General features: G+C 33.2%; 5 protein-coding genes and 2 long non-coding RNA genes across 9 annotated transcripts; 1 reads left to right on the top strand and 6 right to left on the bottom strand.

The window, feature by feature from the left end:
* Positions 1–32,972: 32,972 nt before the first annotated feature.
* On the top strand, positions 32,973–34,091 carry LOC128283703 (uncharacterized). The gene is made up of 2 exons (XR_008274112.1): positions 32,973–33,131; positions 34,051–34,091. It is a non-coding gene; the product is annotated as an uncharacterized LOC128283703 (long non-coding RNA).
* A 9,119-nt stretch (positions 34,092–43,210) lies between these two features.
* Positions 43,211–56,263, bottom strand: LOC108481513 (probable leucine-rich repeat receptor-like serine/threonine-protein kinase At3g14840). Its single transcript, XM_053021411.1, is given in 24 exon segments — positions 43,211–43,875; positions 44,157–44,307; positions 44,394–44,631; positions 44,728–44,938; positions 45,015–45,133; positions 45,409–45,543; positions 45,803–46,001; positions 46,190–46,566; positions 47,166–47,263; positions 47,315–47,350; positions 47,432–47,503; positions 47,691–47,756; positions 47,865–47,933; positions 48,210–48,281; positions 48,393–48,473; positions 48,583–48,654; positions 48,762–48,836; positions 48,922–48,993; positions 49,110–49,181; positions 49,292–49,363; positions 53,409–53,480; positions 54,282–54,353; positions 55,566–55,746; positions 55,833–56,263. Coding segments are annotated over 24 exon segments (3,426 nt in total). The 5' UTR covers positions 56,239–56,263; the 3' UTR covers positions 43,211–43,467.
* Positions 56,264–70,430: 14,167 nt separating this feature from the next.
* On the bottom strand, positions 70,431–84,389 carry LOC108481511 (probable leucine-rich repeat receptor-like serine/threonine-protein kinase At3g14840). The gene is given in 28 exon segments (XM_053021410.1): positions 70,431–70,968; positions 71,068–71,479; positions 71,545–71,641; positions 71,740–72,306; positions 72,352–72,408; positions 72,490–72,541; positions 72,792–73,171; positions 73,545–73,695; positions 73,798–74,035; positions 74,131–74,341; positions 74,422–74,540; positions 74,724–74,864; positions 78,543–78,729; positions 78,872–79,263; positions 79,440–79,486; positions 79,564–79,599; positions 79,702–79,754; positions 80,224–80,295; positions 80,598–80,664; positions 80,750–80,824; positions 80,902–80,973; positions 81,068–81,139; positions 81,273–81,344; positions 81,556–81,627; positions 81,754–81,792; positions 81,794–81,823; positions 83,913–84,084; positions 84,165–84,389. Coding segments are annotated over 28 exon segments (4,512 nt in total). The 5' UTR covers positions 84,256–84,389.
* Positions 84,390–89,764: 5,375 nt separating this feature from the next.
* Positions 89,765–100,105, bottom strand: LOC108481510 (probable leucine-rich repeat receptor-like serine/threonine-protein kinase At3g14840). Its single transcript, XM_053021409.1, is given in 20 exon segments — positions 89,765–90,212; positions 90,580–90,730; positions 90,833–91,070; positions 91,166–91,376; positions 91,455–91,573; positions 91,759–91,911; positions 92,035–92,100; positions 92,103–92,232; positions 92,375–92,768; positions 98,327–98,362; positions 98,463–98,525; positions 98,648–98,713; positions 98,824–98,895; positions 98,996–99,067; positions 99,170–99,250; positions 99,365–99,436; positions 99,517–99,591; positions 99,673–99,744; positions 99,839–99,908; positions 100,012–100,105. Coding segments are annotated over 20 exon segments (2,640 nt in total). The 3' UTR covers positions 89,765–89,807.
* A 2,778-nt stretch (positions 100,106–102,883) lies between these two features.
* LOC128283682 (uncharacterized) lies at positions 102,884–103,638 on the bottom strand. The gene is made up of 2 exons (XR_008274086.1): positions 103,335–103,638; positions 102,884–103,255 (listed from the first exon to the last, which is right to left on the bottom strand). It is a non-coding gene; the product is annotated as an uncharacterized LOC128283682 (long non-coding RNA).
* A 2,373-nt stretch (positions 103,639–106,011) lies between these two features.
* Positions 106,012–114,359, bottom strand: LOC108483071 (probable leucine-rich repeat receptor-like serine/threonine-protein kinase At3g14840). Its single transcript, XM_017786269.2, has 24 exons — positions 113,988–114,359; positions 113,728–113,899; positions 111,302–111,373; positions 111,120–111,191; positions 110,912–110,983; positions 110,731–110,802; positions 110,551–110,622; positions 110,326–110,400; positions 110,145–110,216; positions 109,956–110,036; positions 109,785–109,856; positions 109,623–109,691; positions 109,483–109,548; positions 109,150–109,209; positions 109,017–109,052; positions 108,897–108,943; positions 108,442–108,818; positions 108,098–108,296; positions 107,832–107,978; positions 107,527–107,645; positions 107,232–107,442; positions 106,882–107,119; positions 106,650–106,800; positions 106,012–106,578 (listed from the first exon to the last, which is right to left on the bottom strand). Exons 1-24 carry the CDS (start codon positions 114,076–114,078, stop codon positions 106,174–106,176), a joined length of 3,048 nt encoding a protein of 1,015 aa, XP_017641758.1. The 5' UTR covers positions 114,079–114,359; the 3' UTR covers positions 106,012–106,173.
* Positions 114,360–116,252: 1,893 nt separating this feature from the next.
* LOC108481509 (probable leucine-rich repeat receptor-like serine/threonine-protein kinase At3g14840) lies at positions 116,253–132,088 on the bottom strand. Of its 3 annotated transcripts, XM_053021077.1 has the most exons (20): positions 131,736–132,088; positions 131,477–131,648; positions 129,380–129,451; positions 129,185–129,256; positions 129,006–129,077; positions 128,812–128,883; positions 128,627–128,698; positions 128,410–128,484; positions 128,248–128,319; positions 128,058–128,138; positions 127,887–127,958; positions 127,501–127,572; positions 127,327–127,392; positions 127,074–127,136; positions 126,948–126,983; positions 126,801–126,847; positions 125,835–126,208; positions 125,427–125,625; positions 117,134–117,553; positions 116,842–117,008 (listed from the first exon to the last, which is right to left on the bottom strand). In XM_053021077.1, the coding sequence occupies exons 1-20, from the start codon at positions 131,824–131,826 to the stop codon at positions 116,977–116,979; spliced, it is 2,232 nt and encodes a 743-aa protein (XP_052877037.1). In that variant the 5' UTR covers positions 131,827–132,088; the 3' UTR covers positions 116,842–116,976. The 3 variants fall into 3 exon arrangements, with proteins under 3 accessions (XP_017640123.1, XP_052877036.1, XP_052877037.1); XM_017784634.2 differs by having other exon boundaries at positions 116,253–117,553; XM_053021076.1 differs by having other exon boundaries at positions 116,253–117,541.
* Between the last annotated feature and the right edge of the window lie 12,091 nt (positions 132,089–144,179).

The raw sequence follows: 144,179 nt of genomic DNA, 5'->3' as shown, positions 1-144,179 counted from the left end.
TTTTTGCCCAACACAGAAAGCATAGAATTTTTTTTTTTAAAAAGCCTGTTAGTATTTTCACTTGCTTTTCATTCAATCAAATGAGGTTGCATATTTATAAATTTAATGGATCATTTTAGAAAATAACTTTCCATATTTCAAGATTAATTATTGGCTTCTATTAAAATTTTTTCAATTTTCAAATTACTTTAAAGTTGTTTATAGATAATGATTAATGTTCACAAAATCAACTAAAAATTCGACTAAGGTAAGTGCCCCTATCAATTCATAGTATAGTTACGGTGAGTACGGGTCTCGTTCTCACGAAGATTAAAAGTATTAGTAATTACTGTTTTCTATTATTTAATCAAATAATTCGAGTGATTGATTAAAATCTAAAATTAACTAATTTAATTAACTAATGAATACGATAAAAGAACAAAACAAGCAAATAAACGATTAACAATCAAAAAGAGAACAATACACATGAAAGAATTCACCTAGATTTCATCTGTCATTATCAATTTAAATTACGCAATTTCTTTATTTAGTATCTTGATCCGTAGAAATCCCTAAATTATGCTAATAATTCTTTCGAGAGCAAGAGCAACTAACTCTAGGTTGATTAATTGAATTCTTTCTAATTAATACCCCTATTATCACATTAACTTGTGTTATAGATTCCCTATTAGATTTGCCTCTAATCTGGTAGATTTATGTTGTCCTATCTCTAGGATTGCATGTAATTCCACTCAATTACACTAGACCTACTCTTAAACATGATCTATTTCTCCTTTGATTTAAGCACATTAAACATAAATCAGTAATCTAAAAATATCAAACCAAGAATTAAACACACATAATTAAGAACAAAATTTAAGTATTTATAGCGTAAAATAAAAATCAAATGATAGAATCCATCATAGGGTTCATCTCCCTAGATATTTAGAAAATTAGTTCATGTTTGACATCCAAGAGACAGTATAAGTGAAAGAACAAAGAAACTAATGATAATATTCTAAGAAATCAAATGCAAATCTTCAATCTTGTCAGGAATTTGCTTCAGAATCGCTTCAATGGTGTTTTTCGAGTTGTTTTCTTGAGCATTCTATGACGGCTCACTCCAATCTTTTTATTTTTGTCATATATACATCTTAGAATACCCGAAAAGCTTTAAAAAAAAATGATTTCCCGTAGTTTAGGCTGCAAAACAGCAAAACCAACATGGCCTAGCACATGGTCGTGTGGAAAGGGTTAGCTCGTATGACTCCTGTAACTTACTCCCAAATGCTCTCTGTCGAAACCATTTTTTTTGAAATGTCAACTTATATTTTGAAAAACAAAAATAGGAGTTGTCACCGATCCTTTTTATATGAGGTGTGATCGGATCACCTCGAAATTTGATCTTTTTAACAAAAGGTTTAATTTATTAAAATAATGTTTTTCGGTCTACAAAAATCCAGAAATGGGTTCGGGAGTCAGTTATGTGTGAGGAAGTATTAGCACCCTCGTAACGCCCAAAATTGGTACCTAATTAATTAATTAATATTTTAATGTCGAAAGTTGAATACTTGAAAAGAATTTAAAATACGATCCCTCTTTGTATTGTATTATTTTGTGAAAATCGTTCGAATAAATCGAAATGTATGCTAAAGGCCCTTTTATCTCGAGGTAACGAAAGAAGTCGTATCCCGTAAGTTAGGACACGACATTTTAAATTCTCAAGGATAAGCTGACCCTTTATTTTATTATTTAACATGTATTTTGAATTTTAAAAGGATGTTCGGTTATTTATATTCAACGAGAAGATCGAAATCCCGTAAGTTAGGGTACGTCTTCTTGAGTTTCCAAACATCGCCTATTTTAAAAAATAGTTTTGAATAAATATAAGTGTAATATTGAAAATGATGCACATTTATTTTGTTTGAGGTATTGTATAAAACCAATTGTATTTAAACTCAATACATGATGTAATGACGATATGAAATGACCGAGAATATTAAAATGAGGATTATAAAATTATGATATCAATAATAAAACAAATACAATGGTTCAAAAAATGAAAATAAAAGATGTTTAAAAAATAGCATCCAATTTAAAAAAGGAATGAATCATAAATAAATGGATGAAATAAATAAATAACATCACATTTAAATATCTAACAACTAAATAAAAAGAACAAATAAATATATAAATAGGTAAAACAAGCATAAATAATAACTTAAGTATTGAAAAGGTAAAATGTTAATGGATAAATAAAATAGGTATCCATAATATTAAAATTAAATGTTAAAAATGAATAAATAGGTAAATTGATAAAAAATTATAAATAATATTAAATTTAAATACTTAAAGGATAAAAGAATAATAGAAAAATAAATCAATAAATATAAAAGATTTAGGTAATTCTAAATTTAGATATATAAAAGTATAAATAATATTAACTTAGAATATAAAAAAATGAAGAATAATAAATAAAGCAAATATCGGTGATATAAATTTCAAATAAAAGGTAAGGCAATGATAATAAACAGGTAAATAAATAATAAAAAATAAAAAATAATCATTAAAAGGCTGAAACTAAATAAATAAAGGATTCAATTGAAATTTAAATGAGTTTAAAATGTATAAATTGCAAATAATAAAAATAGGCTGACAAGGACCAGAATATAATGCGCTTAAAATAATGGGGACTAAATGGGAAAATATCCCCGGTCCCTATGTGCGCAATTTTTGCGATGGACCAAAGTGAAACATAATTAAAATCGCGGGGTAAATTTAAAAAGAGAAAAAAGGGCAAGATTGAAACAACACAAAAATGTGGAAGGACTAGGGTTGTAAATAACCCATTTAACAAAAACGCGCGGATGCCCCTGGAGTAGGTCGGGTGGCGCGTGGGTGGCCTTATATGGCGCCGTTTTGAGGCCATTGAAATAGGCCCTAAACAATGCCGTTTCGCATCTTTTATAAAAGCAATTTTTTTTAACTCATTCTGCCATTCACTAAAAAAAAAAAAAACTCTCACACATATCCTCTCAACTATCTCTCATTCTCTAGCCTTATGTCTCCAGCCCAGGTCCGGTACCGTGGTAGCCATTGGTTGCCGGCGACGGTGCCGCCATCCACGGTGGTCGGAGAGTCCAAAAGGCTTCGTTCTGGCCTTCTTTTCGCGAGGAGCCCTGTTTTGGGGTTAAGAGTTGCAAAATCTCAGCGAAGGTCGAGCCCGAAGCGAGGGGACTCTTCGACTTTCCCCTTTGGCAACTGAAGCAGGTAACATTTTACCATTTTTTCTGTTTTAAAATAGAATAAAATGAAACAGAAATAAAAACAAAAATAGATAGATAGAAACCTTTTGAATCTGTATTTGGGCTCAACTCTTTTGTTTTCTTTTTATTTTCAATTTTCTCTCTGTTTTTTGTATTGAAAAATCTCCCCCAATACATTGGTTTTGGAATGGCCTTTATAGCCAATGAATATTATAAAATATTAGTTTTTTTTTTTGCTTTTATTTGCTACTGTTGGTCTGCTCTCTGCTTGGTTTGCTCTTGGTTTGCGCTGTTTCTGTTTCCTTTCACATGTGTCAGAGAGTCAACGGGGTTGTAGATTGCTGTTGTGGTGTAACAGAGGTTGAGTCTCGGGCGATGTGTGCGTTGTTGAGGCATGTGGGGGTAGCGACGCGCCTAGGGTTTCCTCTGTTTCTTCTTCCTGAAAATGTTTTAGGTTTTTGGGCTTAAGTTTTAGTTTGGGTCAGGGATTTATTTTGTTTTGGGCTGTTTAGGGTTTGGGCATGATATGTAAATAGACTATTATTTATTTTTTGGCTTTGGTTTGTGTCTTATCGGGCTCGGGCAAATTTGGCCCTGTACACTCTCCTAAGTAAAAAAACATGAATTTAAAGGATTAAGAGCATAAAATTCACCATTAACATCGAATAATCACCTAAATCGTATTAATAATGAGATTAAAACATGTTACTTTTAGCACTTATCGTTGGTCCTTCAAGATTCTTCTTTGGATGATGAAGGGACAAGTTTAAACTCCAATAGTTACAATTGGACTAAGTCACTATTATAGAAAAAATAGAGATGGACATCACAAGTTTGTTCATGCAATTTAGAAACTTCTTGTGGATGTACGGCCTTGCATGTAGAGTTAATCCACTATGCTTCAATAAGTACAAGTTGTGATTTAAGTCCCACTCATTAACCAAGTAACTACCTCACCTTTATACTCAAGCTAGAAAACTCACCTTAGACTTATCTTTTGAAAGCTTAAACGTAAACTGATTGACATATTTCAAGTTACTTATAATGTTTGCGCTCAATAAAATAATGCCTACGTGAACAACTGTAATGCTCTCTCATTTTGTACAATTAACCTAAACAAGCCATGCATATATAGACATCAATATGGCATGTTAAATTTCAATCAATTATAGCCACTTAATCTAACTAAAATAGTCAAGTAAAAAAGTCCTCAATTATCTCCATAATAGCTGTAGCGACGTAAAAAAAAATTTTTAGCTTCGCTTGGTCGCTAATTGTGGCGATTTATTAAACATTTGAAAACCAACTTTCGATTTTATTAACAAAGGGAGTCGCCACCGATCCTTTTTTATAGGTGTGATCGGACACCTAATTATTTTAAAACAAAAAGAAGGCCAAATTTAAGTCTACGTGAAAGTCCAGAGAAAAATTGGGGTTCGAGTCGATTCTGTGCGAGGAAGGTATTAGCACCTCATGACGCCCAAAATTGGTATCTCATAAACATGTGTTGACTTGATTTTCAAAATACGAGTTCAATATAATATTTAATCGTGATCCGATTGAAAATGAGAATTTTAGTTTTCAATTTTTTTAGAAAGGGTGTCCGTTTTTTAACACAAGTAAACTAATTTCACCCAACATAGTGATGAAATCGATGGCTTAATATTAAATCGGTACATTGTCTTATTTTTAAATTAATTAAAACATGAGAAAAATATTCCTAAAGTGAGAAAATAAAAATAGATAAAGGGCCTTAAAAAAATGATATCATTAATGAAAAATATTAACATGGAATACTAGAATATTAGAATAACCATAATAATGATATTTACAAAATAAAAGCAAATCATGTACTAATAATAAAATAGGAAAAATGATATATTTGGTAATAATAATATAAAATAATAATATGTACATAAAATACATATATATATATATGCATATAATAAAAGTATGTAATAATAATAATAATAATATCTACAATAAAAGAAAATATTAGGAAACGTACATAAAAAATATATACATAAAAATTTACAACAATAATATAAAATAATGATATGTGCAAAATATATATATACATATGTACATAAAATATACACTAATATAATAATAGTTATAATAATACTAACAATAGTAATAATTTGTAATAATAATATATACACAATATGGTATTTAAAATATATATATATATATATATATATATATATATATATATAATAGTATTTAAGAATATATACATAAGAAATATATAACTAATGGCATTAAAAATATATACATAATATATATAAAATACCTAAAAAAGAAGGGGAAAGAAGAGAGAAGGGAGGGGGAAAGGAAATCGGCCAAGGGGGGCGGTCATGGAATCCGGTCGATCGTCGATCTCCCTCGTCGTCCACCGTCGTCGCACATACATACAGTGGTAGAAAAAAATAAATTTTTAACAATATATGTATATATAAAGAAAGAAAAAAAAACAACACAAAAAAAAAGATTGAAGAAGAGGAAAAAGAAAAGATGCAACCTTTTTATTGATGTTTCTTTTGTGTTCAAAATTTGAAGGATTTTGTGTTTTTTTTCAATCTTTGTAAAATCCTCCTCCTTTTTTTTTTTTACATGATTTTTGAATGGCTTTTATAGCCATCTTTTACATGATTTTCTTTTTTTTTTCTATTTTGTAGGTGGTGGTGGTAGACAATGGGAGGAAAAATGGGGCAAGTGGGAAAGTGGTTAGGTGGCTAGGTTTTTTATCTTTTTTGTTAGGTTTTTCTTTTTCTTCTTTTTTTTTTTTGGGTTAGGTTTTTTTGGTAGGTTTTTCTTTTTTTTTTTTTTTTTTGGGTTAGGTTTTTTTTGGGGGCTTAATGGGCTTTTGAATTGGGTTTGGGTAGATGTAAATGGGTCATGGGTTAAGGGTTTTAGTGGGTTTAGAGGTTTGGTTGGGTTTTCATATAATTGGGCCGGGCAATTTGGGCTTTCTATTGCCCTCTTTGCTCATTGTCGTGCAGCGATAATAGAGCAAAGACTTTCAAGAAGACCAAACTTGCCGGTCTTGCTAGGTCTTGACTTGCTTTGGAACTCTTCTTGTTTAGTTAGTCTCTTTTCAGTCCACCGCATCTTGTAGCTTTGGTTCAATCCTTTGCAAATTCGGAGATATGCCTTGTAGCTTCAATCTGTTCCAAAGTAACTTCAAGGATATGAGATTTGTGGCTTCGATCCGCTTCACTGTAACCCGGAAAGATAAGATCTACAATTTCAATATGCTCTTTTATCGCCGGTGAGATAAGGTTTTGGTCTTCTCTTCTGCGACTCGGAAAGGCAAGATCGATGCCTCGATCAACTCCACTACAACTTTAAGGAGGCGAATCGGCGTCTTCAATCGCTTCAATCTTTATTCTCTACTCGGCATGTGATCCTGAGCTCAACTCATTTTTGCAATATGAATTGACTCTCTAAAAGCAGACATTAAAAGCAGAAATTGAAAATAGCTCATTAGCGTGAGCCAAGGCTCAACTCACCTCTCGCAATATGAGTTGATTTTTGAAACTTAACTTGAAAAGCGATTTTGAAAATACCTCGATATGTGATTGGAGGTTCAACTCACCTCTCGCAATATGAGTTGATTTTTGAAAAACAGAAATTAAAAGACTCAACTCAACTCTCGCAGAAATTAAAAAGCTCAACTCACCTCTCGCAATATGAGTTGAATTTTTTGAAAAAAAAAGAAATTGAAAATAGCTCAGCACGTGAGCCAAGGCTCAACTCACTTCTCGCATAATATGAGTTGATTTTGAAAGCAAATTTGAAAAGCAGATTTTGAAAATACCTCGACATGTAACTTCGAGGCTCAACTCACATCTCGCAATGTGAGTTGATTTTTTGAAAAATATAAATTGAAAAAATACCTCGGTGTGTGATCTCAAGCTCAATTCACCTCTCTTAATATGAGTTGATTTTTTGAAAGATAGAAATTGAAAATAGCTCAGCGCATGAGCCAAGGGTCAACTCACCTCTCGCAATATAAGTTGATTTTTGAAAGCGAAATTGAAAATACCTCAACGTGTCTTGAGGCTCAACTCATTTCTCACAATATGAGTTGAATTTTGAAAGAAATTGAAATTACCTCAACGTGTCCCGAGGCTCAACTCACCTCTCATAATATGAGTTGATTTTTTTTTTTTTGAAATGCGAAATTGAAAATGGAAATTGAAAATACCTCGGCGTGTGATCGAGGCTCAACTCACCTCTCATAATCTGAGTTGACTTTTTGACAACAGAATTGAAATTACCTCGGCGTGTCACGAGGCTCAACTCACCTCTCATAATATGAGTTGATTTTTTGAAAGGCAAAAATTGAAAAGCGGAAATTGAAAATACCTCGGCGTGTGACACGAGGCTCAACTCGCCACTCATAATCTGAGTTGATTTTTTGACAACGAGAATTGAAATTACCTCGGCGTGTCACGAGGCTCAACTCACCTCTCGCAATATGAGTTGATTTTGAAAAAGTAGAAATTAAAAGGTTCAACCTACCTCTCGCAATGTGAGTTGATTCTTGACAAGCGAAATTGAAAAGCAGAATTGAAAATACCTCGGTAGCGTGGTGAGGCTCAACTCACCTCTCGCAATATGAGTTGATCTTGTGAACGAAATTGAAAAGCGAAATTGAAAATACCTCGGTAGCGTGGTGAAGCTCAACTCACCTCTCTTAATATGAGTTGATTTTTTGATGAGCAGAAATTAAAATTACCTCAACGTGTCACGAGGCTCAACTCACCTCTCATAATATGAGTTGATTTTGTGACGAAGAAATTGAAAAGCGAAATTGAAAATACCTCGGTAGCGTGAGTGAAGCTCAACTCACCTCTCGCATAATATGAGTTGATTTTTTGATGAATGAAATTAAAATTACCTCAACGTGTCACGAGGCTCAACTCACCTCTCATAATATGAGTTGATTTTTTGAAAGACAAAAATTGAAAAGCGGAAATTGAAAATACCTCGGCGTGTGACTGAGGCTCAACTCGCCTCGCATAATCTGAGTTGAAATTAAAACATAAAAATTGAAAATACCTCAGCGTGCCCCGAGGCTCAACTCACCTCTAGTAATATGAGTTGATTCTTGAACAACGTAAATTGAAAACAGAAATTGAAAATACCTCAGCGTGACACGAGGCTCAACTCACCTCTCTTAATATGAGTTGAAATTAAAACACAAAATTGAAAATACCTCGGCGTGCCCGAGGCTCAACTCACCTCTAGCAATATGAGTTGATTTTGAAAAACAAAATTAAAAGGCTTAACTCACCTCTCTTAATATGAGTCAATTTAAAACATAAACTAAAAATACCTCGGTGTGCCCCGAGGCTCAACTCACTTCTCATAATATGAGTTGATTTTGAAAACAAAAATTAAAAATACCTCAACGTGTCTTGAGGCTCAACTCATCTCTCATAATATGAGTTGATTAAAACACAAAATTGAAAATACCTCAGCGTGCCCGAGGCTCAACTCACCTCTAGCAATATGAGTTGATTTTGAACAACGTAAATTGAAAGCAGAAATTGAAAATACCTCAGCGTGACCTGAGGCTCAACTCACCTCTCGCAATATGAGTTGAAATTAAAACACAAAATTGAAAATACCTCAGCGTGCCCGAGGCTCAACTCACCTCTAGCAATATGAGTTGATTTTGAAAACAAAAATTAAAAGGCTTAACTCACCTCTCGCAATATGAGTCAATTTAAAACATAAACTAAAAATACCTCAGTGTGCCCGAGACTCAACTCACTTCTCATAATATGAGTTGATTTTGAAAACAAAATTAAAAATACCTCAACGTGTCTTGAGGCTCAACTCATCTCTGCAATATGAGTTGATTAAAACACAAAATTGAAAATACCTCGGCGTGCCCCGAGGCTCAACTCACCTCTAGCAATATGAGTTGATTTTGAAAAACAAAAATTAAAAGGCTTAACTCACCTCTGCAATATGAGTCAATTTAAAACTAAAAATACCTCAACGTGTCCAGAGGCTCAACTCACTTCTCATAATATGAGTTGATTTTGAAAAGCAAATTGAAATTACCTCGGCGTGTTTTGAGGCTCAACTCACCTCTCACAATATGAGCTGATTTTGAAAAAGTAGAAATTAAAGGTTCAACCCACCTCTCTGCAATGTGAGTTGATTCTTGACAAGCGAAATTGAAAAGCAGAAATTGAAAATACCTCGGTAGCGTGGGCCGAGGCTCAACTCACCTCTTGCAATATGAGTTGATCTTGTGATGAAATTGAAAAAGAAATTGAAAATACCTCAGTAGCGTGAGTCAAGCTCAACTCACCTCTCTAATATGAGTTGATTTTTTGATGAAGAAATTAAAATTACCTCAACGTGTCACGAGGCTCAACTCACCTCTCGCAATATGAGTTGATTTTGTGACGAAATTGAAAAGCAGATATTGAAAATACCTCGGACGTGAGTTGAGGCTCAACTCACCTCTGCAATATGAGTTGATTTTTTTATGAGCAGAATTGAAATTACCTCGGCATGTCACGAGGCTCAACTCACCTCTCGCAATATGAGTTGATTTTGATGAACAGAAATTGAAAAACAGAAATTGAAAATACCTCAGCGCGTGAGCTGAGGCTCAACTCACCTCTCTCAATATGAGTTGATTTTGAAAAACAAAAATTAAAAATACCTCAACGTGTCTTGAGGCTCAACTCATCTCTCAAAATATGAGTTTATTTTCCTTGAAAAGCATGAATTAAAAACATCAAAATACCAAAACCGGTCCTTTGGTAGAATTCGGGTGTCTTTTCCTTTGATTCAGTGCGACTCTCATTTAAGATTTCTTGCTCTGTTGGAGTACCTGTATATGCCATGTTTATCATGATATGCACATGTTTGTCTTAAATGCTTTTATGCCTACATGATTATGCGATTGCTCCTTAAGCATGTTTGTCGTATGTCCATTTAGCCACGATTGTTGAGGATCCGTGTTCATTGCTTTGATTCTCGACTTTCTCTTGAGCCTTATACTGTCTTCAAGCTTCACAAGTAATCGGCGTTTCTCAGATATCACTCTTCTGCCCCCGGTTGAACTTTGTTCTTACTTTGAGACTCTTGTGCTTATCAAATTTTCATCCAGGTAATGCTTAACATTTAGAGTATGTCATTTCACCATTTATCATGTAAATAAACACATAATGAGATGCACGAAAAAGGTCAGATAGGGACAAAAATGATATTTCATATTCATCTATTTCAAATGTAGCAAACAAAGCAAGTTAAACAATGAGAGTAAAAATGTCAAAAGAAAGAAAGGATCGTATTCAAGCGGATACAAATGCTCTAGATATTCAACACATGAACTCTTCCTCGTTCCTCAATCAAAAATCTTTTCGGCGGCTTCTTGCGTAGAAGATTTGAGCTTCGAAATGCTTCAAATCTTGTAGCCTCACCGCTTGGTGATCGTTCATTGCCGGTTTGTTTCATTAGGATGCCCTCTCGGGTTTTCATCCTAATCTTTTTGTACTAATCAAGACGCCCTTTTCGGGTTTTTGCCTTGATCCCTTTTTTTTTTTTAAGATGCCCTTTTCGAGTTTTCATCTTAAGCATAATATTTCTTCACAGCATCTGAGTTCACTGGATTCGACAACTCTTTCCCATCCATCTCGGTAAGGATCAAAGCTCCTCCCGAGAATGCCTTCTTTCGACATATGGTCATTCCCAATTTGGTGCCCATTTTCCTCGCAGGTCTTTTTGTATTGGAAGGATTTTCCTCAGCACGAGTTCTCCTTCATGGAATTCTCTTGGCCGTACCTTCTTGTCATGGGCTGTGATCATTCTTTTCTGGTACATTTGTCCATGACAAATTGCCCTGAGACACTTTTCTTCAATGAGGTTCAGCTGATCATATCGAGCTTGTACCCATTCTACTTCTTCTAACTTTGATTCCATTAAGACTCGCAGAGAGGGGATCTCAACTTCAATAGGTAGCACAGCTTCCATTCCATAAACCAGAGAGAAAGGAGTTGCTCTTGTAGATGTTCGCACAGATGTGCGATATGCATACAAAGCAAATAGTAGTTTCTTGTGCCAATCTTTATATGTCTCAGTTATTTTCCCAATGATCCTCTTAATATTTTTATTGGCTGCTTCAACAGCCCCGTTCATCTTTGGGCGATAGGGCGAGGAGTTATGATGCTTTATTTGGGCGCTCACACACTTCTTTCATCATCTTATTGTTGATTCGTGGCACTATCTGAAATGATTCTTTCGAGCAAACCATAAGCAAATGATTTCCTTTTTCAAAAACACGCAAGCTGCGATCCTCGTCACATTGGCAAGCAAGCGGCATCTATCCATTTTGTGAAGTAATCAATGACCACAAAAGCGAATCAATGTCCATTTGATGCTTTTGGAGAAATTGGCCTATGACATCCATGCCCCACATAGAAAAAGGCCACGGAGAAGTCATGACATGAAGGGTGAAGGGCTACATGAATTTTATCGCCATAGATTTGACATTTGTGGCATTTTACGCAAAATTGATTGATCATTTTCCATTGTCGACTAATAATAACCGAGTCTCATGATCTTTCTGGCCATATTGAAACCATTGGCATGCGTTTTGTAAATTCCCTCATGGACCTCTTCAAGTATTTTTCTGGCTTCAACATTATCCACACATCTCAAAAGCATCTGATCCTTTCCTCTTTATACAGGATATCCCCATTAAGAACAAATCCCACTGCCATTCTTCTGATTGTTCTTTTGTCGTTCTCATTCGCTTGTTCGGGATAGCTTTGATTCTTGATATATTCTAAGATATCATGGAACCATGGCCGTCCATCTGCCTCTTTCTCAATGCTACAACAGTGTGCAGGGACCTCGTATATGCTCATTTTGAGGGGTATTATTTCTGCTTCTTTACTTGCTTTGAACATTGAAGCCAAAGTGGCCAGGGCATCAGCTAATTAGTTTTCTTCTCGCGGGAAGTAATGAAAAGTTATTTCTTTGAATTCTTTGATCAATTCACTACTAAATCACATGTACTTAATAAATTTTGGGTCCCTCACTTCCACTCTCCACGGTTTGGTAAACCACTAGAAATTTGAGTCCCCGTACACCTCTAAGATTTCGATGTTTCGTTCAATGGTTGCACAAAGTCCCATGATCTGAGCCTCATATTCGCTATGTTATTGGTACGAAGAAACTCGGTCTTGCGGTGAGCGGATAATGATTCCGTTTGGTGATACCGAGATTGCTCCAATTCCATGCCCTAAAGCATTTGGCGCACCATCAAAGCACATATTCCATGACTTCTCTTTTGATGACTCGGATTCCATTTCCGTGATGCACATTAAGTCTTCGTCTAGAAAATCAAATTTCAAGGGCTCATATCCTCCGTCGTTCGAGTCGCTAAGAAATCGACTATTGCGCTCCCTTTTATTGACTTGACTTACATAGGCAATGTCATATTCGATAGGAGGATCCGCCATCGTGCCATTCTTCACGAGAGTGCGGTGATTCCATCATGTATTTTATTAGGTCTAGCTTTGAAATTAGCCATGTCGTATGATACAACATATATTATGCGAGTCTCGAGCTACCCAAACCGAGGCGTAAGATTTTTCAATGGACGAATACTTTACCTCATATTGATGAACTTTTCTTGAGGTAGTAGATCGCCTTTTCTTTCTTTCTCGACTCGTCGTGTTGCCCGATCGCAACCCATTGAATTTTCGAACACGGTCAAATACAATATCAATGGTCTCCCGGAGTTGCGGTACTAACCTGGAGAACTAGACAAATATTGCTTTATCTTATCAAAGGCCACGACATTCCTCATTCCAATCTCACAGGTTATGTTTTGAAGAAGCCGAAAGATTGGGTCGCATTAGTTGGTAAGTTGAGCAATGAATCGGAGATGTAGTTTAATCTCCCTAAAAATCCTCTAACTTCCTTTTGCGTGTGCGGAGATGGTAACTCTTGAATGGCTTTTATTTTATCTGGATCAACCTCGATACCTCTTTCACTGACAATGAAGCCTAGCAACTTCCCCGAGGTAGCCCCAAACGTACATTTGGCTGGATTGAGCTTTAACTGGAACTTTCTCAGCCTGTCGAACAACTTCTTGATATTCACTACATGCTCTTCTTCCCCTCGGGATTCAGCAATCATATCGTCGACGTAGACCTCTATTTCTTTATGCATCATGTCATGGAATAACGTCACCATAGCCTTCTGATATGTTGCCCCAGCATTCTTTAACCCAAATGGCATCACCTTGTAGCAGAATGTTCCCCACATTGTTACGAAGGTAGTTTTCTTCATATCCTTAGGGGCCATCTTGATCTGATTATACCCCGAGAATCCGTCCATGAAAGAAAACAATGAATGTTTTGCTGTGTTATCCACCAACGTATCAATGTGTGGTAAGGGAAAATTATCTTTAGGACTTGCTCGATTCAGGTCACGATAATCCATGCACATTCGTACTTTTCTATCTTTCTTTGGCACCGGGACTATGTTAGTCACCCATTCTGGATATTCGGAGGCTTGTAGGAAACCAGCATCAAATTGCTTCTTGACTTCCTCTTTTATCTTCAACAACATCTCAGGCCTCATCCGTCTTAGCTTTTGTTGAATGGGCTTGCATTCTGGCTTTAATGGGAGCTTATGGACCGCTACATCTTCATCCAATCCTGGCATGTCCTGATATGACTATGCGAATACATCTTTGTACTCGAGGAGCAAAGCAATCAAATTATGCCTAGTGCCCCGAAATAGAAGTCCCAATCTTCACTTCTTGTTTCCTTTCTTGGTTCCCAGTTTATTGTTTCAGCGGATTCTTAATGAGGCAAAATCTGTTTACCCTCTTGTTCCACCATTCTTAGCAAGTCGGGAGGCGAGACATAGTATTGACATTTTCTTGACTTCAAATTCTCCTAAACAAACAGCATTCTCAAAATCGATTTCGGGACTCGTGCGGGTTTGTTCATCTTTGTTGACATCTGAAACACTGAAAGTTGAATGAAAAAAGAGACTATAGAGGGCATCCAAGTATTGGAACCAACAAGCGAAATGTTATGGCATGGCATGAGGCAAATGTAAGACAGGCTATGAAATGAGAAAATGATTATGAAATTAGTGATAATGCGAAGATCGTGACAAAATGCATCTTCATTGATATTCATTTGAATGATAAAGAAGCGAATGCAAGCTCTTAAAAGAATTCTATTATATCTAAGGACATAATAGAATGTTAATGTTTGAGCATTACTCAGACTTATAAACTACAAGAAGGTTCTCGGCGGTCAATTATTCAACATGAAACCGGGGGACAAAGGCGTATCCTTGAGACATCTTTACTTGTGTCGACTCCTTTGTCAATGAAATTTATCTTGATGTTACGAAAACCCTTTTCGATCATTAACATTGTGCCTTGTGCATTGTCACGCCTCGGGTATATCATTCCCATGAGCGTAAATGTTCTTGACAAAGGAGAATTCCATAGGCTCCCATTACGGTTCTCGGCCTTTTCAATCTTTCAATTTTTCATTGAATTCACCTCCATTACTCTAGCTTGTCGGCGAGTTTTATCTGAATGGCGTGGTTCCGGTCTTGTGGTATTACAAGCTGCGAATTATATATTTTATCTTCATGATGAGCATGGGATATGCAATGTATGAATGAATGCATGAATGAATGCATGAATGTCAAATGGATGTCAGTCATGAATGAATATGCAAAAATTTGGTGTTAATTTCAAGATGGCCCCTGTTTAGGCATTTCCTTAATCAAAAGAGTATTACACAACATTTCGGTCACTCGTATAATTGACTCCTCTATTAGAAACCCGTTTTTGGCAACCAATCTTTAATCAACACCTTCCTAATATGATGCCTATAATGCATGATGAAAACAATAAAGCAAAGACAAACAAACTTGATTAGTAATTTAATACTGAGAGAAAAACATAGAGAACTTCAACAAATCGAACTACCGACCTAGTTTATTAAATAGACCCGATCCTCTTATATAGAAAGTGAAAATGCAAAAGGCAAGAGGCATTCCTCCGTGCACTTATTTTGGGGACTACTAAGCGGACAGAGGTTCGGCATGGCTCTAGTTAAGTGGCTCGTATGGTTCATTATATGCGGTTTTGGTTCTAGATAGGTACTCGAATTGCCGTACTATCATCGCTAAGATTAGCACGGAGCCTCGGTCATAGTCTATCACAGGCTCACGAGTTCAATTCGAGGATTACATTTACTTATGCCTATGCGGAGGACAAGTTAACTCACGAAAGCATAAGTCATATGTAACCGAAAGTATTCACTAGCTTTGTGGAGGGGCGAGTTAACTCACGAAGGCGTAGCGTTTACTTTCACTTAAGCGGACGGAGCCGGGTAGAGAGCTCATGTTATGCAACAAAATGCACGTGCACGGTGTGTGAGGAGAAACTTGCAAACCTTTACGTTTTATTTAAAAACTAAACCAAACTAAAATCACAAAATTTAAAGCTGAAAAACAACCGGATAAAACAAGTTAGAATATATACAACACGATGCAAATGCATGATTTTTTTGAAAACAAAAATTTGAAGATCACGACTAAATGTTAATTTGAACAAGGAACTTTGAAAATTTTGACAACGCGAGTTTAATTCGATTCGACTCTCAAAAGGGTCCCCGATGGAGTCGCCGCCGGTATGTGACGTAAAAAAAATTTTAGCTTCGCTTGGTCGCTAATTGTGACGATTTATTAAACATTTGAAAACCAACTTTCGATTTTATTAACAAAGGAGTCGCCACCGATCCTTTTTTATAGGTGTGATCGGACACCTAATTATTTTAAAACAAAAGAAGGCCAAATTTAAGTCTACGTGAAAGTCGAGAGAAAAATTGGGGTTCGGAGTCGATTCTGTGAGGAAGGTATTAGCACCCTCGCGACGCCCAAAATTGGTATCTCATAAACATGTGTTGACTTGATTTTCAAAATACGAGTTCAATATAATATTTAATCGTGATCCGATTGAAAAATGAGAATTTTAGTTTTCAATTTTTTTAGAAAGGGTGTCCGTTTTTTAACACAAGCATTTAATTTCACCCAACATAGTGATGAAATCGATGGCTTAATATTAAATCGGTACATTGTCTTATTTTTAAATTAATTAAAACATGAGAAAAATATTCCTAAAGTGAGAAAATAAAAATAGATAAAGGACATAAAAAAAATGATATCATTAATGAAAAATATTAACATGGAATACTAGAATATTAGAATAACCATAATAATGATATTTACAAAATAAAAACAAATCATGTACTAATAATAAAATAGGAAAAATGATATATTTGGTAATAATAATATAAAATAATAATATGTACATAAAAATACATATATATATATATGCATATAATAAAAGTATGTAATAATAATAATAATAATATCTACAATAAAAGAAAATATTAGGAAGCGTACATAAAAAATATATACATAAAAATTTACAACAATAATATAAAATAATGATATGTGCAAAAATATATATATACATATGTACATAAAATATACACTAATATAATAATAGTTATAATAATACTAACAATAGTAATAATTTGTAATAATAATATATACACAATATGGTATTTAAAATATATATATATATATATATATATATGTATATAATAGTATTTAAGAATATATACATAAGAAATATATAACTAATGGCATTAAAAATATATACATAATATATATAAAATACCTAAAAAAGAAGGGGAAAGAAGAGAGAAGGGGGGGAAAGGAAATCCGGCCAAGGGGGGGGTCTGGAATCACCGGTCGATCGTCGATCTCCTTCCCGTCGTCGACCACCGTCGCCACCACATACAGTGGCGAAAAAATAAATTTTTAACAATATATGTATATATAAAGAAAGAAAAAAAAACAACACAAAAAAAGATTCGAAAGAAGAGGAAAAAGAAAAGATGCAACCTTTTATTGATGTTTCTTTTGTGTTCAAAATTTGAAGGATTTTGTGTTTTTTTTCAATCTTTGTAAAATCCTCCTCCTTTTTTTTTTACATGATTTTGAATGGCTTTTTATAGCCATCTTTTACATGATTTTCTTTTTTTTTTCTATTTTGTAGGTGGTGGTGGTAGACAATGGGAGGAAAAATGGGGCAAGTGGGAAAGTGGTTAGGTGGCTAGGTTTTTTATCTTTTTTGTTAGGTTTTTCTTTTTCTTCTTTTTTTTTTGGGTTAGGTTTTTTTGGTAGGCTTTTCTTTTCTTTTTTTTTTTTTTTTTTTTTGGGTTAGGTTTTTTTTGGGGGCTTAATGGGCTTTTGAATTGGGTTTGGGTAGATGTAAATGGGTCATGGGTTAAGGGTTTTAGTGGGTTTAGAGGTTTGGTTGGGTTTTCATATAATTGGGCGGGCAATTTGGGCTTTCTGTTGCCCTCTTTGCTCATTGTCGGCAGCGATAATAGAGCAAAGACTTTCAAGAAGACCAAACTTGCCGGTCTTGCTAGGTCTTGACTTGCTTTGGAACTCTTCTTGTTTAGTTAGTCTCTTTTCATCCACCGCATCTTGTAGCTTTGGTTCAATCCACGCAAATTCGGAGATATGCCTTGTAGCTTCAATCTGTTCCAAAGTAACTTCAAGGATATGAGATTTGTGGCTTCGATCCGCTTCATTGTAACTCGAAAGATAAGATCTACAATTTCAATATGCTCTTTTATCGCTTCGGTGAGATAAGGTTTTGGTCTTCTCTTCTGCGACTCAGAAAGGCAAGATCGATGCCCTCGATCAACTCCACTACAACTTTAAGGAGGCGAATCGGCGTCTTCAATCAGCTTCAATCTTTATTCTCTACTCGGCATGTGATCCCGAGCTCAACTCATTTTTGCAATATGAATTGACTCTCTAAAAGCAGACATTAAAAGCAGAAATTGAAAATAGCTCGGTAGCGTGAGCCAAGGCTCAACTCACCTCTCGCAATATGAGTTGATTTTTGAAACTTAACTTGAAAAGCAGATTTTGAAAATACCTCGATATGTGATTGGAGGTTCAACTCACCTCTCATAATATGAGTTGATTTTTGAAAAGCAGAAATTAAAAGACTCAACTCAACTCTCGCAGAAATTAAAAGCTCAACTCACCTCTCATAATATGAGTTGAATTTTTTGAAAAAAAAGAAATTGAAAATAGCTCAGCACGTGAGCCAAGGCTCAACTCACTTCTCGCAATATGAGTTGATTTTTGAAAACTGAATTTGAAAAACAGATTTTGAAAATACCTCGACATGTAACTCGAGGCTCAACTCACATCTCGCAATGTGAGTTGATTTTTTGAAAAATATAAATTGAAAAATACCTCGGTGTGTGATCTGAAGCTCAATTCACCGGTCACCGGTGGATCGTCGATCTCACTTGTCGTCGTCGGACCCTTGTCGGTCACCGCCACGGTGGCGAAAAAGGTAAATTTTTAACAATATATGTATATATAAAGAAAAAAAAAAAACAACACAAAAAAAAAAGATTCGAAAGAAGAGGAAAAAGAAAAGATGCAACCTTTTATTGATGTTTCTTTTGTGTTCAAAATTTGAAGGATTTTTGTGTTTTTTTCAATCTTTGTAAAATCCTCCTCCTTTTTTTTTTACATGATTTTGAATGGCTTTTTATAGCCATCTTTTACATGATTTTCTTTTTTTTTTTTTTCTATTTTGTAGGTGGTGGTGGTAGACAATGGGAGGAAAAATGGGGCAAGTGGGAAAGTGGTTAGGTGGCTAGGTTTTTTATCTTTTTTGTTAGGTTTTCTTTTTTTCTTCTTTTTTTTTTTTGGGTTAGGTTTTTTTTGGTAGGTTTTTCTTTTTCTTTTTTTTTTTTTTTTTTTTTGGGTTAGGTTTTTTTTTGGGGGCTTAATGGGCTTTTGAATTGGGTTTGGGTAGATGTAAATGGGTCATGGGTTAAGGGTTTTAGTGGGTTTAGAGGTTTGGTTGGGTTTTCATATAATTGGGCCCGGGCAATTTGGGCTTCTACAATAGCATTTATCTCCTTAGCATTAAACTCTTTTTAAGATTTAATCTTTTAAATAATAAAACTTAATTGTATTGAAAGTCTTAAATCTAATTCTTTCTTTCCTTGATTTGTGGACATTTTCCTTCAATAATAAGCTGTTAATAATTCTCATGATTCGCCAAAATAAGATCCAAACATATTTAGTAAAAAATAAGATAAGTTTTATCATCCTTCTTGTAATTGAAATTAATAAAATTGACGCCCATTATTTTCCCCTTTGACAATTTTTGAATAAAAAACTTAGCAACGATGCAAACAAGGATACTTAGCTTAATACTCTCCTGTAATCCATACACTTAATTATGAATATGATCAAGCATTCAACCACGAATGCAAAAGAAACATAAGCATTAATAATCAAAACAAAAAAGTAATTAAAATATCATAGCAAACATAGGAAAACATCAGGCAATATCCATTCAGAATCAACAGCACAAGTTCAAATTTCTCAATAGAAACATACATATAATCGGCTTTCATCAAACAAATAAACCAAAACACTCCACTCCTCCTGTATGCATCCTATTATCTCCCATTTTTTAATTGAAATCCAGAACCGACAACACAAGTTCAAATTTCTCAATAGAAACATACATATAATCAGCTTTCAGCAAACAAATAAACCAAAACACTCCACTCCCCCTGTATGCATCCAATTATCTCCCCCCTTTTTTTATTGAAAAACTGCCAAAGGAAATCATATTTGTTGGGCAATGAGACCCAATTTGTAATGCTATGCTTGAGTTCGTTAGGGTTGCAACATTTTTAGCTGATTCTTAATACACTAGATGCTCTTATCAAGACTAGCAATCCCTTCATCCAAGGGTTGCATACGTCTATTTGGGACAACCTTAGGAAGTTTGGAAATTTTTGAGTTAGTTGCAGTTGGATGTGTGGCTGCATTAGGGTTTTGGGACACTTTATCCGGAAGAAGTATGAAGCTCAGTCAGGAGCTTAAGCAACAACGTAATAAATCCGGATAAACAATGATGAAAACTTGAAACTCAAGACAAGAGATTTTGAGCTTGGAAAAAAGAATAGCAAAATGAAAGCAAAGAAAGAGAGAGTATTTTGAATAATAATGCTATTAATTTTCATTAACCATTGATGTTGGCATAATGCCAATACATATACCAGACACAAGCTGGTCAAAATGAACAAATTTCACCTCAACAATCACCTACTACCACTAAGCAACATTGAAACTTATAAAACATTGCTTGTACACTTTGACAAGCTAATTTATCAGCTCAATACTAACCTAATTGTGTCATTCATTTAGTTTGACTCTGACTAAGTTACAAAAAATTGATTGAAGTAACAAAATGAAACTGAAATAGAACAGTAGCATCAACATCCTCAGTTGTATGTATTTCATCCGGTAATGTTGCAGCAGCTTGATCTACTTCTTCATACTTCATCTGCATAACTTATGTTGCATGATTTTCTCCTTGGTTGCATGAGCTGCATGGAGGCCAACTTCAACACTCCTCCTTGGCTTCCATGCTGCAAACTCCCACTTTCCTTCTTAATTTGATGAACCTTGACACACTAAGGGGTTTTGTCAAGATGTCAGCAACTTGATTCTCAGAATTGCAATGAACTAGTTCTACGTCTCGAGCTTACTCCATTTCTCTAACAACATGAAGCTTAATATTGAAGTGCTTTGCTCTTCCATGAAAAACTGGATTCTTTGTAATTGCAATAGCAGATTGATTGTTACATTTTATCTTTGTTGCTCCCTTTTGGTGTTGATTTAGATCAACCAAGATTTTTCGTAACCAGACAGCTTGGTTCACAACTCCAACAGCTGCTACATATTCTGCTTCAATAGTTGGCTGAGCAACAACATTTTGCTCCTTCAAACTCCAAGAGAAGATGGATGAACTAAGGGTGAAAACATACCCTGAGGTGCTCTTCATGTTATCCATCGAACAAGCCCAATAACTACCAATATAGCTAATTAATTTCAGGCTTTCAGCTTTGCTATATAGCATTCCATAACTCAGGGTACCTTTGATGTACCTGAGCACCCTCTTTGCTGCTTGAAAATGCTTCTCATTGTAGCAATGCATAAATCTTGAGAGCAAACTCATAGCAAACCCGACCCAGACGTTATGACCGGATCCGACATGCCACATCGAAGCGTTCAAAACATTTTATATTGTTAATTCAGAAAAACCTACTTAGTGTTTTAAAAAATAATTTCATTATAGGTTAAAGTGAATGGGATCTGTACACCAGGTAGGAAACCAGAAAAGAGGTGGTGAGTCCATCTGACTGCTTAAGTACCAAGCTCCCTTCGGATCCAATCCTAGACATGCATACCGCCATTGCCACACCTTAACGTCATGGATATGTCTAGGAAACCGGTTCGATTAAGTCATTTTTAGGAAAAGTGATTAATTTTGAAAAATACTTTCATTGCGGAAGCTTTGCTTGTTGTCGTGTTATTTTGAAATCAACTATTATTTTTGAAAACGAGCCCTAAAGCCATCCAATTTCAACAGTTAAAATAAGTATTACCTATCTTAGTAATACATATTAAAACCACCAAAAATAAATAAGCGGCCTTATTACATTTAAAAGCCCAAAACCTCAAACGTAATTAAAAGGATGTCCAGTTCACGGAAGAAAATCAAACTTTCGAGCGGTGGCCACTCAAATTCCCTCACGACTCAAGCCCACTATGGTTGGGGATTTCTGCGTGGATGAAAATAAAAGAGGTGAGTTTGGGGAAACTCGGTGTAAGGAAAACCCATTCAAAGTCCAAGTCACTCAAGCCCATTGGGCCTAAGCCCATTCAGTAGCAGTGGTCTTGGGCTAGAGCCCTTTTCAGATTACAATAAATTGGGCCTTAGCCCTTATTCAAAATACATGCAACATCAATAAACATATGTAAGTCCATTTGGGAGACTACTCAACCCACCAACCACTACACTCCACCGTACCAGACCATACACTCCATGTGGGAATAGCTCAACCCACCCATTAACACTCCACGATTCTTTGACCTTTTTGCTCGATTAACGATAAATTGAGGCAAAGCCTCCGATCGTGGACAAGCCACTTTCATACTTCCTCGTCAATATCCAGTCCATGCATTAGATAATAACAACATGGCATGCAGTAAATAACAACAGTCAAACATGCATTTAGGTCAATTTAACCCTAGGAGTATTTCGGTAATTTATCTCCTAGGGGTAAAACTGTAAATTTTCCACTTTTAAAGGTATTTTAGTAATTTATCTATTTTAGGGTTTTTCATGCATATTCCTACCTTTCACGTACTACAGAATCACGTACCGAGGGTTCTTACCGAATTGGGCTCGTTGGCCCATCATTCCAATTTTGGCCCATTAAGCCCAAAAATATCGAGGGCACAGAAATCATGCACTTTGCAGTCCAAACATTGCAGCTTACCAAAAACATTAATCGATTTACCTCACGAGCATTTGCACACTCGCAAATCTACAAAATACCGATTTTTGGCATTTTGGCTTTTCGACTTTTGCCGATCTAGACTAAGAAAGAGGGTGTTAGTTACACACCTGTTTGCGACGATATGCTGACAAGATCCACACTCGAACCGCCTACAATTGGATTACTAACACGTTAATCTAACTATTCAAATACAAACTACGTATTAACCCCTTACAATATTCGGCCAACCACATCTACAGATCATAGTAAGCTTATAAGAAATCAATAAGCAACTCATTAACAAATTTTTGTCAATGTTTACCACATAATCATAATTTCACTGCAAGCTGTCTTCCTGAGCAACAGTCACTAAATTATTTATAACTAGAGCTAAAAAACTCCAAATCAAGTGCTGTTAATTTTCCCTGAAAATAGACTCATATATCTTTTATCCATAAAATTTTCAGAATTTTTGGTATGGCCAATCAATACCAGATTTTTCTTAAAGTTTCCCATGTTTCACTATTTGACTAATCTGACCACTCTTCATTACGAATCAAATTTCTCATTGTATAGAATTCAAAATATGTTCTTGTTTATTCCATTTCAAACTAGACTCATTAAGCTTTAATTACATAATTTATTCAATTTCTAATTCATCTCCCACAATTTATGGTGATTTTCCAAAGTCACGTTACTGTTGCTGTCCCAAGCAGATTTATTACCAAATTCACTCTTTCACACATAACTTGCATGCATGTTATTTGAACATGTATATCACCAATCAATCATCACATATCTATGATTTTTTTTACTTAAGCATAATCTCCATTTTATCATTTTAAAGCACAACATGTTAGCCGATTTTTTTCCTTTAGCATCTAAGGCACATGCATGATCATTTGTTTAGCTCAACTTCACCTATCTTCCATTTTTCATCAAAAGAACATGAAACAACAACCATTTCCTTCATTTTAATTCATGACTAAATGCTTACAACACAACTAAAAATCAAAATATACTTCAAGAGTTAAGGTAGAATCAAGAAGAACTCATGAACCTCAAAATAAAAGCAAACTACCATGAACTTACCTTCAATTTTCTTCCCCAAGTGACCGAACATTCAAGAGCTTTCTCCTCTCCTTTCTCTTCTCTAACTTTAGGCTGTGATGAACAAAGATGGACAAAACTTTGTTCTTTTCACCCCTTTTTCTTTTAATAAAATTTCATATTTCATCCATTTAATTCTTTAATACAAAAGACATGAAATTCCCATCATGGAACATTTACCTAACCCATTATCATGGAACATTTACCTAACCCATTATCATGAAACATTTACCTAACCCATTATCATGGAACATTTACCTAACCCATTATCAATTTGTATCAATTTGTACCATAAATTATGGATATCAAGTGCTCATATTGTCTACAACAATATGATGGCTGGCCACTTCATGTAAAATGGGAGGTTTGTCTTGCAAATCCTCCTATTTTGCACTCCTATTTATTTGGCCACTTCAATTTAGCCTATAGCATTTTCAAACATTTTCACATAGGTTCTATTTCATAATTTCACCCCCTTTTTTCTTATGGAACAAAAATTAACTAAAATTGCCGGGTTCTATCTAAAGCTTGGGCCTTCTAGAGGCCCACTAACATAATTAAACCTATGCCAACATTCACAAAATTCCCGAAAATTGGGGCGTTACATATCTGGTCTAGTGGCAGTTAAATAGAGTAAACATCCAACTAAACATCTATAGGTTGATTCACTAACTTTTTCAGAATCACCTTGGCTTGATAGCTTTTTTCTAATGGCAGTTGGTGTGTTTGTTGCCTTGCAGTTTAGCATGGAAAATTTGTTCAGGATCTTTAAGGCAAAAGCTCTCTGACTTAGGAAGATCCCATGCTAAGCTTGAGATACTTCCATACCGAGGAAGTAGGACATTTTTCCCAAATCAGACATTTTAAACATTTGCTCTATTTTGCATTTGAAGTCTATTAGCATTACTTGATCTCCTCCTATCACTAACATGTCATCAACATACAATGATACAATGAACTGTGTTTGCACTCCTTCCTTCTTAACATATAATGTTGGCTCACTAATGCTCTTTTCAAATCCCAAACTGACATAGTAGCTATCAATCCTGCTATTCTAGGCCCTAGGAGCCTGTTTCAACCGATACAAGGCTTTCTTGAGTTTTTACACTTTGTCTTCTTCATAAACAAATTTGAACCCTTGAGGCTGCTCAATATATATCTCTTCTTCAAGAAAACCATTTAGAAAGGCTGACTGCACATCGAGCTGATGGATTTTCTATTTTATTTGAGCTGTTAAGGTAATTAGTAGCCTTATTGTGACAAGCCTGGCCACTGGTGCAAACGTCTCTTGATAGTCTATGCCATAGATTTAGCTAAACCCTTTCACAACTAACCTTGCTTTCAACTTGTTCAAACTTCCATTAGCATTCTGTTTGGCTTGATAGACCCATTTTACTCCAATGATCTTCCTGTTGGCTGGTCTTTCAACAAGATCCCAAGTCTGGTTCTTCTCAGATCATTCTGATCTCATCACCCATTACCTGTTTCTAACCTTCTTGAGCTTCAACCTCTTCAAAGCAACTTGGTTCCAGTATAGCTACATGAGCTCTTTCATAAATCTCAGTTAAAGATCTAATGCCCTTGACTGGTTCATCATCAATGTCCATGTCAAGACCCTTTTGATCAGTATTAGTCTGATCTACTACAAGGTCTTCTTGAACTGCATCTGGCTCATTATTCTCTCAATTATAACTTGATCTCTCATCAAATACCATATCTCTGCTCACTAGAATTTTTTGGATGAGGGAACTAAGATCCTATAGCCTTTCTTGATACTGCTGTAACCCACTAGAATGCCAGGATGAGCTTTCTTGGCTAGCTTATCCCTTTTTACTGTTGAAACATGAGCATAGCAAGTGCATCCAAAGACTCTTAGGTGAGCCAGTGATGGTTTGAACCCGAACTAGGCCTCGAATGGTGTTTTCCAAGCTAAAGCCTTGGTTGGGAGCCTATTTTGGATGTACACAGCAATGTTAACTGCCTCAGCCCACAAGGTTTTGGGCAAATTCTTCTCAAACATCAGACACCTGGCCATATTCATCAAGCTTTTGTTCTTTCTTTCACTTACACCATTTTGTTGAGGTGTATAAGTGTTGGTGAGCTGGTGTTTGATGCCTGCTTCATCACAAAAGGTATTAAACCCGGATGAAGTTTACTCAGTCTCATTGCCTGACCTCAAAGTCTTCAACTTGTAACTTGTTTTAGTTTCTGCTGGAGCTTTAAACTTCAAAAATACTGAAGCCACTTCTGATTTCTGTTTCAAAAAATAAATCCAGCAATATCTCGAGTAATCATCAATGAATAAGATGAAATACTTGCTGCCATTCAGAGATAGAGTTTTCATTGGACCACACACATCAGTGTGTATAAGTTATAGTCTTTCAGAAGCTCTTTAGGATTTGTTTGAAGAAAATGGCAACCTGACCTGTTTTCCTAGCTGACATACCTCACAAACTTCTTTTTTTCCGACTAAGTTAGTGAAGCTTTCAACCAAATCCTCCCTAACCATCTGAGCCATGGACCTGAAGTTGGTATAGCCAAGCTTTTGATGCCATAGCTTGGATTCATCAATAGAAGCTGTATAAGCTGAGTTTGAGGCTTTGTTCCAATCAACAACAAAGCTTTTATCTGTCATGGCTACTGTCATGAGATTTGATCCACTTGGATCAGTGATTTGGCACTCCTGGCCTTTGAACACTATAGTATAGCCCTTCTCAAGCAACTGAGCTATGCTGAGTAGGTTTCTATCAATTTCAGGTACCAAAAGAACATTTGAAACTAGTTTGTTACTTGTGGGAGTGCTAATTAGCACATGTCCCTTGCCTTCTGCCTTGATGAAGTGATCATTTCCCACATTCACCTTTGTTTTGAAACTTCTATCAACTAACTTGAAGATTAAAGCATCTGGTGTCATGTGGTTGGTGCAACCACTGTCTATAAGCCATCCATTTGTAACCTTCTCCTGAGCAGCTGAGCATGACACAACAAAAACTTGCTCCTCATGGTCACTATCTTCTTTTGCTACTCGAGCCTCAACCTTTGGTTACTGGGGTTGGTTCTATCTTGGTCTGCCCTTGTTTTTGCAAACCCTTTCAACATGCCCCATCTTTTTACCGTATTGGCATTGCACATTTAGCCTGAACCAGTAACTTTTCTCTGGATGATCAAGCCTTTTGCAATGCCTGCAGGGTTGGTCCCTACTTCTTGTAGCTTCTAGCTTAGGCTTGTCTTTCCAAGTCTTCTTACCTTTGTAGGCAGAGGTGTTCAAGACTGGCCTGGATTTGGCTTGGAAAGCACCTTCTTGGTGCTCCTCCAGTCTGCTAGCTCTTCTTTGCTCTTGTGCATAAAGAGCATTTATTAGCTCTGTCAAGGGAATGCTGGTCAAAACCCTTGAGTCTTCGAGGAAAGATATTTTTGCCTCATACCTCTCTGGTAAGGTTGAGACCACTTTCTCCACTATCCTTGCTTTAGTGAACTGTTCTCCAAGCAATCTTATGATGTTTACCATAGCCATAATTCTGTCTGAGTATTGTTTGATAGTTTATTCCTTTTTCATCTTCAAGTTCTCAAACTCTCTTTTTAAATTCAATAGTTGTTGCTGCCTTGTTCTTTCAGTCCCTTAGAACTTCTCCTTCAATCTGTCCCAGGCTTCCTTTGGTGTTTCACAGGCCATGGTCCTTGTGAAAATCACATCAAACACACTGTTCTGGATGCAAGACATGGCTTTGTACCTTTTGGTTCTTTCATCAGAATGCTGCCTTATCTGAGCCACTGTTGGGTTAGCTTTTAGAGGTGCTGGTTCAACATCTGAGTTGACAATCTCCCACAAATCAAATGCTTGTAGGTAGGTCTTCATTTTTACTACCCATATGTTGTAGCCTTCTCCATTGAACATTGGTGGTGGCACTGGTGAGAATCCTGATGAAGACATGGTTCTAAGGATTGAAAATGACAGGTCCACTAAGAATTTAGCTCTAGATACCAATTGTTGGTGTTTTAGGACATTTTATCTAGAAGAAGTATGAAGCTCAGTCAGGAGCTTAAGCAATAACGTAATATATCCGGATAAAGAATGAAAAAAACTTGAAACTTAAGACAAGAGATTTTGAGCTTGAAAAACAGAATAGAAAATGAAAGTAAAGAAAGAGAGAGTATTTTGAATGATAATGCTATTGTTAACCATTGATGTTGGCATAATTCCAATACATATACCAAACACAAGTTGGTCAAAATGAATAAATTTCACCTAAACAATCACCTACTACCACCAAGAAACATTGAAACTTGTAAAACATTGCTTGTACACTTTGACAAGCTGATTTATCATTTCAATACTACCTAATTGTGTCATTCATTTAGTTTGAATCTGGCTAAGTTACAAACTATTAATTTAAATTAACAAAATGAAACTGAAATAGAACAGTAGCATCAACATCCTCAGTTGTATGTATTTTATCCGGCAATGTTGCAACATCTACTTCTTCATTCTTCATCTGCATAACTTATGTTGCATGATTTTCTCCTTAGTTGCATGAGCTGCATGGAGGCCAACTTCAACAGGTTGGCTTACAATCAACTCCATTCTTATATAATCCTTATCAATGGCTTCCTTGGTTCCTTCAGTAGCATGCTTTCCTTAGCTCTATTTGGAAGAAAATTTCAAATCAAATGGCTGAGGTTCATAAATTTCATATTTTTTTGCAATTTGTGGCATTTGTTGCATAATGATTAGAAATTTGAAGGAAAAGGTAAGATAACCTTCTATTTTTTTGTCTCAACATGCTTGTTGATCTCATTGAAAATCATTTGACCATGATAAAAATGTGTGAAGGTAACAATCTTGTGCAAAAATATTGTCATCTTCTCAGTCACTACATTCCTTTGGCTATTTGGAAGCCAATTTCTTGTGGCAACGACTTGAAGTATAGCATATCTGAGACTAAGCTCTGAGGCTTTAAAATCTTGAGCTTTAGGCTAGTTAAGATTTTCGCAACAAGTTGATCACAAAGAGAGGGACTTGATGAAGATAATATGTTATAGGAAGAGTTTCTTTGGTCAGTTGAGCTAAATAATCACGTAGTTTAAACTTTCTTATTTGAGACTTGTTAGCATATTGTTGAAATTGGCCTGCATGCAACACATAAAGTAACCAAGGAGCAAACAGTGCTACATAAGTTATGCAGATGTAGTTCATACAGTCCAAGTTATGTGGATGAAGTATGAAGATCAAGTTGCTGTAGTATTTCCGTATAAAGCACATGCAGCTATTGAAGTTGATTTTACTGTTTAATTTTGGTTTCATTTTTGTTACTTTAAGTAATATTTTGTAACTTAGTTTAATTAGAACTAAGTAGGTAATGTATTTAATGCATTCAGTGCTGATAAGATTGATAGTTTAGCTTACCTAATTGTGCAAGTTGTGATTTGGAAGTTGCAATATGCAAACGGTGCAAGTTACAATAAGGTCTAAAAATAGTAAATATGTTAAAGCTGACCAGCTTATGACTGGTATATGTATTGGTATTATGCCATCTTTTTGATCAATGAATTTCAATAGAAATCATTCAAGAAAAATACCCTCTCAATTTTTGCTTTCGTAGTTTAAGCCAAATTTTGTTCGTTTGCTTAAAAACTTCCAAACTTGAATTTTAAAGTTTTTGTCATTCTTCATCTGAATTTATTACGTTGTTACTCAAGTTTTATACTGAACTTCATAGAGCTTCATACTTTCTTCGAATAAATTGTTCCAAAACCCCAACAATTAGTATCAGAGCAAATTCTCAGTGGACCTGTCATATTTCAATCCTTAAAAACCATGTCTTCCTCAAGTTTTTCACCAGTTGCACCACCAGTCTTTAATGGAGAGGGCTACCACGTTTGGGTAATAAAAATGAGGGCCAACCTACAGGTATTTGATTTGTGGGAGGTTGTCAACTCTGATACTGAACCAGCACCTCTAAGAGCTAACCCAATAGTAGCTCAGATAAGGCAGCATCCTGATGAAAGAACTAAAAGGCACAAAGCCATGTCTTGCATCTAGAACAGTGTGTCTGACGTGATTTTCACAAGAATCATGGCTTGTGAGTCACCAAAGTAGGTCTGGGATAAGTTAAATGAGGAGTTCCAAGGGATTGAAAGAACAAGGCAGCAACAGCTACTGAATTTAAGAAGGGACTTTGAAAACTTAAAGATGAAGGAAGAATAAACAGTGAAGTAATACTCAGACAGAATCATAGTTGTAATAAATAACATAAGGCTACTTAGAGAACAATTTAGTGAAGCAAGAAGTATGGAGAAGGTGATCTCAACCTTACCTGAAAGGTATGAGGCAAAGATCTCATCTCTTGAAGACTCAAGAGACTTGACCAGCATCTCATTGACAGAGCTGATAAATGCTCTTTATGCTCAAGAGTATAGGAGAGCAAGTAGACTAGAGGAGCATCAAGAAGGTGCCTTCCAAGCCAAAACCAGACCAGCTTCAAACTCCTCTAAATACAAAAGGAAGAAAACCTGGTCAGACAAGCCAAAGACAGATGGTGCAAGAAAATATCCACCTTGCCCACACTGTAAAAGGCTAAGTCATTCGGGTAAAGTATGTTGGTTTAAGCCTGATGTGCAGTACAAAATCTACAAAAAGATGGGCCATGCAGAGAAAATTTGCAAAACCAAAGGAAAACAGAGACCAAATCAACCTCAACAGCCAAGAGCTGAAGCTCAAGTAGTAGAAGAAGGTGGTGACCAAGAAGAGCAAGTCTTTGCAGTTTCTTGCTTAGCTACCAAAAGAAAAGCCACAAAAGGATGGTTAATTGACAGTGGATGTATTAACCACATGACTCCAGATGCTGCTATCTTCAAGTCAATTGACAGAAGCTTCAAAACAAGGGTGAATGTTGGAAATGGACACTTCATCAAAGTAGAATACAAAGGAGATGTGTTGATTGGCACTCCTACAGGTACCAAACTTGTTTCAAATGTACTTTTGGTGCCTGAAATAGATAGAAACCTGCTCAGTATAGCTCAGTTGATTGACAGGGGCTACTCTGTGGTGTTCAAAGGCAAGAAGTGCCTAATCAATGATCCAAATGGATCCAAGCTCATGTTAGTGATCATGGCTGACAAAAACCTTGTAGTGGACTGGAACAAGGGCGCAGACAGTGCCTACATAGTTGCTTAGGATGAATCCAAGCTATGGCACAAAAGACTTGGCTATGTCAACTACAACTCAATCACTCAGCTAACCAAAGAAGATTTGGTTGAAAAATTCACTAACTCAGTTGAAAAGGAAGAAGTTTGTGAAGTATGTCAGCTAGGAAAACAAGCTAGACTACCATTTCCTACAAACAAAGCCTAGAGAGCTTCTAAAAGACTGCAACTTGTACACATTGATTTGTGTGTCCAATGAAGACTCAATCTCTGAATGGCAGTAGGTATTTCATCTTATTCATTGATGATTACTTGAGTTATTGCTGGATTTATTTTTTAAAACAGAAATCAGAAGTGGCTTCAGTATTTTTGAAGTTTAGAGCTACAGCAGAGACTGAAACAGGTTGCAAGTTGAAGATATTGAAGTTTGATAATGGGACTGAATATACTTCATCTGGGTTACATACGTTTTGTGATGAAGCAGGCATCAAACACCAGTTCACCAACACTTATACACCTTAACAAAATGGTGTAAGTGAAAGAAAGAACATAAGCTTGATGGATATGGCTAGATGCCTAATGTTTGAAAGAAATTTGCCTAAGACATTTTGGGCAGAAGTAGATAGCACTGCTATTTACCTTCAAAACAGGCTCCTAACCAAGGCTTTGGCTCAGAAAACTCCATTCGAGGCCTGGTTCGGGTTCAAACCATCACCAGCTCACCTAAGAGTCTTTGGCTGCATTTGTTATGCTCATGTTCCAGTAGCAAAAAGAGACAAGGTTGCTAAGAAAGCTCAACCTGGTATTCTAGTATTCTGCTAAGAAAGCCTTGTATGACTTGAAACAGGCTCCAAGAGCATGGTATAGCAGGATCGATGGCTATCTAGCTAGCCTTGGATTTGAAAGAAGCATCAGTGAACCTACTTTGTATGTGAAAAAGCAATGTAATGAAACTCAACTGATAGTGTCTCTATATGTTGATGATCTGTTAGTAACAGGAGGAGACCAAGCAATGCTGACAGACTTCAAGTGCAAAATGCAACAAATGTTTGAGATGTCTGATTTGGGACAAATGTTGTACTTCCTTGGCATGGAAGTATACCAAACTTAGTAAGAGATCTTTCTAAGTCAAAAGGCTTTTGCCTTAAAAATTCTAAACAAATTCTCCATGCTGAATTGCAAAGCAACAAGTACACCAGTTGCCATTAGAGAGAAACTATCGAGCCAAGGTGATTTTGAAAAGGTTAGTGAATCAACTTATAGAAGTCTAGTTGGGTGTTTACTCTATTTAACTGCCACTAGACCAGACATTATGTTTGCTATAAGTTTGCTTTCAAGATTCATCTATTGCTGCAATGAAAAGTACTTTCAAGCTGCCAAAAGAGTGCCCATGTACATCAAAGGTACATAGAGCTATAGAATGTTGTTTAGCAAAATTGAAAACTTGAAATTAATTGGCTATACTGATAGTGATTGGGCTGGATCGATAGATGATATGAAGCAAACTATTTGTAACGCCCCAATTTTCGGGAATCCTGTGAATGTTGGCATAGGTTTAATTATGTTAGCGGGCCTCTAAAAAGCCCAAGCTTAAGATAGAACCCGACAATTTTAGTTAATTTTTGTTCCATAAGAAAAAGGGGGTGAAATTATGAAATAGGACCTATGTGAAAATGTTTGAAAATACTATAGATTAAATTGAAGTGGCCAAATAAATAGGAGTGCAAAATAGGAGGATTTGCATGACAAACCTCCCATTTTACATGAAGTGGCTAGCCATCATGTTGTTGTAGACAATATGAGTACTTGATATCCATAATTTATGGTACAAATTGATACAAATTGATAATGGGTTAGGTAAATGTTCCATGATAATGGATTAGGTAAATATTCCATGATAATGGGTTAGGTAAATGTTTCATGATAATGGTTTAGGTAAATGTTTCATGATAAGAAATTCATATCTTTTGTATTAAAGAATTAAATGGATGAAATATGAAGTTTTATCAAAAGAAAAAGGGGTGAAAAGAACAAAGTTTTGTCCATCTTTGTTCATCATAGCTGAAAGTTAGAGAAGAGAAAGGAGAGGAGAAAGCTCTTGAGTATTCGGTCATTAGGAGGAGGAAAATTGAAGGTAAGTTCTTGGTACCTTGCTTTTATTTTGAGGTTCATGAGTTCTTATTGATTCTATCTTAACTCTTGAAGTATATTTTGATTTTTGGTTGTGTTGTGAGCATTTGGTCATGAATTAAAATGAAGGAAATGGTTGTTGTTTCATGTTCTTTTGATGAAAAATGGAAGATAAGTGAAGTTGAGCCAAACAAATGAGCATGCATGTGCCTTAGATGCTAAAGGGAAAAATCGGCTAACATGTTGTGCTTTGAAATGATGAAATGGAGATTATGCTTAAGTAAAAATCATAGATATGTGATGATTGATTGGTGATATACATGTTTAAATAACATGCATGCAAGATAGGTGTATGAAAGAGTGATTTGGTAATAAATCTGCTTGGGACAGCAGCAGTAACGTGACTTTGGAAAATCACCATAAATTGTGGGAGATGAATTAGAAGCTGAATAAATTATGTAATTAAAGCTTATTGAGTCTAGTTTCTAATGAAATAAACAAGAACATATTTTGAATTCTGTACAATGAGAAATTTGATTCGTAATGAAGAGTGGTCAGATTAGTCAAACAGTGAAACATGGGAAACTTTGAGAAAAATCTGGTATTGATTGGATAAACCAAAAATTCTGAAAATTTTATGGATAGAAGATATATGAGTCTATTTTCAGGGAAAATTAACGGAACTTGATTTGGAGTTTCGTAGCTCCAGTTATAAATGATTTAGTGACTGTTGCTCAGGAAGACAGCTTGCAGTAAAATTATGATTATGTGGTAAACATTGACAAAAATTTGTTAATGAGTTGCTTATTGTTTTCTTATAAGCTTACAATGATCTGTAGGTGTGGTTGGCCGAATATTGTAAGGGGTTAATATGTAGTTTGTATTTGAATAGTTAGATTAACGTGTTAGTAATCCAATTGTAGGCGGTTCGTGTGTGGATCTCGTCAGCATATCGTCGCAAACAAGTGTGTAACTAACACCCTCTTTCTTAGTCTAGATCGGCAAAAGTCGAAAAGCCGAAATGCCGAAAACCGGTATTTTGTAGATTTGCGAGTGTGCGAATGCTCGTGAGGTAAATCGATTAATGTTTTTGGTAAGCTGCAAAATTTGACTGCAAAGTGCATGATTTACGTGCCTCGATATTTTTGGGCTTAATGGGCCAAAATTGGAATGATGGGCCAACAGCCCAATTCGTAAGAACCCTCGATGACGTGATTCTCGTTAGTACGTGAAAAGTAGGAATATGCATGAAAAACCCTAAAAGCAGCTAAATTACTATAATACCCCTATGTATGGAAAATTATCGTTATACCCCTGTGCAAAATTACCAAATACCCCTAGGTTAAATTGACCTAAATGCATGTTTGATCGTTGTTATTTATCGCATGCCATGTTGTTATTATCGATGCATAGGATGGGATATTGACGGAGGAAGTCTGAAAGTGGCTTGTCCACGATCGGAGGCTTTGCCTCAATTTATCGTTAATCGAGCAGCAAGGTCGAATCTGTGGAGTGTTAATGGGTGGGTTGAGCTATTCCCCACATGGAGTGTATGGCTGGTACGGTGGAGTGTAGTGGTTGGTGGGTTGAGTAGTCTCCCAAATGGGCTTGCATATGTTTACCGATGTTGCATGTATTTTGAAATGGGCCTATGGGCCATACTGTTATCTGAATAAGGGCTAAGGCCCGCTTTATTGTAATCAAAAGGGCTCGCCCAAGACCATCATTACCCAAATGGGCTTGCATATGTTATTGATGTTGCATGTATTTTGAAATGGGCCTATGAGCCATATCATTATCTCGAATAAGGGCTAAGGCCCGCTTATTGTAATTTGAAAAGGGCTCGCCTGTACCATCATTACTGAATGGGCTTAGGCCCAATAGGCTTGAGCTGACTTGGGCTTTGAATGGGTTTTCCTTACACACTGAGTTTCCCCAAACTCACCCCTTTTATTTTCATCCACGCAGGAAATCCCTTACCCATAGTGGGCTTGGAGCTGTGAGGGAATTCGGAGTGGCCACCCGTTCTGAAAGTTTGATCTTCTTCTGGTGAACTGGACATCCTTTTAATTACGTTTGAGGTTTTGGGCTTTTAAATGTAATAAGGCCGCTTATTTATTTTTGATGGTTTTAATATGTATTACTAAGATAGGTATTACTTATTTTAACTGTTGAAACTGGATAGCTTTAGGGCGCGTTTTCAAAAACAACAGTTGATTTCAAAATAACACGACAACAAGCAAAGCTTCCGCAATGAAAGTATTTTCCAAAATTAATCACTTTTCCTAAAAATGACTTAATCAAATCGGTTTCTAGAAATATCCATGACGTTAAGGTGTGGCAATGGCAAGATGCATGTTCAGGATTGGATCCGAAGGAGCTTGGTACTTAAGCAATCCGATGGACTCACCACCTCTTTTCCGGTTTCCTACCGGTGCATGACTTCCATTCACTTTAACCCTTAATGAATTAATCTTTTGAACATTAAGTACGATTTTCTGGACTTAGAATGGATTTTTTTTTAACGTTTTTGATGTGGCATGCCGGATCCGGCCATAACTTCTGGGCCGGGTTTGGGGTGCTACATTTAGTGGTATCAGAGCCTAGGTTGCAACAACTCGGCTGTGGAATGGGTTTACAAAAAAAAAAATTTTCAAAAACAATTTTTTTTTGCGAAAAATGCGATTTTCAAAATTTAGATCTTTAGAAGGTGGCATTCCAAATCTCCGGCCCAAACCTGTAAGTATTACTCTGAACTTTTCTGAATATTTTCCTGAATTATCTGTCTGTACTAAAATCCTGCTAGGATACTCTAGATAGGATGATACTGAAACCATAGAAAAATTTGATAAGAGACTGAAACTGTAGCTAGACTTCGATTCTGTGAAAACAAACTCTGAACTACTGTCTGATTCATAAAACATCTGTAATAAACACTAGAATATTAATTGATGCATAAAAATTCGTAATCAAGATAAATCGATATGAGTACAAGAGCTACTCGGGGAAGAGGCCGTGGTCGAGGCCGAGGTAGTACTCAAGCTGGATCTTCGTCTTTTGAATACATACCCACTGGAGTAGCACGACCACCACCGACGGATGAGAATGGGCCATATGATAGGGCCGCCGAGGATGATGCCCTGTAATAGGCAATGCTTCGTGTTCTGGAAAGGGTTGCCGGAGCAAGTTCGGGCAACGAAATTCAAGGATCTATTTCTGAATAACTTCGGGACTAACGGAACGGAGATCTTTAAGGGCGTGTCTGGTATAGCCCCGAATGTGGTGGAATATTGGTTAGAGGCCATAGAACGGATTATGGACGACTTGGACTGCTCTGAGGAGATTGTAAGTGGGGTATCTGTACTAAGTCCCTTGGGTCACTCGGTTAGGGTAGACAAACTGTATAGGAATGTACCCTTAGAAACTCAAGGTAAGATTTTCCCTGGAGATCTGATGGAGTTACCATTCGAAGAGTTTGACCTTATTCTGGGAATGGATTGGCTTATTAAGCATAAGGCGACTCTGGATTGTGCTGCTAAACGAATGGTGTTAAGAACTACAAAGGATGAGGAGGTTATGGTGATAGGTGAGAGAATGGATTATTTGTCCAATGTGGTGTCGGCATTAAGAGCCGAAAAGTGGATTCGGAAAGGTTGTGAGGCCTAATTGGTATTTGTAAGTCAGTCGAAAGAGGAGGGACTGACAGTGGATAAGGTTAGGACCGTAAAGGAGTTCCAAGATGTTTTTTCGGAGGAGCTTCCAGGATTGCCTCCGAATCGAGAAGTTGAGTTTGGAATAGACTTGTTGCCTGGAATGGCGCTTGTGTCTATCGCACCGTATAGAATGGCACCGAAGGAGTTAGTAGAGTTAAATGCTCAAATCCAAGAGTTGTTGGATAGGGGCTACATTAGGCCAAGCGTGTCTTCATGGGGAGTACCGGTGCTATTCGTGAAAAAGAAGGATGGTAATGCGGATGTACATTGATTATCGCCAGTTGAACAAACTGACGATTAAGAATAAGTATCCACTGCCAAGGATTGATGATCTGTTCGACCAGCTTAGAGGAGCTTCTGTATTTTCCAAGATCGACCTTCGATCTGGATATCATCAGTTAAGGGTCAAGGAGGCAAATATCCAAAAGACGACATTCAGGACTCGGTATGGTCATTACGAGTTTCTGGTTATGCCATTTGGACCAACGAACGCTCCTGCAGTGTTTATGGATCTGATGAATCGTGTGTTCCAATCATTTTTGGATCAATTCGTAGTCGTCTTTATTGATGATATCCTGGTATATTCTGAAACTGAAACGAAACATGATGAGCATCTCCGTATAGTGCTGTAAGTATTAAGGGAGAAGGAACTCTTTACGAAGTTTAGCAAGTGTGAATTTTGGTTGAGGGAGGTAACCTTCTTAGGATATGCGGTCTCTGTTGAGGGGATTAAGGTGGACCCTCGAAAAATTGAAGCGATTTTGGAGTGGAAGCCGCCTAGGTCAGTGTTGGAAATACGGAGTTTCCTAGGATTGGCAGGATACTACAGAAGGTTTGTGAAAGGTTTTTCGTGATGGCAGCACCTCGACAAAACACATAAGGAAAGGAGTACCGTTTGTATGGACTAAGAAACAGAGGAAGCTTTTGAGAAGTTGAAGAAAGTTCGATGAAGCACTGTGTTAATTCAACCGAGTCCGGGAAGGATTTTATCGTGTATGTACAGTGACGCATCACACGTGGGTTTAGGCTGCGTGTTAATGCAAGAGGGTAAGGTGGTTGCATATGTATCACGATAGCTTAAGCCTCATGAGGGAAACTATTTGACTCATGATTTAGAGTTGGCAGCATGATATTTGCACTTAAGATTTGGAGACGTTATTTGTACGGAGAAAGGTGTATTATATACACCGACCATAAGAGTCTTAAGTATTTGTTGACTCGAAGGAGCTGAACCTTAGGCAAAGGAGATGGATTGAGTTGCTTAAGGATTATGACTGCTCGATCGAGTATCACCCAAGCAAGGCTAATGTGGTAGCCGATGCTCTAAGTCGTAGAGCTATATCGATCCGAGAGCAATGTTTGCTCGTCTCGAGTCTCAGATGATGATGGAAGTCTGCTATCGAGTTACAAGTGAGGCCAACTGGTGGATCAGATTAAGGAAAAACAGTTGAACGATGAGTCTTTGGTCGCTCGTTTTCAACAAGTTAAGGAAGGGAAACTTCGAGTTTGGGAGCCGAAGAGACGATGCAACAGCAATACCCTCATCTGTTTGATTAGGTAAATTTCGAGGACGAAATTTCTTTAAGAAGGGTAGAGTTGTAACTCCCCAATTTTCGGGAATCCTGTGAATGTTGGCATAGGTTTAATTATGTTAGCGGGCCTCTAAAAAGCCCAAGCTTAAGATAGAACCCGACAATTTTAGTTAATTTTGTTCCATAAGAAAAAGGGGTGAAATTATGAAATAGGACCTATGTGAAAATGTTTGAAAATACTATAGATTAAATTGAAGTGGCCAAATAAATAGGAGTGCAAAATAGGAGGATTTGCATGACAAACCTCCCATTTTACATGAAGTGGCTAGCCATCATGTTGTTGTAGACAATATGAGTACTTGATATCCATAATTTATGGTACAAATTGATACAAATTGATAATGGGTTAGGTAAATGTTCCATGATAATGGATTAGGTAAATATTCCATGATAATAGGTTAGGTAAATGTTTCATGATAATGGTTTAGGTAAATGTTTCATGATAAGAAATTCATATCTTTTGTATTAAAGAATTAAATGGATGAAATATGAAGTTTTATTAAAAGAAAAAGGGGTGAAAAGAACAAAGTTTTGTCCATCTTTGTTCATCATAGCTGAAAGTTAGAGAAGAGAAAGGAGAGGAGAAAGCTCTTGAGTATTCGGTCATTAGGAGGAGGAAAATTGAAGGTAAGTTCTTGGTACCTTGCTTTTATTTTGATGTTCATGAGTTCTTATTGATTCTATCTTAACTCTTGAAGTATATTTTGATTTTTGGTTGTGTTGTGAGCATTTGGTCATGAATTAAAATGAAGGAAATGGTTGTTGTTTCATGTTCTTTTGATGAAAAATGGAAGATAAGTGAAGTTGAGCCAAACAAATGAGCATGCATGTGCCTTAGATGCTAAAGGGAAAAATCGGCTAACATGTTGTGCTTTGAAATGATGAAATGGAGATTATGCTTAAGTAAAAATCATAGATATGTGATGATTGATTGGTGATATACATGTTTAAATAACATGCATGCAAGATAGGTGTATGAAAGAGTGATTTGGTAATAAATCTGCTTGGGACAGCAGCAGTAACGTGACTTTGGAAAATCACCATAAATTGTGGGAGATGAATTAGAAGCTGAGTAAATTATGTAATTAAAGCTTATTGAGTCTAGTTTCTAATGAAATAAACAAGAACATATTTTGAATTCTGTACAATGAGAAATTTGATTCGTAATGAAGAGTGGTCAGATTAGTCAAACAGTGAAACATGGGAAACTTTGAGAAAAATCTGGTATTGATTGGATAAACCAAAAATTCTGAAAATTTTATGGATAGAAGATATATGAGTCTATTTTCAGGGAAAATTAACGGAACTTGATTTGGAGTTTCGTAGCTCCAGTTATAAATGATTTAGTGACTATTGCTCAGGAAGACAGCTTGCAGTGAAATTATGATTATGTGGTAAACATTGACAAAAATTTGTTAATGAGTTGCTTATTGTTTTCTTATAAGCTTACAATAATCTGTAGGTGTGGTTGGCCGAATATTGTAAGGGGTTAATATGTAGTTTGTATTTGAATAGTTAGATTAACGTGTTAGTAATCCAATTGTAGGCGGTTCGTGTGTGGATCTCGTCAAGATATCGTCGCAAAATGTGTGTAACTAACACCTCTTTCTTAGTCTAGATCGGCAAAAGTCGAAAAGTCGAAATGCCGAAAACCGTATTTTGTAGATTTGCGAAGTGTCGAATGCTCGTGAGGTAAATCGATTAATGTTTTTGGTAAGCTGCAAAATTTGGACTGCAAAGTGCATGATTTCTGTGCCCTCGATATTTTTGGGCTTAATGGGCCAAAATTGGAATGATGGGCCAACAGGCCCAATTCGGTAAGAACCCTCAGTACGTGATTCTGTTAGTACGTGAAAAGTAGGAATATGCATGAAAAACCCTAAAAGCAGCTAAATTACTATAATACCCCTATGTATGGAAAATTACTGTTATACCCTTAGGTGCAAAATTACCGAAATACCCCTAGGGTTAAATTGACCTAAATGCATGTTTGATCGTTGTTATTTATTGCATGCCATGTTGTTATTATCGATGCATAGGATGGGATATTGACGGAGGAAGTACTGAAAGTGGCTTGTCCACGATCTTGGAGGCTTTGCCTCAATTTATCGTTAATAGCGAGTGCAAGGCCGCAATCTGTGGAGTGTTAAAATGGGTGGGTTGAGCTATTCCCACATGGAGTGTATGGCTGGTACGGTGGAGTGTAGTGGTTGGTGGGTTGAGTAGTCTCCCAAATGGGCTTGCATATGTTTACCGATGTTGCATGTATTTTGAAATGGGCCTATGGGCCATATCATTATCTGAATAAGGGCTAAGGCCCAGCTTTATTGTAATCTGAAAAGGGCTCGCCCAAGACCACTATTACCCAAATGGGCTTGCATATGTTATTGATGTTGCATGTATTTTGAAATGGGCCTATGGGCCATATCATTATCTGAATAAGGGCTAAGGCCCGCTTTATTGTAATTTGAAAAGGGCTCGCCTGCACCATCTATTACTGAATGGGCTTAGGCCCAATAGGCTTGAGTGACTTGGGCTTTGAATGGGTTTTCCTTACACACCGAGTTTCCCCAAACTCACCCATTTTATTTTCATCCACGCAGAAATCCCTTACCCATAGTGGGCTTGGAGTCGTGAGGGAATTCGGAGTGGCCACCCGCTCGAAAGTTTGATCTTCTTCCGTGAATGGACATCCTTTTAATTACGTTTGAGGTTTTGGGCTTTTAAATGTAATAAGGCCGCTTATTTATTTTTGATGGTTTTAATATGTATTACTAAGATAGGTATTACTTATTTTAACTGTTGAAATGGATAGCTTTAGGCGCGTTTTCAAAAACAACAGTTGATTTCAAAATAACACGACAACAAGCAAAGCTTCCGCAATGAAAGTAGTTTCCAAAATTAATCACTTTTCCTAAAATGACTTAATCAAATCGGTTTCTAGAAATATCCATGACGTTAAGGTGTGGCAATGGCGGTATGCATGTCTAGGATTGGATCCGAAGGAGCTTGGTACTTAAGCAATCCGATGGACTCACCACCTCTTTTCCGGTTTCCCTACGGTGCATGACTTCCATTCACTTTAACCCTTAATGAATTAATCTTTTGAACATTAAGTACGATTTTCTGGACTTAGAATGGATTTTTTTTAACGTTTTTGATGTGGCATGCCGGATCTGGCCATAACTTCTGGGCCGGGTTTGGGGTGCTACACTATTGTTGCTCAATCAACTACTGGAGCAGAGTATGTGGTAGCTGCAGGAGCTGTCAACCAAGCCATTTGGCTAAAAAAAATAATGGCTGATTTAAATAACACCAAAGGGAAGCAACAAAGATCAATTGTGACAACCAATCTGCTGTTGCAATTGTAAAAAATCTAGTGTTCCATAGGAGAACGAAACACTTCAAGATCAAATTTCACTTTGTTAGAGAGATGGAGCAAGCTCAAGAAGTGAAGCTGATTCATTGCAGTTTAGAACAACTTGCTGATATCTTAACAAAGCCCCTTAGTGTGTTAAGATTTGAATATTTAAGAGCTAAAATGGGAGTTTGCATCATGCAAGCCAAGGAGGAGTGTTGAAATTGGCCTGCATCAGCACATAAAGCAACCAAGGAGCAGACAATGCCACATAAATTATGCAGATGAAGTACATACAGTCCAAGTTATGTGGATGAAGTATGAAGATCAAGTTGTTGTAGTGTTTTCGAATAAAGCACATGCAGCTATTGAAGTTGATGTTACTGTTCAATTTCGGTTTCATTTTTGTTACTTTAAGTAATATTTTGTAACTTAGTTTAATTAGAACTAAGTAGGTAATGTATTTAATGCATTCGATGCTGATAAGATTGATAAATCAACTTACCTAATTGTGCAAGTTGTGATATTGTGCAAGTTGTGATTTGCAAGTTGCAATATGCAAGCGGTGCAAGTTACAATGAAGTCTAAAAATAGTAAATATGTTAAAGCTGATCAGCTTATGACTGGTATATGTATTGGCATTATGCCATCTTTTTGATCAATGAATTTCAACAGAAATCATTCAAGAAAAATACTCTCTCAATTTTTGCTTTCATAGTTCAAGCCAGATTCTATTTGTTTGCTTAAAAACTTTCAGACTTGAATTTCAAAGTTTTTGTCATTCTTCATCCAGATTTATTACGCTGTTGCTCAAGTTTTATACTGAACTTCATACTTCCTCTGGATAAATTGTTCCAAAACCCCAACACATATATATGAAGAGCATTCCATACAATCTTTGTATTAGTGGCAGCAACAATTATGGTAGCAATAATAGGATCAACACATGTCAGAATGACATTTTCAATCAATTGATCTTGAAGAAACCAAGAGATAGGTGCTAGGTTTTCATGGTATCAGTGTTTTATGGGATAGTACAGATGGGTTCAGGTATAGTGCCATCTAGAAGACCATAAAGGTTATGACCATGCATAAGCATTGATGCTTGGGCCTTCGGAGAAATTATGACTACTCACCAGCTTGATGGGTAGTTGGGTTAGAGGATTAAGTTGACCAACTGTGATATTGTTTATAGCATTGGAGTTGATGATGGTTGAATCCATTTGGGCGTGACGAGGGAAAAGAGAAAAGGAAAAAAAAAAAAAAACTCCTTTGAGCTTGGAGTAATGAAAAAGTGAATGGGTTTATTGAGATGTAGGTAACTATTTATAGAGTTACATAACTCATGAAACCATAAAGGAAAGATAAAAGGAATTTTAAAAAATAACATTAAATTTGAAATGGAAAATAAGATAAGTAATTTAAAAAAAAGATAACAAGATCAAAATAGAATAATTATTGTTGTGACTAAGTCAATGGTGGTTATTGCAGTTTGATAATGAGAGAAAATAGGTATACAAATATCGAAATTCCACCGTTAAATTTATTGGACAAAAGGGCTAATTAAGCCTTGGGTTCAAAAGGAGTACTAAACTTCTGGGAGGGGGAGGGGAATTATACGTTGTCTGATTCTCTATGAACTTATTCCAGCAGCAAGATGGTGATAGAAAATTGTTTCTAGTTTGTGGAATCTCTATTCTGCCAATACCCAGAAGTCAAACTAACTGGATAGAGATAAGCAGCAGATGTTGAAGAAGTGGTCCATGGCGCAACACCTAACATACTCTTTGTCTGGCTAATATCTGCATCATCATCATCTTCAAGTTTCCTATACAACTTTTTCATAGTTTCAACATTCTTTTGACGGCTTGAAGAGGACATTGAATCTGTGCAGTACTCCTGAACTTCGGCCTTGCCTTCAAGTATGCTCACCACCGAAGACATTGGAGGTCTAGCAGAAGCTGTGGGATTTGTGCATAATAGAGCAACATTTATCATTGTCATCACCTCGTTTTTGTCGCAATCTGAGCCAATCCTTGTATCAACTAATTCCAACAAGTTCCCATTCTCCTTCAATACATGAGCCTAGAAAAACACAAAATTTAATTTCCACTTTCAGTTTCATTTCATAAAATATGACGTTCAAACTCACTAATGCATAAGCTTTCTTTGTCATGTGTATAAAGTAGTCGTGTCTGGCATATGTAATATGTTCTTGACATTTGATACATATGTGTGTTGAATGCGGAAATGAATATGTTGAACACGTGTTGGAAACAAATACTTTAGAAAAATAAGAGTGGGAGCAACATAGCAACATAGTAATGAAGATGCATAATGGAAGAAAGAATGAGAACTTAATTTACCCATTCAAGGAGAATGAAAGGTTCTTGCTTTGGGCGGATTCTAGTGTTGCACCTCCCACTAACAATTTCAAGAGCCACTATCCCAAAACTATAAACATCCGCTTTCTCTGTCAAATGGCCATGCAATGCATACTCAGGAGCCATATAGCCACTGGAAATTTAACATCGTCAATTAAATACAGCTTTTTATAGGTTAACATCAATGAATAGTGAGAATGAATCTGAAAAGAGACTTACTAAGTTCCTGCAATTCAGGTGCTAATGTGGGTATTATCTTCTTCATCAAGCTTAGCCAAACCAAAGTCGGATATTTTAGGGTTAAGATTCTTATCAAGCAACACATTGGTGGCCTTGATGTCTCTATGCACAATCTTCAACCTTGATTCTTCATGGAGGTAAGCTAATCCTCTTGCTATACCAATGCAGATCTTCTTCCTTGTTGGCCAGTCTAATATCGACTGAGATTCTTGTGGCCCTTTTCATTTTCAAAATAAAAAGAGTGGCTCAGTTATATGTATTCACATACTTCTCATTCATGTTAGAATAGGTAGACATTGGATGAGGTTTGTACCAAATAATGCACGAGCAAGGCTGTTGTTTTCCAGGTACTCGTATATAAGCATCAGTTGGTTTCCTTCAATGCAACATCCATACAACTTTACAAGATAAGGGTGTTGTAGAGCTGAAATCATGCCAATCTCAGTCACAAACTCACGGTTTCCTTGCTTCGATCGAGCTGATAGCTGCTTAACAGCGACCATCGTGCCTTCTGCTAGAGTGCCCTGCGTTTGAAAAAAAAAATGATTACCAGGTTCCATCATGAACAATTTACCTGCAGAAAGTGTTGCACATGATTACCTTGTAGACGGGACCAAAACCACCTTCTCCAATCTTATTAGAAGCATGAAAATCGTTTGTAGCAGCTTTAATTTGCCTTAAGGTAAAGGAAGTTGTCTGCAACTCTATACCTTTTAGATCTGTGGAACATGTTAAACCTATTATAAGAAAAAATTATAATATCATTTGAATTGGACTTATGGACACTACATATGTTTACTATTTTATGCCAAAATCATGAAAAAAAGGAATGACCGGGTTTAAATTGCGATCACAAACGTGTTTTTAGTCGCATAACATATGATATTAGGATCAATTTTGATGAGTATCAATAGAAAAAAGAACTGAAAACCGCAGAATAAAGACGGTGCAACTGTTGTATGAAACAGAGTATAATGATATTCCGTTTAAATACCTTGTTCCAATGTACTCTTCCGTCTTAAACAGCCATTCCACCAAAGGATGCCTGAAATCAGTAAAGCAGCAAACACTACTCCGGCTACAATACCGACCACTACAGCTGCTGAGATACCACTGCCAGGTTTATATTCTGGTTCAACAAAATTATATATAAGTACGTTGCATTGATGATATGAACATCTTAGTCGAAAGCATAATATATTAGATGTGACATATCAACAAATGAAAGAACAGAGATAAGGCCTAGAGATCTGTCTATCAGCCGATCACTCGAGGCTTAGTCCAGTTAATATATAAAACCACTTCTAAGAGACGATGCGAGGTCCGAATCCTAGTATCTACGTCTGCAATTAACTGGGAATGATAAGAGAAATGAATTGAAAACCTACTAGGATCAAAAATGGATATTGCTGAGATTAGAGGGCCGTAAATGCCTTTCTCGGGTATAGAAGTTGTCCCTTTTCCGGCCCATTGGAAACGAATCTCTAAAGTGCTATCGCTTACAGTTGCATTGAATGGTTCTACTGTTGGTATGCCTGCCCCTCCTGTTTTTTCTTTAATATTGAAATCCTTCAGCACCCGCTCCCCCTGCAATTATTATCCGTTCCATTTAACCTTACTTTCCGTGCAAGCACATGTTGTAAAGCAACATTTTTGTATATTTATATCGAAAATTCGACACTCACCCAAATCAGGATAACATGTAAACCAATTAAGCTAAACCAAATTCTAACATATAGAACTTAGTAGTAACAAGAATGATACTAAAAACGAACCTGAATGTAAACATCAAATATGCGCCTCCCCAAGCTGCTGTAATTTTGATCATTAGTGAACTGAATCTCAGCGAAATGAAGATTTACTGTGTACGTTGCATTGGCGAGACAGAATGCATAGTAAGTCAAAGAGCTAGGCGCAAGCCTTGCATTTTTGTAGAGTTGTTCATCACTACCATTGACAGAAACTTGTCCATTGTCTAAAAAATATTTATCGTCGGAGTTGCTATCGTCTAGAAAAATTCCGGTGCTGCTAAATGCCCAGTTAGTACTTTGGTAAAATGTCGAAGGCCCAGCTTGATCGTTATCGGCTTCGTAAGTGCTGCCATTAACAGTTATTTCTCCCCCACCACAGTTTATACGGACAAAGTGCAAAGCTGAGGAAAATAACAATAGTTTGTAGCAATCACATGGAAAAGAGGAGAAAGGAAACTTTAAAGAATACAACACAAAAAATAGCACACAAGGAAGAATTATTTCTGTTATGAAGGGATACTTAAAGCTTTTGTCATACACCTATTTAATATGAATTTAAACTATGTGACCTTATGCCTACCCCAATATTATTTCAAAAAAAAATTCTGTCTCATTTTAATTAGGTGGTTAGTAATAACAAATGGCAGCTAAAAAATTGTTGCTATATTTGATAAATTTTTTAGTATAATCACACATGTGGTCATCCATTTTACGATACGAGCTTAATTCTGTTTGGGTTGAGTAGTATTTAGGTAGCATTCGAACTTGACTTAAATACTAGAGAAAAAAGTTCACTTTCATTTTATTATCCATATTCCGTAAATCTTTAAATAAAAGATAATACGAGTTTAAATGTGATAAAATTAATTTCCTTCTAATTATTGCGATAACAATAATATCATCTAAACTAAGTTGAATTAGCAAATGTATATCAGCATTAACATAGATGAAGTGTCACAAGCAATTCTGAATATCTAACAAATATGAAATTTGTACTCACGCTCGCCTGTGCATTTAATTTGGCTTCTCAAACATGGAGCAATTCCTCTAATAAAACAATTAAAAAGCTTAGGCATTAAAATCCCAGAATTGAAGTGGCTGAAAGACAAAAAAAATTAGTTTAATGATTGTTGTTGTGTTGACACTTACGAGTTATTGACTTTTGCAATGCTTGCGAACAAGTTCCTGCAGATCCACAATCAACCACAAATGATATATATACAACCATTTACAACAAAGATCCACTAATGGAGTTAGAGGAGAAACTTGTCATACACGGTATTCCTTATTTGACAGCTTGATCCACCTGTGTTATTGAAGTTGTTGTATGAAAGATCCCTGCAAATAGAATAGTTTAGAATATTATTTTCATTAAGAGTCTGCAGGTATACTCATAAATATCTCTATTAAAAGCTTGATATGGGCAACAAGTCTATTAAAGCTGATATTAGTTTGATTTTGGTTAATCAAACTTGTTAAGCATATAATGAATGGAATTCAACCTTAAATAAGAAGTGAATCTTACATTTTGTTATTTGTTTCCAGTATCCATGAAGGGACTGATCCAGTAAAATTGTTTCCATTTAAGAACCTAATGAAAAGAAATCATCAAGTTTTTCTTTTATTTCCATTTGTTCCAAATGAGTATATAACTAAAAGAAAATGTAGTTTACACTACAACTAAAAACCATATCCTTACATATTATCGAAATCAAAATCAGAAAGCTGATTTGGAATTTCTCCAGTGAGTCTATTAAAGCTGAGATCTCTACAAGAAAATTTATTAAAATGGTATTAAACCAGACGTCATCTTATAAAAAATTTCAATCTAACTCTTGAAAAGAAACTTAAGAAAGATGCATCAAAATTCACAAGTAATTATGTCCTAATACAAGTTAGAAATGGATGAAAGAGGTTGCAAATATTGAAATTCCATTTCTACAATCCAAGTGTTAAAAAAAAATATGAAAAAACTAAACTTGAATCTCTCAAAAAACTTTCTTTTTGCTTTTGTAGTATCAAAAAAGAAAGTGTAATGACTTACAATAACTTTATGGATGTGAATGTCCCAAAAGAAGCGGGTATCTCTCCAATGAGATTGCAACTCCTCAATATTCTGTAATTCAATCACAAAATAAATCCATTTTTTTGTTTTTTTTTGTTTTTGGAACTCCTTAATATCTCATAACTCTAATATATCTTTGCCTTATTTCAGATTTATGCTTACAGTCTTTTCAATTTAGGCAAACTGGCATCGATGAGTGGTTGTGTAAAATTTGTTTCAGCTCCATTCAAGTCACTAATTATTCTGTACAACAATATGAAGAACCATATACAAACATAAATAAGAATTTAATTTGTCTGTACTTTTTATATAAGGAATATCGTCACCATCTTTTAAGATTATTGGAGCTTACATGTATGTTAAGTTAAGTAAAGTAGCATTAATGGATGGAATTGGTCCACTCAAACCACTTCCCTCCATATATCTGTCATTACAAAAAAGATAGATTCATTTAATTGATTGATAAAACAAAAATCTAATGAATTAAAAAAAACTTAAATATATAAAGAAAATGTTAAATTAAATTCTCACATCTTTTCAAGATTTGTCCAACTTCGGAATATGAAGACAGGAATCTGTCCTGTAAAGTTGTTGTCACTAATCTCACTGTTGAGAATACAAAATTATCATAACTATATCATATAAAATATGTTGAAACTTTCGTACCAAAAACACATTAAGAATTGCTTACAACTCCTTCAATGAAGTCAACCTAGCAAATGATGGCGGTATTTCACCAGTAAAATTGTTGGAACTAAGATGCCTGAATAAACCAGCAAATATATCTTAAATCATTTATAAAAAAAAAAATACTACATATATATAATGAAATGAAATTCATCTAGAATTTTGTTTTTCTTAAAGGAAGGTCTCTCTTACAATCGCTCGATTTTGGGTAGATCCCTCAGTGCTACAGGCAAAGTTCCTGAAAGACCATTGTTCTTAAGGACTCTACACAATGTTTTTTCAATAAATAAAATTAATTATCCATTAGACGTTTATTAAAAAATGAAAAAAATCATTCATATATATAAATTCGAAGTTGCTATAATCTAACTCACAAGCTGGTAAGATTTCTGAGATTTGCTAGCTCTTCGGGGATTGAACCAGTTAATCGATTTCCTAGAAGGGAACTGAAATACAATAGATCTTTTGCATTTAGTAACATTATATATAGTGTACGTACGAAAAATTTTTCTATTCACCATAAAGTAAAACTAACACAATGACACATATATACCTCTTACGTGTATTTATGTTTCTACAACCATGAAATATATATACACATTCGTACATACATACACAACATCGAAAGACATATACATATACATTCACACCGAAACACCACGAAAGATATATGTGTATTCATGTTAAACTCGTATTATATTTTCGGGCCACTAACCTTGTAAAAGAAAACAAAATCCATTGAAGCCTTTCCATCAATCAATTTAAAACACTGTGTAGAAGGACTAGATACAGAGAAGAAGAATGTCAAGAATTAAGGATTGGTTAAGGGGGTTCAAAGCTTCAATAATGGCGGCATCCTCTTCAAATGATATATATTTTTAAATCTCTAATTTACATGTTTTGAATTCAATGATTTTGGGCATATATTTTCTGCATTAAGTTATAAGAATTGGTATCAAAACATGGTTAAATTAAAATTCTATATCAAATTAAATTGATTAAGTCGGATGCACATGATTAATGGGTTCACGTTTCCGTGTATATATTTTGTTGAGTCGAGTTGTTAAAGTGGCTGCCTTAAGTGCTCATGAAAAGTGCCCACTTTCATCACTTGACATATTTTGAAATTGGCTTTAAATGATGTTGATATTATACATGTATGCAACTCAATTTTGAAGACAATTCTATTAGAAACATTTTATCTTGAAAATTGGATTGGATCAAACAATCAGATCATTTGGATTGTGGAGATTAAATTGGAAGCATTGAAGACATATTTTCAAAATAGTTCATTTTATATTGGTCTTTATTATTATATTATTTTTTACTATTTTAATTTCTCTATAATAGAGATTAAATTCTAATTGTATTATGGTATGTTCTTGAGAACTCCTATATATAATTAAGAGATTTGTATAGATTTTGTACAGAGATTAAGAGCACTTAATTGTTCATTAAGAAATATATTTTAGAAGCACGTTTGAGAGAGTAAACAATTTAGGCTTCTTGCCTAAGTTCTCATGAACCTAAAGGTGAGTGATTTAGATATTTAGATTCAAAAGTGAGACTATTATATTGAGGATGTGGTAGAACTTGAGTCACTTGTTGTATCGGGAATTAAAGATAAGTGGATTTACTCATTTAACTAAACTCCACAAAAGTAAATGAAAATCGAACTATGTAAACAATCTTTTGTGTCATTTTTTTTTTTTTTTAATTTACTCATCACAACTACAATCAAAATCATTACTACAACCAAAAATTTCCATTCAAGCAATTAATTTCTAACCAATTAGTCACAGTTAAATTTAACATATTTTATGCTTACTTTCTAAATTACATGTTTCATTAGATAGCAAGGAATATGGGTGTAGCATATATACTTATTTTTAACATAAGCTAATTAATCAAGAATTTACTTAAAAGTACATTTTCATATATTCATTATCTTATTCGCTCCTTGATGCATATGAATTTATAAAGTTCTCAATGGGATTTATGTTATATTTGCCATTGATTTATTGTTTTACATATGCATGGTAGTCAAAGAAAATTATTATAATTAAAATGCTTTAATATTTTCGACTTAATACTTATATATAGTTTTAAAATAAGATAGTGAATATTATAGTTAATTTATTTTAATGAAATTCAATAATTTAGATCATTGTGAAAGTGACCTAAATTGTTAAGTGTTATCATCGTAAATCACATAAAAGATTAAATAGTAGTCTTGATTTTGATTTTAAAATGGAGATTCGTACTAGCTTAAAAGGGTAGTCACTCACTATTAATTGTATTTCTTTCTATTTTTTTGTGTTACTTAGAGAAGTGTAATGAATATTTATAGGCAACATGCAGGTAGCACAAAAATACTAGGCTTAAATGTAATACTAATACATATAATGAGTGAATACTTGATATTTTGGAGTTTACCCAAAGGAAAACTTAGGTGATATCATTAAGCGAGGATTATACAGTTCCTATTACCTTAGATTCTCTTGCATCTGGAATGATGATTTTTAATGGATTGAATTTCTTATAATGGTATGAAAGGGTTCAACTTTCATCTGATATACTAGATCTTGACATGGCTTTATTAAGTGAGAAACTTCGGAAAGTTACTATAGAATTGCAGAGGAGGTGGAATATTCAAAAGCCTGGACAAGGTCGAATAGATTTAGTATTATGTTTATGAGAATGACTATTGTTGTGAATATCAAGATTTTTTTTCCTTAAATTGACAATCTCAAATTTTCTAAAATCCGTAGAGTTGCATTTTAAACATGCTAATAAGTCTCTTATTGGCCTTTTGATGGTTGAATTAAATAACATGATGGTCATAAAGGAATTCAACAACATATACTGGACATGAATGAAAAGGTTGCAAAACTTAAAACTTTAAGGGTGAATATGGATGGATTCTTTTTGGTGTTTTTCATCCTTAATTCACTTCCTCAGTTTTCTCCATTCAAGATTGATTATAACATCATTAGTGAGCAGCGGAACTTGAATGAGATGACTAAGTAAGTACGTTTAGGAATAAGTGAGAATGAGGTAGAATGAACAACATTTAACTCTAGTTGCAACTTATGGAGCTATGAAGAAAAAAAAGATAAATGTACTAAAGGAAATAACTTTCCGCCAAAGAAGGTTAGTGGATGTGGAAAAGGTACTAGAGTTATGATGGGAAACTTATTGTCAAGTAATATTTCTTTGACAAAAAATTAAGACATGTTAAGAAGGATTGATTTAGAGACATTACTCATATCCCCAATCTAATTTGGGGATTCCTTACAACCAATAAATTGAATGAAAGTGAGAAATTCATTTATATGGGAACCATCCCAAGGTGGAAGTGATAGTTGATGACATTTATTCCTTACACTTTGTATGTACTTTGGATTTCTAAAATTTTAGTTTCAATTACATTTTGGTTGTGAAAGATTAAGTCTGATGTTTAATTCAATAATAGTTGGTTTCTGTGTTTTATATGATAGCTTATATAAAATTTCTTTGAACCGTGCATTTGCACAAGCTTAAGTAACCTTGCATTCAAATATTGGTTCAAAATTGGTTTAATTAATCAACTTTCTTCATTCTTCTAGCATAGAAGTTTCTTTAGGGAAAGAATTGAAAGATTAGTGAATAATGAAATTTTGTAGTTGCATTAAAAGAAAACAAACCAAACTATAAAGAAAAGATTCTCAAGAAGTAATGAGCTCAGGGGCCATAGAATAGAAAAATTTTCATTTAGACCTTTCTAAAATTTATAAAAATTTAAATTAGTAAATGTAAAATTATACTTTGACCACCTAAAAATGATAAAAACTTGATTTAAAAATTATAAAGACCTAGATATTAAAATTGTATGAAATTATACTTTTACTGCCGTAAAAGTATACAAAATTAATTTTACCCCCTAAACAAATTTTTTGCCTTCACCCTTGAATATTGGGCTTTTTGAGATTATAAATATACATACATTTGCAGGCCCTTTTCAACTCCTTGTGGAAGAAGGGAGTTGATCGTGGCAATCAGAATCAATGGTTGCTACTTTGTGGTGTTCTAATCCGGCACGTAGACCATGAAAATTTGCTAAAACTTTTGAGATTATTGACCAATGTATTAACGGTATTTCGAGTGTTAAAGATGGTGTATGTTTGTAGAGATGAGAATAGGTGAGTTGATGCCCTTGCTACATCAGGCGGTGAGAAATTCATTGTTTGTTGTATGGTAGTAGGATAGTGTCCATGCTTTGTAATTAACTCTACCTTCAATAAAATTTTATGATTGATTGAGCAAATAGAGATTGAGAAATTTAAAGCTTCAATCATGACTGCATCCTCTTCAAATGGTATATCTCTAAATCTCTACTTTAATTTCTTAAAATGTGTTGAATTTAATGATCTGTATTTTCTGCATTAAATTAATTGTTACAATCCCTACAACCACGAAAGACATACATAAAGGAGAAGGAAATAAACATACATCTTAATGAGTCGCGTAGAAGAACCCCACCCCGGAGGAATAGTGCCATTAAGATAGCTTAGAGTTAGGTCGCTGTAACAATAGATTTAAAACAACAAATTAGTAGATATATAGTTAATTAATGGGTAAACTACAAAAATAGTCACTTTTGTTTGCCTCATGTTACATTTTAGTCACTTATGTTTGAAATGTTACGTTTTAATCACTTATGTTATTATTTTGTTACGAAGTGATCACTCTTCCGTTAAGTTTTGTTATCTCCCTAACGGTAATCCTACATTGCAGTCCAACTAAATATTATCGAATCGCTAATACATACTTCATCCGGATAAAGTATGCATTATTAAAATTAAATTAAAATATTAAATAAGAAATAAAATTATAAAACAATATGTTATTTGGAAAATAACTATTATTGTAATGAGATACATGTTTTATTAGGTATAAGTATTTAAAATTTTGTTTTTGTAATGTGATACATGCGTAAATATATATATATATATATATATATATATATAATCATATTAGTGAATCTGCTAATACGTATTTAAAATTTTATTTTTGTAATGTGATACATGCGTAAATATATATATATATAATCATATTAGTGAATCTGCTAATACATATTTCATCCGGATGAAGTACGATTAGCGATTCAAGAATATCTAGTTGGACTGCCATGTATGATTACCGTTAGGGAGATAACAGAACTTAACGGAAGAGTGATCACTTCGTAACAAAATAATAATATAAGTGATTAAAACATAACATTTCAAACATAAGTGACTAAAATGTAACATGAGGCAAATAAAAGTGACTATTTTTATAATTTACTATTAATTAATTGACGCAAAGTTATTAATATTTGCTTACATTTCTTGCAGAAAAGGGAGACTTGTCAAGTTTAGTGGGAGAGTACCTGAAAGGCCTTGTCCCTTGAGTATTCTGATAGAAGAACCAAGTTAATTAATTTCTTTTCTATTTAAAATTTACCCAATAATTTTTCCAATTACATAAGGATGTCATTTATTATTAAACCCACTAAATTTTATTTATTTTTGTATTTATATTAATAAATAGCTACCACTGAAATTTAGGACTAAGTTAAATTTGGTTCTATTATTTCTTTTTAATCATTATAACTCAATTTGATTTGATTGAATTCTCAATTTTTCTTTATTAATTTTATTTTTAAAATTTTAGATTTTATTTTAACAAAATGGATTTTGTATTATAACTTTTGAGCCTTATTTGGAAAATTTTCAAAGTTTCTGCCATAAATGTTTCTAAAAATATTTTTCAAGTAAATAAAATCAATAATTTCATAGTATTTTTGAAAAATATTTTTTATATAGTACTTTTAAGTTTTAAAAAATAAAATACTTATTTCTAAATTATATAATATTAAATTAATTAGAAATTAAATAAAATTTGCATCCAATTTAAATAAGAGAATAGATTATATGAAACTATTAAAATAACATTAAATTATTGAAAAGAGATACAAGTTTCATGATATTCGTTTAGTTAATAGGTACTTCTACGCACCAATTAGAAGTTAAACAATTATAATATGCAAATTTAAATTTCAAAAGAAAATATTTATCCAGAATTTTATAGTTAAATTTAAAATTTTAAAATTAAATCTAAACATATTTTTATATATTATTTTTAATTAAAATTAAAATTAATATAAATTTTAAAAAGTTAAATTATAGAATATAATAAAAGAGTCCATATATGCCTTTATATCTTATGTAATACCATTGTTTTCTAAGATTCGGATCATATCTTGTGGGTTGGACCTACATGCATGTCGGCTGGTAGGTGGAGTGATGTTAAACGCTCTCTGTGCATCATCCACAACTTTTATTAAACAAATTAATGAAGTATAAAATTAAACTTCCTATAATCTTATATTTAAGTTGATTAATTTCTTCATTTGCCAAATAATTTAACATATATATAATATCAAGTCTTAGGCATCATCTCATATTCAAAGTTAAAATACTCTTCACTTCTTAATAATAAATTTTAGATTAAATGCTTATTAAATCATATATAATTCATAAATAAAATCTAACAAGTTTAGACGTGGTGGATAAAATTTTCATTATAAAATAATATGCATATATATACATATATATATATACTTACATGTGAATGACATGACAAGTAGTATTGTTGTTGAAGGAACAATCGCATGTAACATTATCAACATAAGATTCATTAAACTTGGGTGAAGGTTGGTCCAACCGACCATTGCCTTGAATGCATGTTTCAATAAAGTTCCAGTTTGACTTCCCTAATGTTTTACCAATACTTTCCAAAGCTTCCACTGTAACAACAAAAAAGAAAGTGTGGAATTTACTAAAAGAATTAATTAACCAAATTAAGCTTCCATAGCTTAATATTATGAATTACCTTCAGCATTTGGAAGTGCAGCTTCGTTTGTAAGCGTTGTAAGGCAACAAACTATGAACAGTGACCCAAAAACAAGTCGAAGAAACAACATATTGGAATATTTTTGGAGTGGACTCAAGAGGATTTTTTTTCTTTTGGCTTGATATGAATGAGCAGAAAATGGGTTGAAAGATTGGGTTTCATAAATATATAGGACTATGAGAGTTGGAATTTTCTTTGAGATGATTGAAAATAAGTGAAAGTTGGAAGTTTCCTGTCTTTTGCTCCGAAATTGCAAATTACTTTGAGATGAAAGACAAATAAATGAAAGTTGGAAATTTCTCTGAGATGAAGAAAGAAAAAGCATGATGAAAATGTGTGGCTGCCTGTGGAGAATAAAAGAAAAAGAGACAGGATGTTTTTGCATGACTATTCAAATGATACTTTATCATAATGACAAGTTAAAAAATATGTTGTTAGTTGAGTATATGTATTAATTACAGAGGGTTAAGAAAGAATTAAGGATTGATCTCTTATAGCTAACTGGCAGTACACAGTATATATATATATATATATATATATATATATTAAACTTTCTCTATAACAACCATTTGTTATGTTATAGCAATCAAGTTTTTAATAAATAAATTTAATTTTTATATTATATTATAATTATTTATAATAATTTTTCACTTATAACAATAATATCCATAGTTACGAACTACAATTTTATTAAATTATTTCTTTATAATTACATATTATTTAAAATTTTAAATAAAATTATAACTACGTCATATAAGCAAACCTATTATAATTATAATTTTATTATTTTAGTAAAATGTTTAAATTTCATATGAAAAATCTCTTAAATATTAATCCTATGTTATTAAATGAAAATAATCTTTAATGAGTCAATTCAATAAATTATTGAGTTTCTTGATTAAATATTCTATTATAAATTTGAAACATCATACACTTAATTAATTACTTGAATTTAATAATTTATAATAAATTAATTAATTCAATGTGATAACTCATACTGATTAGTTGAACTTCACAAATAATTATATTAAAAATGTAAAATAAAATATGCATTAAAGTAATAGTGCATGCACCTACACAATAGTTTTATTTTTATTAATTTGATTTTCACTTTCTCTTTTTTCATATAATTCTCACTTTCTTTTTTTATTGAAATTCAATATATGAATTTTATTATAGATTTACAACAATTATATTGAAATTCAATATAATAATAACATATTATTATAGGTATTTATAATAATTAATACCTCTCTATAATAGGCAAAATATTAGCAGATGGATGGAACTATTATAGAAAAGATTGATTGTATTACATACATCGATAGATGGAACTAATATACATATACTATTATAGGTATATATGCATTAGTTCATACAACAAACATGTTGTTATAGGTATATAATAAACCTCTTTATAATAGATAAAATATTGGCAAACAGATAGAGATATTATAGTAGTTGTTGGTATTGCCTAACACATTGGCACCATCACCCCTCATTATTACCCAATTATCGATTTAAAAAAAAAAATTGGGGACGGTGCCAGTATGTATTTTTCAAAATACATGTGAAAAATATGAGTATTCATGATGAAAAAATATATTTTGAATGGATGTCGTTGGTGTGTTAGGCAGCACCAACCAATTTTTTGGAGAAAATATTCTTATTTTTAAATATACATCAAAAGAAAAAATACGAAAAAAAATTATGGGGCAATCCAACCATGCCACTTTAATTTTTTAAAGGTCTTTTTAGTAATCTGACCTTGTAAACTTAAAAAATTATAAAAATAACTTAACTTCTAAATTAATTATAGAAATAACCTAATTTTTACGTTAAAAATCCTTAAAACAACTATTCTTTTAATGTGGTTTAACAAATTGATGGCACAAAATTAAAACCTAGAGAGAGAAAATGTTGTCATTCTACTTCGCGTCAAAAGGTTGTGTGATGTGACAAGTAAAACTCCGCTAGCCGAGGTTATGAGTATGGCTCAAATCGTGACTGACTGAGTAACCGGGTAGGGTGCTTGGGTTGTCATTCTACTTGCGTCAAAAGGTTGTGTGACGTGTTGGGTAAAACTCCGCTAACCGAAATAAATAATTTTAGGAGTATGTTAATGAGTAACCGGGTGGGGTGCTTGGGTTGTCATCTCTCTTCGCGTCAAAAGGTTTAATATATTCCTAAGTAAATAAATAATAATAAAATTTTAAAAAAATCAAAAAATTAAAAAAGGAAAAAAAAAGAAGAAAAAAATAAGTACTAATAAAGTTGCACTTCGGGGACTAAAGGAGGAAATAATTAAGGTGTCTTAGTAGGTTTGGTAATTTACCTAAATGGCATAACTCAAGTCGATCTTAATTTTTGTGTGAAATAATTGGAATACTTTTTCTGTTTTACTTAAAGCAAGCTTAGAGGTCTCTTTATTTTTCCTATGCGTTTTTAACTAATTTTTATGAAACTTTGGAGTGGTATTTCTTTTATGGCAGAATCTAGCTTTCACAGTTGATAGGAACCATACTTGAGGGCAAGCATGGGCTAAGTAGGGGGAATTTGATAATACTCTAAAATGACGTATTTTTATATATTAATCATGTGTTTATTTTGAGCTTGAGCCTATTAATTTGAGCTATTTATGTCTTTTTATCTTTTAGGGACTAAATTGGAGGCGAAAAGTAAATTCAAGGGAAAAAGCGTCAATTTGGAGATTAAATGGGCCAATATGCAACGTGGGACAAATATGGTGCCAAAAGTGCGAACATGGAAGGCACAAGGACTTAAAAGCAAATAGAAGATATTTTATTTTGGAAGACTCTATTTTCTTTTATTCTATTAGGATAATTAATATTAAGATAATTATTAGGATTATTCAAATTTAGGATTTTATTTTAATTATCTTTGTTTATCTTTAATTAAATGTATTTATCTTTTTAGAATTTAAGTTCAATTAGACTATCTCCCTAGCACTATAAATAGGGGGTGAAGTGACTCTATTTGAAGGATCTTTTTCGTAAACACTCTCCCCAAAAGTCTTTTGTTCTTTCATATTTCTTTTCAATAAAATTTCTTTTCCATATTTTTATTTATTTTCTTTCCCACAATTATCATGAGCCACTAAAACCCTTCTAGCCAAAAGTTGTCAATATTTCCCCAAAAAAGGTTCTTGAGGCCTAGAATCCGTACTTAGCCTTCTCGCCAAGTATTCATCGTTTCTCCGCACTACGGGCTGACGCTTCTGTCCATGGCCCTTAAGAAGTAAGCTTTTCAGCATATGCAAAGGCGGCCGCTTTGTATGTATTGGAAGGATTGCATAGTCGGTTCGTTAACTTACTGCGTCAGAGGTTGGCGAGCCAAAGAGACAAAATGGCGTGGGATTCGCCATTGAGAAGCGTTGATCTAGCATAGATTACTGGCTAGAGTCAGGTTCCCTAAAAATCGTAAGTCTAATCTTTGGAGCTGGTGGTCGTAGGCGTCCTCTTCCACTATAACTGGCTTACTCGAGTCGAGAAGGATCATTCAAAAGCCAAGGATTGAGCCCAAGGCGTAATGAGACAACCGAGGCTGGAACTTTCCCATAAGAATTTCTTTTATCTTAAAACTCTCTTTATTATTTTTATTATTTTCGTAATCATAATTTCAATAAACTTTAAATTCTGTTTTTATTTTATTTTCGCTTCCAAAATCAATTCTTAAATTCTGTTTTTTATTTTTTTCCAGGAACGCAGGTTTTCTTGAGCACGATTCTGCCCAGGATTTCGAGAGACAAGCATTCGTATAATCCGGTCCCTGAGGATTCGACCCTACTTCCCCTTTACTATTTCTTTTTCATTATTTTACAAGGAATAGAATATTTTTGGTGCTCTCAACGACCGCATCAAAAATGTTCAAGATTATAAAAATAAAGTCATGCTTATAATTAATCTTAAAATTAGATATTTTCAAATCTTTTAAAATTATGAAATCAGATTTCGAAAAAAAGCCATTTTTAAAATAAATGCCTCCATTGCCTTTCAAATAAATGCTGTCTCCAAAGCCGACTTTTAGCACTTATGTTACCTGTTCTTTCCCACAGTGGCTGTTTGTCAATCAAACGGCTGGATTTTTAACTTCATTTTTTTTAAATAATTGTCATAAATACATTGAACTATGAGAGTTTGAAATTTCTTAGAGATGATAGAATATGAAAAAGCTTGATTGTTGCATCGCAAAATTATGTGATTGGATGTTTGTATGACTTTTCAAATTGGACCACTTTATTATGTTTCCAACTTGTTAAATAAAATTTGCATGAAGGTAATATTTATTTCATTTACCATTAATTTTAAACAAAAAAATTATTTGTTGAGTCATAAAATTTTGAAAATATTAATTTTTGTGGGTAAAATTTAATTCAAATAACATTATAAATAATAACAAAGTGTGCTTAACCATATTTTTCCCCTAATTAAAAATTTGGGTGAGATTATATATAAAATAAATATTATATAAAAAATTAGTAAAATTTAATTCTGTATTTATAATGAAAACGACAACCAATGAGTGACAACTTTATAGCAGGAAGACTAAAAAAGAGAAATAAGAGGGTATTTTTTTTTAAATCGTATTATATTGGTATACTCTAATACCAATATTTGAAAACAAAAATTTGGATCTTGGCCATCTAATGGCCAGCACCAAAGTACAATAATAAAAACTTTTTGGGTTCTAGCCAATAGATGGCTGACACCAACACCTCGAAATTCGGTTGTACACTACAAAACACTCCCATCTGTAATCCACTACAAAAAACTCATTTGATGATACACTACTAAACGCTCTCATTTTGATGGCTCTCTCAACAAAATTTTTCTCATCCAATGACAATATCTGAACCCAAACCAACCCCTATATATAGAGTAAGGGGGTTCTGGCCATCTGATTCTCAAAATTAAGAGAAATAATTTTTTTAATACTTGGTGCTGGCCATCAGTGTCCTAGAACAAAAAAAAATTAATCTGATAAAGTTGGTGCTGGCCATCAGTGTCTCAAAACAAAAAAGAAATTTGATACTCGAAAAAGGAGGTGATGGCCATTAGTGTCCCCAAAAAAAATTCAAGACTCGAAAAAGGTGTTGGTGTTGGCCATTAATTGGCCAGAACCCAAAATTTCTTTTATTGTACTTTGGGGTCGGCGATTAGATGGCTAGGACCCAAATTTGTTTTTTCAAATATTGGAATTTGAGTATACTAGTGTAATACGGTTTAAAATACCTTGATGTTGGCCATTAATGTCCCCAAATTAAAAAAAAAAAGCCTAACACAATCATCAGGTAATATGGGGTCAAAATATAAGGGGGTGTCGGCCATTGATTCCCATAACCCAAATTTACTGTTAATTTCAAGTCATTTGAGTGAATGTTTTTCAACTAGGGTCATTTTTATAAATATTATTTTTTTGGGAGTTAAATGGATAAAATAGTCACAAAGTGGAGACATAATAGATAAATCGCCATTGATGTTGTAATACCCCTTACTTGTATCTAGTGTCGGGATAGGGTACGAGATATTACTTAACTCAAACACATGCGTTCCACTGATCTCTATTTTTAAAAACTCCATTCCAATTTAAAAATTTCCAAACTCTTCTTCAGAGTCCCTAATGTGCACTTACGAAGCCCATGACATGCTTTAGAAACTGCTTGGGAGTCAACCGAGCTCTTAGAAGACTTTTGAAAATTTCACTTGAAAATAGGATACACGCCCGTGTGACCTCTTAACATGGCCATGTTGATGGCCCGTGTGACTCACATGGCTTGAACATATTGGGGTACGACCGTGTTCCTAGTCCGTGTGAATTTATTTTCTAACAGCAACTTGAAGTGGTTTTCACACGACCTGACACACGCCTGTGTTCATGGCCCTTGTCTCTCACACGGCCATGACACGACCGTGCCGCAGCCCATGTCTGAAAATCTTGACATTCTATTTCTGATGTCAGCATCACACGGCCAGGGCACACGCTCATGTGCTGGCCGTGCCTCTCACACGGTTAGTACACACTGTCGTGTCTCCCGTCTGTGTGGTAACTACTGAGCATACTGGCTTGCAACATTTAGGTGCAGGGGGACACACGGTCGAACCACACGCCCATGGGGACGGACCGTGTGTCACACATAGCCTAGACACACGCCCGTGTGTCTGCCCGTGTGGGCATTGTAATGCTATTTACCAAGCTTTTTTACCATCCTTTCTTACACAAACCTACACAACACTTTACATTACCATTTCATATACATTTGCCAGACCAAATCAGCCATAAATAGGGCATCCATCAAACTATAGTAACTGTACTCAATCATGCACCATATTCAAAACCGAAATAAACTTTTCATTCCATTTGGATAATCATTAGCTACCATTTATGGCGCTTTACAAAATGAATCAAACTCTAAAAATTAAACCAACCTAATCGGCCTCAAAACAATATGACCTTAACAAAAGACCGAGCCCTATACATGCCATACTCAAAGATGCTAGAGTTAACTATAGCGAGTGCTTCTATTGATAGTGTGAGCGATGCCTCCGACGTCCTTGGATTCTCGATCTACTTAGGCGGCATTGCAAGAAAAGGAAAAAGGAAAGGGGGGTAAGCATGAAGCTTAGTAAGTTGAATACAAATATTATCAACTAAATATCATGAATTATCATACTCATAACATAGCAACATTTCCACATGAATAAGAAGGATTTTAGGCATAACTTACTCATTACCATTTCCTTACTAATCATACAACACAAAATCGAGCTCATTTTGTATACATGATATACAAGTACCTGTGCCACTCACAACAAGGTCATCATTTCTCTTATTTACTCAAGTCACAAATTTTCCCATGGAACTCAGTGGAATAGAAGAGGATACTCGATGGCCTCAAACGTAGGTTAAGCGCCGATGCCATGTCCCAGACATGGACTTACACTGGCTCATACTCATCTCGATGTCGATGCCATGCACTCACATGGTCTTATACTGACACATATCTCGGTGTCGATGCCATGCACTCACATGGTCTTACATTGGCCCATATCTCAGTGTCAATGCCATGCACTCACATGGTCTTACAAGTGCTCATATCTCGGTGTCGATGCTATGAACTCACATGGTCTTACACTGGCTCATATCTCGTATCATCTTAGTCTCAGGGCCCAATTATCTAATCTATTCCTACGGTTCCATCGGGAAATTACCATATCACACATCTTACCATTTCTCATAACACATTCAACATTAAATTCTATAACTATGTATCAATACATAAATATAATTAAGTTGCAATATTTACAAACAACTTACCTCGGTGTACAAAATATGGCAACTACTCGATTTCAATCTACGAGCTTGGCCTTCCCCCAGTCTGGGTTCGGATTTCTTTGCTCTCGATCTATAATAGCAAATTATACTTATTATAATTTCTAATTAACTAAAATAGTTCACAATTCAATATTTTGGCAAAATGACCATTTTGCCCCAAGACTTTGACAAAATGACAATTTTACCCATAGGCTCGTAAATCTATTTTTATCACATTTTCTCACTAACCAAGCCTAGCCGAACCTTTATTCCTCTTATAGCAACTCAAAATTCTCATTATTTTCACAATTACCATCTATTTTACAAACTTTACAAAATAGTCCAATCTAGGTGTTTTCATAAAAACCCCTTCACAAAAGTTATTTATTGCACAACCATAACTCATTTTCTTCCATGAAATTTTAGCAAATCCTACAATTGCTTTCATAGCATAACCCTAAAATTTTCATCATTTTATACAATAGTCCCCTCATTAGATAGCCCATGCTATAAGGACTCCAAAAGTACAAAAATTATCATGAACGACCATGAGAATCACTTACTTGCAAGAGAAATGGGTGGCTGAAATTTTTGAAGCTTCAAATGGCTATTCCCATGGTGAATTTCAGTGGAGAGAAGAGAAGAATGAAGAAAAAAGATGATAGCTAGACTTAGGCATTATTTTATCAATAAATCACCTAATGTTCACCTAAACTTTGACTATTTTGCTTCCCTTATCTCCTATGTCTCCTATGTCTCCTATGTCTCCTATATCTCCTATGGCCGGCCAAGCTTCATTTAAAGGGTCTATTTGCCCTTTAAATGTCCCTCATTTTTTTATCTAGCTTTTTAATACTTTTAACTAATAAAACAAAACTTTTGTCCTTTATGCGATTTAGTCCTTTTTTCCAATATTAAGTATGCAAACGCTAAAATTAATTCATCAAATTTCTCATGCACTCTTGTAATCATACTATAAATCATATAAATACATTAAAATTATTTTCTCCAACCTCAGATTAGTAATCCTAAAACCACTATTCTGACTAACCCTTAAATCGGGCTATTATAGATGTAACATACCAAACAATTTTATACAATAACAACCAATCATGGAATCTACAAGGCCATTGGAAAACCCAACAAATAACTCATCATTCAAACAGTTTGAACAAAACCACACCAATCACCAAATAATCAAATAGAACTTAATCATATGCTTCAAGAGCCCTTTTACACAATTGACACATACATTAACCATCTTAGACGATAATTCAGAAAAACCAACCATAAAAAAAGCTTAGATTTTAGGTGAAACTTTAATCTTCCTTAAAAGGCTAAAATCCACATAATCCCATCAACACCAACATGACTCAAAAGAGCAAAAAGCTTTTGAACTTCAAAGTTACACGAGCATCCTTTTCTAAAGCAGTATATCTAGGATGTTACACATTAAGGTAATTGAACCCCCCATGCATTTCAGCATCTTCAACGTTTCAATTTCATGAACCAAAAGCCTCCTTGAAAAGAAGTTGTCCCATTCAGTACATCAAAATAAGTAGCTCTTGAATAATCAACAACCCTTACAAATTCATTTATTGTGAGTTCAAATAATCGAGGAAAGAAGATTTCAAAGGGTCGTCACCACATTAGTAGTCTTACAAAAAAGAGTCCCCAAACCATCACCAGCGTTCCAAAAAAACTATTGAGGCCCTATAAATTTAACAAGATTATCTTCCTCGGCAACCTAGACAATCTTTCTCCAAACAACTAACATTGAATGATTATTAAGGCTTTTTTTAAAAATAAAAATAACCTTTTTTTATTTTAAAAAATATCCACTTTGAAATTTATGTATGTAAATTATCTCTTTTGAACATTAAACGTCGGTGACATCATTACTATTGGCGTCACCATCTCTAATTTAAAAAAAAAAACTGGGTGCCATCTTTGTAATTGGCATCATTGGACTAAAGTATAATTATATAAACTGTTTAGGGACTTGATGAAGTAATTACCCTTTTTAGATTGGATAGAAAAAGAGATGAAGCCATTCCTCCTTGCGGCACCAATTAAAGCTGTTATATTTGCATATTATGTCAATCTCGTTTTGAAATTATTTATCTTAAACTCATTTATATATTATTTATCTTAAATTATTTTACATATTATTTATTTTAAATTTTTCCCTCATATATTATTTATTTCAAACTTTCGCCTATATTACCTATTTTAAATTTTTTAATATAATCTATTTTAAATTGTTTTGTATATTGTTGATATTAAATTTTATTTTCACATTATTTATTTTAAATTCATTTATTATCATTTTAAAATTTGTTTTACATTTTATTTATTTTAATTTGCTTTTAATTTTTTAAATTGTCATATATATTATTTAATTCATTGGTCTTTGATTATTAATGTTAGTATTTAATTGGTGTATGTTGTGAGATTATTTCCATTATGTGTAATATAATTCGTTTATTTGTATTTTCATATTATTGTCATTCACTTGTGTAATATTTTATTCATGTATTATTATTCTATGCTCATTATTACATTTTTATTTCATGTCCTCGCATCATGAATTAAACCCCAATGTATTTATCCAATAGAAATTGTTTTATTTTACTTCAAACAAAATAAATGCACATCGTTAAGTGTTGTACTCGCTATTTTTTTAAAAAAGGGAAAATTTTTCAAAATAAGGCAATCGTGTTTTAGAAATTCAAGAAATCGTATCCTTACTTACGGGGTTTCGATTTTCTCGTTAAACCTAAATAGCCAAATATCCTTTTTAATTTCAAATACACGGAATTTCAATATAAAATTTAAAGGCAAGCTTATTCTCAAGGGTTCAAAGTGTCATGTCCTAACTTACGGGATGTGACTTTTTGTTACCTCGAGACGAGAGAGTCTTTAATAGAAAGGATCATATTTTAAAATCTTCTTCAAATTTTCAACTTTTGACTTTAAGACATTAATTAATCAATTAGGTATCAATTTTGGGCGTGACGAGGGTGCTAATCCTTCCTCGCAAATAATGGACTCCGGAACTCATTTTCTCGAATTTCGTTGACCAAAATCATCGTTTTAGTAAATCAAAACATTTTATTAAAATAATCAAATTTTACGAGGTGACCCGATCACACATCATAAAAAAGGATTGGTGGCGACTCCCGTTTTAATTCTCGTTTTTAAATAAAAGTCGACTCCTTTTTCAAAAAAAAAAAGGTTTCGACAAGCTTTTAAGAAAGACTTTTCATTTTTCAAAGGATTTGAATGTTGTTTCCATAACATGTATTTTGACATTTTTAGAATTTAGGTTTTAATCTTGTTTTTTATATTCTTCTTCAACACAAGATTTGCGAAAGCCTCGAGAGATTTTTTCTCTTTCTTATATGTTTTAAACTTATTTAAAAGTATTTCCAAGATGGAGGAAGTTTGTTTATAATAGAAGATACAATGATCATTTCATCCATTTTCATATCATATTACTTAATTCAATATTTTTTCAACATTATAACATTGTTCTATAACATAATGGCTATCAATTATTTGATAATTATTGAAACGACTAACAAGAAATTTCTTATTTGTAGCATCTTCAGTCATTTATCTTGTCTCCGAGTTGTCCCATAGCTTCTTAATGGTGACTTCGTTTTGGTAGGTGTCAAATAAACCATCAGATAAATTATTCAATATGTCGCCTATGAAAATGTAATCAACATTGTCTCATGTTTGCCTTTCTTGAGTTGCAGCAACATGTTTGTTTTCGGTCTCTTCTGATTTAAGAGTATCCAAAATAAATGCAATCTTTTCCTGCCATCGTCAGAAATTGTCACAATTAAACCAATAATGTTTGACAAAGTTGAAAGCCAAACTCCCTTAGTGTTCCACTTTCTTGTGTTGTAGTAGCCATCATAAAAATAATAAAACTTTAAAATTGTTAGTACAGAACTTCGGTGAGGAAAATATCAAACACACAAAAGGAACACAAACAATAACTTGAACAGAAAGAAATGAATCAATAGGTTAAGGCTCCAATGTGTGTATTAAGTCACTATCTTTAATGTTCTATTCGCTCCCACCTATAATCAGTGTGCAAATGAAGCAAACCTCGAAGATACAATGAAATTTAATGACTATTTATGTTTTGCATTGACGAAAGTAGTTCACTATGCAGTGAGCAGAGTATAACAAGAAAATTAATTTCTATAAATAATTTATACAGTTATTCTTTATAAAACAATCTAAGAATAGTAGAAGATGGGGAAGAATAAAAAGAAATGAAATCTCACCCCTATTTAATTATAGGAATTCTCATGTCTCTTCTTAGGGACATAACTTTCAATAGATGTCTTTTATGAATAATCACACAGAGACATAATTATTCAACTAATATCTCTTAAATATATATAACTATTAAAATAAAAGATACAATTATTCAAATAACATCTCTTAAATAAACATAACTATTTAAGTGATAAAATTCGCATATTTAAAAGACATAACGATTATTATAAATAGTCATAACCCTTTATAAATAACAAAAAATTATATTTTTATTATTTACACCATGTTATTTATAGTTATTGGACTATTATAAATATTTAAAAGTATTTCAATAAATTGTGAAATTTTGGTGAATTGAAACTATTGGCCTCAACAAATGATATTTTTTAAATTGAATGTCACTTTTTGTTTTTTGTTTTTTTTAATGTACCAAATTAAGCCTCGGTTTTAAAGGAATTCAGACTTTCTGGGGAAAAACCAAATAAGAGAATTATACAAATTATTTTCTAATTTGCTGAATCTCCATTCTGCCTGTTAGATTATAGTAAAGAAGAACTAAAAGAGAATTATGATCAAGAAGAATATAACTTTCTTTTTATCTCTTGACTGCTGAATACATCTCTCATTTAATAGTGAGCATGAGCTAATATTATTAACAGCTAACAGCTAACTGACTTAACAACCTATAACGGTCTAACTAACTTATCAGTTATACTAATATTCTCCTGGTCTTGTAAGAAAAAAAATTTTGTCCTTAACCAACATTGTTACTAGCCAAAACTCGAAGTGCATGGCGAAAAGTGGCAAACTGCTTGGGCGTGATGGGCTTGGTGAGGACATCTGCAATTTGTTTTTCAGATGGAATAAAATTAACCTGCAGTGTACCATCAAGGACCTTCTCTCGAACAAAATGATGGTCAATTTCCACGTGCTTAACTCGAGCATGATGCGTAGGATTTGCAGCCATCGAGACAGTAGAGGTGTTATCACACTAGACCACAGGGAGTTGACATAGGGGTATGCTGAGCTCCTCTAACAACTACTTGACCCACAGTAACTCAGACACACAATTGGCTAGGCTCCGATATTCAACTTCAGATGAGGATCTGGATACAACTGATTGCTTCTTGGAGCACCAAGCAACAGGATTCGCCCCTAAGTAAACAATATAACCAGTGGTGGAGCGTCGATCGTCAAGGAAGATGCCCAGTCAGCATCAGAATAGCAAACTAATGCAAACTATCCCTTTGAGAAGTATAGACCATGATCTAAAGTGCCAATAATATACCTCAACACTTGTTTGACGGCCTTCCAATGAGACTCACTTGGAGAATTCATATACTGACTAAGTTTATTAACACAAAAAGACAGATCAGGTCGAGTGATACAAACATATTGGAGCATACCAACAACACTGCGATACAGATGTCCATCAGTAAACAAGGGACTGCCATCAGAAGCAACAAGCTTAGGGAGGTTCACCATGGGAGTTGGTGTAGTGGACGCTCCTGCCATCCTAGTCTTATGAAGGATCTTAGTAATGTATTTCTTCTGACTCAGGAACAACCTCTGAGGAGTATGACGTACAGCAACACCCAAGAAAAAATTGAGCTGGCCCATGTCTTTAAGAGCAAACTTGAGATGAAGTTGTTGAACAACACTATCAATTTCCTTACTAGAACTGCCTATGAGCACAATATCATCTACATATGCCATAAGGAACAAATGACTGTCTGAAGTGGTTTGAATGAATAACGAAGGGTCAACCTTTGATGCATGAAACCCAATCTGACCAACCAAGTACTGTTTGAGCGTTTGAAACCATGCCCGAGGAGCTTGCTTTAAGCCATAGAGAGCCTTGTTGAGCTTACAAACCAACTTTTGACCATTTGGACCTACCTCTTCAAATCCAGGCGGCTGAGTCATGTAAATCTCCTCTGTCAACTCCCCGTTGAGGAAAGCATTATTGACATCCACTTGTCTCAATGGCCACCCTTTCATGACCGTAACAGCAAGAATGGTTCGAATAGTAGCTACTCGAACTACAGGACTGAAGGTATCTTGAAAATCAACTCCAGCATGCTGTGAGAAACCTTTGGCAACCAAACGAGCTTTGTACCGCTCGATAGAACCATCAACCATCTTCTTTACTTTAAATAGCCACTTGCAACCAATTGCTCTTCTGTTGTTTGGTAGCGGACAGAGGCTCCATTTGCGATTTTGAAGAAGTGCATGCAACTCATTATATACTGTATCTTTCCAAGATTCATTGGTCATTGCTTCATGGATGTCAGCAGGTGTGTGATCAGCAGAACTCTGTGCTATACTCATATAAGCTTTAGGTTTAAAAATCCCTACTTTACTACGAGTAACCATAGGATGAGAATTAGGTGGAACACAGGCTGGTGGAAGTGATTGGTTGCATTGATTGGTATTTGAGATGCTATGAACAGAGGTTGGTGAAGAAGAACATACTGGACTAGGAAATTGTGATTGGGATGCAGCTGACAATGAGGGCACTGATGGTGAATAACTAGGAACAGTTGGTGGGTGAGTATTGGATGGGGAATTTGAAGATAAAACAAATAAGTGAGAGCTAGTCTGGGATGAAGGTGATTGTGGGACCAACTTTGAGGTGACGGTTTTAAAAGGAAAGGCAGTCTCATTAAAGGTGACATGACGAGACACATATACCTGACCATTACTATCTTGACACCGGTAGCCTTTGTGCAACGGAGAGTATCCCAAAAATGTGCATGGTATGGATCTAAATTGTAATTTATGAATGTTATAGGGCCGGAGATTAGGGAAACACATGCACCCAAAGACACGCAGAAATGAGTAGTTTGGAGGTACTGAAATAATTTCTCATATGGTGAAACATGGTCAAGAGGATAGGAAGGTAACCTGTTGATAAAAAAAAATAGCACTGCTGAAAGCATCATTCTAGTAGGACAATGACATTGCTGCATGGGCCAGCATAGAGATACCAGCTTCTACTATCTGTCTGTGTTTGCGTTCAATAATACCATTTTGTGCAGACGTATAGGGGCAAGCAAACCTATGCACAATTCCATGTTGAGCCAAGTACAACTTCAACACTTGAAACTCTCCTCCCCCATTCATTTGCAAAGTTTGAAGTTTACAACCCAGAGTGCGTTCAACTTGTCTATGAAATTGAGTGAAAACAATGAGCACCTCAGATTTCTTCTTCAAAAAATAAACCCAAGTATAACACGTATATGCATCAGTGAATGCAACGTAATAGTAAAAACCATTAGAAGGGACTGGTGCTGGTCCCCAAACATCCGCAACAACTAATTGAAGGGGAGCAGTATACTTTGTAGAAGATTTCGGAAATGGCAATTTATGCTCTTTACCCAGATGACAGGCAATACAATGAGACAATTCATTAGTTGAACCAAGAGGTACATTACAACGAACTAGAGTCTTTGCAAGTACAGTTTTGCAAGGATGTCCTAACCTAGCATGCCAGACATTTATAGGAACTGTCGAACTTGTTGTAAAACACTAAGCTGGGGCGAAAGGCAATCTACCGTGAGGTGAGCCATGTAAGTGCAACTTGTAGAGACCATGATGAACGGAGCCTTGATGAAGTACCTCCCTGGTGTTGAGATCATGTACCCGACACTGTGTAGGAAGGAATTCAAAGATCACCTGATTGTCTTTTGTGAACTTGGACACGGACAATAAATTCTTTGTTATACCAGGTACAAACAGTAAAGATCTCATGTATAATGGTCTCGTACGAGTAAGTAGAGAAGACTGACCAGTAGATAAAACAGGCAGAGCAGCACCATTAGCAACATACACCTTACCTGGGTTGTTGTAGGAAGTGCTTTCACCCAGTAAAGACGGAGAGTGAGTAAGATGATGGGTAGCCCCAGAATCTGGATACCAATTATTGTCACTGACAACTTCCGGAGTCGCAATGAGAGCTTGAGAGGTAGGCACCGAAGTAGTCGCACGACAGGCTGTGGAGTATTGACTAGAAACGAATTATGCCAAGTAGGTGCTGGAGTAGGTGAAAAATACCAACCTGATGAAAGGACAGAAGGAGCAGTTGAAGGTGTCACAGGGGATGAGTGAGACCAAGGCACTATAGGAGATCCAGGACCATACACGCAAACATTTGCCTGTGGTGGAGGGGGTTTATAACTCGCACTCTTGTATGATGCATCAAAATGATAGTAGCAACGGTCTACAAGATGACCCTGCTTGCCACATAACTGACACTGAAACATGAGCCAAACGAGCGACCACGCCCATGACCTCGAGTATTGGAGAGAGGCCGATAAGCTGGTGAAGACGTAGTGGAATCAATAGCTTGATGAGTCACAACGTTGGCTGAGCTAGGAACGTCAGTCATGAGTATCTGCTGACGAGCTTCAGCATCAAGTAGCATAGTAGTTACACTCTGTGCATTGTACGAAACTAGACTGGCAATTATTATTGTGATTACTGACTCATATTCAGATGGTAAGCCATTGAGAATAGCAGTGAAGTGCTCATGATCACTAATGGCCTCTCTACAACTAGCAAGGTTATCACAGTACCCCTTAATCTTCATCAAAAAATCTTTCATAGACAAATCACCCTTATGCTGAGAATGGAGGGCACGTCTATAAAACATTAACCTAGAAGTAGTTTTGCTTCCATACAGACTTACAATAGCATTACATATTTGAGCAGAAGTATCCATACCAATAAGATAAGGAAGAACAGTTTGACTGACGGAAGACAGAAGCCATGAAGCAAGTGCACTATCTTGCTGTTCAAACTTAACAAACTCAGGATTCTCCTAAAGAACACCATTAGCATCTGGAATGAGGGAAGGAGGAGCAACTGTGCATGTATCCAAGAACTGCTGAAGTTTGTAAGTCTTGATTGCCAAAAGAACTTGCTGATGCCATAACAAAAAATTAGTGTCATCAAGAATAACACTTATTTTCTTGGTAGAAAAGAACCTACTATCAACACCTACATCAACAAGAGAAGAAGTCATTGCTGGAGTAGCGGAGTGTGCAGCTGACGGGCTGGAGGGATGAGACATGAGGAAACAAAAAAACACCAGGAATCAATGGACCTCTGATACCATGTTAGATTATAGTAAAGAAGAACTAAAAGAGAATTATGATCAAGAAGAATATAACTTTCTTTTTATCTCTTGACTGCTGAATACATCTCTCATTTAATAGTGAGCAGGAGCTAATATTATTAATAGCTAACATCTAACTGACTTAACAACCTATAATGGTCTAACTAACTTATCAGTTATACTAATACTGCCAATATCCAGAAGTCAAAGTAACTGGATAAAGATCAACAGCAGAAGTAGAAGTGGTCCATAACCCATCAACTGACATACTCTTCGTTTGACTAATATCTGTATCATCTTCTTCAGGTTTCCAATACAACTTTTTCGTAGTCTTAGCATTCATTTGATGATTTGAAGAAATGCTTGTATCTGTGAGGTATTCCTGAACTTCAGCCTTGCCTTCAAGCCTGCTTACCACTGAATACAATAAAGGCCTAGCTGAAGCAGTAGGATTTGTGCACAATAGTGCAATGTTGATCATTGCCATCACTTCATCTATGTTGCAATCTGAGCCAATCCTTGTATCTACTAATTCCAACAAGTTCCCATTCTCTTTCCAAACATGAGCCTATAGAACACAAATTTAATTTCCACATTCAAATTCATTTAATAAAAAAATGAAACTCAAGCTGACAAATGCAAAAGCTTTCTTTTTCATGTATATAAAGTACTTGTGTCTTTTATATATGATATGTGCTTGACATTCGATACATATTCGAATATGGATAGAGGTATAATCATTCATATGTATGATAGCTTTTATTAAAAGCTTTCCAATGAACCCTTGAAGAGTAGGACAGTATGAATTCAATCATTAAGGACCATGGAGCAGGAATGATGTACATGTGTTGGATACGAAAATGTATTCAATATATTGAAGAAAAAAAGTTCTTCTAGAAAAAACGAGTAAGAATGGAAGAAAGAATGGTAAGTTAGTTTACCCATTCAAGGAGAACGAATGGTTCTTACTTTGGGTAGGTTCTAGTGTTGCACCTCCCACTAACAATTTCGAGAGCCATTATCCCAAAACTATATACATCTGCTTTCTCTGTCAAACGACCATGCAATGCATATTCAAGAGCCATATAACCACTGTAAATTTAACACCATCAATTAAATACAGGTTTCATATCAACCATTTTTATAGGTTAACATCAACGAATACAGTGAGAATGAATCTGAAAAGAGACTTACTAAGTTCCTGCAATTCGGGTACTAATATGGGTGTTATCTTCTTCATCAAGCTTGGCCAAATCGAAGTCCGATATTTTAGGGTTTAGATTCTTATCAAGCAACACATTAGTGGCCTTTATGTCCCTATGCACAATCTTCAACCTTGATTCTTCATGGAGGTAAGCTAATCCTCTTGCTATCCCTATGCAGATCTTCATTCTTGTTGGCCAGTCTAATGTCAACTGAGATTCTTGTGGACCTTTCCATTACCAAAATACAAAGAAGCTCAGTTATATGTATTTACGTACTTCTCATTCATGTTAGAACATGTAGACATTTGGATGAGGATTGTACCAAATAATGCACGAGCAAGGCTATTGTTTTCCAGGTACTCGTATATAAGCATTAGTTGATTTCCTTCAATGCAACATCCATACAACTTTACAAGATGAGGGTGTTGTAGAGCTGAAATCATGCCAATCTCAGTCACAAACTCACAGTCTCCTTGCTTAGATCGAGCTGATAGCTGCTTAACAGCGATCATAGTGCCATCTGCTAGAGCGCCCTGCATTTGAAATGAAAAAAACATGATTACCAGGTTCCATCATGAACAATTTCCCTGCAGAAAGTGTTGCATACGGTTACCTTGTAAACGGGACTAAAACCACCTTCTCCGATCTTATTAGAATCATGAAAATCGTTTGTAGCAGCTTTAATTTGCCTTAAGGTAAAGGAAGTTTTCTGCAACTCTATACCTTTTAGATCTGTGGAACATGTTAAGCCAAATATAAGGAATGACCGGGTTTAGATTGCTATCACAAACGTGTTTTCAGTCACATGACATATGATATTAGGATCAATTGTGACGAGTATCAGTAGAAAAATGACGGTGCGGCTGCCATACTCTTTTATATGTAATAGAGTATAATGATATTATGTCTAAATACCTCGTTCCAATGTACTCTTTTCTCTTAAACAACCATTCCACCAAAAGATGCCTAAAATCACTGAAGCAGCAAACACTGCTCCGCCCACAATATCGACCACTGCAGCTGTCGCGATGCCACCGGTCTTTGACATTGGTGATCCTACTCGAGGTCCACCATCTACAACAATATAACATAGTAAATAATAGCAAAGATGACATGAAAATCTTGGTTGAAAGCATTATATATACTGTTGGGTTTTTGACACACTTTAACCGGGTAAAGTAAGAATTTCAAACAGAGCACCGGTAGCAACGTATTATACCCGGATAAAATATGAAGGAAAAATGCTTGGAGTTCAAGCTTTTAGCTACTGTCAAGAATGAAGAACAGAACTTAGAAGTTTTTAGAAGGCAAAGAAAGATGGAGCATATGGAAGAAAATCTGATAATTTTCATTCATTTGAAATATTGGCTTAAAGCCATTACATATACCAGTCATTTGGCTGGTCAAAAGATCAACAAATCCTTTACCTAAACACTACCTAACTTCACTTATTACATTGGAACTTACAAAACTAAACTTGTACACTTAAGTAAAGTTGGTCATAAGCTCCTACATCATCAAACTACATCAAATGTAGGCTTAAACTAAGTTCAAAATGAACTAGATTACAAAAGCATAGTTAAACGGTAACAAAATGTAACTGAGACAGAAAAGAAGCATCAACCCCTTCAGTTGCATGTATTTTACCCGGGTAACTTGTGTGTATGAATTCTTGCACATACTTTACCCGGATAACTTATGTGTATTTGTTCTTGCGTGCTTGAATCTACATGGGCTACATATCCACCTTTGTTGCTGCATGTGTTGCATGGCTCGGGCTGCTTCTTGACATGTTGGAAATTCACATGCTGCATGCAGGCCAATTTCCAACACTCCTCCTTGGCTTGTATGCTGCAAACTTTTGTTCTTTAAGCATTCTCTAATGATTTGGTTCACTAAATCATTTTTCTCATCTCCTTTTGCTTCCAAATATCTTTGAAGGTCCTCGACCATTTGCTTCAACTCTGATTTTTTATTCTCTATTTCATTCAGTTTTTCAGATGACTTTTGTTTCTTTCTCTCAAACTACAATTCCAGTTTTGGTTTCTGGATATGAAGAGATTCCAGCTGCTGCTGCAATGTTTTTGCCTCATCCATTAACCTCTGTACTTGATTTGATGCTTCATCAGCTTCAAATGCAAAATTTTCTTTCAACAAAGCCTTCTCAGCTTGCAACGTCTCCTTCTCTAATAGCAGATTAATTTCCTGAGCAGTCAAGTTCTTCATACCAGACAATGATTCACTGTTATCATCCTCAAGTTTCTTCGTGAGAATAAAAATTTCTTTTTCTCTCTTTTCCAACATTATTTCAAATTCTGAAATGCGGGATTGGAGTCCTATATTTTGTTCTCCCAGTTTTTCTGCTTCACTTGCTTTGTTCTCTAACTGCTCCGCTATATCTCTGTTAGTTGCTTGCAATGATTTCAACTCAAGTTTCAAGCTAGCTACATGTGCCTTTAATTCTTTTATCTGAGCAGATGATTGGTTCCCATGCATATCATGCACCTCTTTGAGTGTCAAAAATTTCCTTTCTTTCTCAACTGAATTAGTGAAATTTTCAACCGAATCTTCTTTGGTTAGCTGAGCCACTGACATGTAGTTGGCATGGCTAAGCCTCTTGTGACACAACTTGGATTCATCTACAGCAGCTGTGTAGGCACTATATGGACTCTTATTCCAGTCCACAATAAAACTTTTTTCATCATAGCTATGTCATGAGATTGGATCCACTAGGATCACTAATCGAGCATTCTTTGCCTTTGAATACAACTGAATAGCCCTTCTCAAGCAGTTGAGCAATGCTAAGCAAATTTCTATCAATTTCAGGCACTAACAAGACATTTTTAACAAGTTCGGTACCTGTAGGAGTGCTTATCAGCACATCTCCTTTGCCTTCAACTTTGATGAAGTGTCCATTTCCGACCTTCACATTTGTTTTGAAGCTTCTGTCAATTAACTTAAAAATGCTAGCATCAGGGGTCATATGGTTTGTGCAACCACTGTCTATCAACCATCCATCTGTAGCTTTTCCTTTAACAGCTGAACAAGAAACTGCAAAAACTTGTTCTTCTTGGTCATTATCTTCTTCTACTACTTGAGCTTCAGCTCTTGGCTGCTGGGGTTGGTTGTATCTTGGTCTGCCTTTGTTTTTGCAAACCCTTTCTACATTACCCATCTTCTTGCAAAATCTGCACTGCACATCAGGATATCTTCCTGCACCATCTGCTTTAGGCTCGTTTGACCAGGTATTCTTGCCTTCGTAGGCAGAGGTGCTCGAGGTAGACTTGGCTTCGGCTTGAAAGGCACCTTCTTCGTGCTCCTCCTGTCTGCTGGCCCTCCTTTGCTCTTGTGCATACAGAGCATTGATCAGCTCTGTTAAAGAGATGCTGGTCAGGTCCCTTGAATCCTCTAAGGAGGATATTTTTGCTTCATACCTTTCTGGTAAGGTAAAGAGCACTTTCTCCACAATCCTTGCCTCATTAAAATGCTCACCAAGGAGCCTTATGCTGCTTACTACAGCCATAATTCTGTCTGAATACTTCTTGATAGTTTCCTCTTCCTTCATCTTTAAGTTCTCGAACTCCCTTCTCAGGTTCAACAACTGCTGCTGTCTTGTCCTCTCAGTACCTTGGAACTCCTCCTTAAGCTTGTCCCAGGCCTGCTTTGGAGTCTCACAAGCTATGATCCTGGTGAAAATAGCATCAGAAACACAGTTCTGAATGCATGACATAGCCTTGTGCTTTTTACTTTTTTCTTCAGAGTACTGCTTCATTTAAGCCACTGTTGGATTTGCTCTCAATGGTTCTGGTTCAACATCTGAGTTAACTACCTCCCATAGATCAAATGCCTAGAGGTAGGTTCTCATCTTGACTACCCAAATGTGATATCCTTCTCCATTGAAAACTGGAGGTGCAGCTGGTGAGAAGCCTGATGAAGCCATCGTTTTTTTTAAAGTTTGCTAGAACAGGTCCCTTAAGAATGCAGCTCTAGATACCAATTGTTGGGTTTTTGACACACTTTAACCGGGTAAACTAAGAATTTCAAAGAGAACCTAAGAAGAACGTATTATACGGATAAAATATGAAGGAAAAATGCTTGGAGTTCAAGCTTTTAGCTCTTGTCAAGAATGAAGAATGAACTTAGAAGTTTTAGAAGGCAAAGAAAGATGGAGCATATGGAAGAAAATCGATAATTTTCATTCATTTGAAATATTGGCTTAAAGCCATTACATATACCATCATTCTTTGGTCAAAAGATCAACAAATCCTTTACCTAAACACTACCTAACTCCACTTATTACATTGGAACTTACAAAACTAAACTTGTACACTTAAGTAAAGTTGGTCATAAGCTCCTACATCATCAAACTACATCAAATGTAGGCTTAAACTAAGTTCAAAATGAACTAGATTACAAAAGCATAGTTAAACGGTAACAAAATGTAATCGAGATGTAAAAGAAGCATCAACCCCTTCAGTTGCATGTATTTTACCCGGGTAACTTGTGTGTATGAATTCTTGCACATACTTTACCCGGATAACTTATGTGTATTTGTTCTTGCGTGCTTGAATCTGCATGGGCTACATATCCACCTTTGTTGCTGCATGTGTTGCATGGCTCGGGCTGCTTCTTGACATGTTGGAAATTCACATGCTGCATGCAGGCCAATTTCCAACGTATACATGTGCTATAACAACAACATAAAAAGAATATTAAGTTGAATTGAAAACCTACTAAGTTCGAAAATAGATATTGCTGAGATAAGAGGACCGTAAATGATTCCCTGAGGCATAGAAGTAGTCCCTTTTCCTGCCCATCGGAAACCAATCTCCAAAGTGCCATCGGTTACAAATATAGTAAATTCTTTTACTATTGGTATGCCTATCCCTCCTGCTGATTCTTTAATATTGAAATCCTTCAACTCCTACTTTCCCTGCAATTATTATCCGTTCCATTGAACCTTACTTTCCATGCAATTACATGTCATAAAGCAATATTTGTGCATATACATAAAAAATTCGACACTCCCCCGAATCAGGATAACATACTAACAAGAATGATACTAAAAATAATAGCTGAATGTAAACATCAAATATGCGTCTTCCCAAGCTGCTATAAGTTTGATCATTAGTGAACTGAATCTCAGCAAAATGGAGGTTTACTCTATAAGTTGAATTGGCGAGACAAAAAAGATAGTATGTCAAAGAGGTAGGCGCAAGCCTTGCATTTCTGTAGAGTTCTGCACCGTCACCACTGATAGAAACTTGTCTATTGTCAAAAGCTAAGACGTCGTCCATATGGTTTTCGTCTAGGAAAACCCCGGTGGTACTAAATGCCCAGTTCCTAGTACCTTGTTGAAATGTCGAAGGCCCAGTTTGATTGTTATCGGCATCATAATCGATGCCATTGAATTTTGTTATTTCACCTCCACAGTTTATATGAACAGAGTGCGAAACTGAGGAATATAACAACAGTTTGGATCAGTCACTCGACAAAAAAAATTAAGACAGGATGAAATTATTTTTGTATGTCTAATTGGCCATTCGCTACCTGACGATTGAGTAGTGTATCAGATATAAATCGATATTAGCATAGATGAAGTGTACTGTAAAGTATGAAATTTGTACTTACATCCTGCTGGGCAGGTAGTTTGGCTTCTCAAACATGGAACAATTCCTCTGATTAAACAATTAAAAAGCAAAGCCATTAAAATCTCAGAACTTAGTTTAATGATTGTTGTTGTCTTAACACTTACGAGTTATTAACTCTTGCAATGCTTGAGAACAAGTTCCTGCAGATCCACAATCAACTACAAATATTATGTATATATAACCATTTACAATAAAGATCCACTAATGATGTTAGATGAGAAACTTGTCATACATGATATTACTTTGTTGGCAGCCTGTTACACCTGTGTCTGTGAAGTTGTTGTATGAAAGATCGCTGCAAATAGAATAGTTTAGAATATTATTTTCATTAAAAATCTTTATTAAAATCTTGATATCGGCATAATCTTATTTTGGTTAATCAAAGGAATTCAACATTAAATAAGAACTGAATCTTACATATTTTCCTTTGAATTCAGTATCCATGAAGGGACTTTTCCAGTAAAATTATTTCCATTTAAGAACCTAACAAAAAGAAATCATCAAGTTTTTCTTTTTATTTCCATTTGTTCCAAAGGAGTGTATACATAAAAGAAAAGGAAATCTACACTAAAATTAAAAACCATATCCTTACAAATAATTCAAGTTATCAAGAGTAGAAAGATTTTCTGAAATTTCTCCCCCGAGTCTGTTGAAACTGAGATCTCTACAAGAAATTATATAAAAATGATATTAAAACCACATGTTATCTCATAAAAAAAATTCAAATTAAACCCTGACCTCTCAAAACACTAGATTATACTTACAATATCTTTATGGATGTGAATGTCCCAAAAGAAGCAGGTATCTCTCCAATGAGATTGCAGCTCCTCAACATCCTGTAATTCAATCGCAAAATAATTCCATTGTTTTTTACTTTTTTTAAACTCCTCAATATGACATAACTCTAATAAATCTTTGCCTTATTTCAGAGTTCATGCTTACAGTCTTTCCAATTTAGGCAAATTGGCATCGATAAGCAATTGTGAAAAAGATGTATCAGTTCCATTCAAGTCACTAATTATTCTGTACAGCAATATCCAACAAACAGATACAATTATAAATAAGGATTTAATTAGCAGCTTTTTATCACATAGTGTTGAATAATGTCAGTATCTTGATGGTTAAGATCGGTGCTTACATGTATGTCAAGTAAAGTAACATTAATGGATGGAATTGGCCCAATCAAACCACTTGCCTCCATATATCTGTCATTAAGAAAGATGGATTCATTTAATTGAATAATAATAGACTTACAAAATGCATTAAAAATGTTATAATTAAAATTCTCACATCTGTTCAAGATTTTTCCAATTTCGAAATATAAACTCAGGAATGTGTCCTGTGAAGTTGTTGTCACTAATCCGACTGTTGAGAATACAAAATAATATATAAAACATATCATATGAAATAAGTTAGTAAAAATGAACATTAGAATTGCTTACAACTCCTTTAATGAAGTCAACCTAGCAAATGTTTCAGGTATTTTTCCAGTGAAATTGTTGGAACTAAGATGCCTGAAAAAACCAGAAAATATATTTTAAATAATTTATATAATAAAAATACTGCATATAATGAAATGAAATTCAAAACAGGAAGAGACTCTCTCACAATCTCTCAATATTGGATAGATTCCCCAGTGCTGCAGGCAAAGTTCCTGAAAGACCATTGTTCTCAAGGATTCTACACAAATTTTTTTCAATAAATAAAATTAATTATCCATTAGACATTTAGTAAAAATATGAAAAAAATAATAATAATAATCATGAAATGATGATATATTATATGTAGTCGAAGTTGCTATAGTCTAACTCACAAACTGGTAAGATTTCTGAGATTTGCTAACTCTGCTGGGATTTGACCAGTTAATCGATTTCCAAGAAGAGAACTGAAATACAACACATTTGTTGCATTTAGCAGCATTATTTTCTATAATCAAAAGATGAAGGATTGTATGTATTGTTTCTACAACCATGATGAAAGATATGTAAATATATATATGTGAATAAGTGCACATTTTTACATACACACACAATACGGAAAGACACAGAACCATCACGGAAGGCATATATAGATAGACAATGAGGAAAGAAAAATACATGCTGATAAGTCCCGTAGAAGAACCCCATTCCGGAGGAATGGTGCCATTAAGATAGTTTCGAGTTAGGTCACTGTAAGAAATAGTTTTAAAACAACAAATTAGTAGATATACATATATAGTTAATTAATTGATCGAAAGTTGATAAAAAGAAATAAGTTTAATATATCATGAAAAAGAACTTTGAAAACGCCCTTACATTTCTTGCAGGAAAGGGAGATTGTTCAAGTTTAGTGGGAGTACCCGAGAGATTTTGAGCCTTGATCACTCTGATACAAACAAAGTTTACGTTTTAAGTGACGATATCATCTTTTTAACCTTGATTAAAATTGTATAATATTCACTACTTAGTAGTATAAATTATTATTTTTTAAGGGTCAAGTTAATTACGTAAAAATAATTTGATGTTGTTTAATAAATTCTTGGGTTCAAGTGTTCTGGATAAATTAGCACCAGGAGTCTATTGCTTAAAAGTATAATCTCACTCAACTTTGGAAATAATTAATACTCAATGTAATTAGAAGCAAGATTGAAGTTAAAAATTGTTGATAAAGTCTTAGTTTAATTGGTATTCGCATTGTTGCTAATGCAAAAAAATGTGGGCTCAAGTGCAGTTGAACGTATTACACTCTCATGGGTTATAAGCAATTTTAAACATGATAAAGCAAAAAAATTTTAACCTAAAAAGGCGAAGCTTCTTTTAAAAGAGAAAAAACCTTAAAAGCATTTTTTTCATTTAATCAAGGATTAAAAATTTTAAATTGAATGTTTTATTTTTAAGAGTTATTAAAAGTAATATTCTCATTTAATTAAACAATTATTATATGTAAATTTCAAATTAAACTATTAAAAGAATATTTATGTTACAAAATCTTATCAAAATGATACAAATCGAAAAATATATGCGAAACTTTAAATTAAAAAATTAAAAATTAAATTTTAATAAAAATTTAATTACATATTTTAGTTAAAGATAATGTTAAAATTAAAATAAATTTTAAACAATAAATAACCCCATAAAAAAACGTAGAGATGAAATTATAAACATACTTTTTTATATCTAAATCTTACTTTAGTATATATATTTGATATATATATATATATATATAATATGAGTAATTTATATAAAATTTTATACATTTTAAAACTTAATTCAAAATATTTAATAATAAATATAAATGTAATTACTTTCCTTACTTTTTAATCATAAATAGTATAACAAAAATAATATATTTAACTAAATTATAAATATATTTAAAAATACTATAAATATATTTAAAAACACATGGCATTTATATATACATATATATTATTTAACAACAAAGTAAATGGATATTAAAGAAAAACAGTAAAGTAAAAGGCTTCGATTCCCAGAAAAACATAGATAATAACATTCAACTACCATTAACACATGTTTTTAAGTTTTAATTTTCATTAATTATTTAGGATTTTTTGTATACAGTCAGATTTCTCTTTAATAATTATATTTTATAATAATATTTTATTATAACAATAGAATCTATTATTTTTATGTTTTATTATTATATTCTATAATAATCATAAAATAAAAACTACACTATTTACTAATTTATTTTTTAAAACTTCTTATCTTAAATCTTATTAAAATTAGTTCAAGGTGAAATAAAAATAATAAAATTTAGTTCAGATGTTGTTTGAATAAATTTCTAAAATTTTATATAAAATATATTATTCAGATTTTATTAAACAAAAATAATTTTTAATAAATCAAATTACATTAATAAACTATTCATTAACGTTTTTGCTTACGATTTTCTTAGTTAGTTTAGATATTTGTCAGTTCATTATCGATATTCAAACTATACTTTTTCATCGTATTTTAAAGATATTGTTTTAAAATTTTATATAAAATATATTAATAAGATTTATTAAATTAAAATATTTTTAATAAATGAAATTACATAATATAAATATTGCTGCTTAATATTATTAATATATTATAGTTTTTAATTTGAAATTTAAAAATTTAAATATTATTTGAATCTCAAATATTATTAAGGTATTTAAAAATTGTTAGATGCTCATAATTATCAACTTTATATGACATCCAAAGTTTTTGGTAAATAATTATTATTGTTATAGAATAGATTAACCGCATAATATCATGTCTTAAACACGATAATTATGTGCATATGTAATAAAGTACGTTCAATTGATATCATCTCATATTTGTTCAATGTTGAATTGCATATGCTCTCTTTATAAATTTAGATCATATGATTAAAAACCATATAATCCACAAACTAATCTAACAAGTTTCTACAGAATACGATGGTGCATAAATTTTCTTTATATATATATATATATAAATATGCTTACATTTGGACGACATGACAAATAGTGTTATTGTTGAAGGAGCAATAACATACAACATTATTAGCATAATAGCGTGTAGATTGGTCTACCCAACCATGGCGTTGACTGCATGGATCAAAACCAAAGTCCCACTCTGCCTTCCCCAATGTTTTACCAATGCTTTTCAAAGCTTCCACTATAACAAAAAAACCAATAAGAGAAATTTACTAAAAAAATTCACCAAATTAAGGATGGAAGCTTAATGTTATGAGTTACCTTCATCTTGGGCAAGTGTAGCTCCATTTGTAAGCGTCGTAAGGCAACAAACTATGAATATTGACCCCAAAACAAGTCGAAGAAACAACATATTAAAGGAATATATTTTTTTATTTGGATTGATATGAAATATGTTGGACTATGAGAGTTGGAATTTTCTTTGAGACGTAGGCTATATATGAAAGTTGGAAAAATAATTTTCTAAAAGGAAGTTGGAAATTTCTTTTAGATAAAAATGATTTGGCCGCCTACGGAAAATAAAAGAAAAAAGAGAGGTAAAGTGAACACTAAAACAAAGGTTCAATTATTGTACTGTGATTGGGTGTTTTCGTATGACTTTGCAAATGAAAATGCTTTATCATATTAGCTACTTGTAAAAAGAATTTCTTGCATCGGAATTTAATGAAATAGGGATGATTGATTCATTGATTATATGTATTAATTAATATATTCAAACATATAAATACAACCTAGTATGTATAAACAACAAAGTATACATATAACATACTATTTACTAATATATATTTAGTACTCAATATTTTTGTCAATTTAATCTTTATTTTTTAAGTTAAATTTGACCAATAATCTTTAAAGGGTTAATTATTTTTTTAAAAATATTTAGTAAAATATTAAAATTTTAATAATATTGATATGATTTACATGCTATTTTTTTAACTTGATATGAATGAACAAAAATGGGCTGATATGAATGGAAAAAAATGGGTTGAAAGATTGGGTTTTCATAAAGGTATTAAACTAGGAAAGTTGGAAATTTCTTAGAGAGGGTAGACTATGAAAAAGGTTCGGTGTTGCATTGGAATTTAATGAAATGAGGTCCAAATAAGAGACAGGATTAAATCAGTTTTTATTTTTATTTTTTATTGTTAAGTAGATTAATTTAAAAATAAGAATAAATTTTTATTTTTATTTTTATAATTAAAAATTAAATTAACCCAATTAATTATAGTGCATAGTATAATTCCAGCGACTCAAGTAAGAGGATAGGGATAGGGATCGGGACCTTTGACAGAAAGCTTGTTCAGACAATTGACTTGACGACTTTATAGCAGGAAGACGGTAAATAGCCAATTATTATAATAATTCTATATAAGGACATGTGCCATTAATTTAACAATTTGGTAGGGTGTACTTAGAATTGAATCAAATTAAATCAAATGAAACATTTTTGAGTTAGTTGAATTTATAAAGTTTATTTTTTGAAATTAGATTTAAATTAAAAATTTTAACTGAATTAAATCAAGTAAAATAAAATTTAAATTAAATTGAATAAATTTATTTAAGTTAAATTAAAAAAATTAAACCTAATCACATTTAAATCTTGTAGGTAATTTGACTAAATTTTAAATTAAACAACATATATTTTTATATTTTATTTTTACTCATAAAGTTATCATCTATATACTTATATATATAAAAGGACAACGACACATGGACAACCACTCATGCTCCTTTTTTCTTTTTTCATTTTACAAGATGGTTCTTTTAATATGTCTAGATTTGAAATACTTTAATTTTTAATATAAGTTGATCTTTATATTTTTATAGTGTTATTAACTAGTCTAAATAGTCAATGTAATTAATTTTTCTTGTATTGTAGTAACCATCATGAAAATAATGGAACTTTAAAATTGTTAGTGCAAAACTTCAGTGAGAAAAATCTCAAACACACAAAAGAAACACAAACAATAACTTGAACAGAAAAAATGAACCAATAACTTAAGATTCCAATGTATGTATCAAGTCACTATCTTTAAGGTCTATTTGCTCTCACCTATACTCGGTGTGCAAATGAGTTTCAAACAAACCTCAAAGATACGATGAAACCCAGTGACTATTTGCGTTTTGTATTAACAAAAATAGTTTAGTAACCACTAAGCAGAGTATGACAAGAAAATTAATTTCTATAAATAATTTATGCAATATTTCTTTATAGAACAATTTAAGAATAATAGAAGATGGAAGAAGAATAAAAAGAACTTTTGAGAACTTTTTTTGGTATATGATCCATGTCGTAACCAATTTTTTGAAAAACGGGGATCGACCTTGGATTTTGAAAAATGAAAACGAAAAAGGGAGTCGCCACCAATCTTTTTTGATGAGGTGTGATCGGATCACCTTAAATTAATCATTTTAATAAAAGTTAGGATTTACTAAAATGATAATTTTTAGTCTGCGAAAATCAGAAAACGAGTTCGGGAGTCGGTTACGCACGAGGAAGGATTACCACTCTCGATACGTCCAAAATTGGTACCTAGTTGATTAATTAATGTCTTAGTGTCAAAATTTTGAAAACTTTGAAAGAATTTAAAATACGATCCCTCTTTGTATTAATGCTAATTTAAAAATGATTGGATAAGTTAAAACGGATGTTAAGGACTCTCTCATCTCGAAGTAATAAAATATCATGCCCAGTAAGTTAGGACACGACATCTCGAACTTTGAGACTGAACTCGCTTCTTATTTAAAATTAATGTATTTTAACTTCTTTTTAAAAGGATATTCGGTTAGTTAGGGTGAACGAGGAAAATCAAAATCCAGTAAGTTAGGGCACGTTTCCTCGAATTTCCGAACACTGAATATTGCCTTTATTTGCGAAAAATCTTATTTCGAGATAACAAAATGTCGTACCCGGTAAGTTAGGGCACCACACCTCGTATCTCCGAAAGTAAGCATTTTTAAGATTCGTATTGCAATTTAAAGGAATATTCCGTTATTTGGATTAAATGAGAAAAATCGAAACCCAGTAAATTACGGCACAATTTTCTAGAAACTCCAAACACGAAGTATCGCTTTTTATGAAAGAATCGATTTTGGAGTCGGGTAAAAGGTTAATATAACGTAAATGTGTGATAATGAGATAAAGAATGTATAAACAAATATAAATTTCGGTATAAATGAGCATAACAGAATAAACATAGATGAGGACATGAAGGATAATGATAAAAGCAAGAAAAATCATGAATGAAACGAATAAAAGGAAATGATGAATAAGCTAAGAAATACTGCAATTAAAAAGAACTAGTAGTAAATAAATATTGTGTAAAAACGATAGTATAGCAATGATAATATTAATAGTAGTAATGCAAGTAATAAGTACTTTTAAAGTTTAAAACGATATATGAAGATATATATATGCATGTGTATCTGTAAATAAATGATATGTAATGTAAATAAGGAATAAAAACTAAATAAGTGTACTTAAAAATACTAGGTAAAAAATATGATAATAATGATGATATAAACAACAATATTAAAATAAGATAACAAGCAACAATAATGAAAACAATAAGTATAATAATAAATATAATGATATAAAAAATAAAATTTTATAGAAAGTATACATATATATATACATGTATAATGAAGTATATGCAAATATTAATAATAAGTATAATAGAGGTAAAAATAATTATAACATGTACGTGATATGATATTAAGAAATATAATATAGCATTAAGAATGTATACTTAGTAAATGTGCTAGGAATAAAATAATGATAAAGATAACCGTTAAGAAAAAATAGATATAGTAATGGTATATACATAATAATAAAATGCAATATTAAAAGATGTATATATATAAAATGTATACATAAGATAATATTAAAGTATTTACATAGTATATACATATAAGAAATAATAATAAAACAACTATTAATAATATTATAAAAATACACATATATTCGTTTAAGATATATACATATAATAAAACACATGCTAATATTAATAACAAATGTAATAAGGGTAAAATAGATATAAATATAACAATACATATAACATAGTATTAAAATATACGTATAATATAGTATTTAAACATGTATGTATATGTTTGTTAGGATAATAATATAAAAAACTATAAATATATGCATGAAATACAAATATATAAGTATTAAATGAAATTACAAAATGATTCTAATGATAGTAAAATATACTAATAATAATAATAATAACAATAATAGTAAATAGAATAAATAATATTTAAAAAAAAGCTAAAACGGTAAAATAATATAAAAACTAAATTAAGTCTAAAAAGGGACTAAATTCGAAACAAAGATGAAGTTCTGGGGCCAATTTAGAAAGAAACATAAATAATAGAACCTCTTTGAACACGCGTGTGACCACAGAGGGCCAAAAGGGCAATTTCCCAAGCCCTTAAAACGACGCCTCAGAAGGGAGGACCGAATCGCAAAACATGATAAATTCTAGGCCAATTTAAAAGAAACAAAAACCTTATTGCAAAACATATAAAAAGCGTAAGGGCCGCGCGCACAATTAGCCCCTAAGAGCAAAAACACGCGGATTCTGAGTGGGTAGGGTCGGTCGACCCGATCCAAGGCAAAACGACGTCGTTTTGGGGTTAAAAGGCAGCCCCCAAAACGACGTCGTTTTGGAAGGCCATAAAAGGGCCACTTTTAGCAAAAAAAAATCATTTGTGCTGCTGAAGAAAAAAAAAGGGGGGAGAGAGGGGGAGGGTCGCCGGACCTCCGTGCGCCGCCGTCGTGCGGTGGCCGGAATTCCAAAAGGTGTGTTTTTTTCTCTTTTTTTTATATTTTTTTTGTTTGTAATATATTTATTTATGTATGTAAATAGATTCGAAAAGGAAAAAAATAAAAGAAAATTCGCCCTAGGTTTTCAGGTTTGATTGTAGTATACTAGATTCTTCTGATTTGGTATTATTTGTTTCGATTTGCTGCTTTTTCTTATTCGAATGCCTCTAAAAAAAAATTACAAAGTTTTCAAAGGCTTTATATAGCCGTTTACAAAAGGTTTTTGTTCAACTACTTGTCACTTCTTTTTAATTCTTGCAGGTGCAACTTGGGGCGGTGGATGTGACGAGGGCGGTGCTGCAGTGAGCAGGTGGTGGCAGATGGGCAGAAGACCCTAGGTGCGGTGCACCTAGGGTTTGAAATTTCTGATTGGTGTTTTTTTTTTGTGTTTAGGGTTTTAGGTTTGGGCTAGGCTGAAATTGGGTTTGGGTTAATGGGTCTTTAGTGGGCTAGGCTGAAGTTGGGTTTGTTTGCTCATTGGGCCCAGTAATTTAGGCATTTACAATCCAAATGAAATCTCACTCCTAATTATAGAAATTCTCATGTCTTTTCATACAGATATAACTTTCAATAGGTGTCTTTTATGAATAATCACACTTTTAAAAGAGGTAGAATTATCCAACTAATATCTCTTATAGATATAACTGTTAGAATAAGAGATATAATTATTCAAATAACCTCTCTTAAATAAAAATAACTATTCAAGTGATATAAATTTCATAGGTAAGAGGCATAAGTTATTATATATTATGAATATTCATATCTCTTTACCAATAACAAAAATTATAACTTTTGATTATTTATATCATTTCATTTATAATTATTGGAACATTATAAATATTTAAAAATGTCTCAACAAATTGTTAGATGTCGTTAAAATGAGCTCTGATATTTTTTAAAATAAGTTGAAGTTTGATGATGAGAGGAGCTATAAATATAAACTTGGAATCTCAAATCCATTGAATGTCACTTTTTGTTTTTTTTTTTTTTTTTTATGTATCAATTTAAACCTTTGGTTTTAAAGGAATACGAATTTTCTGGGGGAAAACCAAACAAGAGAATTATATATATTTTCTCTAATTTGTTGAATCTGTATTCTGCAAATATCCAGAAGTCAAATTAGCTGGATAAAGATCAGCAGCAGATGTAGAAGAATTGGTCCATGGCCCATCAGCTAACATACTCTTTGTTTGGCTAATATCTGTATCATCTTCTTCAAGTTTCCGATACAACTTTTTCATAGCCTCAGCACTCATTTGACGATTTGAAGAAATGCTTGTATCTGTGAGGTATTCCTGAACTTCAGCCTTGCCTTCAAGCATGCTCACCACCGAAGACATTAAAGGCCTAGCTGAAGCAGTGGGATTTGTGCACAATAGTGCAATGTTGATCATAGCCATCACTCCATCTATGTTGCAATCTGAGTCAACCCTTGTATCAACCAATTCCAGCAAGTTCCCATTCTCCTTCAAAACATGAGCCTACAAAACACACAAATTTAATTGCCACATTCAAATTCATTAGATAAAAAAAAATGAAACTCAAACTGAAAAATGCATAAACTTTCTTTGTCATGTATATAAAGTACTTGTGTTTGGTATATGTGATATGTGATTGACATTCTATAGTATAATCCTTCATATGTATAATAGCTTTTGTTAAAAGCTTTCCAATGAAACCTTGAAGAGTAGGACCGTATGAATTCCTTCATTAAGGACTATGCAGCATGAATGATATACATGAGTTGATACGGAAATGTATTCAATATGAATATATTGAAGAAAACAAATTCTTCTGGAAAAAAAACAAGAGTAAGAATGGAAGAAAGAATGATAACTTATAGTTTACCCATTCAAGGAGAATGAAAGGTTCTTGCTTTGGGCGGCTTCTAGTGTTGCACCTCCCACTAACAATTTCGAGAGCCACTATCCCAAAACTATATACATCTGCTTTCTCTGTCAAACGGCCATGCAATGCGTATTCAGGAGCTATATAGCCACTGAAAATTTAACACCATCAATTAAATACAGCTTTTATATCAGCCATTTTTATAGGTTAACACCAATGAATACAGTGAGAATGAATCTGAAAAGAGACTTACTAAGTTCCTGCGATTCGGGTACTAATATGGGTATTATCTTCTTCATCAAGCTTGGCCAAACCGAAATCGGATATTTTAGGGTTTAAATTCTTATCAAGCAACACATTAGTGGCCTTTATGTCTCTATGCACAATCTTCAACCTTGATTCTTCATGGAGGTAAGCTAATCCTCTTGCTATACCTATGCAGATCTTCATTCTTGTTGGCCAATCTAATGTCAACTGAGATTCTTGTGGCCCTTTCCATTACCAAAATACAAAGAAGCTCAGTTATATGTATTCACATACTTCTCATTCATGTTAGAACAGGTAGACGTTTGGATGAGGTTTGTACCAAATAATGCACGAGCAAGGCTGTTGTTTTCCAGGTACTCATATATAAGCATCAGTTGATTTCCTTCAATGCAACATCCATACAACTTTACAAGATAAGGGTGTTGTAGAGCTGAAATCATGCCAATCTTAGTCTCAAACTCAAGGTTTCCTTGCTTCGATCGAGCCGATAGCTGCTTAACAGCGATCATAGTGCCATCTGCTAGAGTGCCCTGCGTTTGAAATGAAAAAAACATGATTACCAGGTTCCATCATGAACAATTTAACTGCAGAGTGTTGCATATGGTTACCTTGTAAACGGGACCAAAACCACCTTCTCCGATCTTATTGGAAGCATGAAAATCGTTTGTGGCAGCTTTAATTTGACTTAAGGTAAAGGAAGTTGTCTGCAACTCTATACCTTTTAGATCTGTGGAACATGTCATGCCAAATATAAGTAATGGCTGGGTTTAAATTGCGATCACAAACGTGTTTTCAGTCACATAACATATGATTTAGGATCAATTATGATGAGTATCAATAGAAAAAAGACGGTGTGACTGTCGTACTCTTTTATTGTATGTAACATAGTATAATGATATTATGACTAAATACCTCGTTCCAATGTACTCGTTTCTCTTAAACAACCATTCCACCAAAGGATGCCTAAAATCACTGAAGCAACAAACACTGCTCCGCCCGCAATACCGACCACTGCAGCTGTCGCAATACCACCGGTACTTGCTGATGAAAGTTTATCATCTATTTCTACAACAATATAACATAGTAATTAATAGCAAAGGCGACATGAAAATCTTGGTTGAAAGCATTATATATACGTGTGCTATAACAACAACATAAAAAGAAGAGTCAGTTGAATTGAAAACCTACTAGGATCGAAAACAGATATTGCTGAGATAAGAGGACCGTAAATGATTCCCTGAGGCATAGAAGTCGTCCTTTTCCGGCCCATCGGAAACCAATCTCCAAAGTGCCATCGGTTACAATTATAGTAAATTCTTTTACTATTGGTATGCCTGTCCCTCCTGCTGATTCTTTAATATTGAAATCCTTCAGCTTCTTCTTTCCCTGCATTTATTATCCGTTCCATTGAACCCTACTTTCCATGCAAGCACATGTCGTAAATCAATATTTGTGTATATACATAACAAATTCGACACTCCCCCGAATCAGGATAACATACTAACAAGAATAGTACTAAAAATAATACCTGAATGTAAACATCAAATATGCGTCTTCCCAAGCTGCTATAAGTTTGATCATTAGTGAACTGAATCTCAGCAAAATAGAGGTTTACTGTGTAAGTTGAATTGGCGAGACAAAAAAGATAGTATGTCAAAGAGGTAGGTGCAAGCCTTGCATTTCTGTAGAGTTCTGCACCGTCACCACTGATAGAAACTTGACTATTGTCAAAAGCTAAGTTGTCGTCCGTATGGTCATCGTCTAGGAAAACTCCGGTGGTACTAAATGCCCAGTTCCTAGTACTTTGTAAAAATGTCGAAGGCCCGGCTTGATTGTTATCGGCATCATAATCGGTGCCATTGAATTTTGTTATTTCACCTCCACAGTTTATATGAACAGAGTGCGTAGCTGAGGAAAATAACAACAGTTTGGATCAGTCACTCGACACAAAAAATTAACACAGGATGAAATTATTTTTGTATGTCTCATTGGCCATTGGCTACCTGAATATTGAGTAGTGTATCAAATATAAATCGATATTAGCATAGATGAAGTGTAAAGTACATAAAATTTGTACTTACATCCTGCTGCACAGGTAGTTTGGCTTCTCAAACATGGAACAATTGTTGAAAAGTCAAAAATGGTGGGTGGTGGGAGGTGCAATTGGCACCGAAAGAAAAAAAGTGGCAAGCAACTTGTTTAAAGTTGAATGGGATAATTGCAATTTTGGTCCCTAATTTTTTAGGCCATTTGCAAGTTAGTCCCTGAGCTTTAACTATAAATAGGCCTAACCATTTCTCATTTCAATCATCCCAACCAATCTTTCTCTTAGTTTTCTCTTCTCCCATTTGAGAATTCTTAAAGAATTCTATTTGTTCGTAATATTTTGGAGATAGTAAAGTTATCATCTGGTGTTAGTGCCCGAGGACGTAGGTATAATTTACCGAACCTCGTTAAAATTCTTGTGTTCTTTCTTGTCCTATTTTTCTTTCAATATTTGAGGGTATAATAGTAGTATTTAATTGTCCTATTAAATTACGATAGAAGGAATATTCTGACTAAGGAAAGACTTGGTATTTAAGAGATCCTTGTGATCCACCTCTCTTCCCTGGGAATTGAACTTTGTGTGATTTTTTAGTACAATAATTTACACGCTTCTGACCCTATTGAAACAACAAGTGGTATCAGAGCCGAAGGTTAATCGTAGTATGCTCTGTGGTTGCAGTTTAAACTGATCTTCCACATCAGAAAAGATTTCCTTAGGTATATTGAAAGATTATGGAGAAAACGGTCGGTGTAGGAGCTTCAACATCGTCCATGTGGACAAGACCGACAATTGCAAATGCAAGATTGGCCGTGGAGATCTTTGATGGCACGGGCCATTTTGGTATGTGGCAAAGTGAGGTTCTAGATGCCCTTTTCAGCAGGTCTAGACATTGCCATTGATGAAGAGAAACCAGATGATGTATGGGAGAAAGATTGGAAGGCGATCAATCGGTTGGCATGTGGCACAATTCGATCATGCCTTTCTCGAGAGCAGAGGTATGCTTTTTCAAAGGAGACTTCGCAAATAAGTTGTGGGTGGCACTTAAAGAAAAATTTTGAAGAAAAACAGTCAAAATAAGCTCCACTTGAAGAAAAATCTGCTTTCGCTTCACTTACGTCCCAAGTACCACAATGAATGATCACATCACCAAATTTAATCGCTTAGTCACCGATTTTTTGAATATGGATGAGACATTCAAAGATGAAGATTTGGCTTTGATTTGTTGGGGTCACTTTCGAGGAGTTTGAGTTCCTAGAAACTACTCTACTTCATGGCAGAGTGATATATCTCGAGCGAAGTCATGCGGCCTTATACGATTATGAACAGAGAAAGAAGGACAAATGAAAAACTCAATCAGAGATACAGAAGCTTTAGTAGTCCGAGGTCGTTCATACACTCGGAAGAAAACTCAAAAGGGAGATCAAAGTCAAAGTCCAGACTCGGGAAAGATGAATGTGCCTTTTGTCATGAGAAAGGCCACTGGAAGAAAAATTGTCCAAAGCTGAAGAATAAGGGAAAAGCTTCTGTAGATGCTTGTGTTGCAAAGCATGATACTAGTGACTCAATTATCATTGGTTGCATCATCATCGCTGCTCCATTCGGATGAGTGGATATTGGATTCGGGTTGTACCTATCATATGTCCCTAACCGGAGTGGTTCTCGATTTAGTAGAACTAAATGGAGGAGTTGTTTATATGGGCAATGACAATGCCTCAGAAACTGCTGGCATAGGTTCAATCCAATTAAAGAATCAAGATGGATCAACCGAGTTCTAACGATGTTGATGCGTGCCCGGCTTGAAGAAAAATCTCATCTCATTGGGAGCCTTGGAATCCAATGGTTCATTGTTACTATGAGAGATGGGGTTTTGAAAGTGACATCTGGCGACTTGTGATATTGAAGGGCATCGGGAAAAATAACTTGTATTACTACCAAGGTAGTACAGCTTATTGGAGCATCACGCAACTTCCAGAACAAAGAATTGGACTCAATGCGGTTGTGGCATATGAAGTTGGGACATGTTAAATGAAAAATCCTTGCAAATTCGCAAAGCAAGGATTGTTGAAAGGTGCAAAGGCTTGCAAATTAAAATTTTGCGAGCATTGTGTTCGGGAAAGCAAAGAGAGTGAAATTAAGACTTGCTATCCATAATACAAAAGGTATTTTGGAATATGTTCACTCGATGTGTGGGGCCTTCCAAAACACTTTCGTTGGGAGGAAAACACCGCTTTGTTACTTTTGTTGATAACTTTTCCGAAGAGTTTGGGTGTATACCATGAGAACTAAGGATGAAGTGCTTAGAGTTTTTCTTAAATGGAAAACTATGATCGAAAACCGACCGGCAAGAAAATCAAGCGGTTTAGAACGGACAATGGAGGCGAATATAGAAGTGATCCGTTCTTCGATGTGTGCCAAGAGTATGGTATTGTTCGACACTTCACGATTAGGGATACACCACATGCAGAATGGAGTGGCAGAGCGTATGAATCGAACACCGCCGGAGAAAGTTCGATGTATGTTGTCCAATGTTGGGTTGGGCAAGCAATTTTGAAATGAGGTGTGACATACGCCGCCATCTTGTTAATCGCTTGCCATCATCGCATTAGAAAGAAAAACTCCTATGGAGGTATGGTCTGAAAACCTGCCATGATTATGATTCCTTACATGTGTTTGGATCCACCGATATTACCATGTGAAGGAGTCAAAGTTAGATCCGAGGGCAAAGAAAGCTCTCTTTATGGGAATCACTTCTGGAGTGAAGGGATTTCGTCTTTGGTGCTTAGACACAAAGAAAATGATCTATAGCAGAGATGTTACCTTTGATGAATCTGCCACATTGAAAAAGGTAGCAGATAAAGATATTCAGACGAGCGATACTCCACAGCAGGTGGAGTGTACTCCAAAACAGGTGGAGTTTGAGCAGATGGGGATTTTCCCAGTTAATAAGTCTAATTCTCCAGCCACAATGGAGGAATTAGAGGTTGAAGAGGTTTTGACCCAAGAACCATTAAGTACACCAGAACCAGTTGCAGTTGCAAGGCCAAGGAGAGAAATTCGTAAACCTGCTCGATTTACTGATATGGTGGCCTACGCCCTTCCCGTTGTTGATGATGATATTCCTATCACTTATCAAGAAGCAATGCAAAGCTTAGAAAGTGATAAATGGAAAAGCGCCATGGATGAAGAAATGCAATCTCTTGAAGAACAATACTTGGGAGTTGGCGCAATTACCGAAAGGTAAAAGGGCAATCGGATGCAAGTGGGTATTCGCAAAGAAAGATGGATCTCCTAGCAAGAAAGATGTTCGCTACAAGGCAAGGTTAGTAGCTAAAGGCTACGCTCAGAAGGAGGGAATTGACTACAATGATGTTTTTTCCCCTGTTGTGAAGCATTCCTCCATTAGAATTTTGTTGGCCTTGGTAGCACAGTTGAATTTGGAGCTAGCTCAACTTGATGTTAAAACGGCTTTCTTGCATGGTGAGTTAGAAGAGAGATCTATATGACTCATTCAAGGATACAAAGATGCTGGTGGTAGAAATTGGGTTTGTAAGCTGAACAAATCGCTATATGGATTGAAGCAATCCCCGAGGCAGTGGTACAAGCGATTTGATAGCTTTATGAAAAGGCAGAAGTACACAAGAAGCAAATATGACAATTGTGTGTATTTGCAAAAGCTACATGACGGATCTTTCATTTATCTACTCTTGTATGTTGATGATATGTTAATCGCTTCCAAGAGCCAAAAGAGATAGATAAGCTGAAGGCTCAGTTGAATCAAGAGTTCGAGATGAAAGATCTAGGTGAGGCCAAGAAGATTCTCGGCATGGAGATAAGTAGAGATAGACAGAGAGGCAAGCTTTGTTTGAATCAGAAGCAATATCTGAAAAAGGTATTACAATGTTTTGGTGTAAATGAAAACACTAAACATGTAAGTACCCCACTTGCTTCTCATTTGAAACTTAGTGCTCAATTATCTCCAAAACTCAAGAAGAAAGAGAATATATGGCAAAAGTCCCATATGCTAATGCAATTGGGAGTTTGATGTATGCGATGGTGTGTACTGGCCCGACATTTCACAAGTTGTTGGAGTTGTGAGCGGTATATGCATGATCCTCGAAAAGGACATTGGCAAGTCAGTGGAATGGATTCTACAGTATCTTGAAAAACCGTAGATGTTGGTTTAATTTTGAACAGGATGAAGCACTTGGTCGGTTTGTAGTCGGATATGTTGATTCCGACTTTGCTGGTGATTTAGATAAACGTCGCTCAACTACGGGTATCTGTTTACTCTTGCGAAAGCCCCAGTGAGTTGGAAGTCTACCTTACGATCTGATGAGTCGTGTCTACTACGAAGCGGAATATATGGCGATTCTGAAGTCATTAAGGAGGCTATTTGGCTTAATGGATTGTTGAAAGACTTGGGAGTTGTTCAAAGTCACATTAGTCTATATTGTGACAATGAGCGCTATTCATTTAGCAAAAATCAAGTCTATCATTCAAGAACCAAGCATATCGACGTAAGATATCACTTTAAAGGAAGTCTTTGAAAAGGAAAAATTCTACTTGAAGATTCCGACAAGCAGATAATCCTGCAGATATGATGACCAAAGTGGTAACAACAATCAAGTTTAATCATTGTTTGAACTTGATTAACATCCCGAGAATTTGAGCACCTTCAGTGTATGGCGCCGAGAGCGCATTTGGAGGCATTACAAAAGATAGCTTTATCGAATTTGGGAGTTGAAAGAAGTGAAGATGTGATTATCCTAATCAAATCTTCAAGGTGGAGATTGTTGAAAAGTCAAAAATGGTGGGTGGTGGAGGTGCAATTGGCACCGAAAGAAAAAAGTGGCAAGCAACTTGTTTAAAGTTGAATGGGATAATTGCAATTTTGGTCCCTAATTTTTTAGGCCATTTGCAAGTTAGTCCCTGAGCCTTAACTATAAATAGGCCTAACCATTTCTCATTTCAATCATCCCAACCAATCTTTCTCTCTTAGTTTTCTCTCTTCTCCCATTTGAGAATTCTTAAAGAATTCTATTTGTTCGTAATATTTTGGAGATAGTAAAGTTATCATCTGGTGTTAGTGCCCGAGGACGTAGGTATAATTTACCGAACCTCGTTAAAATTCTTGTGTTCTTTCTTGTCCTATTTTTCTTTCAATATTTGAGGGTATAATAGTAGTATTTAATTGTCCTATTAAATTACGATAGAAGGAATATTCTGACTAAGGAAAGACTTGGTATTTAAGAGATCCTTGTGATCCACCTCTCTTCCCTGGGAATTGAACTTTGTGTGATTTTTTAGTACAATAATTTACACGCTTTTGACCCTATTGAAACAACAACAATTCCTCTGATTAAACAATTAAAAAGCATAGCCATTAAAATCTCAGAACTTAATTTAATGATTTGTTGTTGTCTTAACACTTACGAGTTATTGACTCTTGCAATGCTTGAGAACAAGTTCCTGCAGATCCACAATCAACCACAAATATTATATATATATATATATATAACCATTTACAACAAAGATCCACTAATGATGTTAGATGAGAAACTTGTCATACATGATATTACTTTGTTGACAGCCTGGTACACCTATGTCTGTGAAGTTGTTGTATGAAAGATCGCTGCAAATAGAATAGTTTAGAATATTATTCTCACTAAAAATCTTGATTAAAAGCTTGATATCGGCATAATTTTGTTTTGGTTAATCAAAGGAATTCAACATTAAATAAGAACTGAATCTTACATATTTTCCTTTGTATTCAGTATCCATGAAGGGACTTTTCCAGTAAAATTATTTCCATTTAAGAACCTAATAAAAAGAAATTATCAAGTTTTTCTTTTTATTTTCATTTGTTCCAAAGGAGTATATACATAAAAGAAAAGGGAAATCTACACTAAAATTAAAAACCATATCCTTACAAATAAGTCAAGTTATCAAGAGTAGAAAGATTTTCTGAAATTTCTCCACCGAGTCTGTTGAAGCTGAGATCTCTACAAGAAATTTTATAAAAATGGTATTAAAATCACTTGTTATTTCATAAAAAAATTTCAAATTAAACCCTGACCTCTCAAGACACTAAATTATACTTACAATATCTTTATGGATGTGAATGTCCCAAAAGAAGCAGGTATCTCTCCAATGAGATTGCAACTCCTCAACATCCTGTAATTCAATCACAAAATAATTCCATTGTTTTTGTTTTTGGAACTCTTTAATAACTCATAACTCTAATATATCTTTGCCTGATTTCATATTTCTGCTTACAGTCTTTCCAATTTAGGCAAACTGGCATCGATGAGTGGTTGTGTAAAATTTGTTTCAGCTCCAATCAAGTCACTAATTATTCTGTAAACCAATATCCAACAAACAGATACAATTATAAATAAGGATTTAATTAGCAGCTTTTATCATATAGTGTTGAATATTGTCGTTATCTTGATGGTTAAGATCGGTGCTTACATGTATGTCAAGTTAGGTAAAGTAAGATTAATGGATGGAATTGGTCCAATCAAACCACTTGCCTCCATATATCTGTCATTAGGAAAGATGGATTCATTGAATAATAATAGACTCACAAAATGCATGAAAAATGTTATAATTAAAATTCTCACATCTGTTCAAGATTTTTCCAATTTCGAAATATAAACTCAGGAATGTGTCCTGTGAAGTTGTTGTCACTAATCCGACTGTTGAGAATACAAAATAAACATAAAACATATCATATCATATCAAATAAGTTAGTAAAAATGAACATTAGAATTGCTTACAACTCCTTCAATGAAGTCAGCCTAGCAAATGTTTCAGGTATTTTTCCAGTGAAATTGTTGGAGCTAAGATGCCTGAAATAACCAGCAAATATATTTTAAATAATTTGTATAATAAAAATACTGCATGTAATGAAATGAAATTCAAGAAAGGAAGAGTCTCTCTTACAATTGCTCAATTTTGGATAGATTCCCCAGTTCTGCAGGCAAAATTCCTGAAAAGCCATTGTTCTCTAGGACTTTACACAATTTTTTTTCAAGAAATAAAATTAATTATCCATTAGACATTTTTCAATATATACTGCATATATAGTTGAAGTTGGTATAATCTAACTCACAAACTGGTAAGATTTCTGAGATTTGCTAGCGCTGCTGGGATTGGACCAATTAATCGATTTCCAGAAAGGGAACTGAAATGCAACACATCTTTTTGCATTTAGCAGCATTATTTTCTATAATCAAAAGACGAAGGATTGTATGTATTTATGTTTCTACAACCATGATGAAAGATATGTAAATATATGTTAGTATGTATACATTTTTACATACATACAGAATATGGAAAGACACAGAACCATCACGAAAGACATATAGATAGACAAGAAGGAAAGAAATATACATGCTGACGAGTCGAGTAGAAGAACCCCAGTCCGGAGGAATAGTGCCACTAAGATAGTTTCGAGTTAGGTCACTGTGAGAAATAGCTTCAAAACAACAAATTAGTAGATATACATATATAGTTAATGAATTGATCCAAGGTTAATGAAAAGAAATAAGTTTTATATATCATGAAAAAGAACTTTGAAAACGCCCTTACATGTCTTGCAGGAAAGGGAGGCTGTTCAAGTTTGGTGGGAGAGTACCTGAGAGATTTTGAGCCTTGAGCACTCTGATACAAAACAAAGTTTACATTATGGTGCTAAAATCTATAATGAAAAAGTGAAAATTTTCACTACTTAGTAGTAAAATTATTATTTTCAAGAAAAATAAATTCTATACATAACTTTGACAAAAAGTTTAATATATGTTTCCGTGCGTGTATATAAAATTATTTAAAATATAATGTATTTGTAATATTCAGAATATATTATATGCATAAAAGTTGTAAAAGAAAAGAATAATATTAAACAAATTAAATATGTATAAACATAAAATCGAATTATAAATATACTTTTGTTATGTCTAAACTTTACCTTTTAGCATATATATTTGATGTATATGATATGAGTATTTATATAAAATTTAATACTTTTTAAACTTAATTTAAAAGATTTAATAATAAATATAAAACTAATTACTTTCAACATTTTTTACCCATAAATAGTATTGACTAAAATAATATATTTGACTAAAACATTATAAATATATTTAAAAGGACAGGTAGCATATATATATCATGAACACTATTGTTTCGGAGTTGACAATGATTCCGACCTTTTAAAATAAAAAATTCATTTAAATTTTCTATAATGTATAAAATTTTAATTTAATAATTAATAAAATTAAATTTTAACTCAAAAAATAATTTATTTGTGAACGCAATTTGCAAAAGCTAGAGAGGGAGGGGAATTAAATGACATTGGCGGCCAACAAAAGGTTGGACCGACGTGTGATGGCGATTCCATTTAATAGACAGTGGTTCTTAAATTAATTGTACCATCTTGTTATTAGAGATGATGATCGGCCGGGCTTAAATAAAATTTTTTAAATGAGTTTTATTTTTTTTGTTTAAACTTATTTTTCGAGTTTATATTTTTACTCAAACTCTCTCATTTTCGGACGGACCTTCGGGCCGAGCCGCCCAACCCATGATCAGCTCTACTTGTTATCCACTTCCTACTATAACGTACTAATTAAAAACTTTATCTAATATATAAATTATTTAATTAGGCTATTATTTTTTCCTCAAATCATCTACTTAATAATTCATTTTATAAGTCCATTAAAAAAATAGAAAGTAACCATAAATTTTAAATATATTCTACGTTCAAATTGGAGTTCGAATCCTTAATTATAATTTTCTTTAATCCTAAAATATATACTAACCAAAATTAGACCTAATATTAATAAACATACAATTTTGTTTGAACCAAGTTTAAATTAAATTTCAATATTTTTAATCCATCAACACCTATATACTAATTTTTATAATAAAAAAATTAAAATTTCTTTTCAATTATCTTTTAAACAAGAAAAAAGTGTAATGCATGTAAGTCCTTATCAGAAAAACATAGATAATAACATTAAACTAGCATTACCACATTAAATTATATTTAAGTTGAGTAACTTTTAGTTCGATTTGTATCGTATATAGTTAGTTTTCTCTTTAACAATTATATTTTACTATAACAATCAAGTTTATTATAGTTAATTTTCATTTATAATGATACCCATAAAATAAAAAGTACACTCTTTATTAATTTATTTTTATAATACCCTCTTGTCTTAAATTTTACTAAAATTAGTTCTATTTTAGGTGAAATAGAAATAATAAAATTTAGTTAAGATATTGTTGCAATAAATTTTAAAATTTTATATAGATTTTATTAAATAAAAATATCTTTTAATAAATAAAATTAAATTAAGAAACTATGAAAAATACAATCTAAATCTTACTCATTATCATTAATATATTATAATTTTAAATTTAAAGTTAAAAAATTCAAATATAATCTAAATCTTAAAATTTCTTTTCTAAACCAATGAAATTTTATTGTAAAGGAAGATTCGAAGGAAACATGACACCCATCTTAACAATACCTACTAAGACAACACCGAACTAAACCTTCTGCATAATAAACACTCCTTGCAATAAAATTAAATCTGATACAAAAACCACAGCACCCATAGCCAATCAGGATACGAACACACCAAGGAAAGCATCAAAGCACCTCAAAAAATAACCACAATGACACTTAAAAACATCACTACTCATGGCACATGTTGAGGCAATTTTTTAAGAATGTTTGGACTAGTAATAGTTGGGTGTAGCACTGATGACTAAAAATAAAATAAAATTGTCATGTTTAGATTGATAAATTTTGATAATAGGTATTTGGACTGTGATTTCTTTAGTTGATTTAGATATTTGTTGGCTCATTATTAATATAACATTCAAAATTTTAATAAATAACTATTGTTGGTTATAGAACAAATTGATCGTATAATATCATATCTTAAACATGATAATTATATCATATCTTAAACATGATAATTATATGTATATGTAATAGAGTACGCTCAAATGATATCATTTCATATTTATTAAATCTCAAATTTCATGTACTTTTCTTAATAAAATTAAATCATATGATTAAAAAATCATATAATCCACGAACTAAACAAATTTGGACATACTGCATAAATTTTCTTTTCAAGGAAGATATATATGCATATATACATGTATATACTTACATGCGAACCACATGACAGATAGTGTTACTGTTGAAGGACCAATCACATGTAACATTATTAGCATAATAACGTGTGGATTGATCTACCCAACTATGGTGTTGACTGCATGGATCAAAACCAAAGTTCCACCCTTTCTTCCCCAATGTTTTACCAATCCTTTTCAAAGCTTCCACTGTAACAAGAAACCAAAGAGAGAAATTTACTAAAAGAAATGATCAAATTAAGGATGGAAGCTTAATATTATGAGTTACCTTCATCTTGGGCAAGTGTAGCTCCATTTGTAAGCGTCGTAAGGCAACAAACTATGAATATTGACCCCAAAACAAGTCGAAGAAACAACATATTAAAGGAATATTTTCTGATTGAAATTCAAGAGCTTTTTTTCCTTTTGGATTGATATGAATGAACAAAAAATGGGGTGAAAGATTGGGTTTTCATAAATATATTGGACTATGAGAGTTGGAATTTTGTTTGAGATGTAGACTATATATGAAAGTTGGGAAAATAATTTTCTAAAAGGAAGTTGGAAATTTCTTTTAGATGAAATTGATTTGACTGCCTATGGAAAATAAAAGAAAAAAGAGAGGTAAAGTGAACTCTAAAACAAAGGTTCAATTATTGTACTGTGATTGGATGTTTTCGTATGGCTTGGTAAATGAAAATGCTTTTATCATATTGTATAGGAATTTAATGAACTATACCTAGATTGTTATGTGAGTTTTAAATTTAAAATTTTAATATTCTAGTCAATATTTTTATTAAAAATTAATTCTAAATTTTTTAAAAGTATTGATAGTTAAATTTGACATTTCTTTTAAAGATCAAATTTAATTATAAAAATTAAATTAATAAAATATGTAAACATTAAAGATTAAATTTAATATTATATGAAAAAATAACATTAACAAAAAGAATCAAGCAAATTAAGCTTTAAATCAAAGGCTAATTTAGGATACTAGTAGTCCCTCCTTAAAATAAAAATTTATCATTTTAATCTTTTAAATTTTTAAAATTTTAAATTATTAAAGATAAAATTATACTTTATCTCCTTAAAAATAATAAAATTTTAATTTAATCTTTTAAAAATTTATAAAAATATAAACAAATTAATTTCGATACTCTAAAATTTTTTCCTTGACTTCCCCGGGTGGAGGCAGCGAGGCATCCATGCAAATGAAACTACTGTATCATCTTTCGCCGTGTAACTCGTTGTAAGGCAAGAAACTATAAATATTGACCCAAAAACAACATATTAAAGGAATATTTTATGGTATGAATGAATAAAAAAGGGGTTGAAAGATTGGGTTTTCATAAAGGTATTAAAGTACGAAAGTAGGAAATTTCTTAGAGATGATAGCCTATGAAAAAGGTTCTGTGTCGCATCGGTATTTAATGAAATGAGGTTAAATTAGTTGTTTTATTGTTAAATAGAATATTTTATTTATCAAATTATAAAAAAATTCTAAATATTGACTGATTCAAGACTTATTAACCCAATTAATTCTAGTGCATGATTTAATTCCACCGACTCAAGTGAAAGGACAGGGATAGGGACCTTTGACAAAAAGCTAGTTGAAACAAATGACCTGACAACTTTATAGCAGGAAGACGGTGAGTAGCCAACTGTTATAATAATTCTAGACAAGGACATGGGTCAGTAATTTAACAATTTGGTATCTTCCACGACTAAGGTCTAAATCAAATCAAATTAAATTTTAGAAAATATATTTCATATAATATTTTGAATTTCCAAAGATAATTTTGAATTTTTATAATTTTTAAAGAGATTAATTTGTACATTCTCAAAACTATTAAAATTTAGGAAATATTCACATTAATTTAATTTATTATTCAAGTTAATTAACTAAAAATTCAAAAGGAAATTCAAATTTTAGAAACAAATCAAATTTTATCACCAACAGTAGCAAAATTATATTTCTTAGATATTCCTATAATGATGGAATACTTTTCTTTTCTATCAATCAAAATCTAGCTCCTTATTTTTTTTTTTACTTCTATCTATATATATTTAAACAAAAATATTTTTAATTAAAAATTAAATGTATTCATATATCAATTCCAATGAAATTTCAATAAAAAATTTTGCCTACACCAACCTAATTTGAATTAAAGACTTTTTTATTTATTTAAAATACAGAATACTCTCAAAAATTTTAAATGTCATTTTTGTATTTAATATTTTTATATTTTATTTTTATTCGATAAAGTTAGCATCTATATACTTATATATATAAAAGGTCACCGTGGACACCTACTCATGCTCCTTTTTTCTTTTTCATTTTACAAGATTATTTGAATTTAAATTTAAATATAATTTAATTTCTATATTTTATAATGCTATTAATTACTTCAAATAATGAATATAATTAAATTTTTGGTCACTATATAGTCTCATCGACACCAACATGACTCAAAAGAGTAGAAAGGTTTTGGATTTCCCAGTTACCTGAGGCATCCTTTCTAGGATGTTATATATTAATGTAATTGAACCCACCGGGCATTTCAACATCTTCAACATTTCCTGTTCAAGAACCAAAAGCCTCGGTTTTTTTGAACAAGGTTGAAGTTTGATAATAAGAAAAGTTAAAAAAGATAAATATTAAAATTATATATAAATTGTGATTTAATGTGTAATTGTATACATGAATTTTGATCTAATGTGTAATTATACACGTGAAACCCTAATTGTGGTTCAAATGTATATTTAAATTTTAAATTTTGATTTAATCATAGGCACATTTAAAAAAATAAATACATCAATTTATTTTTATATTGGATAAATATAATTATTCATGAATGCAATATATAAACATAAAATGATTTTAATCAATAATTGTGTAAATAATTTACCAGAACTGTATCAAATCAAAATTTTATGTATAAAATTGCATAAAATCAAAATACACATTTAATCATAGTTGACTTATAATTTTAGTATTTCGAATGTCAAAATTATTGAATGTGACTTTTGGTTTTTGACTGAATCAAATGTGCTAATTAAGCCTTGGTTTCAAAGGAATACGAATTTTCTGGGGAAAAACCAAACAAGAGAATTATACAAATTTTTTTCTAATTTGTGGATTCTCTATTCTGCCAATATCCAGAAGTCAAACTAACTGGATAAAGATCAGCAGCAGATGTAGAAGAATTGGTCCATGGCCCATCAGCTAACATACTCCTTGTTTGGCTAACATTTGTATCATCTTCTTCAAGTTTCCGATACAACTTTTTCATAATCTCTGCACTCATTTGACGATTAGAAGAAATGCTTGAATCAGTGAGGTATTCCTGAACTTCAGCCCTGCCTTCAAGCATGCTCACTACCGAAGACATTAAAGGCCTAGCTGAAGAAGTGGGATTTGTGCACAATAGTGCAATGTTGATCATTGCCATCACTTCATCTATGTTGCAATCTGAGCCAATCCTTGTATCGACTAATTCCAACAAGCTCCCATTCTCCTTCAAAACATGAGCCTATAAAACACACAAAATTTAATTGCCACATTCAAATTCCTAATGGAAGAAAGAATGAGAACTTAATTTACCCATTCAAGGAGAATGAAAGGTTCTTGCTTTGGGCGGCTTCTAGTGTTGCACCTCCCACTAACAATTTCGAGAGCCACTATCCCAAAACTATAAACATCCGCTTTCTCTGTCAAATGGCCATGCAATGCATACTCAGGAGCCATATAGCCACTGCAAATTTAACATCATCAATTAAATACAGCTTCTTATAGGTTGACATCAATTTGAGAATGAATCTGAAAAGAGACTTACTAAGTTCCTGCAACTCGGGTACTAATGTGGGTATTATCTTCTTCATCAAGCTTGGCCAAACCGAAGTCGGATATTTTAGGGTTTAGATTCTTATCAAGCAACACATTAGTGGCCTTTATGTCTCTATGCACAATCTTCAACCTTGATTCCTCATGGAGGTAAGCTAACCCTCTAGCTATACCAATGCAGATCTTCATTCTTGTTGGCCAGTCTAATGTCAACTGAGATTCTTGTGGCCCTTTTCATTACCAAAATAAAAAGGAGTAGCTCAGATACACAAATACACAAACACATTTTCACATACTTCACATTCATGTTAGAACAAATAGACATTTGTATGGGGTTTGTACCAAATAATGCCCGAGCAAGGCTGTTGTTTTCCAGGTACTCGTATATAAGCATCAATTGATTTCCTTCAATGCAACATCCGTACAACTTTACAAGATGAGGGTGTTGTAGAGCTGAAATCATGCCAATCTCGGTCACAAACTCACGGTTTCCCTGTTTCGATCGAGCTGATAGCTGCTTCACAGCAATCACTGTGCCGTCTGCTAGAGTACCCTGCGTTTGAAATGAAAAAGAAGACAATGATTACCAGGTTCTATAATGAACAATTTACCTACAGGAAGTGTTGCATATGATTACCTTGTAAACGGGACCAAAACCACCTTCTCCGATCTTATTAGAAGCATGAAAATCGTTTGTAGCAGCTTTAATTTGCCTTAAGGTAAAGGAAGTTGTCTGCAACTCTATACCTTTTAGATCTGTGGAACATGTTAATCCTATTATAAGGGATGGCAGGGTTTAAATTGCAATCACAAACGTGTTTTTAGTCGCATAACATATCAATTGTGACGAATATCAATATAAAAAAGAACGGAAAACCGTAAAATAAAGACGTTGCGCGACTATTGTATGCAACAGAGTACAATGATATTCTGCCTAAATACCTTGTTCCAAAGTTCTCTTCTGTCTTAAACAGCCCTTCCACCAAAGGATGCCTAAAATCAGCAAAGCAGCAAACATTGCTCCGCCCACAATACCGACCACTGCAGCTGTCGCAATACCACCGTCGCTTTCTGATGGAGGTTTATAAGCTGTTTGGAAACATTTTCTTATAGCAATTAGTAGCAAAGATGACATGAAAATCTTTGTTGGAAGCATTATATATAGGTGTGCTATAACAAAAAAAGAGTCAGTTGCATTGAAAACTTACTAGGATCTAAAATAGATATTGCTGAGATAAGAGGACCGTAAATGCTTCTCTCCGGTATAGAAGTTGTCCCTTTCCCGGCCCACTGGAAACGGATCTCCAAAGTGCTATCCGTTACATTTACAGTAAAGTTTTTTACTTTTGGTATGCCTGCCCCTCCAGCTTCTTCTTCAATATTGAAATCCTTCAGCTCCTGCTTTCCCTGCAATTATTATCCCTTCCATTTAACACTACTTTCCATGTAAGCACATGTTGTAAATCAATATTTGTGTATGTATATATATAAATTTCGACACTCTTAACAGAATCAGGATAACATACTAGCAAGAATGATACTAAAAATATACCTGAATGTAAACATCAAATATGCGTCTCCCCAAGCTGCTATAATTTCGATCATTAGTGAACTGAATCTCAGCGAAATGGAGGTTTACTGTGTAAGTTGCATTGGCGAGACAAAATGCATAGTATGTCAAAGAGCTAGGCGCAAGCCTTGCACTTTCGTAGAGTTGTTTTTCATCGCCATCGACAGAAACTTGTCTATTATCCAAAACTAAGATGTCGTCGGGGCGGTCATCGCTTAGAAAAATTCCGGTGCTGCTAAATGCCCAGTTGGTACTTCGGTAAAATGTCGAAGGCCCGGCTCCATCGTAATCGGCTTCATAAGTGGTGTCATTAACAGTTATTTCTCTCCCTCCACAGTTTATATGGACAAAGTGCAAAGCTGAGGAAATAACAATCAACAACAGTTTGAACAAAATAATTGAGTTATATTATTAGTGCATCAAATATAAATACTTACGTTCTGATGTGCAGGTAATTTGGCTTGTCAAACATGGAACAATTCCCCTGATAAAACAATTATAAAGTTAGATGAAAGACAAAGACTTAGTTTAATGATTGTTGTTGTCTTAATACTTACGTGTTTTTGACTCTTGCAATGCTTGAGAACAAGTTCCTACAGGTCGATAATGGAGGAAAAATTATAACAAAAAAATTATTGATATTCTATAAGAAAGATCCAGTAATGAAGTTGGATGAGGAAGTTATCGTACACGCTATTTTGTCGGCAATCTGATACACCTGTGTTTGTGAAGTTGTTATAAGAAAGATCCCTGCATTCAGAATATTATTTTCAATATCTACAGGAGCAACTCACTGATTAATCCTTTTTATTTTTATGTTGACTAAGAAGATAAATGCCGGCCACAAGTTATAAAATTATTCTATACTCAACGAGAGATCAAATCCTTGATTACTAATTAGTGTAGGAGAATAAATAAATAGTAATTAACTATCTCTGTGCAATAATTTTGATTTTGGTTAATCAAACTTGTTAAGCATATAATCAATGGGATTGAGCATTTAAATAAGAAAGAGAATCTTACACTTTTTCTCTTGTTTCGAGTATCCATTGAGGGACTGATCCATTAAAATTGTTTCCATTTAAGAACCTAATAAAATCCAAATGAGTATATAAACAAAGAAAATGCAATTTACACACTACAACTAAAAGCCATATCCTTACATATTATCGAAATCAAGATTAGAAAGCTCATCTGGAATTTTTCCACTAAGTCTATTAAAGCTGAGATCTCTGCAAGAAAATTTGTAAAACGAGTATTAAACCACACATAAGTCTACAATCAAACTGAACTTGAACCTCTCAAAAGAAAGTGTAATTACTTACAATATCTTTATGGATGTAAATGTCCCAAAAGAAACAGGTATCTCTCCAATGAGATTGCAACTCCTCAACATCCTATAATTCAATCACAAAATAATTCCATTATTTTTTTAGAACTCCATAATATCTAATAACATCAAAAAATCTTTGCTTTATTTCAGAGTTCATGCTTACAATCTATCCAATTTAGGCAAAGTGGCATCGATGAGCAATTGTGAAAAAGTTGTATCAGCTCCATTCAAGTCACTAATTATTCTGTAAAACAATATCAAGAACCATATACAAACATAAATAAGAAATTAAGTTGTGTTTATTTTTATGTAATGAATATTGTCACGACCTTTTAAGGTCGTTGGAGCTTACATGTATTTTAAGTTTTCTAAAGTAGCATTAATGGATGGAATTGGCCCACTCAAACCACTTGCCTCTATATATCTGTCATTAGGAAAGATGAATTCATTTAATTGATTAATAAAATAAAAATATTTCTAATGAAAATATAGATTTACAAAATGCATCAAAATCTTATAATTACAATTCTCACATCTCTTCAAGATTTGTCCAATTTCGGAATATGAAGTCAGGAATCTGTCCTGTAAAGTTGTTGTCACTAATCCGACTGTTGAGAGAACAAAATTATCATAACTATATCATATAAAATATATTAAAAATTCCAAATGATATGTATAATAAGAACTTTATTTGAAGATATATTCAGACATGAGATATATAAAATATTCATTTGTATATGGAAATTAGAATTGCTTACAATTGCTTCAATGAAGTCAGGCTAGCAAACATTTCAGGTATTTCACCAGTAAAATTGTTGGAACTAAGATGCCTGAAGAAACCAGTAAATAGATATTAAATAATTTATATAATAAAAAAACCGCATGTAATGAAATGAAATTCAGATTGAATTAAAAAGAAACAAAAAAGTCTCTCTTACAATCGCTCAATTTTGGGTAGATTCCCTAGTGCTGCAGGCAAAGTTCCTGAAAGACGATTGTTCTCAAGGACTCTACACAATGATGTTTCAATAAATAAATTTAATTATCCACTAGACATTCATTAAAAAATGGAAAAAATTTATATAAAACTATAAAAGAAATTGCTATAATATAACTCACAAGCTGGTAAGATTTTTGAGATTTGCTAGCTCTCTTGGGATTGAACCTGTTAATCGATTTCCAAGAAGTGAACTGGAATACAACAAATCTTTTGCATTTAGCAGCATTTACATATACATGCGTACATATTGTAGTTACGAGAAATTATTCCATAACAATGAAAGATATATACATACAACCATGAAAGAGAAAGTAGGAGAAAACATACATGCTGACGAGTCGGGTAGCAGAACCCCATTCTGAAGGAATGGTGCCACTAAGATAGTTGCGAGTTAGGTCACTGTAATAGTAGTTTTAAAACAACAAATTAGTAGATATATATAGTTGATGAAAAACAAGTAATCTTCATTTATATATATCATAATAGAGGAACACTTGAAATGTGCTTACATTTCTTGCAAGAAAGGGAGACTTGTCAAGTTTAGTGGGAGAGTACCAGCGAGATTTTGTGCCTTAAGTAATCTGATACAAAAACTAAGTTAGGGGTCTGTTGCTAAAATCTATAATAAAAAAATTCACATTCAGAATCAATATCTGTTTGGTCTAGTAGTAAAAACCCGGTAATCAGAAGTCATACCTTTTTAACATTTTAACCTTGTTTAAAATAGTAAACTGAAGAATTAATTATTGGATTGGTTTTAATAAATATTTTAAGAAATTAAAATATTTTAATATAAAAAGATTTGAGATTCTTTTGAAAGTAAAAAAAAATCTTAAGCATTTTTTATTTAGTTAAGGATTAAAATATTTAAATTAAAATTTTTAAATTCTAAGAGATTAAAAAATAATAACTTTATTTAAGTAATGGAGCGAAGATCCTACCTACTTCTACACTGGATCCCAAGCAAAAGGAAAAATCTAAATAATTAAGCTATTAAAAGAACATTTATATTAGTCAGAGAATAAAAAGCGAGTATGTATATATATATATATATATATATACACACATATGTTGGTTATTATTTGAATAATATTATTTTGAATTAATAAAATAAAATTATATTGTATATCGAATATAAATATAATACAAATATTTTAATTATGATTTTTAATTTTATTATTATTAAAATTATCAATTTAAAATATATCATTTTTAATATAATATAAATATTCTACTTATAATTCGAACATTTTTCTTATTATATTTAAATTGTTAAATAAATTAATATATATAAATTATGTTCAACATTTCAATTAATGTATTAAAAAACCAATTACAATAAGTATAAATATATTATTTAAATAAAATATTAAATACATAAAATCATATGCTACGACTGTTCAAAATTTTTAGAATTAGGTCATCGCTGACTTAGTAAAGTTATTAATTTCTCAATTTAATTAATTTATATGATCTAATTAAACTAATAAAATAAAAAATTAATTCAAACGAAATATATTGAATCTTGAGTCAATCAATTTAATATTATTATCTAAATAAATAATTTAATCGATTGAATTGATCTATTTAATTTTGATTCAAACAACTATAAGTGTATATATATTAACAATAAAGTAAAAGGTTAAAATTGAATAGTATCTTGTTAAGGCATTTTTCAAAGAGAGAGACATTGGCCGCCAACAAAAGGTTGGACCGACATGCGATGGTCGATTCCATTGAATAGGCAGCAGTGGCTCTTAAATTAATTGTACTACCTTCTCATCCACTTGCCAATCCTGTCAGCTCATTTCATGGACTTTGATTTGACATTTATTGCAGTAAAAATTGAATAATAAAATAATTTTAATACTTTATTTACCTATAAAATCATTAAAGATTGTAATTATATAGAATTGGTTGTTGTTAATTTATTAATCACATCACATCACAACCAAACCTATTGGCATTTTTTAAAAGAATTAGATAAAATTGTGCAAGCAAGTAGCTCTCATAAATTCATTATCCAGTCAAAGATAAAGTAAGTCATAATTTGACAGCTTTATATTGAGCCCCCAAAAATTAAAAGCTTTATGTAGTATATAAATAAATAAATTAAGCTATTATTTAACATTTAACATTTATATATGTTTTAAATTTTAAAAGTCGTCATAACCCATTCTAAAAAAGGAAATCTTGAACAAAGACAAAAGATTTAATTGAGGTTGCTAACCAAAATTAAACATATAGTCTCACAACCTCTTTTAACCCTAAAACATATTAACAAGGTCTATTGAATAACATATTATATGCAGTTACTCGTTTTTTATAAAATTTGAGATTTAATCTCTTTATTTTAAAAATTAAAATTTAATCTTCTTGTTTTTAATTTAAAATTTGTAATCTAATTATTATAGTTTTTGCCATATGGTAAACATAAACTAAAAATATAAATTATGTTTGAGAGGTTACTACGTGGTACTACTAGATTGACTAGAAATAGGGACATAGTTAGAGAGATAGTTAAGGAGATTGGTAGGTGTCCCAACCTCTTAAAATGAAAAAAAATTTATTTAAGTCTTTTAATTTTTTCTAAAATTAAATTTCGGCCTTCTCTAAAAAAAAATTTCTAAGTTCATCTCTGGCTAAAATGTCACAGTAGCACAAACAAATGGTGCTAGTGTAGAAAGACTAACCTAATTGATGAAATACATGTTCAGGGATTAACTAAGTTCAAAAAAGTTTTAAGGACCAACTAAGTACAAATGGACAATTTCAAAGACCAAATTATATATCTCTATCTGATATTTGTATAAAGCGTCTCTCACTTTTAGTAAACTTTAGATGAGATACTTAATAAAATTATATATAATCCATGAACAAATCTATCAATAGTTTGGTCACAACTCAATGATGGATAAATTTTCATTATACTTACATGTGAATGACATGGCAGGTAGTGTTATTGTTGAAGGAGCAATCACAAGTAACATTATTAGCATAATAACGTGTGGATTGGTTCAACCAAGTATCACCTTGATCGCATGGATTAATATCAAAGTTCCAGTCTGTCTTCCCCAATGTTTTACCAATACTTCTCAAAGCTTCCACTATAACAAAAGAAAAAAGGTACTGAAATTTATTAAAAGAAATAATTAAGCAAATTAAGCTGCTTTCTAGAGTAATATTATGAATTACCTTCATCATTTGGAAGTGTAGCTCCATTTGTAAGCGTTGTGAGGCAACACACTATGAATATTGAAGCAAAAAGGAGTCGATGTATGAACATGTTGGAGGATTTTTGGAGAGGGATACTAGAGCTCCTTTTTGCTTGATTTGAATGAACAAAAAATGGATTGAAAGATTGGGTTTTTCATAAAGATATTAGACCATGAAATTTTGGGAAGTTTCTTTGAAAATGAATCAAAAAGCAAGAGGAAGAAAATCATCCGGCCGCCTATGGAGAAAAATGGAAAAAGAGAGGTAGAGTGGACACTTTAGTTTGAGATATGAAAAATGTTCAATTATTGTACTGTTTCTGGATGTTTTGTATGACTTTCCAAATGAAAATACTTTATTATATTAGCAAGTTGTTAAAATATCTTGCATGGGAGGTCCCATACTTGTACGTTGAAGCCGAAAATGTTTATTCAGAAAAAAAAACTAAATATTTATGAATAGGGTCAAAATTTAATTTGAGAAATTAATTACATACTCATATTCAATTTGAGTTGACTATTTTTTTTAATATTTGATATAATATTAGAAAAATTAATTTCATAAGAAAGGTTGAAATATTGTCTGTATATAAACAAATTTTCTTTCAAGTATTTTTAAATTGATTTTAAATTGGAGCTTGTTACTTCATGTTGTTTATTTGCTGAAATATAAAACTATAATGAAAGTACTTGATTGTAGTATTGAGAAAAATCGTGCAAATAAAATAAAAATAACACAGAGGTTTATTTACACAGTTTGATTTTCCTATGTTTGTGAAGTCTAGTTTAGTGAGTAATTTCGTTATCTTTAAACACGGATACAACAAATGATTCACACTCCATCACTCCTCAAGTATAGAGATCTCATATTTGTACCAAAAAACTAGAATACAAACTCCAAATCCCCCTCAAGAACTTGGGCATCAAACACCCTCAATAATCTTTACAATATAATTTACTCTCTCTCATAAAACTGTTATTTAATGAATAGATTCAAATACATTCAATAAACTTTTACACAAAATTTATACAAAATCCACGATGTCCAAAGCACGGTAGAAAATGAATCCAAAATAAAATCAGATTTATTCCTCAATCTTTTGAACTAGTATTTAACAAAAGAGGGCAATGATATGATAAATGAACTAATTAATATCAGGGTGATAGCTTGAGAATGTCTATTGACTTGCAAAAGTTTTACATTCCAACTTGCTATATATATATATATATATATGAATAGTAACTGAAATATTGTTACCTTCAAAAAAAAATTGAAATATTTTTATAATATATTATTTGATAGTGCAGAAATAGTTGACTTGTCTTTCGGTTGTGTCTGGAAGAGATTTTTTCCATTTAGGAGAGCTAAGCTCTACTTGAATTATCAATAAATTAATTTCAATTAGTTGGCTTTAAAATATAAATATCATTAAAAATAAAATTATTTTTAATATTTAATAATTATAGGACCTTATTTATACTTGAAGGATTAAGCAGCTTGGTAGGCCCAATCTTGTGTAGGCACGATCTGGATTTAATTTGTATTTATTAATTAAATTTATTTTATTTAAGTTTAAATCTAAAAATATAAAAATTAAAAAATATATATGTTTTGAAATTTTCATATATGAATAGTGAATTTTGGTTGATAGGTTGGGTGAAAAATTAAACCATATAATAAATATATTAATAAAAATAATAGATAAACAATAAATGATGTTTTGATTGAATGGTAACATAAAAATCTAAAAAATTTAAAGAGACATGATTTTTTTAAATTAAAGAGATGAGTTTAAATCTTATTATATATATTTATTTTCTATATAAAATATATAAAATGATAAAAATATTGTAAATATAATACAGTTTATTTTATAAAGTGACATCAATTTAATAAGAGATTTTATAATAAGTATAGATTTGAAAAGGAAGAATTACATACAATAAGAAAAAAATAAATTAGTTTAATAAGTTTTTATGTTCTTTTGTAATCGATAATTTAAATTTGTTTAATTCAACCATTAGACGTATTTAAAAGTTGATTAATTGTTGGAACAAAAGTCCAAAATTTAGGAGAGTAATAAGCTCAAAACATGACCCAATTAATAGCCCAACACTCAAACATGCCCTATGTTAAATTCTTTTTATTTTTAATGACAAAATTATGGCAGATTGGGTCTGCCTTTTGGGTATTTTCGTTCGTTCGGGCAAGCAAATATTCGGCCATATTTTTGCTTATTGTCCATTGTTGTGTAAATTTAAAATTTTAACTCTTTATTTAAAATCAAAAGCGTTTAATCATTATATATGTATACTATTGTCAATAGACATCTTTTATCAATTTGAATATGATGTATATCATAATTATATTAGTCTAACGCGGCACTGTAATACTCATACTAGAAACACAAGGCTCACTTGCTTGAATTTCTGAAGTGATTTGTGCATCATATGTGGGAGTTGGCCTCTTACCTGGAAGCTTCGGCAATGGTGCTTCGAAATTAAGAACCTGAATTGTTTGCCTTATAGACGGTCTTAAATGCTGGTCTGGATGGACGCACCACAGTCCAACCATTAACAAGCATTCCATTTGTTTAGCATCAAAGTTCATACATAGTTTTGGGTCAGCTACATCAGGTAACCGTTGGCTTCCATATGCATTCCACACCCACGCTACCAACGAAGCTTGAGATTCTTCATATTTGGGCTCTATTGATCTTCTGCCACATGCAATCTCCAATGCCACAACTCCAAAACTGTAGACATCCGATTCCTTGCTAGCCTTTCCCGATGAAACGCATTCAGGTGCCAAATAGCCCATAGTCCCAGCTAAATGGGTGGTTTGTGACGCTTTTTCATGATCCACTAGCCTAGCAAGCCCGAAATCCCCAAGTTTAGCATTGAAACAAGAATCCAACATAATGTTGCTCGCTTTGATATCTCTGTGTAGTACGCAATGGTCACCTTCTTCATGTAGATAGAACAGTGCTGATGCCAGGTCCTGCACAATTTTAAATCTCACTTCCCAAGTCAATAAGGTTTTACCTTTAAAAAGATGGGAATCTAGGCTGCCATTAGCCATCAACTCATAAACAAGTATAAGTTCTCCTTTTTCATGACACTGACCAATAAGCTTCACAAGATTCTTGTGCCTTGATCGGCTAATAATCTTCACTTCAGATGCATATTCCTTAATTCCTTGCTTAGAGGCCTTTGAAATCCGTTTAACAGCAACATAAGTATCCAAGTCCTTTAAGTACCCTTTATAAACTACACCAAACCCTCCTTCTCCTAGTTTTTCACCGTTGAAATTATTGGTCATTTTAGCTATTTGTACCAAGGAAAACTTCCTAAGTTCCATCCCATTTTGGAATTCATCGCCCAAGAGAACATCAGATATTTCATCATCTAATTTATAACAGCAATTCCACCAAAAGATGCCTACAATCAACAAAGTAGCAAACGTTGCTCCGGCCACGATACCAGCCATTGCAGCTGTCGAGATACGATCAACCTTTTTCGATGGTTTATAACCTGCTTTAAAAACTTTACATATAAGCCAGTTCCAAAGACGACATGAAAATCTTGGTTCAGATCATTATGTACAAGTGTTATTAAGATATCAAAAAAAGAACAGAGATGTAGTTCTATCCATGGTTGGATATGTAATTTAAATTTCTAGATTATGTATGCAAATTTACTTACATGTGTTCATATGTTATTAATTATTTGGTTTATCTTATCCAATCACATGAGATATGGTTATAATCCTCCACAAAATAATGTATCATTATTGTAAAATGAGAAAGATACTTTGGTAAAGACATGAGAAAAGAATCAACAAAGTTTCATCCTCGTCCAGTAATGTTTAGAAGAATTGATGTTTGTGAAAGTGATCAATGCTATTACCACAAAAGAAGCTTGGAAAATTTTGTAAAGTTCTTTTTAAGGAGTTGACAAAGTGAAAAGATAAATTTGGAACTTTGTGAATGAAGTAATTTGAAAAAAAAAAGGATTATTATTTAAAGATGTTGGCTATTGTGAATCAAATAAAGAGATATGAAGAAACATTGCAAGATAATAATATGAACGTAAATGCTCTTCTTTCCTTGATTCCAAAATTTGATTACGTTATTTGTGTCTTTGAGTCAAAATATTTAGATTGTATGGCAGTTGACCAGATAATGACTGAGTTACAAGATCAATAAGAAAAGTTTAAAGGAAGACCAAATGAGTCATTGGAGCAAGTTTTCAAAACCAAGTTATATTTAAAAGATAAATGAAAAGAAAAGCATAAAAAAGTTGATGTTGAGGATGAGAAAGAGGAAGAGGACATGGCTTTGGCCAAGGTGGATGTGGAAGAGGTGATCACTGTAATTGCAACAATGATAGCGGTAACCCATCAACTAGAAATTGTGAAAGAGCAAAGACAAAATTACTTGAGATTAGACAAAATGAGGTATTCAAGTATAATGTTAAATGTTACTTTTACTATAAATTTGGTCATTAAAGTGCCAAAATGATATTATCAAAAATGAAGAAAACATCAATCTCATTAAAGATAAACAAGACGTGGAAGAGCCAACTTTGTTATTAACACTCAAAAATGAAGAAAATGACGATGAAGGCATTTGATATTTTAAAAATGATGTAGAGCTTGAAGAAATGTTAGAGACAATGTTCCATTTGTAAACTTTTCAAAAGTCCAAATTCAAGGGAAATATCATTCTAATTTATTTTTAAAAGATAGTATCCATAGTTTTATTATCGATGTTTATTACATTCTTAAGCTATAAAATAATATTTCGAGTTTAAGATAATCTTTTTAATAATAATATGAAATTTCACATGAAAAATATTGTTTTTAATTAAAAGTTTACGGTTCTAACTTGATTGCAAAGTATTCATCTCAAATAATGTGATATTTATGTTGGATTTCAAGATAATCGAAAGAATCATGATGTTAGTATATGAGGTTTAGTCACTTGAACTTTGGAGCAATCAGAGTTGTAGGGGAAAAGAAAATGGTAAAAAGAATTCTGTAAATTAACTATCCTAATTAATTCTGTGAGCAGCCATTTCTTCGAAGCAAGAACGCGAGAAAAGGATTTTCCTTAAAAAGTGACATTAAAGGCAGTCAAGCCACTTCAACATGTTCATATCGATGCGTGTGGACAGTGTCAGCTGTCATCATTTGCTAAAAAAAAATGATTTTTTTTTTTATTATTCGTTGATAATTATTGTAGAAAAACTTGAGTTTACTTCTTGAAGCAAAAATTGCATTAAATTTTTTTTGAAAACTTTTGTGGAAATGGAGATGTTGGGTATGGTTCCACTATGTGGGAAACCCATAATTTCTACCACATTTTATTGTCTCTTTTTTAGTTTTGTCAAAAGCCATTTTTTTGGGGCTTTTAACAGGTGATGTGGGCAGAAATTTTTAAGAGCAAAAAAAAAAAAAACTCAAATTAAAACAGAGAAAAAGAAAGAAGAAAATTTCAGTTTTTTAAGTTTGGTGCAGCAGTGATCAACTCTTCGATCGAAGGTTCATCCGTGGTTCGATTGAGCTGATTTTTGGACAGCAGCTAGGCGATAAGGTGTTCTTGACTTTGTACGGTTGGATTTTTCATCCGAGTCTTGTAGCGTCGAAAATACCCATTTTTCAGCACCTGCGTTTTTGGTGATATTCTCTCATTTTTCTCTCTTTTACTAAAGATTACATATTGTTAGCCTTGTTGGAGTTGAATGCTTGTTGTAGGCTTGATATTGTGATCTTGTAGTTGAACATTTGATGATAGTGGAGCTCTTGATCGGACTCTAAAGTCTCGTGGTTTTTACCCTTGATTTAAAGGGGTTTTCCATGTAAAAATACCGGTGTCTCTATTTATTTTTGTTGTGGTTGCATTAGTTTATTTGTGGTTGATTAAGGCTGCTAGAGAACATATCTTGTGCTATTGTGATTGCCATAATTTTTGACAGGAGTTATAGGGAGAGAAAGAACACCGGTTGTGCTTTCGTTTTTCTTTTGTTGTTCGATTTCTTCCCAATAAACGGGTATCAGAGCTTGGTTATTGTGTCAGATAATTATGGAAATTAATACGAGCAAGATGATTATGTTAAATGGCATAAATTATCAACTTTGGCGGAATAAAATGAAGGACTTGTTGTTTGTGAAGGCTTTGCATCTTCCGGTCTTTACTACTCAAAAACCCGATTCCAAAAGTGATGAAGAATGGGAATTTGAACATCAACAAGTGTGTGGCTTTATTCGGCAATTTGTTGAAGAAAATGTTTACAACCACATTGATCAGGAGACACATGCTCGAACATTGTGGGAGAAGCTTGAAAGCTTGTATGCTTCGAGGTCGGGCAATAACAAGTTGTTTTTGCTGAAGAAAATGATGGCGCTGAAATATAAAGAAGGAATGTCTATAGCTGACCATGTTAGTGAATTTCAGAGTGTGATGAATCAGTTGCTTGGTATGGGTGTCAAATTTGATGACGAGATTTTAGGACTTTGGTTGCTTGCTACTCTACCAGACTCTTGGGAGACCTTTCGGGTCTCACTCATTAATTCTGCCCCACAGGGTATTATTACTTTGGATTTGGCTAAGAGTGGTGTGTTGATTGAAGAGGTTAGAAGAAGATCTCAGGGTTCTACATCACAGTCCGAGGTGTTGGTTATCGAGAACAGGGGGAGAAACAGAGACAAAGATGGAAAGGGTAGAGATAAAAGCCGAAGCAAGTCAAGATCGAGATACAAGAATCTTGAGTGTCATCATTGTGGTAAGAAAGGTCATATCAAGAAATATTACTTCAAGTGGAAGAAAGAGAACAAAGGTGGTGGTGATAAACACGATCGGAATGACGATGAAAAATCCGGCGTGTTGCTCTGTTACTCGTGAAGATCTTAGTTATTTGTGATGAGAATTTGGTCAACCTAGCATGCGACGAGACTAGTTGGGTGATTGATACTGGTGCATCACTTCATGTCACGTCGAGGAAGGAATTCTTCACATTTTATACTCCTGGTGATTTTGGGTATTGAAGATGGGTAATGATGGTTTGGTTTCGGTTATTGGTATGGGAGATGTTAGCTTGGTGAGTAACAATGGAACAAAGTTAACTCTCAAGGATGTTAGACATGCACCGGATGTCCATTTGAATTTGATTTCTGCAGGAAAGCTTGATGATGAGGGATTCTGTAACACCTTTAGTGAAGGGCAGTGGAAGCTAACTAAAGGCTCCTTGGTTGTGGCTCGAGGAAAGAAGAGCTCAAATTTGTACTTGATGCAAGCTTTGACTTCTCGAGAGCGGTGAATGTGACGATGAATGACACTCAACCGAGTTGTGGCATAAACGACTTCACCACATGAGTGAGAAGGACTTAACTATTTAGCGAAGAAGAATCAACTTTCGGGTTTAAAGAATGCTACACTGAAGAATTGTGCTCATTGTCTAGCAGGAAAGCAGAGAAGAGTTTCATTTAGAAGCCATCCTCCTCATAGGAAATCAGAGTTGCTAGAGTTGGTCCATTCAGATGTTTGTGGTCCGATAAAAGTAAGACCACATGGTGGTGCACTTTACTTTGTGACTTTCATTGATGATTGTTCAAGAAAGCTATGGGTTTACACTTTGAAGTCTAAAAATCAAGTCTTTGAGGTGTTTAAACAGTTTCAAGTATCAGTTGAAAGGGAAACTGGAAAGAAGTTGAAGTGCATTCGTATTGATAATGGTGGCGAGTACACAGGGTCGTTTCATGAGTATTGTCTGCGACAAGGAATCAGACATCAGAGAACACCACCAAAGACTCCACAGTTAAATAGGTTAGCTAGAAGAATGAACCGAACATTGATTGAGAGAGTTAGATGTTTGTTGTTAGATGCAAAGTTGCCAAGATCGTTTTGGGCTGAAGCTTTGAATACAGTGACACATGTGATAAATCTGTCTCCTAGTGTTCCTTTGAAAGGTGATGTGCCAGATAGAGTTTAGTTTGGTAAAGACGCGTCATATGATCACCTACGTGTGTTCGGTTGTAAAGCATTTGTTCATGTTCCAAAGGATGAAAGATCCAAGTTAGATGCCAAGGCTCGACAATGCATTTTTATTGGTTATGGTCTAGATGGTGAGTTTGGTTATAGACTCTATGATCCAGTTCAGAAGAAACTCGTGAGAAGCAGAGATGTTGTCTTCATTGAGGATCAGACCATTGATGACATTGATAAGACGGAGAAAGTGGATTCACAAGGTAGTGGTGACTTAATCGATGTGAATCCGGTTCCCCTAGACTCTTCACCAGATCCTATCCAGGATGATGTGCATGGTGATATTAGTGGTGACCATCAGACTATAGGTGACTTTGATACTCCTATGGATGATGTTGTGAATGATCATCAACAAGCACCTATAGCTCCACCAGCAGTTCCACTTCGAAGGTCTTCCAAAGATCGACGATCTTCTGTCAGGTATTCTCTTGATGACTATGTTCTTTTGACTGACGGGGGAGAATCTGAATGTTATGAAGACGCTATGGAGAGTGAATGCAAAGATTAGTGGGTTGAAGCGATGAAAGACGAACTTCAATCCTTGCATGAGAACCATACCTTTGAATTGGTGAAACTGCCTAAGGGCAAAAGAGCTTTGAAGAATCGATGGGTTTACAGGTTGAAGCAAGAAGAGAAGTCTTCATCTCCACGATACAAAGCTAGATTGGTGGTCAAGGGTTATATTCAGAAAAAAGGGGGTTGATTTTGAAGAAATATTTTCTCCGGTTGTGAAGATGTCCTCTATAAGAACTATATTGAGTTTGGCAGATTGTTCTGACTTAGAGGTTGAACAAATGGATGTGAAAACCGCTTTTCTTCATGGTGACTTGGAAGAAGAGCTTTACATGGAGCAGCCAGAGGGTTTTGTTACACAAGGGAAAGAGGACTATGTGTGCAGATTGAAGAAGAGCTTGTATGGTTTGAAGCAAGCTCCAAGGCAATGGTACAAGAAGTTTGAGTCTATTATGGGGGAGCAAGGCTACAAGAAGACTACTTCTGATCATTGTGTATTTGTTAAGAGATTATCTGGTGATGATTTTATTATTCTTTTGCTCTATGTTGATGATATGCTTATTGTTGGTCAGAATGCTTCTAGAATTGAGAAGTTGAAACAAGAGTTGAGTAAATCCTTTGCAATGAAGGATTTGGGGCCAGCAAAGCAAATTCTTGGCATAAGATTGACACGTGATAGAAAGGCCAAGAAATTATGGTTATCACAAGAGAGGTACATTGAGAAAGTACTTCAAAGGTTTAGTATGGACAAAGCTAAAGCGGTGAATACTCCATTTGCTATGCACTTTAGATTAAGTGTTAAGCATAGTCCTTCCACAGAAAAGGAGAAGGAAGAGATGCAGAAAATTCCTTACTCTTCAGCCGTGGGTAGTCTGATGTATGCAATGGTTTGCACGAGACCAAACTTGGCTTATGTTGTTGGTACAGTTAGTCGGTTTCTTTCTAATCCAGGCAGAGAGCATTGGAATGCAGTGAAGTGGATTATGAGATATCTTCGTGGCACTTCCAACATGAAACTTTGTTTCGGCAATGAGAAACCTGTTCTTGTTGGGTATACAGATTCAGACATGGCCGGAGATATTGACTTGAGGAGATCTACTTCAGGTTACTTAATCACTTATGCAGGAGGAGCTGTGGCATGGCAATCGAGATTGCAAAAGTGTGTTGCATTGTCCACCACCGAATCAGAGTTCATTGCAGCAACCGAAGCGTGTAAGGAGATGCTTTGAATGAAGAAGTTTGTGCATGAGCTTGGTTTTACTCAAGAGAAGTATGTCCTGTATTGTGATAGCCAGAGTGCTATTCATCTTGGTAAGAACTCAACTTTTCATGCTAGATCTATGCATATTGATGTGAGGTACCATTGGATACGAGATGTTTTTGAAGCTAAGCTGTTAGAGCTTGAGAAGATACACACTAATGATAATGGTGCTGATATGTTGACAAAGGCCTTACCAAGAGGAAAGTTTGAAGCATGTTGTTTGACCTCCGGCATGGAGGCATTCCCCACATAGTTGGAGGGGGAGATTTGTTGGGTATGGGTCCCACTATGTGGGAAACCCATAATTTCTGCCACATTTTATTGTCTCTTTTTTGGTTTTGTCAAAAGCCATTTTTTTGGGGCTTTTAACAGGTGATGTGGGCAGAAATTTTTGAGAGCCAAAAAAAAAAAATCTCAAATTAAAACAGAGAGAAAGAGAGAAGAAAATTTTAGTTTTTCAAGTTTGGTGCAGCAGTGATCAACTCTTCGATCGAAGGTTCATCCGTGGTTCGATTGAGCTGATTTTTGGACAGCAGCTAGGCAATAAGGTGTTCTTGACTTTGTACGGTCGAATTTTTCATCTGAGTTTTGTAGCGTCGAAAATACCCATTTTTCAGCACCTGCGTTTTTGGTGATATTCTCTCATTTTTCTCTCTTTTGCTAAAGATTACATATTGTTAGCCTTGTTGGAGTTGAATGCTTGTTGTAGGCTTGATATTGTGATCTTGTAGTTGAACATTTGATGATAGTGGAGCTCTTGATCGGACTCTAAAGTCCTGTGGTTTTTACCCTTGATTTAAAGGGGTTTTCCATGTAAAAATACCGGTGTCTTTATTTATTTTTGTTGTGGTTGCATTAGTTGATTTGTGGTTAATTAAGGCTGCTAGAGAACATATCTTGTGCTATTGTGATTGCCATAATTTTTGACAAGAGTTATAGGGAGAGAAAGAACACCGGTTGTGCTTTCGTTTTGTTTCTGTTGTTCGATTTCTTCCCAATAGGAGAGTGGCTATGTGATTAAGTCTTTGAGGTTCGATAAAGGGAGAAATTCACTTCAAAAGAATTCAATGATTTTTGTAGTTTCGTAATGATAAATTTAGTTTTAGTATTTACTTTTTTTTTGTTATTTTGGTTTTTAGTATTCAAAATTTAGTTAAATTTTTATTTTTTGAACGAAAAAGTTGACTAGACTATAACAATTTTAATGGGATTGATGTGTCAACTTGACAATGAAGTTTATTTTGATATTTGTATTTTTTGGTTCACTTTAGTATATAAATTTGATAAATAGGTTCATTTTAATTTTGAACTTGGCAAGTGTAAAAGTTTATTGACATGGTAATATGAGAAAGGATAGTATGAAATAAAGATATTATTCATTTTCAATAATATTAAATCACATCAGTAATTAAAATCCTGAAATTCAGGATGAAAATATTAATGTGACATAAAATTATTAGAAAAGGAATACGAGTTATTGTTTCATACAATTCTTTCCAGTATAATAATATAGATTCAAAATAGAGTTTTTATTCTCTAAATTTTCGGATAAATGCGATTAATCGGAGACAATAAGAGTCAATGGAAGTTGAAAACCTACCAGGATTGAAAATAGAGATTCCTGAGATTAGAGGACCGTAAATGCCTCTCTCGGGGATAGAAGTCGTCCCTTTTCCAGCCCATCGGAAATGAATCTCCAAAGTGCCATCGGTTACATTTGCATTGAATCTTTCTATTCTCGATAGGCCTGCCCCTCCTGCTGCTTCTATAATATTGAAATCTTGTTTCACCCGCTCTCCCTGCAATTATTATCCATTCCATTTCACTTTCCATGCAAGCACAGGTCGTAAAACTTAGTTTTAGCATTTAGCTTAAATTTTATTTTTTTTAAAACACGGGAATTACTCTTACGAAAAATTTGACACTCAATTCAAATCCGGATAACAATATATATATATCTAAAGAATAGTATAAACTGAAATTCTAGCAAGAATGATAATAGAAATACCTGAATGTAAATATCGAACATCCTCTTCCCTAAGCTGCTATAGGTTTCACCATTAGTGAACTGAATCTCAGCGAAATGGAGGCTTACATTGTAAGTTGCATTGGCAAGACAAAATGCGTAGTAAGTCAAAGAACTAGGCGAAACCCTTGCATCCGTGTATAATTCATCGCCACCATTGCTAGAAAGTATACTACTCTTCAAAGTCAAGACGTCGTCGGGGCGGTCATCGCTTAGAAAAATTCCGGTGCTGCTAAATGCCCAGTTGGTACTTTGGTAAAATGTCGAAGGCCCAGCTTGATATTTATCGGCTTCGTAAGTGATGCCATTAACAGTTATTTCTCCCCCTCCACAGTTTATACGGACAAAGTGCAAAGCTGAGGAAAATAACAATAGTTTGTAGCAATCACATGGAAAAGAGGAGAAAGGAAACTTTAAAGAATACAACACAAAAAATAACACACAAGGAAGAATTATTTCTGTTATGAAGGGATACTTAAAGTTTTTATTAGACACCTATTTAACATGAATTTAAACTACGTGAACCCATACCTACCCCTATATTATTTCAAAAAAAGTTTCTGTCTCATTTTAATTAGGTGGTTAGTAATAACAAATGGCAGCTAAAAAATTGTTGCTATATTTGATAAGTTTTTTAGTATAATCACATATATCATCATCCATTTTACAATAGGAGCTTAATCCTGTTTGGAAGTATTTAAATAGCATTCGAACTTGACTTAAATACTAGAGAAAAAGTTCACTTTCATTTTATTATCCATATTCTGCAAATCTTTAAATAAAAGATAATACGAGTTTAAATATGATAAAATTAATGTCCTTTTAATTATTACGATAACAATAATATCATCTAAAATAAGTTGAATTAGCAAATGTATATCAGCATTAACATAGATGAAATGGCACAAGCAATTCTGAATATCTAACAAATATGAAACTTGTACTCACGCTCGGCTGCGCAGTTAATTTGGCTTCTCAAACATGGAACAATTCCTCTAATAAAACAATTAAAAAGCTTAGGCATTAAAATCCCAGAACTGAAGTGGCTGAAAGACAAAAAATTAGTTTAATGATTGTTGTTGTGTTAACACTTACGAGTTATTGACTCTTGCAATGCTTGCGAACAAGTTCCTGCAGATCCACAATCAACCACAAATGATATATATACAACCATTTACAACAAAGATCCACTAATGGAGTTAGAGGAGAAACTTGTCATACACGGTATTACTTATTTGACAGCTTGATTCACCTGTGTCATTGAAGTTGTTGTATGAAAGATCCCTGCAAAGAGAATAGTTTAGAATATTATTTTCATTAAGAGTCTGCAGGTATATTCATAGATATCTCTATTAAAAGCTTGATATCGGCAACAAGTCTATTAAAGACTGATGAATATTATTTTGGTTAATCAAACTTGTTAAGCATATAATGAATGGAATTCAACATTAAATAAGAAGTAAATATATCTTACATTTTTTCCTTTGTGTTCAATATCCATTGAGGGACTGATCCAGTAAAATTGTTTCTATTTAAGAACCTAATAAAAGGAAATCATCAAGCTTTTCTTTTTATTTCCATTTGTTCCAAATGAGTATATAAATAAAGGAAAAGGGAAGTCTACACTACAACTAAAAACCCTCCTTACAAATAATCCAAATTATAAAGAGTAGAAAGACTTTCTGGAATTTCTCCACTGAGTCTATTAAAGCTGAGATCTCTACAAGAAAAATTATAAAAATGATGTTAAAACCACATGTTATAAAAAAAATTTCAATTTATCTCTTGAATAATCTACGTACAAATAAGGAAAGGCAAAAAAAAAAAAAAAAAAACCAAACCAACAATGCATCAAAATTCACAAGTAATTATGTCCTAATACAAGTTAGGAATGAAAGAAAAGAGGTTGCAAATATTGAAATTCCATTTCTACAATCCAAGTGTTAAAAAAGATATGAGCAAACTAAACTTGAACCTCTCAAAAAACTTTCTTTTTACTTTTTTAGTGTAAAAGAAGAAAGTGTAATGACTTACAATATCTTTATTGTAGTGAATGTCCCTAAAGAAGCAGGTATCTCTCCAATGAGATTGCAACTCCTCAACATCCTGTAATTCAATCATAAATTAATTCTAATATTCTTTTAAAACTCCTCAATATCTCATAACTTTAATAAATCTTTGCCTTATTTCAGAGTTCATGCTTACAGTCTTTTCAATTTAGGCAAAGTGGCATTGATGAGCAATTGTGAAAAAGTTGTATCAGCTCCATCCAAGTCACTAATTATTCTGTAAACCAATATTAATAACCACATACAAACATACATAAGATATTAAATTTTGTTTATTTTTAACGTACTGAATATTGTCACGATGTTTTAAGATTATTGGAGCTTACATGGATACTAAGTTTTCTAAAGTAGCATTAATGGATGGAATTGGTCCACTCAAACCACTTCCCTCCATATATCTGTCATTACAAAAAGATGGATTCATTTAATTGATTGATAAAATAAAAAATAAATAACTAAATAAAGAAAATGTTAAATTAAATTCTCACATCTGTTCGAGATTTGTCCAATTTTGGAATATAAAGTCAGGAATGTGTCCTGTAAAATTGTTGTCACTAATCCGACTGTTGAGAATATAAAATTAACATAACTATATCATATAAAATATACAAATGATATGTATAAAAAACAGTTTATCCAGACATATATATATTCAGATATGAGATAAATTAGTAAAAAGGAACATTAGAAATTAGAATTGCTTACAAATCCTTCAACGAAGTCAGCCTAGCCAACATTTCAGGTATTTCACCAGTAAATTTGTTGGAACTAAGATGTCTAAAAAAAAACCAATCAATAGATATTAAATCGTTTACATAATAAAAATACTGCATATATAATGAAATGAAATTCAACTAGAATTAAAAAGGAAAAAATAAAGTCTCGCTTACAATCGCTCAATTTTGGATAGGTTCCCTAGTGCTGCAGGCAAAGCTCCTGAAAGACCATTGTTGTCAAGGATTCTACACAATGTTTTTTCAATAAATAAATTAATTAACCATTAGACATTCATTAAAAAATGAAAAAAGTTATCATCATCTTATATATTTATATATATAAAAGAAATTGATATAATCTAACTCACAAGGAGGTAAGATTGCTGAGATTTGCTAGCTCTACTGGGATTGAACCTGTTAATCGATTTCCGAAAAGGGAACTGAAATACAGCACATCATTTGCATTTAGCAACATTATTTTTCATTATCAAAAGATGAACTATTGTATGATTCTACATATGCATAAACAACAAGGAAAGAAACATACATGTTGACGAGTCGCGTAGAAGAACCCCATTCTAAAGGAATGGTGCCGCTAAGATAGTTTCGAGTTAGGTCACTGTAAGAAACAGTTTAAAGCAAGATATTATTAGATATATAGTTAATTAATTGATGCAAAGTTGATGAAAAAAATAAGCTTCATTTATATATCATGAAAAAGAAACTTTAGAAATGTCCTTACATTTGTTGTAGGTAAGAGAGACTTGCTAAGTTTGGTGGGAGAGTACCCGAAAGATTTTGTGACTTGAATGATCTGATACAAAAACAAAGTTTGTGTTATGTTGCTAAAAGCTATAATGAAAAATGAGTTCAGTAAATCAAAAAATGAAATCAAAACTTTATTCCAGGGTTGAGATAAATTTTTTGAGAAGATCAAAATTAAAAAATTTATATATAAGAAGGTTTAAGTTTCTTTTGGAACAGAGAAGGATTTTTTTTTTCATTTAAAGAATAAAATGGTTTACATTAAATCTTCTACATTTTAAAAGAGATTAAAAAAAATATTAGGAGAGTGAATATCCTGCCTGCCTCCACCTCTGCTACCGAACATGGGTCTCACGCAAAAGGGAAAAAAAAGCTAAATAATTATTAGATGTAAATTTCAAATTGAACTATTAAAAGAACATTTATATTAAAAAACATCTTATCAATGTTCTCCAAATTGTAAAATATATACAAAATTTTAAATTATATGTAAAATTTATAAAAAAAAAACTTTAATTACAACTCAAAAGGACAAAATATTTTAGTAAAAAACAATAAAATATTTTATATATCTATATTCTATAATATATATAAAAACAAAATTTTAAATAAATTTTAAATTGACCAATATACCTTATATTATTAAATTTATCATTTAAAATATTTAATTATTTATAAGATTTATCAATGTTATAAATAACACTAAAAATTTTGATTTAAAATATTTAGTTAAATAAAATTAATTGATAAGAAAATTTATGGTACTTATAACTAAAAATTCTAATTTTTAAGCTACTCTTATTAAATAAATTTATATAATAATAAATAGAAAAGGTTATGTATTATATTAAATTAACTTATATTTAAATTACTATGTTTTCATTAACCAAAATGTAAAAATATATTAATTTAGTTTTAAATAAAAAATTTTAATTCTTTATATAATACATAAAATTATTTTCATATATAAAATTTTATAAATAAATTTATAAATTTTATAAATAAATTTATATAATTTATTCTTATATTATTTATATATAGTTTATGAAATTATGATCAACATATTTACTATTAGAAAAAAAAGGAGGAGAAAATTGAATAGCGAAGTGTCTAATTTACATATATAATTTTAAAAATACTTTAATAATTATGAAGAATTTTTATTAGCTGTTTGAATTATCAAATAATTTATATATTTTAATTAATTTTTTAGTTACTATTTTAAATAATGTTACTTTTACCTATTAATGTTAGTTTTAGTTATTAATGAAGTAACATATATCGTACAATGTATATGACACAAATGTTTTAATTATGATTTTATTTTTTTAATATTATTAAAAATATTAGTCTACAATATATCAATTTTTAATATAATATGAAAGCTCTAACTATGATTAGAAAAATTTTCTTCAATAAATTAATATATTTTAGTTATATTCAACAATTTGATTAATGAATTAAAAATTAATTACACCAATTAAGAATACATTTTAAAATTTTAATTAAAAATGTTAAACATATAAAATCATATATAATGGATGTGGCATTCAAGATTTTTAGAACTGAGCCACTATTCAACTTAATTAAATCATTGATTCGTCGATTTAACTAGTTAATACAATCTAATTAAATAAATCATTAAAAATTTAAAAAAAATAATTAAATCAGTAACTTGAATCTTAAGTCAACTGATTTGATACTATTCTATAGATTAATAATCCAATCAATTTTTGATGTAAGTATTCAATTAAGAGGTAACATTGAAAATTAGTCATGGACCAAAAATTCAGTATATATAAGATACTAAAAGCAATAAAGTATAAGGTTTATATTGGATGGTAACTTGTTAACACATAACATCATGCTCTCAAGCATTAGCGCATGATAATTACATCTATACATAATAGAGTCAGTTTAAGTATCTCATATTTATAAAATCTCGACCCTCATTCATTTCTGATAAATTTTAAACATGTTTAATAAAATAATATATAATTCATGAACAGATCTAATAAGTTTAGTCACAACTTCATTATAATATATATATATATATATATATATATATGCTTACATGTGGATGACATGGCAGGTAGTGTTATTGTTGAAGGAGCAATCACAAGTAACATTATTAGCATAATAACTTGTGGGTTGGTCCAACCAACTATTGCTTCTACTACATAGATCAATATCAAAGTTCCAGTCTGTCTTCCCCAATGTCCTACTAATACTTCTCAAAGCTTCCACTATATATATAAAAAAAAAAGGTGAAATTTACTAAAAGAAATAATTAAGCAAATTAAGCTTCTTTCTAGAGTAATATTATGAATCACCTTCATCATCTGGAAGTGTAGCTCCATTTGTAAGCTTTGTAAGGCAGTAAACTATGAATATTGAAGCAAAACGGAGTCGATGAATGAACATGTTGGAAGATTTTTGGAGAGGGATTCAATATCTCCTTTTTGCTTGATTTGAATGAACAAAAAAATGGGTTGAAAGATTAATGGGTTTTTCATAAAGATATTACACTGAAATTTTGGGAAGTTTCTTTGAAAATGAATCAAAAAGCAAGGGGAAGAAAATTATTTGGCCGACTACGAAGAAATATGGAAAAAGAGATGCAGAGTGAACACTTTGAGATATGAGAACTATTCAATTATTGTACTGTCTCTGTATGTTTTGTATGACTTTTCAAATGAAAATACTTTATTATATTAGCAAGTTGTTAAAATATCTTGCATGGGAGGTCCCATATATATATATATATATATATATATATATATATATATATTTAGCCAAAATTTCTATTAAAAAACTAAATGTATTTATGAATAAGGTCCAAATTTAATTTGAGAAATAGTTAGTTAATCATATTTACCTTGAGTAGAAGATTTTTTTAAATATTTGATATATCATAAGAAAAAAATTAATTTCAGAAAAAAGTTGAAATTAGTATATAAATATATTTTCTTCAAAGCATGTTTAAACTTATTTTCAATTGGAGTTTGTTTCTAGTTTAAGTTGCTTATTTGTTGAAATACATAATTGTAATAGAAGTGTGAGATTGTAGTGATCATTATAACTTGGCACTGGGAAAAATTGTGCAAATAAAGTAAAAATAACACAGGTTTGTTTACGCAATTCAACTTCTTTATGTCTGCGGAGCCTAGTTCGGTGAGTAATTTCACTATCTTTGAGCATGAATATAAGTGTTTCACACTCTTCAATCCCCAAATATAGAGATCTCACCTTGTACCTAAAGATTAGAACACTCATCTCCAAATCTTCCCCTTGAAAACTTGGACAATAAATACTCTTAATAATGTTTACAACATAATTTGAGCTCTATTGCAAAAACGTTCTTTAACGAAAAAAGTTTGAATGCAATTGATAATGCTCTAGAATAACGTATTTTTATGTATTAATCATGTGTTTATTCTGAGCTTGATCCTACTAATTTAAGCTATTTATGTCTTTTTATCCTTTAGGGACTGATTTGGAGGCAAAAACAAAATTAAGGGACAAAAGTGCGAATTTGGAGACATAATGGGCTGATATGAGACACAGGAAAAAGATTGTGCCAAAAGTGCGAGCATGGAAGACACAAGGACTAAAAATGCAAAAAGAAGAGATTTTATTTTATAAGACTCTATTTTATTTATATTAGGATAATTAATATTAAGATAATTATTAGGATTATTTAATTTTAGGATTTTATTGTAATTATCTTTAATTAAATGTATTTATCTTTTTAGAATTTAAGTTAAATTAGACTATCTCCCTAGCACTATAAATAAGGGGTGAAGTAACTCTATTTGGGGTGTTCATCTTTTTCTGTAAACACTCCCCCCCTAAAAGTTTAGGCTTTTGTTTCTTCATATTTTCTTTCAATAAAATTCCCCTTTTCATTTTTATATTTATTTTCTTTTCCACCATTATCATGAGCCACTAAAACCTATCTAGCCAAAGTTGTCAACATTCCCCAAAAAGGGTTCTTGAGGCCTAGAATCCGTACTTAGCCTTCTCGCCAAGTATTCATCGTTTCTCCGCACTACGGGTTGACACTTCCGTCCATGGCCCTTAAGAAGTAAGCTTTTCAGCATATGCAAAGGCGGCCGCTTTGTATGTTTTGGAAGGATTGCACAGTCGGTTCGTTAACTTACTGCGTCAGAGGTTGGCGAGCCAATGAGACAAAATGGCATGGGATTCGCCATTGAGAAGCGTTGATCTAGCATAGATTATTGGCTAGAGTCAGGTTCCCTAAAAATCGTAAGTCTAATCTTTGGAGCTGGTGGTCGTAGGCGTCCTCTTCCACTATAACTGGCTTGAGTTGAGAAGGGTTATTTAAAAGCCGAGGATTGAACCCAAGGCGGAATGAGACAACTGGAGGCTAGAATCTACCAATAAGAATTTCTTTTCCTTCAACTCTCTTTATTATTTTTACTATTTTCGTTATCACAATTTCAGTCAACTTTAGATTCTTTTTTTTTTCCAAATCAAATATTTAATTCTGTTATTTTATTGTTTTTCTGTCACGCAAGTTTTCTTGGGCACGATTTTGCCCAGGAGTTCGAGAAATAAGCATTCGTATAATCCAGTCCCTGAGGATTCGACCCTACTTCTCTTTTACTATTATCTTTAAATGAAAACAAAATTTAAATGAAAACAAAATAACTCATTGAAAATAGCTAATACAATCATAATAATTAAAATACAATCAATCAAATATATGACTTCTAAAATAATTGCATAATCTTGATCCGTCCTTCACATTCGAATAGTAATTTGATTCACTCATTCAAATAACAAATACTTTTCATGAATTTTGTTTGTGGAAACGATTGATGCAAGTTAAAAGAAAGAATAATAGATGTTTTGGCCACAATGTTATAGAAATCAAATTGATTGTTGAATTGATTAAATTAATAATTTAATTGATTAAATCGAGAATTAATGTTTTAATAATGATTAAATAAAAATAAAAATATAAAATTTTAAAAATATATTTAAAAATTATAACTAATTAAATTGTTGATTTTTTTATCAGTTCATAGCAATTTATTTTATTTTCAATTATATTGTTATGAGAACCAATTCTTACAGTTTGATTTTGATAACAATTTTTGGAAGTTATATATATATATATATATATATATATATATATATATATTCTTTTAAATTGAAATCAAGAAGGAAACAGAGATGGATTAATTTGCCTTGAGCTATGCTTTCGATTCGGTATATACAAATTAGATATTCGACGAGATATATTTAAATATGGATCAGCAAATCAAAATAAAATAATAAAACAGATCGATAGATTAAGTTAAACTAGATCGTATTCCAGCTTCAACATAAAATTATTTTAAAATTGATCACGCTTTTATCCATAAATAAAATAAAAGTATAAATTTTGAGAAATAAATATCTAAGTTGATTTCACCTACCAATATTTGTAGCTTTTCTGTCATGAATAAATATGTTTTCCAAGGTATAAGGACATTTTATCAAGAACTTGAACTAGGATTAGTGTATTAGTTTATTTAGTTATTTGTAAAAGATGACATTTAGTAAATATAAAATTTAAATTTTTGTTTATGTAACCTGTTCTATTATCATATGCATAGTTTGAAGGTATCGTATTTTTTTAACATTAATCTCATTATAAGTTCTTATCATATTTATTCTTTTTTTGATATAATACTTAGAATTATCATAACCCTTTCCCTACTTTTAAATAGGAGGATAATGCGCTTGAGCGCACTTAAACCCATGTTCTCCTATCGAGTTAAGACTTAATTGACAAAGGCATCATAATTTTTCATTTGACAATATAAATTTGAGAAATTTAGCTTCTATCTAAGGATTATTATTTACTATACCAGTGGTGTAAACTTTTGAATCCACAAATTTAAAATTACTATTTATTGTTGTATTAACTATTTATTTCATATTAAAACCGTTTAATCATTAAATTTATATTGATATAAATATTATTGTCAATATATATATTTTTTCAATTTAAAACTTTATGTATATGATAATTATAATAGTCTAATGCGGGACTGTAATACTCATACCAGTAAAACATTGTTCACTTGCTTGAATTTCTAAAGTGATTTGTGCATCATATGTGGGATTTGGCCTCATACTTGGAAGCTTCGTTAATGGTGCTTCAAAATTAAGAACTTAATGGTGCTTCAAAATTAAGAACCTGAATTGTTCGTCTTATCGACAGTCTTAAGTGCTGGTCTGGATAGACACACCATAGTCCAACCATCAACAAGCGTTCCATTTGTTTAGAATCAAAGTTTATACATAGTTTTGGGTCAACTGCATCAAGTAACCGTTGACTTCCATATGCAACCCACACCCAAGCTGTAATGGCGTAAATTCAATGTTATCGGAACAGTGGTTTCGTAACCACAAATCCGATTTAAAGAGAAATTTATTTCAATATTTTTGCTTGAAAATTTATATGATAGGAAAATCGTATGAAAATATTGTTAGGAAAATTTTATCGATTTAGTGATTAGTTAGAAAAAGAAATTATTGAAGAAATTAGGTAAAATAAGGTATCGGGACCTCTATCTCGTAAAACCGAGTCAAAAATAATTTTATAAATATTTATGAAATGTTATTAATGTGGTATTAAAATTTCGTTAGGAAATTTTAATGTTTGGATAGTCAATTAAATGAAAAGGACTAAATTGTAATAGGTGTAAAAGTTGCTAGAGTGATTAAATAGCTTAAGAGTCTAATGAGAAAGGATTTAAAAGGCAATTAGACCCAAAAGTTTTTGGGCTGGACGGCAAGGGTATGAAATCAGCAGAAAAATTGATAAATTAAGGGTAAAATTGGAATATTGCAAAATTAACTAAATAAAACTAGGACTAAATAGGAAATATCTAGATTTCTCTTCATTTCTCTTCAATTCCAGCAGCTAAAAACGCCATAGGAGGGTTCTCGAAGCTGATATTTCATAATTTTTGCACCAAGTGAGTTAATCCTTGCCTTTTTCTTGTAATTTTTGTGTTTCAAAGACTTTTACAACTAGGTCCTACTATTAAATTCATTAGTTTTTGATTTCATGGATGAAATTGAAAGTCACCATAGTTGAGTGCTGTAAGTTTATGATGAAATAGAATGAAATTAAAGCTTTAATTTGTTTATGAGATGATTTTATTAGGCAAGTTCAATGGAAATTGATTTTTAGGACCTAATTGTGAAAATGTTTGGAATTAAATTCTATTGCTGAAATTCTGATTCCTAAAGGTTGTAAACTAGTTTAAGGTGATAGAATAAAATGTTAATTGAGAGGCTAATTGAGTAGGGACGAAATTATCATTTATTAAAAGCTTAGGGGAAAATGGTAATAAACAGCTTGCACTAAAACAGTTTGGACAGCAGCAGTAGACTAACTTTGAAAAATCACCAAAAATTGTAGGAATCGAATTAGAAGATGAAAAAAATATAGAATTAAAGATTATTGAGTCTAGTTTCTCATAGAAGAAATATTGTAAGCAATGGATTTGTAAATTTTGAGATATAATGAATTTTTTGAGACAAGGTTAGAATGAATTCTGGTTCCCCTGTTCTGACTTTTAAAAATTATAAAAAATTGAATAAAAATAATTAGAGACTTAAATTTATATGTATAGAATTCTGAATGAGTCTATTTTTAATAGAAACAAACAAGAACATCATTTGAATTCTGTATAAAGAGATAATTTATTTTTAGTGAAGAAGGGTCAGAACTGTTAGACAACAGAACAGGGGTGACTTTGAAGAATAAACTGTACTAATTGGATAAACCAAAATTCTTAAAATTTTATAGTAAAAATATATATGAGTCTAGTTTCATGGAAAATTAACAGATCTTAATTTGGAGTTCCGTAGCTCAAGTTATAAATAATTTAGTGACTATGACTCAAGTAGACAGCTTTGAATGAACTATAAATAATAGTTGAATTATAGAGAATGTTGCATATGAACATGAAATGTATTAAATTGATAATTAAATTTATTTATTTAGATCCAGAAGATTCAAATACGAAGCTAGATCTAGGAAAGGAAAAAGTTCGGGATTAATAGATTTTTACTGTTTACAAACAAGTATCAAGGTAAGTTCGTGTAACTTGAATTATATTCTTAAATTGCTTGAGATTGTATGTTATTGATGTAAATATGATTTGAATGTTCATTGTATGAGAATTAATGAAACATTGATATATTTGATAAAATGGGAACAAATCCCGTTTGAATGAAAGGAAAATTCGATGGATCTCTGAAAAGGAATTGACGGTAAAAAGGATCCAGCCGGACGGGTGATCCTATCTGATATAGCCCTCCAGAAGAATATGTGTAAATGGATTTAGCCGGACGGGTAATCTGAATTAGGGTCGAATTTAGCCTGGTGGTAATCCCGACAATACTCTATGAGTTTATATTGCGGATTTAGCTCGACTGGTAATCCCATTGCAAGGTTGAGGTTCATGGAGTGTGCTCTCTGAAATGGAAATGTGCACATGAATATGAATTGACGGACCGAATTGTACACTAAAAGTGTACCTCTGAAAATCCATCGAAATTCGATAAATTCAACGGGATAAATATGAAAAATAATAAGGAATGAAAATCATGGTATTGATGAGTACATCAATCATGGTATATATATATATATATATATATATTATTGATACATGGAAATTATTGTACTAACTTGAATGTTGAGTTTGTGCATGTTAGGGTAATAATGTATTGAATGGATATATGAATGTTTATTATATTGTATTGAAAATATTAGGTAAGTATAATTCTTGTTACATGAGCTTACTAAGCACAAAGTGCTTACCCGCTTCCTTTTTCCCTGCTTTTGTAGTGTTAAGAGCTCGGAGGTCGGATTTGGTGGAGACACATCACATCATCAACCTCGTGGATTTTGGTATATAAAGAAACTTTATTTTGGAAATCAATGGCATGTATAAGCTAACAAAGTAAATGTTAACGTGAAATGAATGTAAAGTTAGCCATTAGTATGGTTAATAAACCTGGTTATAGATATGTGATGACGTTATCTTATATAAATGCATGAATCTATCATGAAAATATGTTGAATTGAAAAAAAAAAATTAATTCGTAAACTCCGGTAATGCCTCGTACCCTATTCCGGAAATGAATACGGGTAGGGGTATTACACAAGCTACCAACGAAGCTTGATATTCTTCATACTTAGGCTCTATTGATCTTCTACCGCATGCAATCTCCAATGTCACAACTCCAAAATTGTAAACATCCGATTCCTTGTTAGCTTTCTCGATGAAACACATTCAGGTGCCAAATAGCCCATAATCCCAGCTAAATGGGTGGTTTGTGACGCTTTTGCATGATCCACTAGCCTAGCAAAGCCGAAATCCCCAAGTTTAGCATTGAAACTAGAATCTAACATAATGTTGCTCGCTTTGATATATCTGTGTAGTACACAATGGTCACCTTCTTCATGTAGATATAATAGTGCTGATGCCAGGTCTTACACAATTTTAAATCTCACACCCCAGGTCAATAAGGTTTTACCTTTAAAAAGATGGGAATCTAGGCTGTGTTATCAGTATCTCATTGATAGAAAAGCTTTGCTGATGAAGTTAGTTAAAAGTGTTAATTAGTTAGTTAAACACAGTTAGTTAGTTTGTTATCTGCTTATATTAAATACCCCTTTGCACTTCAATGATATTCAATGAAGAAAGAAATATTTTCATATCAGCTTTATTCTGTATTTCAACATGGTATCAAGAGCTAAGCTTTTCTTGGTATAAATTTTTTTCTCTCTTGTTTTCTTTTTTATGGCCACTGAAATTTTGCCTGTGGTTGATACCCCTCGACACTCTTCCAACACCGGGGAAGTAGTTCATTTATAAGGTTAAGATAGTTCTGCACTACAAACAATCCATTATTTTTCCAAGCATGACACCATTAAACTTAGTGAGCATAATTTTCTCCTTTGGAAACATTAACTTTTATTGATTCTTGAAGGGTACGATCTTGAAGGTTTTGTGTTAGGCACTATTCTTGTTTTTTCTCCTCTTATTACTGGGAATGAGGGTTAGTTAGTTGCTAATCCTGCATTTCTTGTTCATAAGGACAAGTTTTTAGCATCTTGGCTGCTCTGTACAGTCACAGATGACATCTTGGTTCATCTCACAATAGCCAAGACTAGTTTTGAGATCTAGACAACCATTGAAAGGAGGTTAGGTGCAAAATCCAATATCAAGATTTCGAGTATGCGCCATGCTCTATACTCACTCAAGCAAGCAAATCTTGCAGTCAATGAGTACTTGTCCAAGGTAAAAAGTCTGAGCAACAATCTTATTGCTGCTAGTAGTTTGGTTACTGAACAAGAACAAATGAGCATTATCTTGGCAGTCTTTCAATTGAATATGAGTCTATTCGTGTGCTTGACTCCGCTACTCCTATGTCTCTTGATTTGTTGACTGAAATACTTCTTAATTGTGAAGCACGACAGCTTGCATTGTTGACAGAGGTTCCTTTACAAACCAATTTGGCCTCCCATCCCAAACATGATAATTCGAGAAACACTATAGACTCCAACAACTACTCTCATGAGTCTAAAAATGGACACAGAGGACAAGACTGAGACTAGTCTTGTGGCAGAGCTCGTGCATGGTCACGATCCAAACCATAGTGTCAATTGTGTGGCAAACTTGGACATGTGGTTCAGTCTTGTTATCACAGATTTGATGAGAATTTTTTGGTATGAGTCTTAATCATTCGATGGCAGTTAACTATCATCACTTTAATAGGTGAGTTACTCGTCTTCTGCTCCTTCACATTCTTCTCTGCCCCACTGCTACAATTCTCATTCTCGGCCTCCATCATCTCCTCAGTAGTCTCTTCGAGGTTCTTCTTCACCATCACTTGATTAGATCTAGTATCCTGACTTTGGGGCCACAAATCACATTACTCCTGACCTGGCTACACTCTCGTCTACTTCTCCCTACACAGGTACAAATCAGTTGTCTATGGGAAGTGGTGAATCTATTTCTATAGCCCATTTAGGCTATTCTTCTTTATTGGTTGGTTTTAGGCTTTTACGCCTCAAGAATGTTCTGTATGTACCTACTGTCTGTAAGAATTTGCTATCTGTAGGTCAGTTTGCAAGTGATAATGCTGTTTATTTTGAGTTTCACCTATATCTATGTTTTGTGAAAGACACTCAGACAAATAAAACTCTTCTAATGGGTCACATGCATAATGGTCTTTACAGGTTTGATGTGTTTCGGGCTTCTTCCAACAACCCTGTTGTTGTTCAACGGTCCAACTCAGCTATCTTATGCAATACACAACTCTCTCCTTCTCCTGCATTATAGCATAACAAGCTTGGTCATCCGTGTAATAGCATGCTTGCACATGTCTTGAGATCTTGTAATGTTTCTTTCAAACATAGTTGTTTGCATTATGTATGCTCAGCTTGTGAGTTAGGCAAATCTCACAAACTACCTTTTAGTCCTTCTCAAACAGTGTATTCTTTGCCTTTTGAACTTGTTGTATCTGATGTTTGGGGACCAGTACATGTACAATCCAATGGATTCTCCTATTATGTTTCGTTTTTTGATATGCACAGCAAGTATACTTGGTTATATTTTCTAAAGACCAAGTCTAAGGTTTTCAAATGTTTCCTTCATTTCCAACAAATGGTACAAGTTCAATTCAGGTGTTCTATAAAAATGCTTCAAAGTGACTGGGGGGAGAGTATCGCTCTCTACCTCTGCCTCAACCTCTTCTACCACGATAAAACCTCTGTATGTGGCCTTTCTTGAATTGTCTTGCTGCTTGGAAGGCTCATCCATCACTTGGAATTCCTTTTCGTCAGACTTTTCATTTGTGCGGTTCAATCTCGCTTCGCAGGACTGCAAAGATCCCTATAGTTCATCAAATGAGTAAGTAGCTAAGTCTTTAGACTCTTCAATAGTTGTAATGACATGATCAAACTTTGGAGTCAAACTTCACAACACTTTTTCAACAGTAGTTTGATTTGTAACTTGCTCTCCATAGGACTTCATTTGATTGACAACCGCAGCTGTCCTTATAAGATAATCTTGTACGAATTCTCCACTTTTCATTTGCAACGTCTCAAAGTCACGATGAAGAGTCTGAAGCTTTACTTTAACATTTTTCGAAGTGCCTTGATACGCCATGTGCAATGTTGTCCAAGCTTCTTTTGCAGTTTCTGCTATTGCAATTTTTGAAAAAATTGACTCGTGAATAGCTTGCTGAATGAAGAATAATGCTTTGTTGTCCCTTTTTCTGGTTTTTTTTCAACTTAGCCTCCCCATAATCATCAGGATACCCATTCTCAACTAAGCCTTACAATTCTTGAGACTTAAACAATGCCTTCATTTTGATTCTTTAAAACTCATAGCTGTCACCATTGAAAACGGGAATTGTTGGTTAAGAAACGATCACGGTATTGTTGTTTATCGTCATGAGAAATACACCTAATAACAATCGAACTTGACTCTGATACCAAAGAATGTTAGAGAGGACAGCTGCACAAAGAGAAAAAACACTCAAAAACAGCCTTTAAAAATAAGAGATAGTAAAAAGGTTTCTAAGAGTAATCTTATCAAACAGGTTATGGACTGTAACGTCCCCCCTACCCGAGACCGTTGCCGGAGTCAAGCAGGAGACATTACAAAACTTATCTTAGCACTTAAACAGTTTTCGTAGTAAACTATCCATCTGCGTCACAGTCGCTAAAAAATCATATCTCGAGTTACAAAACTCGAAATCCAATTCGTAAATTTTCCTGAAACTAGACTCATATATCTACTTACTAATTTTTTCTAGAATTTTGGTCAGGCCAATTAGTACAGTTTATTATAAGAAGTCTCCCTGTTTCAGGGTTCAGCTACTCTGACCCTTGTGCACTTCGAATCAAATTTCTTCCTGTACAGAAATCCAATGACTATGCCATTTGTTTCAATTAAAATAAACTCAATAATGAATCCATACATATAAAGTTTGAGTCCTAATTCTTAATACACAATTTATGGTGAATTTCTAAAGTCGAACAGGGAATCCAGAAATTGTTCTAACCTGTTTCACCAAAACGTAAATATCTCATAACCAATTTTGTTTCTTCCATATAAAATAGATTCATTAAGCTTCAATTGCATATTTTATTCATCATCTAATTCACTTTATACTATTTTTGGTATATTTTCAAAGTTGGACTCATCATTCTTGTCCAAATCTGTTTTAGTATAAAATGTTGATAACTAAGTTTATAACATCTTCATTTCTTCTTTCTACAACATTTACCAACAATTCCTCTTATTACTCTTCACTAACATATCAAAACATACCATTCTTAAGGTTTTGGTAACATTTACAAAACATACCAAAATATCATTTAACAACTTAGATACTTTCAATATAACCAAAAGACATCCTAGGTACAATGCCATTTTCCAAAAAGATAGAAACTTCACCAATTTGAGTTTGGGGATCGGCTTGTATCTTTGAGTCCTTATACTTTGATTTACCTAACTGCAAGACGGAAACAAACCGTGACGCTGAGAATACTCTCGATGGTATTTCCATAAACAATAGCTTAATCAACTTTAAAACATGGTAATTCAAACACATTATTGCTATTATTCAATATCAATCAAGACTTTAATAACCTTTACTTTATTTACCCTTATTAACATAACTCGGACACTAACGGATACACGGATCCAACCCACACTCCGAGATAAGCACATAGTGCTTCATCGAACAAATCCGAACTTTAACATTATAGTACACAAAGTACTTCATCGGAACAAATCCGAACTTTAACGATGAGTCGACACATAGTGTCTCATCGACTCAATGTCGGAATATCCCAATACTTCCAATTCCTATGACATGTCAACTATATCCGACTAGCCCGACACTGTTAATAGGGTATTCAAAATCACATTCATTTCAATATGGTAAAAATACTTACCTCATTCACATTTTCATACAATATAAATATCAAATATAGCAATAACGATTAAGCTCGGTTTATAGAAATACAAACCACTATTTATCGAATTTAATCGATATCTTCGTTCACTTTCTTTTCCTTCTTTGATGACGTATCCGGTGCTACGTTTGCTACTAACAATCATACAATTAAAATTCATCAATATACTAATTCATAAAACACATTTTCACTTTCTATCAAACTTTTACAAAAATTCCAATTTCGTCCTTTTTCCATTACTAATCTTTTTCTTTAACTTAAGCTTCATATTCTCTTTTAATCAACTCATTAACAATTTCTAACTCATAAAATTCATTATAAAACATAAATTTTGAGCTCTATTCAACTTAATCCCTATTTAAACCTAACTTAGAATTCTTTTAATAAATCACTCAATTTTCACTTCTAACTTCAATTCCTATCAATTTAACCCATAAAACCTCAATTTATTCAACTAAATCAATATCTAAAATTTTCTATTTTCTTCATTTTAACCTCATACATGTAGAACTTTGAATTAGGCATCCATAAACATAAAAATCATAAGAAAATGAGCTAAAACAACTTACCAATTAAACTTTAGGGCCTTAATCCTCAAATTTCCTTTTCTTTTCTTTCTTTCTTTCCTTCTTTCTTTCTCACGTTTGCTCTCGTAACTCTTTCTATGTTTCTTTACTCATTATTATTTATTCATTATACTATATTATATTATTAACCTATAAAAATATAAATTAACATGTGTAAT

This window comes from Gossypium arboreum, chromosome 11, assembly GCF_025698485.1.
Source record: "Gossypium arboreum isolate Shixiya-1 chromosome 11, ASM2569848v2, whole genome shotgun sequence".
Classification (NCBI taxonomy): Eukaryota; Viridiplantae; Streptophyta; class Magnoliopsida; order Malvales; family Malvaceae; genus Gossypium; species Gossypium arboreum.
Note: the sequence above shows the minus strand (reverse complement) of the source record. Positions and strands in the feature narration are given on the sequence as shown.

Bases quoted from the DNA above. Each gene is read 5' to 3' on its own strand.
- LOC108483071 (XM_017786269.2), bottom strand. From the start codon at position 114,078: ATGTTCATACATCGACTCCTTTTTGCTTCAATATTCATAGTGTGTTGC. The intron at 110,984-111,119 runs GTATGTTTTCTC...GTTGTATTCCAG, and splicing joins GCTACCCGACTCGTCAGCAT to TTCACTTCTTGGAAATCGAT. The intron at 108,819-108,896 runs GTAAGTATTTAT...TTATTTCCTCAG, and splicing joins AATTACCTGCACATCAGAAC to CTTTGCACTTTGTCCATATA.
- LOC108481509 (XM_017784634.2), bottom strand. From the start codon at position 131,826: ATGTTCATTCATCGACTCCGTTTTGCTTCAATATTCATAGTTTACTGC. The intron at 129,257-129,379 runs GTAAGGACATTT...TGTTTCTTACAG, and splicing joins CTCTCTTACCTACAACAAAT to TGACCTAACTCGAAACTATC. The intron at 127,573-127,886 runs GTAAGTCATTAC...TTTTTCTTGTAG, and splicing joins TTCACTACAATAAAGATATT to AGATCTCAGCTTTAATAGAC.